Source organism: Mytilus trossulus, chromosome 5 (genome assembly GCF_036588685.1).
Source record: "Mytilus trossulus isolate FHL-02 chromosome 5, PNRI_Mtr1.1.1.hap1, whole genome shotgun sequence".
NCBI classification, from domain to species: Eukaryota; Metazoa; Mollusca; class Bivalvia; order Mytilida; family Mytilidae; genus Mytilus; species Mytilus trossulus.
The window spans coordinates 1,223,486-1,367,664 of NC_086377.1; the positions used below are offsets into that span (position 1 = coordinate 1,223,486).

At 34.6% G+C, this 144,179-nt stretch overlaps 2 protein-coding genes across 2 annotated transcripts; one reads left to right on the forward strand and one right to left on the reverse strand.

Annotated features, from left to right (window-relative positions):
- The first annotated feature begins 5,200 nt into the window (after nt 1-5,200).
- On the forward strand, nt 5,201-66,805 carry LOC134718446 (multiple epidermal growth factor-like domains protein 10). The gene is made up of 23 exons (XM_063580964.1): nt 5,201-5,306; nt 16,909-17,010; nt 17,726-17,826; nt 18,537-18,629; nt 19,426-19,672; nt 20,019-20,136; nt 25,630-25,766; nt 35,069-35,211; nt 36,322-36,391; nt 36,948-37,133; nt 38,272-38,384; nt 40,741-40,904; nt 41,718-41,826; nt 42,790-42,936; nt 44,146-44,286; nt 50,788-50,919; nt 52,658-52,786; nt 54,253-54,342; nt 55,810-56,013; nt 61,568-61,741; nt 62,170-62,316; nt 63,940-63,997; nt 66,605-66,805. The coding sequence occupies exons 1-22, from the start codon at nt 5,203-5,205 to the stop codon at nt 63,987-63,989; spliced, it is 2,901 nt and encodes a 966-aa protein (XP_063437034.1). The 5' UTR covers nt 5,201-5,202; the 3' UTR covers nt 63,990-63,997; nt 66,605-66,805.
- Nucleotides 66,806-106,803: 39,998 nt separating this feature from the next.
- On the reverse strand, nt 106,804-109,855 carry LOC134719353 (uncharacterized). The gene is made up of 3 exons (XM_063582361.1): nt 109,571-109,855; nt 108,874-109,219; nt 106,804-107,294 (listed from the first exon to the last, which is right to left on the reverse strand). The coding sequence occupies exons 1-2, from the start codon at nt 109,812-109,814 to the stop codon at nt 108,885-108,887; spliced, it is 579 nt and encodes a 192-aa protein (XP_063438431.1). The 5' UTR covers nt 109,815-109,855; the 3' UTR covers nt 106,804-107,294; nt 108,874-108,884.
- Between the last annotated feature and the right edge of the window lie 34,324 nt (nt 109,856-144,179).

Sequence of the window (144,179 nt, forward strand, 5' to 3'; positions counted from 1 at the left end):
TTTAAGCAAAAATAAAATAGACACATTGGATACAACTAATGCACACTTTTATTATAAACATAATATCGTAACTGTATATATCTTATTTTTCACTGAAACGAATTTAGTTACGAAATTTTAACAAGTAATAAAAGATATATAAATAGTTTTGTATCAGGAAAAAGAAATATGTATATAAATTAAAACCTTATATCTTGGTCAAATATTCATTAAATGACATCGTCTCATTTATGTTATGAATTTTGATATAATTGGGACATATTTTAAATTTCCAGAGCTGAAGAATTTGGAATTTGATATTTTTTTTGTATTACAAAATGCATTTCTTTTCATGTATGTGTAGAATCAAAAACCTATATATAGATATATACAAATCATGCATCAATGAGCAAAAAGAACATATACTTCAAATAGGACAAGGTATCTTACCATAAGCCATAAAAGAAAGAAATGATTTTATTATAAGAAAAATAGGTACGGATTATATATATCCAAAATTGTATGTCAAAGCTTAATATTCCATTAGACCATCACCCATGGCCATTTACGTTACGAATTAAGATTCAGCTGAGTTCTTGAGGTGAAGAATTTTTAACTGATTTTTTTCTTTATTATTAAAAATTATTAAAATACACGAATATTCTTATACGCAGAACAAAGTACACAAATCAATGAAATTAAAGGAAGAGACCATACCAGGACGTACTATTTAGTCACATGACACCAGGACGTAGAATCTAGTCACATGACGATAGCACATCCATCCATCAATATATTAACCCCTCCGGGCCAAATACACATGTTGTGGTGTTAGTGTAATGATATTTATGTAATATTAACATCTCTTCTTAATGTTGAAAAAAAGTGTGTTTTATTATTTTGTGATTTCCGTTAATTATTAGACTAAAATAGAATGTGATTACATTGGAGAACATTGTGAATTATTGTAATTGTTTGTGTACATTATTGAGAACTGACATTAATTTAATCATAATTCGTATTACAACTATAAGTAAGTATATATAGATAGATATAAGTGACACGGTGACCCGCTAAAAAATTTTTTTTCAACTTTCATAATTTTGTTTATCTTGCATTTATATTATAATGTAATGTTGGTTAATGTTCGTGCATTATATATAGTTTTCGCAATGACAGTCGTTCGGAATTAATTTAAGGTTACAAACAAGTAGCCATATACAGAATATATAGGAAGTGAGAAACAAATATAGGGAAAGACCCATGTTTTTTTTTAAAACAGGACGAAAAAAAAAAGAACCTGAATAAACACTGATTTGTTTTACCAATCGGTATAGGGATTTAACTATGTGTACTAAGTCAAATACTGATTTAACTCAATAATTTCATTTTAATTTTGGACATTTATTTAAACATTCTTCGGATGCTAGAACGCAGTTTAAAATGTTAAAATGCTCTCATAGGTAAAGCATCAGTCCGTCGTCACTTCTTTTTAGTTCTCGCCCATGATATTCGTCAGTTTAGAAGATAAATCAGTTTGAACATAAAATGTACAAAAGCCATAAAAGTGTTACGAAACCAGACAACATTAATGTTTTTAGAACTATGGTGAAACCTGCATACTGACATAAGATAATTTAATTAACCAATGAAGGTGCCCAACATTCGAGCTAGACAATCAAATGAATTACAAAATTAAATACAGTAATGATAAGAACAAATAAGGTACAAAAAACATGAATACACAGTATGCGAAAAAGAGCATGAAATACAAATACATTTAATATATGCCTCGAATATAACATCTTTTAAGGATAACTAGCTCAGCCTTAAAATAATTTAATGGGTGCAACCTTTCAACATGATTAACACATGCAGTGGACGTTTAAATATTTTATGAGGAGTAGATTTTATTATTTAATTCTAAGGTTCAGCTTTAGCGTGGATGGCGAATACCACTCTCTTTATGTTATATGAATTTGGCGTCTCCATTCTGACGGCGTTCCACCAAAGCTATTATATAATATTACTGATAGAAGAGGGACGAAAGATACCAAAGGGACAGTCAAACTCATTAATCGAAAATAAACTGACATTGCCATGGCTAAAAATGAAAAAGACAAACAGACACAATAGTACACATGACACAACATAGAAAACTAAAAAATAAACAACACGAACCCCATCATAAAATAGGGGTGATCTCAGGTGCTCCGGAAGGGTAAGCCGCGTGAGACACTGCTCCACATGGGGCGCGCGGTAAATAGTATTATTCGATAGTTCACATTCATAAAAGTGAGGGGATTGTAGTTACGACGTAAGGAACATATCCGACATCATTTGTGAAAATGCATATATAATGCCAGCAACTCGATCTTTTCCCAAAAACTTTAGAGTAATATTTATACACATTGCTATAGTAACTTACGGTCCGGAAATTTTAATCGTCTTTTTATGAAAAGATCCACTTTATTGTATTGCAATGTCAGAAACCGATTTATGTATAATTAATTTCCTTCTGTAATAACTTTCGTCAGGTGCACACATACCATACGTTTTTATACTTAATAATAATAAAACAATAAAAGTGGGCGTGATAACACTGAATTGTTTTATAGCAATACACATTGTAAACCAGGGGAAAAACTATAAATTTGCATAAATTGTAAAGGATACAGATTCAAAAGATAGAAAAGAGATAACACAACTCTGTATTGATTCGATCGGTTGTTGTTGTTGACGTCCAGTGGCTAATATTTCATGGATGATCACTGAACGATTAAACTCTGGAGGAAAAACCTTAAGGATGACTGTACTTGGGTGAAATTGACCAAATCTAGAATTTGAAATTGATACTATTAATAAGACGAGCATTGATTAAGGATAAAAATAAGCTAAACATATTCATAGGTCATGGAACTCCTTTTTGGGATATTTGATTTTTTTAAAAATGGCGGGAAAAGGCTGACTCGGACTTTTACCTTATAACTGCATTGTTATTATTTGGGTCTCAAATCAAAATAAAGAAAATCAAGAATCTGCTAAAATTTTGTTAAATGACCTTTCATGAGCTATTAAATGTTATGTGAAAAAAATAAATGTGTGTTATGGGGCAAACTAATTTACATTGTATCGTATGGAAAAACACCAAGGAATTCGAACATGTGACACAAATTCAAAAAATTAACCTTACTTGAGTACATCCTTAAATAAATGAAAACGATTCGGCATCGACACTAATTCAAGTTTTTTCAAGTTTTTATTAAATCAGGAAAATCAATACAAGTATAATGATGTCTTCCCCCACATTAACATGATATTACATCACATAAATAAATATATATTATGTATGACAAAATATCAAATCAAGGTTAAATGAATAAAATTACAAAGATTCAAAGCATAATTGTATGTAATGGCATATATTTTTTGTGTCATCAATATTTTGTGGGTTAAGTAAACCAGAGACATATATACAGTATATATGTCTCTGAGTAAACTAATAATGGTTTCCATAACTTTTTCAGGGCACAGATCTTGTGAATTTAAATTGAGTTTATAAAATAGTTGTTTTCTATAATTTTCAAATTTTTTGCAAAAAATAAGAAAATGTATTTCATCCTCTATTTGATTGCAGTTAGATTATATGATTTATTTTGATATATAAAGATAAGATATGAGTCCCAAATGAGACAACTCTCCATCCAAGCCACAGTTTAAATTGTAAAATTAAATCATTATAGGTCAAGGTATGGTCTTCAACACGGGCCGAAAAACAAGCTATAAAAGTCCCCAAAATGACTAGTGTAAAACATAATTTTCTAGACCTGCCAAATATCCTGATTTATTTAAAATATCCTCCCATGAGAGGTGTTGACCTGAATAGAGCACACCAAACAGCAAAAACTGTTGTCTGCCCTTCGGTCGGGTTGTTGTCTCTTTGACACATTCATCATTTCCATTCTTAATTTTAAAGACACAGATCACAACAACCAACACACAACAACCAAGCAACAAACAACAACCAACAAACAACAACACAATAACCGACAATACACAACAACAGCACACAACCAACACCACACAATAACCGACAACATTTAAGATAGACCTACATGGTTACAGACGCAGAAAGTGTCTCAGTTAAATAAGTTTTACGTGCGCATAACATGCACGAATTAGTATGAAACATAGTCCAATGTATGTGTATATCAGAAAATTTATATGAATATTCGTGAATAGTACTTGCAGAAATTTTCCTCCTTTATTTCATTTCAAATATTCATTATTTCAGTGGGAATTCGAGTTTATGAAATAAAGAGGGGCAATAAAGGAATGAGATGTAGATGTAAGGGCCCCTCTGAGGCAGAACAAATATACTGAGAATCGCTTAGACATGACTAGAGCGTCCGCCTCTTATGCCAGTCAGTGCCCCCTTTTCTTTGAAATTTTCTGGATCCGGCGCTCGGAGTCAAATATGAGTACTTTGAAAATAAGTATAAAACGACATATAATCATCGTCCTAGGTCAATATATCGGGAATGGCATTAAAAATTAAAATAAACATATTCCGCTTGAGGGCAACGGCAATATTTCGTAAGTCAAGTTATAAACTACTTTATTATTTTACAATGTTATCCCGACTTCTGAACGATAAAACACGAATCATTATGCTAAGAACACTATCACCAGGGGCGGATCCAGCCATTTTAAAAGGGGGTCCCTAACCCATGATAAAAAGTGGGGTCCAACTGTATGTCCCCATTCAAATGCATTTATCGTTCCAAAAAGGGGGGGTTCCAACCCCGGACCCCCCACCCACCCACCCTGGATCAACCACTGATTACCTGAATACAATAACAGTTACAGCAATCTTGGATTTTGCTCATCCATCAACTATTAACTGTGTAAATTTACCTATTATGTCTGTTTGTTTTATTCATACATTGTTGTCAATATAACTGGAACATGATATGACTGTCATACAAGTGAGAGGTTTAGAAAGCTTAAAAACCAGGTTTAATCCACCATTTTCTACATAAGAACATGCCAAACTGTAACGTGAAAAGTCAGGAATATGAAAGTTATTATCCAATCGTTTGATGTTTTTGAGCTTTTGATTTGGCCATTTGATCAAGGACTTTCCTTTTTGAATTTTCCTCGGAGCTCAGTATTTTTGTGCTTTTATCTTTTAAAATATTTGGTTTTTATCTCCAACATAGCATGACAATGTATCTGACAACCATTTTTGTGGGATCACTCTGCCTAGTATGCGGTGTACATGGATTAACTAAAGGAGGAGCCAACGTCTGTGAGAAAAATGTTGCGTAAGTACCACTTACAGTTTATGAAACAGCAAACTAACAATGCTAATAAGATACTTTCACATAAAGTACTTTTGACTCAAAAGTGTATAATTTTCGACAAGTAACCTTTGGTAGGATATTCGCAGGTGCCCGTTCAGGTTAGAGGAAGTAAAAGAAGTAAATTCAAGTTTATAATCGGTGGTATTCGTTTTTTTGTGGGGGAGGGAGGGGTCGATTATATTGTCAAACTGCACCGATGTTTATGAACTATATGGATAGAATTTGATTTCTTCTTTATCAAGAAATAGCGTCTGAATTAAGCAAGCACTTTTTCTTCATTTTCCGTGCGTTAACGATATACGGAGTACTTCAATGCAAAAATAAAATAAAATAAAATGTTATATGATAATGCTATTACACGAATGTAGGACAGAAAGTCAGAGGACAAAAAGTGACAGACATAAAGTCATGGACACAAAGTGACAGACAAAAAGTCACGGACACAAAGTGTCAGGACAAAGAGTCACAATTCATTTTTTCTGACTAATTTCTTGAATAAAAAATGCTTATTTCTTCAAAAATATTTCTCTTGAACTATTGTTAAAATGTTACTTTGGAAACAAAAGGAGTATGTCCGGTAAGGACCGATTTTGGCATTAAATTTCAGGTTCATCTGACGTAAGATTTTGACCACTTTTTAAACATTTAAGTGTCTATTTCATTTGAATCAATCAGTTTATGTGAAAGATTTTAACTTATTTAGTCATTAAAAAACAATCCAATTCAAGCTCATATATGAAAAATCTTTCAAATATGCTGAAAATAGTCACTTTTCTGGTGGTTTTTGTTAAAAATTAAAGTGGCCGCATCCGTGTTCATCCTCAACCTTTATATATGTCATGTATAATACTAAAATACAACTTTCATTTCAATATTAAGGATGAACACGAATGCAGCCACTTTCGTTTTATACCTAAAACCGTATAAAATTTAACTAAAATGCTAGAATTGTGAAGATTTCAGTAATTTAGAATGATTTTATGGTGCTACTATCCGATATAGGTGCATTGTATTGTTAAAAACAGCCTATATTTATGTAACAGAAGCATTCTACTGTCCAATAAATAACTAAAAGTTTACATTTTAACAATTTTGTAAAACTGCTATATTTTGGGGCCAAAAAGGGGTCTTACTGGACCTACTCCTTTATCAAAAAAGTATTAGAGTAAATCAAATAATTGTTAAAAAAACAAGATGTCAAAGTGGCTAGGCGCTTCATGGTGCCAAGCAACCTTTCTTTTGCATAACTAAAATTAAATAAATCTTCATTTTTCAAGTATAATGACACATTTCCTTAACTTTAATATGAATATATGTATTGAAAAGTAATATTTTAAGATATTTTTCTTATTATATTCAAACATTTGTTAACACATTCTTTGTGACTTTTTGTCCTACCAATTTTGTGACTTTTTGTCCTGTAACTTTCTGTCCGTTTACCTTTATTACACATGTTACAGATTGGATTTTGTTTCCAGAAATGATCAGCAGTTTTGAATGAAAATAGTCGGCACTCACACCACATCTTCCTATATCTATGGTCAATTGAAATCAAATACACTTTTACATTCAAAGTCTTATATTCCGTAACGATACGATACAGCAGAGACATATTATATAATACAAGTATATTAATTATTATATGTCTCTGGATACAGTTAAAACATAAGCTCTCGTGTTAAGGTCACTTTTTACATCTGGGCTATGTCAGTACTCACAGAATTTCCTTAAATTGGTCCATTGAACTGTATCGGAAAATCGAAAGACTAATTTGCCATTGATTTTTTTTTTCTGAAATAATATTGATATAAATCTTACAAAATAGGTGCTCATTTGCTTTTAGTGCTTCCTGTTTGTGCCTTGAAATTTATTGCATGTTTATTATGGGTTGTATTGTTAAAAATGTCTCATACGTCGGTTCAAAGCTTATGTTTGTCTATGTTTGTTTACCTCGCCGACTCTGAATAAAACTTATTTATTAATCATTTATTAAAGCACATAAAAGCGTCGACAAACATTCTCTCAATTTGTTTTTAAATCATTCATCAAACCAATGTTAAATTACCTCGTAGAATGAAATCAGTAATATTTTAGAAAATAAAAGAAAAACAGATATTATTCAATGAGCTCAAGTTATATGCAAAATTATACCAAAAACCTGTGACATATATCCTGAAAACTACAGAGGCATAACAGTGACTAATTGCTTTTCCACATTGATTGAAAGTATACTTAAGGACAGAATAGAACCCAAGCTTCTACCACAACAAAGTAAACTTCAACGTGGATTTACTGAAAAATCATCGTCACTCAATGCAGCCTTTATTGTTACCCAAAGTGCAGATTTCTACAAAGAAATACTTGCACAACTTGTCCTCCTGACATTAGATGCTCAGAAAGCATTTGACAAATTAGACCATGAGATTCTCTTCAATAAACTCTACCATGACGGCATAACTGGCAACATTTGGATTTTGCTTAGAAATATGTACAAAAACGTAGCAGTTAAAGTGAAATGGGATAATACTCTGTCAGATCAATTTATTCAGAGACAAGGGGTAAGACAAGGAGCCAAACTTTCCACGATACTCTACAAAAGATACAACAACAACATATTAGATGCTTTGGATCGGGCTGATATAGGAGCAAAAATAGGCAACATAAGCGTCGTAGCACCAACTTGCGCAGACGATATAGCGCTGTTAGCTAGTAATCAACATGAGATTCAAGCACTATTAGATATTGTACATGATAGCACAAAGAGAGATCTTGTGACAATAAATCCAAATAAGTCTGATTTAGTACCATTAACAACAAAATGTGAAAACTTCTCTGTTCAACTTGGAAATGACATTATAGATCAAAAGACAGAAACAAAACATCTAGGACTAGTCAGAGACTCCAAAAATAAGCTGAATATCGAGGATAGGTTGAAAACCGCAAGGAAAACTGTATATGCAATGTTAGGTCCAGGCCTTCACGCACGAAAAGGAATGTCACCTATAGTAGCACTGAAAGTATGGCAAACATATGCAATTCCAAGATGCTTGTATGGTATAGAGATCATGAATTATACAAAAACTGACATTTTAAAGCTTGAAAGACTCCAACAACAGGTCTGTAGACAAATTCAGGGATTGCCAAACAGAACAGCAAACGCCGCCACATATGTTATGCTTGGGGTGGAGCCAATACAGTCAACTATCGATCGTCTTGTCCTTACTTTTTTCGGAGGCATTATTCAGGATAGTGCTAGCATCGAATTTATGATCATAGAAAGGCAACTATGCATGTCACTACCAAACAGTAACAACTTTATAAATAGATTAAAAGAAATTTTGAATAAATATGGCCTACCAAAGGCACAAGAAATAATGAACAATAAACCAACAAAAGAGATTTGGAAAAGGACTGTAAAAAAGGCAATAAACATGCATTGGGAAAAACAGTGGTTAGTAGAGAAAGAAAATAAAACCACTATGCAATATCTTGAAATAAATCAACAGCCTATTGGAAAGCCTCATCAAATCTGGCAGCTAGTACCAAATACAACTATCGAAGTGAAAAAAGCCGAAATTAAAGCAAGGTTAATCACAAGAACTTACACATTACAATCAGACAGAGAAAAATTCACAAGAGGTCGAGAAAGTGACAAGTGCCTGCTATGTGAAACTAGCCGTGAAGATACCCACCACTTTCTGATAACATGTTCTGCATTAAAGATAGAGAGAGATAAACATTTGTCGGTTCTTAAATCCTACATGAAGAACAACACACCAGTTGGAACATTCAACAGAGTAGAGGAACAAGGATTGCTTGTACTATTTATTCTTAATCCATCAGCAACAAAGTTTAAAGAACTATTCAAACTGAAGAAATCAATCTGTAAAGATATTGAAGCTATTACAAGAACATTATGTTACAGTCTTCATATAAAACGAACTTTATTAAATCAGACCAAGGCTTGATTGGATTGCAAATTTATCAAATATACAAGAGCATTATGCTTAACATCAGAATGAACTTTGAAATTTAAAGTGAAAGACATTGTATATATTGAGAATGTGTCGTTAGTAATCAGGGCATAAAACTTGTGTATAGAGTGATGACTTTTATATATGGGTAATGGTGCTACTAACAGGTCCCTGTAAATATTCATATACATGTAAATATTCATATTCTTATCCTTCGGGAGTGCTCCTTAGATAGGAGGAACATACCAGTAACAGTAACAGTAACAGTAACATAGCCTTACTTTTCCTTTGTCTTACCAGAGACATATAATACAATATATGTCTCTGGTCTTACAGTGCAGATTTTCTTTCAATTTCACAAGTATAGAAATCAACGATTTTAATGTCAACTTTTTATATTTTTTATGAATTCTTCTGATTTGTTATTTGATATCTCTCTCTTTCTTATGGGGTGTCGGTTGTTGATCCATAAATCCCACTTCCATATAATTCCCCAACTATTTACCCGCAAGTCGAAAATTTCCGGAAAATAGTCCGAATCCGATTATGCTTTTACATTTTTGGCGGGAAATCTGACTTGTTTCCCCTTTATAGTCTATCTGTATCTGTATCTGTATGTATACGTTGAAGATACCAATTCTGGCTTTTACTCAACGGGAGAGAGAGACACCTATTGGCGGTGTTGGAGAGCAGCCTTGAAGCTCTCAACTGTATCTGCGCATACAATACGATCCTCTAGTTGGTTCCAATGTAGTACACTCTTGACGAAGAAAGAGTTCTTATATGGATCGGTGTTGCTTGGAATAGTATCTAGTGCCTTAGAATTGTTCTTCACTGAATTTGTCACTATATTGGCACATACAAAATTGTCAAATGTTTTAGGTTTGATTTTCCTCTTAGGTTTACTTTTAACAAGAAAATCGTCGGGATTAATAGCTGGGACCAACCCCTCAACCACTTTGTACAGAAATACTAGCCGTTGACTTGTTCTTCTTGTTTGTAGGTTGTCTAGTTCTAACTCGGCTAGCATTTTGGTGACCGACCCCTCTTCTCTAGACCTATAGTCGCCTGTGATGAATCTAGCTGCTCTGCGTTGTATTCTTTCCAATTGATTTATATCATGTTGTGTATATGGGTCCCATATTATGGCACCATATTCCATAGTTGATCGTACTAATGATATATATGCGGTCTTTTTGCAATCTTTTGGGCAGAAGCGTAGATTTCTTCTTAGAAAGCCGAGTGTCGAATTGGCTTTCTTGGCAACATTTGAGATGTGCGTGGTCCATTTTAGGTCTTCTGATATTTGTAAGCCTAGATATGGGTTGTGTTGGACTTGTTGTAGTACATGTCCGTCTAGGCTGTACATCTTCTGGCTTTTATTCTTAATGCTAAGTATATAGCACTTCTTTGCATTGAAGCGCATGCCCCAGTTTGTGGCCCATACTTCTAGGTTTTGGAGGTCTCGTTGTAGGAGTGTGTGGTCATGTTGACTATTTATGTTCCTGTACAGGAGGCAGTCATCTGCGAAAAGTCTGACAGATGATTGTACTGAATCTGGAAGGTCGTTAATGTGGCAGAGGAAGAGAAGAGGTCCTAGTACTGTACCTTGTGGTACACCGGAGTCAACTGAAGCTTCTTCTGATTCCTCCCCATCTACGACAGCTTTCATTTTCCTTTGGGTTAGGAACATCTCCAACCATTTGTTTAGTGGTCCTCTTATACCGTATTCGTTCATTTTGTGCAGTAGTTTGTTGTGCGGCACAGTGTCAAATGCTTTGGAGAAGTCCAGTATAGCTACATCAATTTGTTTTCCTGCGTCAAAGGCTTTCATGAAGTCGTGTAGTGTGACTAGCAGTTGGGTTTCACAGGAATAGCCTGACCTGAAGCCATGGTTTAGTGATGTAAGTACTCTGTGCTTCTCTAGATGTTTAAGTATATGCCTACAGATTATATGTTCCAGTAGCTTGCATGGTACAGATGTTAAGGATACTGGTCTGTAGTTTTCTGGTGCATGTTTGTCTCCCTTTTTGAAGACACTTGATATGTTTGCATTTAGCCAGTCTCTTGGTAATGTACCAGTGTTGATGGATTTTGGAATATCATTGTAAGTCCAGGTGCTAGTTGTTTTGAGCATTCTTTCAATATACGGTTTGGTATGCCGTCTGGTCCTGATGCCTTGGATGTATTCAGTTTTTTCAGCAGCTTTTCGACTCCATCTGTATTTATGTATAAAGGAGGTATTGTGCTTTTTATGTGCTTTGATGTTGTTGGCAGAGTTTTGTCTTTATTTCTTGTAAATACTGAGCTGAATTGTTTGATCAGTAATTCTGCTTTCCCTTTGCTGTCATTGATTAGGTGGCCGTTACTTTTAAGGGGTGCTATTCCTATGTTGTCCTGTTTCCTTGATTTTACATATTTCCAAAATGGTTTTGAGTTGTTGTTTTCTAGCCCTTCTAGGATTGTGGTATTAATGTAGTTATACTCAGCTTTCCTGATTTGCCGCTTACATTCTTTTTGGAAGTGCCTGTAGTTGGCCCAGTTGTTGGTTTTCTTTGCCTGTTGGTATAGCCTTGTTTTCTTTTTAAACATTTTCCTGATTTTATGATTGATCCAGGGTAGACTGGTTTTAGATCGGATGAGTTTTGATGGTATATGGTTGTCAAGGTTAGAATAAAGGTCTGTCTTGAACTTGTCCCATAATTCCTGTACTGTGGCACCTGAATGATACATTTCAATGATGTTGGTTGAAAGGATAGTCAGGTCTTTGTGTAGATCTTCCCATTTTGCTTTGGAGTATATGTAGCATTTGCGTGGCTTCTTACTCTGATAATGTGGTTTTGTGTCGCAGTCTGTTACAATCATATCGTGGTCAGATATTCCTGGAGCATTAGAGGATGTTTTGATGAGTGACGGGTTTGAAGTCAGCACTATGTCCAGTAAGTTATTGCCTCTTGTTGGTGTTTCATGTATCTGTGTTAGTGAGTGTGATATGATAACTTCCATTAGAGCTATTTGGATTTCCTTGTCTTGTGCATTTTGGTTTACTGACATGGTGTTCCAGTTTATGTCTGGGCAGTTGAAATCTCCAGTTAGCATGATGGTTTGATTTTTGTTTGAAATATGGTCTAATGATTTGTCTAATTCCTTTATGTGTTCCATGTTTCTGTGTGGCATATAGAATGAGCCTATTGTGAGATCTTTTTTGTCTTTCATTTGTATCTTTACCCATTCTATCTCACATTTTGTTACAAACTCTGGTTTTTCAATTGCAATAATGTCGTTTTGTACAAGGATGAAAACACCTCCTCCCAGTGTACCTCGATCATTTCTGTAGGCTGTGTAGTTTTCTGGAAAAACTTCGCTAGATTTAATTGCATCTTTAGTTGGATTTTTTCCAGGATGTTCACCTTTCAGCCAAGACTCTGTGCCGCAGATGATGTCAGGTTTGATGTAGTTGACTGCAGCTGAAAATTCAGATGTCTTGTCCTTGATGCTTCTACAGTTCAGTGTAAGGATTCTTAGGTTTTGTTTCTTTGGTATGTTGAATACGTTGCTGCTGTTTGTTCTGTTTTTGCTCTTATTTCTCTTTGATGTGTTGTTATTGATTGAATTATTTCCTTTTGGACTGCTGGTTTTAAGTGGACTGAATGCATTTGACGTAATTGATTCGAATGTGCTGTTGTGGGTTAAAGGATCATAATAGTTTGAAGTGTTCAATTCGTAACTGTGGAAAGTGAAAGTAGAAACGTTGATGCTTTCACATTTACAGCATAGCCATTGTACATTAGATCTTTGCAGTAGGTCGTAGTCTGCAGAACATAGTTCTATACATGTTTTGTGATGCCAGATGTTACAGTCATCACAGCATACTCCTTCGCAGTTCCATGTGACTGGGTGTTCACAAAGTCCACATGGGTAGATACTTTGTTGTTTTGTTCTTGGTCCCGGGTTTTGCTCTATGTCCCCTGCAAGGAGGAGAATTAGTATTGCCATTGAATAGTTCTTATTTGGCTTAACAGGTAATGTCATTGGTTTACGGCCTGCTGATGACCATTTGTTGTTTAATAGATTTGTAAGTAAGTGACGATGGTCCCATGATTTTTCATTGAAGATGGATTGGCCAATGTTATATATCAGGGTCACTGCTATTATCAAAGTAAATATTTTCATCTTGTAGATTTTTCTATGAGTATCAAGCTTTTGTAAATGTTGGGTTACTGTTGAGGTCTTCAGTTTAGCTCGGAAGAGCCCGTGCTGACTGAAACAACAACAGCAATTACCAACAGTTAATTTGTGCTTGCTCAGCGATCTTCTTTAACCAGGTTTTCGCTAAAAGGTTGTCTGGGTGGATTCCGTCAGCGTATAGGTTATAGTTGTATTGTGTCCTGGTTGTTGATGTTCTGTGGTCTCCTTTTTTAAATTTAGATTTTGTCTGTAAATCGTTTGAAAATTTTGGAGAGTGGCTATTTATGTTGGTATTTAGTTCTTTGATTTTGAAGTTTAATCTGATGACTTGATCTGTAAGTATATTGTCCTGTTCTTTAAATTCTTCAGGTGTTTTGTGTTTACGATGGCAGTTCCAGCGGTAGATTGAGTATACTGGTGTTTCAAGTATTGTTATTTTGCAGCTATCGTATTGTTGGACTAATTCAATAATTTTATTGTAGTGATCTATCAGATGATCTATAGTTTCATCAGTGTAGGTGTTGATTGAAATATATTTCTTGTTATAAGATGTTAGGTCGCAAGTGCCTAGCCAGACATATATCCATATAGCTCCTAATTCTCTAGTTTTAATATTTAGGGTTGTTTGTAGCCATTTATTAAAAAAGTTTTGACTATAAAGGTTTGTAGCAGAGAACTATACATAATTTCATGCTTGCATCACAGCTGGAGATTGACCAATCAGATACTTAGATTGTGTTTAATGACCTTTGTATTACTTCCCTTGGAGGACACAATTTAATAGCAACTCTCGAGAGTGAACTACTATGAAAATTTGTCCTGTGAGTGGACACTATTTCATATTGTTGGCAGTAAAAATCTGTCCTTTTAAGGGACACCATTCCATGACAATGGACATTGTTAAATACCAAATTTCAATGAAAAACTGTCCCCATTGACATTTTTTCACAGGACACTATTATCGTCGTGTCATATGTTTTCGTATGTTATATGTTTTCGTATCAACCACATTTTGTCGGTTTTTAACTGCATACGCGTATATTGTGGCGTGTTTTTCGGTTTCTATATTTAGAACAATAACACCACTACAGTTTGACAAATTTAAAACATACTCAACAGCGCTTTTTAAAGACGTTAGAACAAATTTAATAAAACTGACATATTTAGCCATTTTTATTTAATGTCAAAAATATGCATCACTAGAATAGTTGTGGAAAAAAATTCTGAAGGGTTAAAATAAAGTCCAGATATGTTTTTTGCCTGTCAGGCATCTGATCTTCAAGACATACGACTGTCATGTGTTTTTTTGGTCGTTTTAATTACAAACCAGCGATTTAAAATTAACAGGGTTCTTATATAAAATGGTTGTTCAAAATCTAATTATTCAATATTTTATTGACAATTCTTTTTATACATCCTTGACACATGAAGATGATTACAGTCTTAACTTTTTTATATTTAATCCTAAATTTTGAAAACTGCATTTTATTTTAGAAAAAATAATGTATTTTGTACAAACCAGGTGCCAATCTGAAACTAATCAAAATCTAACAAATTCAGCACATGAAACACCAACCTAAAACTATTTGCTAGTAATTTTTAGTACTGAAAAGTATTAATTAACTTTTTTTATGATTCACGCGATCACCAGAACCACGACTTTGGAAAATATTAATTTCCGGATTTTATAGTCAGTTTAATGGGGGTTGGACTTTACGGCGAAAATGGACTAGATCCACAAACTTCAATGTCAATAATGAATACTTATATTATACCGATAATGTTTTATGGATTGGAAATAGTAATCCCTAGAGGAAGATGTTTAGAAACTTTAAATATCCAATTTAAGAAGTTCTTGAAACAATTGTTATCTTTACCAAAAACAGTAGCAGATCCTGCTATATATATGATTTCTGGGATGTTACCTGTAGAAGCTCAAATAGATGTAAAAATTTTAACTTTTTATGGAAATATTACTAGACAAGGAAAAAATTCTATTGAATGGCAACTAGCGGAAAGGCAATTAAATGTTAAATCTATTAATAGTAATAGTTGGTTTAGTTTACTGAGGAAAATATTTTTGAAATATGAACTTAATGATCCTGCACAATACTTAGTTAATCCAATTAGTAAATACCAATGGAAAAGGGAAATAACTTCCAAAGTTCAAAAATTCTGGATTGAGAAGATACTGAATCAAGCAAAACTTTATACCAGTTTAAGATACTTATCGTTGATATATAAACCAGGACAATGTCATCCTATTGCAAATACAAATACTATGAATTCAAGGGAAATTATTAGAATTCCTACAAAATTGAAAATAGCTACTGGGAGTTACATTCTGCAAACAGTTAGAGCCAAGTTTAAAAGTAATACAGAACTGTCTATATGCAAACTGTGTAATGAAACAGAAGAAACTTTACCACATTTCTTATTAACGTGTAAAAGTTTAGAAGATATCAGAAAACCAATTTTGGAAGATTTAATTAATTCCTGTAGTGAAGAACTAGCTGCCTTTAATATGAAAGGTGAACATTTTGACATTTTACAACTGATCATAGATCCCTTTAATTACATGACAATGTTAAGAAATGAAAAAGTTTTTAAAGTGATACAGAACATTATAGATCCAAAATGTAGGCGATTATGTTACAATCTCCATTGTGAAAGATATAGACTGTTGCAATTAGATGATATAAAGAAAAAGAAAAGAAAGTAACATTTTATGAATCCTAAGTGTCAATTGGTTGTCTACTCTTAAACAGTGATATCTTTAGATAAATATTTTTAGATTTTAAAATATTTAATGATTTGATGATATTGACATTAAGTCCAATTTTATCGTCAAGAATATGATGAACAATGTAAATAGTGTATAGTGATATTGGTGGAAGATATTTTTATTCATGATGTGAAAAACCAATACTCGGAAGAGGTGTGCCTACATTGGCAGAATATATATTACAGATTACAGATTACAGATTTCCTGTCCGTGTACTGATCCAATTTTTAATTCATACGAAAACATATGACGCCGGTTTTTTTGACATACAAAAATCGCAAAGTAATCGGAAACGGTCAAAAATCGTAGTAAGCCTTGACAAAAAAACTAGATACCTGAAATCAATCTACAGGACATGCTTTTTAAATTTGAGTAAACACCTGAATAAAAACTCAACAGTGAAAACCGTAAGCAGTAAAAATTGTTATTAATACGAAAACACATTACACGATGATATGTCTTTAAATACACCTGTGCATGGCCCATGGGAAAGAAATATTATGATTTTTGTGTTTGGTCTGATACATTTTGTACTTTAATTTGGTTATAATTCTCATAATTTAGCCATTTATTAAAATTCTCCACAATAAAATATGTCAACCATTTTCTTTTACAGGACAATAAAAACTTCATTGAAGTATGTGGCCACACCATACGAGACATGTCAGAGAACGTGGTGTCTTAGTTTACTGGATTTATTTAGATGTGATAAATGCATGTAAGTATATAGCCACACCATATGTGACAAGTTAGACAGAATATGGAATGGGCTTTACTCATTGTTGAAGGCTGCAATTTCTGTGTCATTTGGTCACTTGTGAAGAGTTGACTCATTGGCAAATTCGCAATTAGACCACTATCTTCTTTTTTATTACCCAATTTTATGTACCTTTGTTTGTTTATTTTTATTCAACAACTCTACAGTATACTGTAGTATAAAGTTTAAAAAAGAAAAGAGCAATAGAGCAACATAGTTCTGTTTTCCAAAAGGTTTGTTTTTATGAAAATATTTTTTCATGCCATGGTCTACTCTATGCTTATATAGACGTATTTACACTTGTATGCAAATTTGTCCGCCATTACATAACATCACACAGGTTCACGGAAACTTTGACTTTAATTCAAAACATATGACGTCACAACTAAAAAGTGATTGTTGCTTGACGTCAAAAGGTTATTCAGAGGTGATGTAAGGTTATTCGTAGGCAAAATACAGCCAAATACCAAAAGTGTAAATACTTTTATTAAAATGGCACATGAGTTATAGGCAATATTATATCCAAAGCATATTAGAATTTAGATGTTTGAGCATGTGAAAAGGCTCAACAGGGAAACAGGAAATCTCCTTAGATAAGTATTGAGAATATTGTGTCAGGTTCCCAGACTACATTTATAACATGCTTTAAGTAATTTATATGTATTGTATATTTTAGAACACGGTATAAAGCTGAACAGAAAACTGAAGAATCTAAGATTTACACCACAGAATATGTTTGTTGTTCAGGGTACATACTCAAAAGAGACAAATGCCGGCGTAAGTTTTAAATCATAACCACTTTTAAAGATAGTTAATTAAAATAGAGTTATTCCCCTTTTTTGTGTGGGAACACGCTGAAAAGAGACAAATGGAGACTTATTTAAGTTCTAAATTATAACTACTAATAAAGATACATGTAGTTTACACAAGATGTAAATGAGATAAGAGTTATTTCCCTTTTTGTTTGTTGTTTTGAGTACATACTTATAAATACCTTAATATAAGGGGAAACAATTCTGATAGAGACAAGTGCCTGTGCATCATCCCTACCTTGTTTAGTTAGTGGTTAATAAAGTATGATGCTATGTTGTGTATTTATTCTGCAAATTGACAAAGATATAAAAAAGAAGATGTGGTATGATTGCCAATGAGGCAACTATCCACAAATGATTAAAATGACACAGACATTAACAACTATAGGTCAATGTATGGCCTTCAACAATGAGCAAAGCCCATACCCCATAATCAGCTATAAAAGGCCCCGATAAGACAATGTAAAACAATTCAAACGAGAAAACTAACGGTCTTATTTATGTAAAAAGATAAATATTCTTTATAAACTTTAAAGTAGAGGGATACAGTTCCACTCTTTTTGTAAAATGACCTCATAAAGGTGCTCATAATAGATGAAAATGTTTTCGTCGAAGGACATTACTCTAAACGGATTAATTTGCTACGAAACTATTTAATGTCTTCCTGTTTTTCAGCTGTTTGCAGTAGTGGTTGTGAACATGGCGAGTGCGTATCACCTAACGAGTGTAAATGTCACCCTGGCTGGAGGGGACATTCATGTTCTAGTAGTAAGTAGCCATAGTAACATTGATTTTAAACTTTAATTGTTACAGATGGGTAAACTTAATGTCTTGACAGGCAGTATAAACCACCTCTATTTTGTTTGATTGGGTAATATCAACTCAATGAGTCAATATACTAACATAATATATAACAATAGAAAGATGTTAACAGAATATATAGTGACATAAACAATGGATAAATGAAAACGGTGTTTAAAAGTATTACAAAACTTTCAATTTTTTGAAAAACTAAGGATTTTCTTATTACCTGGCATAGATTACATTAGCTGTATTTGGCACAACCTTTTGGAATTTTGGATCCTCAATGCTCTTCAACTTTTTACTTTGTTTGGCTTTATAAATATTTTGATATGAGTGTCACTGATGAGTCTTATGAAGAAAAAACGGCCGTCTTGCGTACTAAATTATAATCCTAGTACCTTTGATTACTATTTTAAGTTTGATGCGTTAGTTGAACTGCCTCTAAATTTCCAACATTAATAACATGTAGGCCATTCTTCTTGAGTTTTCAGTTTTGTTTGAAAAAAGAAGATGTGGTATGATTGCTAATGAGACGACTGTCCACAAGAGACCAAACTGACACAGACATTAACAACTTCAGGTCACTGTACGGCCTTCAACAATGAGCAAAGCCCATACCACATAGTCTGGTATAAAAGGCCCTGATATGACAATGTAAAACAATTCAAATGAGAAAACCAATGGCCTTATTTGTATAAAAAATTAATATGTTAACAATCTTCTTGATTTGTTTATATCGATGTTTACAATCTATTATTAGGTTGCAGTGATAGTGAATGGGGAGGTAACTGTAATTTGAGATGTAATTGTAACGGACACGGATCATGTGACCCACAGACTGGACATTGTATATGTGCCGCAGGATGGACAGGAGAGAGATGTCAGACCCCCTGCAGTGAAGGAACCTATGGACCAAACTGTCGTTTAATGTGTCATTGTCGTAATGGAGCTACCTGTGATAGGACAAATGGAGCGTGCTATTGTTCAACAGGGTTCAAAGGGTCATTGTAAGTATCATGTGACAAGACAAAAAAAAACAATACTATTAAACACAGATCAAGTTTAAATAATAATTGCATTCCTTTTACTGTTCAGATTAGGTCCCTTTACAAAAAGAAAAATTCCATAAATTTTTGTTTCTGTTCACTAACTTTAGTTTGCCTCAACCAAACATTATGAGACTTTTCCCTAATGCTAATTACCATAAAACATAGACTATAAGTTCAAAGTTTGATGACATCACTATTACAGTTTTTCTTGTAATGTCCCTTTATAACTTTATATCAATGTATGCAAGCAGGAGCCTAATCTGTCATATTGACACATTCTCCATTTATTATTATCTTATTTTAGTTGTGAAGTTAATTGTCCTGACGGTACTCATGGATCAAAGTGTCAGTCCAAATGTTTATGTCAGAATGGTGCTACATGTGATTCAGCTGGTCAATGTAAATGTCCAAGAGGCTGGACTGTAAGTATTTACTATTATCAATATTCATAGCATGCAAAATAAAATTCAGAATGTGTCAAAGAGACAACAACCCGACCATAGAACAGACAACAGCAGAAGGTCACTAATAAGTCTTCAATGCAGCTAGAAACTCCCGCACACCCAGAGGCGTCCTTCAGCTGACCCCTAAACAAATATCTATACTAGCCCTTACAGAAAAATAAGGCTTTTTGCAAATATTTGCGGCAATGTTGCTGCAAATAGTTGCGGCAATATTGCTGCAAATATTCATTTTTCGTATGCAAATTAGTTTTCTTGCAAACAATTGCTGCAACATTGCCGCAACAAATTGCGGCAATATTGCGGCAAATGTTTGCGGGAAAATCAGTAGCTGTGATTGTTGCAGCAATATTGCGGCAAGTTCATTAGCTGCAATGTTGCAGCAATATTGCAGGAAAATTTATTTCTTGCAATATTGCGGCCACATTGCAACAAATCTTTCAACAATTCAGGTGTAAAATTTGGAATTAAAAACTAAACATTTAATAATTTATGATTTAATAATAAAAAAAAAATGTCTCTGTCCTCTAAAGGTTGAAAATGGTCTCTGTCCTCTATAGGTTGTAGTGTTACATCTGTGTAGCTTTTAGTTCTGTTTCTCTGTAAGTCTCACTGTCCTTAAAGTTGAATTTTTTGATTTAAAAAATACTGCAAAATAAAAGAATTTTAATTAGTAGACATAAAAAAAATAACTAAAATTATAAAGATACACAGATATAAGTTACTACTATATAGTTTAATTTTGGATGTAACATGTCTTCTGATTGGCTGACGTTATTTTGTTATCAGCCCTTATACATAATTTAGTCTTGTGACCGTGATGTCATCAACGTTTTTTCATAGTTTTTTACAGTTTAAAATGGAATTTAGTATTAAATTATAAGAAATGACTGTAATATTTTTTCTGTCAATTCAAAATAACATAACAAATTTGGTGCTCACTGTTAAATGACTTGCTATATGCATGAATTTGTTTCACTTAAAGGGTCAATGTCTAAAAGTGATTAAGTCCTTCTAGAAATTGCATATAACTATAGAATACATTTAACCTCATGCCAGTACTAGGTTAATTGTTATTGTTTTTTTTGAATATTTGTTTTTCATTGAACTATAACATAATTGGTCTTGTCTATTCTTTATTTTAATGTTAATTTTTGTGATAAGTTGTGTATATATATATGAAAGCTATACATTGTTGCCATTTGTTGACAAACCTATTATTGGCAGCCAAATAACATCTCAGAATCTCTAATTTAATACCAAACTGCTTTTATTAGAAGATTTCTTGTTTCAATATAAGTAATGTTATTTCTAAAACATACAGTAATTAAAAAAATAAAAAAAATATCTCCTGTCTTACACAATTTTGATAATATTCATGTGCATAAATCTATTGTCTAATACTCTTGCCAACTCTATTATGGTGACTTGAAAAACACCGGTACCACTCAGATTACAATTCTACCTTGACAGGTAAGTTTGTATCTAGCCTATAAAATACTTATTTAGCCTTGAGAATTGAAAGGTCAGTTTATCCCATTCATACAAAAGAAGTTGGTAAAATTGGCTTCATGCCATTTACCTTGTCCAACATTAAGGTCACTTTATTGTTATTGTGATATTGTTAAAGTACAAAAGAACCCTATATTCTGCCCAATGCTTAAACTTTGTGCATCTTGATTCAATTGTTTAAAATATGTTAATGTTGAATTTGAGGGGTTACTTTCACCCTTTTTTTTACGTGTTAGTTTTCTTTTCAGATATAAAAAAACTATCGGCTTGACTTTATAGAAATAGACTATGCTTGCAGGTTCTCTTGTTTTTTGTTTACCATGTTTACACCAAATTCTAACAGATTATTAAATTTAGTTGCAAAATATTTTAAAAGAGAGCTGAAATTTTTTTTTATCTTTTAATGTGAATTGAAGGTTGAATAATTATATGTGAATTAGAATGAAGAAAACATCTTGGTCCCAAAAAAAATCATCAATCAGGATATAAAATTCCAAATATTAATTTATTATACTAAAATAAGTTCATATAGAATAAACTTTCTAAGATTTTATTGATTCCTTTTAAATTTAAATCTCAAGCCACTGTTTTGCATGTTTAGGTCATGTCCCAACAAAAAATCAATAAATATGACAGTACAATGTACTCTTAAGCACAAACACATAAGTTCACTGTGAAATAGACATCTAGGGCAGGAGCAAACTGTCAGTTATACCAAACCAGTTTGACTAGATCTTTAGTTAAAAAACAGTTTGACTAGATGTCTAGATTACTCTTGGAATAACAATGGTGTGGCCTATATTTTGACAATGTAAATAACATGAGGACCTGGATGGGTTTTTTTAATATCTGTATTCTTTCAAGTTTTAGGGCATTTTCTTTTAATAGCCTTGAAATAACCCATTCTGTAAAATTCTCATGAAAATGATTTTCCAATTTAGTCTTTCTGTTACAAGATTATTTATCAATTATGTACATTGATCATGATTATATTATCAGTATTGCATTACAGTTACCTAAGTAACCCTTTATTTTGCACAGTTATTCTTTATACTTTTGCAATGCAGTAAATTATTCTCTTTTCTTTATTTTGATATTCATTTTCTATATTGTCTATTATTTTTTGTTGCTATTACATGTATTCTCTATTCTATAAACCCCATTCTGAACCTCATAGGTAAACTTCTTTTGTATGAATGGGATAAACTGACCTTTCAATTCTCAAGGCTAAATAAGTATTTCATAGGCTAGATACAAACTTACCTGTCAAGGTAGAATCGTAATCTGAGTGGTACCGGTGTTTTTCAAGCCACCATAAATTAAGAAGACTCTTTATTTATCACTATTTGAACTGTTAAAGAGCATGCACTTATTCAAAATGGTGGACATTCAACTCCATTTTACTTACCAAAAGATGTTGTCCAAATTGTGTGTAAACACCAATCTTCCTGAATCCATGAGTCATGTCAACTGAAGGCTATCATCTGCATTACCCAGTGTCAATAGAATCAATTGGATCTTTTGGATCTAACATGTCTAAATCCATTGTAAAATTCATATTACTTTGTTCCTGATAGAAGACATCTTTGTTTGTTGTATGCATGTTCATGTCCAGTTCAAATTTTGAATATAAGTTGATCAAGGTTGCTTAGGGTATTGTTTCAATGTGATCCCTTTGAAATTTGCCCATAATTATAAATATCCATTGCCTAAATCTTGAATATTTGTTATTTATTATAATAAATAAATAATTATAAATACATTTTTTTTTATCTTTGGTGTTATAAATTATAATGGAAATATATACAAACAAGAAATGCTCTGCCCTTAATTTGGCCTCAAACTCTGTGTACATTAATTTATGGTACTTCCTGTCTTTACCACTCCACAGATAATGAAAACCAGATGGGCATGGCACATTACATTTCTATCACCAGCTCATATTACTAATTGAGATGAGAAAGATAATTTGTGTATAAATAATTTTAAAATAATGATACTAGAAATTAAACTGCAGGTGAGGCTAAATTCATTTGATGGAAAATATTAGAATTAAAAATATTGTTTATAGAAAAATGTCACAAAAAAGTGACAAAAAGGCATAATAATACACATAGAACAAAAAGTATTATGACTCAATTATTTAGATTAAATTTGTTGAAATGAATACCAAAGTATTCTTTCCTTACAAAATATCTAAAATTGTGATAAACGTGCAGTTTAGGAATTCTTTATAAGCATTAATTGTTATTTGAAGATTATTTCAAATAAATCATTCAAATATCCAGATTTATCTGAGTAAAATAAAGTATGACCATAACAAATTTAGATAATTTGAAGTAATTCCATAACCGAATGTTCAAAGAAACCATATGTTGTGTATTATTTGAACCTTAAATCTTTAAAAATGTAATATTTTAAAATGCTTGAAATATTGGTGCATTACTACATGTCTGACATTATTAAAGAAACTTTTCTTGCAAAGTTGTTGCAAATAGTCATTCCTTAAATAATAAAAGAAAAGGTTCCTGCAACTTTCTGGCAAACAAATTCTTTCTTGCAACATTGCAGCAAACTTGCTGCAATTTTCTTGCAAACAAATTTTGTTGCAGTAACATTGCGGGAATATTGCAGGTAGCTGCAACAACCTGCAACTTTCTTGCAAACACTTCTTGCAAACAAATTTGTTTGCCGCAATATTGCCGCTATATTGTTGCAATATTGCAGCAAACTTTTCATTTCTGTAAGGGAGTTCAGTGATAATGGATTATAAAACAATGAATTACGAATATACATATCCCTCTTGTACAAAATTATGAATATTCATGTCCTACCAACAATGAATGTTGAATTTCTATTTCCTACTGATAAAAAATTATGAAAATTCTAATGCATGACCCAAACAATGAATAATGACTATGCGCATCTTCATCATCCTACTTTGTATGAATTGTGAATATTCATATCCTACACACAAATGAATTGTGAATATTCATGTCCTACAAATTAATTGTGAATATTAATGTCCTACACACAAATGAATTGTGATTATTCATATCCTACACACAAATTAATTGTGAATATTCATATCCTACACACAAATAAATTACAATTATTCATGTCCTACACACACATGAATTACAATTATTCATGTCCTACACACACATGTATTATGAATATTCAAGTCCGACACACAAATGAATTGTTAATATTCATGTTCTACATACAAATGATTTATGAATATCCATGTCCTACACACAAATGATTTATTCATTGTTTATTTATTGAAAATTATGAATATAGTCATACCATTCAGACAATATTCATGTCAATACTTATACCAAAGATGAACTGTAAGTATTTATAAGCATGAATATTTATGTTTTTACCTACTATGAATAATGAATATGTATGTCTTTATGTGATAAGATATTGAAGGAGGATGGTAAGAATTCACCTCTCAGGACGTTTATGTCATTCTGTTTTTGAATAACAATAATTAATGAACACATTGAGAACTTCATCAAAATATTAAGTAGATGTGTTCTGATTGCCAATGAGACAACTATTCACCAAAATTCAAATAAAGTGGATGTAAGCAACTACAGGCATCTGCTCATAAAAAATATAAAACAATTGGATTGAGAATGCTAACGACCTATTTATAACAAAACAATTCATGAAAACCCAGTATGACAGACATGAACCAACAACAACCACTAATCAATCAACAGACTTCTCATTTGTAAAATGCTTAACTCACCAGATGGACACGAATAGAAATATATCTACCATGTCTACAGCACAGATTCGGATGAGTACTAATACATTCAAACATCAAAAGACGCTAAATACAGATCTAAGATGTTTACGAGTTACTTACAAAGTTTTTAAAGCACTTTTCTCATAAAAAAGTTAAAAAATACTTTTGAATATTTTTAGGGATCGATTTGTTCAGAGCCATGCCCAGGAGGAATGTGGGGTGGAAACTGTAAAGCTCAGTGTAGATGTTACAATGGAGCTACATGTGACAGGATCACAGGACAATGTACATGTGCTCCAGGATATAAAGGAGAAAGGTAAATACAACAGATAAAACTACTAGAAGTGTACATGTGCTCCCGGATATAAAGGAGAAAGGTAAATACAACAGATAAAACTACTAGAAGTGTACATGTGCTCCCAGATATAAAGGAGAAAGGTAAATACAACAGATAAAACTACTAGAAGTGTACATGTGCTCCTGCATATAAAGGAGAAAGGTAAATACAACAGATAAAACTACTAGAAGTGTACATGTGCTCCCAGATATAAAGGAGAAAGGTAAATACAACAGATAAAACTACTAGAAGTGTACATGTGCTCCCAGATATAAAGGAGAAAGGTAAATATAACAGATAGAACTACTAGAAGTGTACATGTGCTCCCGGATATAAAGGAGAAAGGTAAATACAACAGATAGAACTACTAGAAGTGTACATGTGCTCCTGGATATAAAGGAGAAAGGTAAATACAACAGATAGAACTACTAGAAGTGTACATGTGCTCCCGGATATAAAGGAGAAAGGTAAATACAACATAAAACTACTAGAAGTGTACATGTACTCCTGGATATAAAGGAGAAAGGTAAATACAACAGATAGAACTACTAGAAGTGTACATGTACTCCCGGATATAAAGGAGAAAGGTAAATACAACAGATAGAACTACTAGAAGTGTACATGTACTCCCGGATATAATGGAGAAAGGTAAATATAACAGATAGAACTACTAGAAGTGTACATGTGCTCCTGGATATAAAGGAGAAAGGTAAATACAACAGATAAAACTACTAGAAGTGTACATGTGCTCCTGGATATAAAGGAGAAAGGTAAATACAACAGATAAAACTACTAGAAGTGTACATGTACTCCTGGATATAAAGGAGAAAGGTAAATACAACAGATAGAACTACTAGAAGTGTACATGTGCACCTGGATATAAAGGAGAAAGGTAAATACAACAGATAGAACTACTAGAAGTGTACATGTGCTCCCGGATATAAAGGAGAAAGGTAAATACAACAGATAAAACTACTAGAAGTGTACATGTGCTCCCGGATATAAAGGAGAAAGGTAAATACAACAGATAAAACTACTAGAAGTGTACATGTACTCCCGGATATAAAGGAGAAAGGTAAATATAACAGATAAAACTACTAGAAGTGTACATGTGCTCCTGGATATAAAGGAGAAAGGTAAATACAACAGATAGAACTACTAGAAGTGTACATGTACTCCCGGATATAAAGGAGAAAGGTAAATACAACAGATAAAACTACTAGAAGTGTACATGTGCTCCCGGATATAAAGGAGAAAGGTAAATACAACAGATAAAACTACTAGAAGTGTACATGTACTCCCGGATATAAAGGAGAAAGGTAAATATAACAGATAAAACTACTAGAAGTGTACATGTGCTCCTGGATATAAAGGAGAAAGGTAAATACAACAGATAGAACTACTAGAAGTGTACATGTGCTCCCGGATATAAAGGAGAAAGGTAAATACAACAGATAGAACTACTAGAAGTGTACATGTACTCCCGGATATAAAGGAGAAAGGTAAATACAACAGATAAAACTACTAGAAGTGTACATGTGCTCCTGGATATAAAGGAGAAAGGTAAATACAACAGATAGAACTACTAGAAGTGTACATGTACTCCCGGATATAAAGGAGAAAGGTAAATACAACAGATAGAACTACTAGAAGTGTACATGTACTCCCGGATATAAAGGAGAAAGGTAAATACAACAGATAGAACTACTAGAAGTGTACATGTACTCCCGGATATAAAGGAGAAAGGTAAATACAACAGATAGAACTACTAGAAGTGTACATGTACTCCCGGATATAAAGGAGAAAGGTAAATACAACAGATAGAACTACTAGAAGTGTAAATGTACTCCCGGATATAAAGGAGAAAGGTAAATACAACAGATAGAACTACTAGAAGTGTACATGTGCTCCCGGATATAAAGGAGAAAGGTAAATACAACAGATAAAACTACTAGAAGTGTACATGTGCTCACGGATATAAAGGAGAAAGGTAAATACAACAGATAAAACTACTAGAAGTGTACATGTGCTCCTGGATGTAAAGGAGAAAGGTAAATACAACAGATAAAACTACTAGAAGTGTACATGTACTCCCGGATATAAAGGAGAAAGGTAAATACAACAGATAGAACTACTAGAAGTGTACATGTGCTCCCGGATATAAAGGAGAAAGGTAAATACAACAGATAGAACTACTAGAAGTGTACATGTGCTCCCGGATATAAAGGAGAAAGGTAAATACAACAGATAAAACTACTAGAAGTGTACATGTGCTCCTGGATATAAAGGAGAAAGGTAAATACAACAGATAAAACTACTAGAAGTGTACATGTGCTCCTGGATATAAAGGAGAAAGGTAAATACAACAGATAAAACTACTAGAAGTGTACATGTGCTCCTGGATATAAAGGAGAAAGGTAAATACAACAGATAGAACTACTAGAAGTGTACATGTGCTCCTGGATATAAAGGAGAAAGGTAAATACAACAGATAAAACTACTAGAAGTGTACATGTACTCCCGGATATAAAGGAGAAAGGTAAATACAACAGATAGAACTACTAGAAGTGTACATGTACTCCCGGATATAAAGGAGAAAGGTAAATACAACAGATAAAACTACTAGAAGTGTACATGTACTCCCGGATATAAAGGAGAAAGGTAAATACAACAGATAGAACTACTAGAAGTGTACATGTACTCCCGGATATAAAGGAGAAAGGTAAATACAACAGATAGAACTACTAGAAGTGTACATGTACTCCCGGATATAAAGGAGAAAGGTAAATATAACAGATAGAACTACTAGAAGTGTAAATGTACTCCCGGATATAAAGGAGAAAGGTAAATACAACAGATAGAACTACTAGAAGTGTACATGTACTCCCGGATATAAAGGAGAAAGGTAAATACAACAGATAAAACTACTAGAAGTGTACATGTGCTCACGGATATAAAGGAGAAAGGTAAATACAACAGATAAAACTACTAGAAGTGTACATGTGCTCCTGGATATAAAGGAGAAAGGTAAATACAACAGATAAAACTACTAGAAGTGTACATGTACTCCCGGATATAAAGGAGAAAGGTAAATACAACAGATAGAACTACTAGAAGTGTACATGTGCTCCTGGATATAAAGGAGAAAGGTAAATACAACAGATAAAACTACTAGAAGTGTACATGTGCTCCTGGATATAAAGGAGAAAGGTAAATACAACAGATAAAACTACTAGAAGTGTACATGTGCTCCTGGATATAAAGGAGAAAGGTAAATACAACAGATAGAACTACTAGAAGTGTACATGTACTCCCGGATATAAAGGAGAAAGGTAAATACAACAGATAGAACTACTAGAAGTGTACATGTACTCCCGGATATAAAGGAGAAAGGTAAATACAACAGATAAAACTACTAGAAGTGTACATGTGCTCCTGGATATAAAGGAGAAAGGTAAATACAACAGATAGAACTACTAGAAGTGTACATGTACTCCCGGATATAAAGGAGAAAGGTAAGTATAACAGATAAAACTACTAGAAGTGTACATGTACTCCCGGATATAAAGGAGAAAGGTAAATACAACAGATAGAACTACTAGAAGTGTACATGTGCTCCTGGATATAAAGGAGAAAGGTAAATATAACAGATAGAACTACTAGAAGTGTACATGTACTCCCGGATATAAAGGAGAAAGGTAAATACAACAGATAGAACTACTAGAAGTGTACATGTGCTCCTGGATATAAAGGAGAAAGGTAAATACAACAGATAGAACTACTAGAAGTGTACATGTGCTCCTGGATATAAAGGAGAAAGGTAAATACAACAGATAGAACTACTAGAAGTGTACATGTGCTCCTGGATATAAAGGAGAAAGGTAAATACAACAGATAAAACTACTAGAAGTGTACATGTACTCCCGGATATAAAGGAGAAAGGTAAATACAACAGATAGAACTACTAGAAGTGTACATGTGCTCCTGGATATAAAGGAGAAAGGTAAATACAACAGATAAAACTACTAGAAGTGTACATGTGCTCCTGGATATAAAGGAGAAAGGTAAATACAACAGATAAAACTACTAGAAGTGTACATGTGCTCCTGGATATAAAGGAGAAAGGTAAATACAACAGATAGAACTACTAGAAGTGTACATGTGCTCCGGATATAAAGGAGAAAGGTAAATACAACAGATAGAACTACTAAAAGTGTACATGTGCTCCTGGATATAAAGGAGAAAGGTAAATACAACAGATAGAACTACTAGAAGTGTACATGTGCTCCGGATATAAAGGAGAAAGGTAAATACAACAGATAGAACTACTAGAAGTGTACATGTGCTCCTGGATATAAAGGAGAAAGGTAAATACAACAGATAAAACTACTAGAAGTGTACATGTGCTCCTGGATATAAAGGAGAAAGGTAAATACAACAGATAGAACTACTAGAAGTGTACATGTGCTCCGGATATAAAGGAGAAAGGTAAATACAACAGATAGAACTACTAGAAGTGTACATGTACTCCCGGATATAAAGGAGAAAGGTAAATACAACAGATAGAACTACTAGAAGTGTACATGTACTCCCGGATATAAAGGAGAAAGGTAAATACAACAGATAAAACTACTAGAAGTGTACATGTGCTCCTGGATATAAAGGAGAAAGGTAAATACAACAGATAGAACTACTAGAAGTGTACATGTACTCCCGGATATAAGGAAGAAAGGTAAGTATAACAGATAAAACTACTAGAAGTGTACATGTGCTCCGGATATAAAGGAGAAAGGTAAATATAACAGATAGAACTACTAGAAGTGTACATGTACTCCCGGATATAAAGGAGAAAGGTAAATACAACAGATAGAACTACTAGAAGTGTACATGTACTCCTGGATATAAAGGAGAAAGGTAAATATAACAGATAGAACTACTAGAAGTGTACATGTACTCCTGGATATAAAGGAGAAAGGTAAATATAACAGATAGAACTACTAGAAGTGTACATGTACTCCCGGATATAAAGGAGAAAGGTAAATACAACAGATAGAACTACTAGAAGTGTACATGTGCTCCTGGATATAAAGGAGAAAGGTAAATACAACAGATAGAACTACTAGAAGTGTACATGTGCTCCCGGATATAAAGGAGAAAGGTAAATATAACAGATAGAACTACTAGAAGTATACATGTGCTCCAGGATATAAAGGAGAAAGGTAAATACAACAGATAGAACTACTAGAAGTGTACATGTACTCCCGGATATAAAGGAGAAAGGTAAATATAACAGATAGAACTACTAGAAGTGTACATGTACTCCCGGATATAAAGGAGAAAGGTAAATATAACAGATAGAACTACTAGAAGTGTACATGTACTCCCGGATATAAAGAAGAAAGGTAAGTATAACAGATAGAACTACTAGAAGTGTACATGTACTCCCGGATATAAAGGAAGGAGGTAAATACAACAGATAAAACTACTAGAAGTGTACATGTACTCCCGGATATAAAGGAGAAAGGTAAATACAACAGATAGAACTACTAGAAGTGTACATGTGCTCCCGGATATAAAGGAGAAAGGTAAATATAACAGATAGAACTACTAGAAGTATACATGTGCTCCAGGATATAAAGGAGAAAGGTAAATACAACAGATAGAACTACTAGAAGTGTACATGTACTCCCGGATATAAAGGAGAAAGGTAAATATAACAGATAGAACTACTAGAAGTGTACATGTACTCCCGGATATAAAGGAGAAAGGTAAATATAACAGATAGAACTACTAGAAGTGTACATGTACTCCCGGATATAAAGAAGAAAGGTAAGTATAACAGATAGAACTACTAGAAGTGTACATGTACTCCCGGATATAAAGGAGAAAGGTAAATATAACAGATAGAACTACTAGAAGTGTACATGTGCTCCAGGATATAAAGGAGAAAGGTAAATATAACAGATAGAACTACTAGAAGTGTACATGTGCTCCAGGATATAAAGGAGAAAGGTAAGTATAACAGATAGAACTACTAGAAGTGTACATGTGCTCCCGGATATAAAGGAAGGAGGTAAATACAACATATAAAACTACTAGAAGTGTACATGTACTCCCGGATATAAAGGAGAAAGGTAAATATAACAGATAGAACTACTAGAAGTGTACATGTGCTCCCGGATATAAAGGAGAAAGGTAAATACAACAGATAAAACTACTAGAAGTGTACATGTACTCCCGGATATAAAGGAGAAAGGTAAATATAACAGATAGAACTACTAGAAGTGTACATGTACTCCCAGATATAAAGGAGAAAGGTAAATACAACAGATAGAACTACTAGAAGTGTACATGTGCTCCCGGATATAAAGGAGAAAGGTAAATATAACAGATAGAACTACTAGAAGTGTACATGTACTCCCGGATATAAAGGAGAAAGGTAAATACAACAGATAGAACTACTAGAAGTGTACATGTGCTCCCGGATATAAAGGAGAAAGGTAAATATAACAGATAGAACTACTAGAAGTATACATGTGCTCCAGGATATAAAGGAGAAAGGTAAATACAACAGATAGAACTACTAGAAGTGTACATGTGCTCCTGGATATAAAGGAGAAAGGTAAATACAACAGATAGAACTACTAGAAGTGTACATGTGCTCCTGGATATAAAGGAGAAAGGTAAATACAACAGATAGAACTACTAGAAGTGTACATGTGCTCCTGGATATAAAGGAGAAAGGTAAATACAACAGATAGAACTACTAGAAGTGTACATGTGCTCCTGGATATAAAGGAGAAAGGTAAATACAACAGATAGAACTACTAGAAGTGTACATGTACTCCCGGATATAAAGGAGAAAGGTAAATACAACAGATAGAACTACTAGAAGTGTACATGTACTCCCGGATATAAAGGAGAAAGGTAAATACAACAGATAAAACTACTAGAAGTGTACATGTGCTCCCGGATATAAAGGAGAAAGGTAAATACAACAGATAGAACTACTAGAAGTGTACATGTACTCCCGGATATAAGGAAGAAAGGTAAGTATAACAGATAAAACTACTAGAAGTGTACATGTGCTCCGGATATAAAGGAGAAAGGTAAATATAACAGATAGAACTACTAGAAGTGTACATGTACTCCCGGATATAAAGGAGAAAGGTAAATACAACAGATAGAACTACTAGAAGTGTACATGTGCTCCTGGATATAAAGGAGAAAGGTAAATATAACAGATAGAACTACTAGAAGTGTACATGTACTCCTGGATATAAAGGAGAAAGGTAAATACAACAGATAGAACTACTAGAAGTGTACATGTACTCCCGGATATAAAGGAGAAAGGTAAATACAACAGATAGAACTACTAGAAGTGTACATGTGCTCCTGGATATAAAGGAGAAAGGTAAATACAACAGATAGAACTACTAGAAGTGTACATGTGCTCCCGGATATAAAGGAGAAAGGTAAATATAACAGATAGAACTACTAGAAGTATACATGTGCTCCCGGATATAAAGGAGAAAGGTAAATACAACAGATAGAACTACTAGAAGTGTACATGTACTCCTGGATATAAAGGAGAAAGGTAAATATAACAGATAGAACTACTAGAAGTGTACATGTACTCCCGGATATAAAGGAGAAAGGTAAATATAACAGATAGAACTACTAGAAGTGTACATGTACTCCCGGATATAAAGAAGAAAGGTAAGTATAACAGATAGAACTACTAGAAGTGTACATGTACTCCCGGATATAAAGGAAGGAGGTAAATACAACAGATAAAACTACTAGAAGTGTACATGTACTCCCGGATATAAAGGAGAAAGGTAAATATAACAGATAGAACTACTAGAAGTGTACATGTGCTCCAGGATATAAAGGAGAAAGGTAAATATAACAGATAGAACTACTAGAAGTGTACATGTGCTCCCGGATATAAAGGAAGGAGGTAAATACAACAGATAAAACTACTAGAAGTGTACATGTACTCCCGGATATAAAGGAGAAAGGTAAATATAACAGATAGAACTACTAGAAGTGTACATGTGCTCCCGGATATAAAGGAGAAAGGTAAATACAACAGATAAAACTACTAGAAGTGTACATGTACTCCCGGATATAAAGGAGAAAGGTAAATATAACAGATAGAACTACTAGAAGTGTACATGTACTCCCGGATATAAAGGAGAAAGGTAAATACAACAGATAGAACTACTAGAAGTGTACATGTACTCCCGGATATAAAGGAGAAAGGTAAATATAACAGATAGAACTACTAGAAGTGTACATGTACTCCCGGATATAAAGGAGAAAGGTAAATACAACAGATAGAACTACTAGAAGTGTACATGTGCTCCCAGATATAAAGGAGAAAGGTAAGTATAACAGATAGAACTACTAGAAGTGTACATGTGCTCCTGGATATAAAGGAGAAAGGTAAATACAACAGATAGAACTACTAGAAGTGTACATGTGCTCCTGGATATAAAGGAGAAAGGTAAATACAACAGATAAAACTACTAGAAGTGTACATGTACTCCCGGATATAAAGGAGAAAGGTAAATACAACAGATAGAACTACTAGAAGTGTACATGTGCTCCCGGATATAAAGGAGAAAGGTAAATATAACAGATAGAACTACTAGAAGTGTACATGTGCTCCCGGATATAAAGGAGAAAGGTAAATACAACAGATAAAACTACTAGAAGTGTACATGTGCTCCCGGATATAAAGGAGAAAGGTAAATACAACAGATAGAACTACTAGAAGTGTACATGTGCACCCGGATATAATGGAGAAAGGTAAATACAACAGATAGAACTACTAGAAGTGTACATGTGCTCCCGGATATAAAGGAGAAAGGTAAATACAACAGATAAAACTACTAGAAGTGTACATGTGCTCCCCGATATAAAGGAGAAAGGTAAATATATGACAGAGAAGTAGAACAGGCTTTATTCCTGATTTTGACTTAAAATATTCCAATTTCTTGGTGAAGTTTAAAAACAAATTAAATTGAAGAACTCTTAAAAAATGGTTTCTCCCTGAACCACACAAGTTGATTCCAAATGATTGAAAATAAATGAATTATAACTATAATTACTTTTATTCTAAATCAAATGTTGCCTGTTAGTTTCTAGACAAGAGGAAAATTCATTTAGTCGGTGTTATTAAAACAGGATTTTTCCTCTCACAAATATATGACACCATCTAATTAGATCATTGTTACAAAACATATTTCAATTTCTGTTTATATTTTTTTCAGTTGTACTATTCAGTGCCCTGAAGGAACATTTGGACCATACTGTTCTCAGACGTGTTCCTGTAAAAATGGAGGAACATGTGAAGCAGTAAAAGGAACATGTATCTGTCCTGTGGGTTATACTGGGATAGACTGTACTGAAAGTAGTAAGTATCATGTGACTGTCCTGTGGGTTATACTGGGACAGACTGTACTGAAAGTAGTAAGTATCATGTGACTGTCCTGTGGGTTATACTGGGACAAAACTGTACTGAAAGTAGTAAGTATCATGTGACTGTCCTGTGATGGTCATGTGGGGTATACTGGGACAGACTGTACTGAAAGTAGTAAGTATCATGTGACTGTCATGTGGGTTATACTGGGACAGACTGTACTGAAAGTAGTAAGTATCATGTGACTGTCCTGTGATGGTCATGTGGGGTATACTGGGACAGACTGTACTGAAAGTAGTAAGTATCATGTGACTGTCATGTGGGTTATACTGGGACAGACTGTACTGTAAGTAGTAAGTATCATGTGACTGTCCTGTGGGGTATACTGGGACAGACTGTACTGAAAGTAGTAAGTATCATGTGACTGTCCTGTGGGTTATACTGGGACAGACTATACTGAAAGTAGTAAGTATCATGTGACTGTTCTGTGGGTTATACTGGGACAGACTGTACTGAAAGTAGTAAGTATCATGTGACTGTCATGTGGGTTATACTGGGACAGACTGTACTGAAAGTAGTAAGTATCATGTGACTGTCCTGTGGGTTATACTGGGACAGACTGTACTGAAAGTAGTAAGTATCATGTGACTGTTCTGTGGGTTATACTGGGACAGACTGTACTGAAAGTAGTAAGTATCATGTGACTGTCATGTGGGTTATACTGGGACAGACTGTACTGAAAGTAGTAAGTATCATGTGACTGTTCTGTGGGGTATACTGGGACAGACTGTACTGAAAGTAGTAAGTATCATGTGACTGTCATGTGACTGTCCTGTGGGTTATACTGGGACAGACTGTACTGAAAGTAGTAAGTATCATGTGACTGTGCTGTGGGGTATACTTGGACAGACTGTACTGAAAGTAGTAAGTATCATGTGACTGTCATGTGACTGTTATTGGCAGATATATATACCCTCACTCTAAGATAGGGACTAATTGATATCACATCTGTTTGTATTTAAGGCTTCTTCATATATCAATTCTATCAACTATTATTTTGTCACACTATACAGAAATGTTATCATACTATTGTTCTGTTTTCAGATTGTCCATCTTTTAAGTACGGAGAGAAGTGTCAAAAGGATTGTAAATGTAACAGAAAAACTACAGATCAGTAAGTAGTCTCCCTTTGTTATACACCTGTTTACAGGATGTGTTATGGTATCCTGCTGTCTGTCTGTCCGTCTATTTTCCACATGTCAGACAATAACTTAAAAATTATTCAAGCGTGATTGATGAGTCTTTTGTTGTCACTACCCGTGTCTGTTGTAAATATAAAATTTCAATCCTGGTGTCTATGATGAGTTATTTACCTGTTCTTTTATCAGTTGTTCGACCAAATCGTTGGATCTCTTCAAGTTTCTGTTTTCACGTATATCACAATCGACCTACAAATAGAAATAAGCTTGAAAATATTTATAGAACAAAGATTTTACTCCATTTTCACGGTCCACTGAACATATAAAATGATAGTGAGGATAGGCCATCTGTATACTAGGGACACATTATTGTTACATCTACTATACCTAAATTTATTTTCTACATTTGAAAAACTTGGTGACGTAGTTGTGATGTCATCTAGTCTGCTGACAGAGGTTAATTGATTTATAGAGTTATCTGATTGGTCAGGTAGTTGTGATGTCATCAAGATATTATTTTTTGTTTTATAGGTGTGACCCAGGGAATGGGAAGTGTAGTAAATGTTCCAGTGGATGGACTGGTCCCCTGTGTAATGAGACTTGCCCAGCTCCATACTATGGTGATGGATGTCAGAAGATCTGTTATTGTAAGAATGGTGGACTTTGTAATCATAAAACTGGAGTTTGTCAATGTCAAGCTGGTTACACAGGACAATAGTATGTTTAATAGACTTTCAGATAGTATAAGCCAATCATATAGTATGTATCATAGACTTTGAGATAGTATTAGCCAATCATATAGTATGTATCATACACTTTGAGATAGTATTAGCCAATCATATAGTATGTATCATACACTTTGAGATAGTATTAGCCAATCATATAGTATGTATCATACACTTTGAGATAGTATTAGCCAATCATATAGTATGTATCATACACTTTGAGATAGTATTAGCCAATCATATAGTATGTATCATACACTTTGAGATAGTATTAGCCAATCGTATGTATCATACACTTTGAGATAGTTTTAGCCAATCATATAGTATGTATCATACAATTTGAGATAGTATTAGCCAATCTTATAGTATGTATCATACACTTTGAGATAGTTTTAGCCAATCATATACTATGTATCTTACACTTTGAGATAGTTTTAGCCAATCATATTGTACTGTGAAAGTACTTTAATTTGGGGTATAAAAAACCATGAAAATCAGTACACCACAAATAAAAAATACTTTCACAGAATGTATCACAGACTTTCAGATAGTTTTAGCCTATTGTATGTATTATATACTGTGGAATAATTTATTTTCATTGGTATCAATTTTTCATATGGCCTCCAACAGTGAGAAAACCCCATACCAGCTAGACGGCTTTAAAAGGCCCCATTGTGACTAGGATTTTAAGCTCTGACAGCATGAATTGGGGATTTGATGGTCGCAAATTTTTTTTTTGGCGACGCGTTAGCGGAGACAGTAAACGGGTATTTGCCACCATCAAATCCCAAATTGATGCCATCAGAGCTTAAAATACAATATTGTTATCTCCATTCTAATGAAACTGACAGAAAACAATGTTAAAACATGTATTTAAAATTTGTCATATGCCGTCTTGGGCTTGGGCGTACGTTTCATAACATCAATTGTCAATTGATGCCATGTAAGAAGTTATCCAATCAAAATGAACGTTACAAACGTTGTTGCATTAGAATGTTTATTTTACAGTTGTGAAACTAAATGTACGAAGGGAAAGTTTGGTTTAGAACGTTTATTGTTTATTTGACAGTTGTGGAACTAAATGTACAAAGGGAAAGTTTGGTTTAGAACGTTTATTGTTTATTTTACAGTTGTGGAACTAAATGTACCAAGGGAAAGTTTGGTTTAGGATGTCAACAGACTTGTCTTTGTCAGAACAATGCTGAGTGTGTACCTGAGAATGGATTCTGTATTTGTTCACCAGGTGAGAGACTGATAGTTTAACCAATCATGTAGTATGTTTCATAGAGAGTGATAGTTTAACCAATCATGTAGTATGTATCATACAGTTTGTGATAGTTTAACCAATCATGTAGTATGTATCATACAGTTTGTGATAGTTTAACCAATCATGTAATATGTTTCATACAGTTTGTGATAGTTTAACCAATCATGTAGTATGTTTCATAGAGAGTGATAGTTTAACCAATCATGTAGTATGTATCATACAGTTTGTGATAGTTTAACCAATCATGTAGTATGTATCATACAGTTTGTGATAGTTTAACCAATCATGTAATATGTTTCATACAGTTTGTGATAGTTTAACCAATCATGTAGTATGTATCATACAGTTTGTGATAGTTTAACCAATCATGTAGTATGTATCATAGAGTTTGTGATAGCTTAACCAATCATGTAGTATGTATCATACAGTTTGTGATAGTTTAACCAATCATGTAGTATGTATCATACAGTTTGTGATAGCTTAACCAATCATGTAGTATGTATCATAGAGTTTGTGATAGTTTAACCAATCATGTTTGTGATAGCTTAACCAATCATGTAGTATGTATCATAGAGTTTGTGATAGTTTAACCAATCATGTAGTATGTATCATAGAGTTTGTGATAGCTTAACCAATCATGTAGTATGTATCATAGAGTTTGTGATAGTTTAACCAATCATGTAGTATGTATCATACAGTGTGTGATAGTTTAACCAATCATGTAGTATGTATCATAGAGTTTGTGATAGCTTAACCAATCATGTAGTATGTATCATAGAGTTTGTGATAGTTTAACCAATCATGTAGTATGTATCATACAGTTTGTGATAGTTTAACCAATCATGTAGTATGTATCATACAGTTTGTGATAGTTTAACCAATCATGTAGTATGTATCATACAGTTTGTGATAGTTTAACCAATCATGTAGTATGTATCATACAGTGTGTGATAGTTTAACCAATCATGTAGTATGTATCATAGAGTTTGTGATAGCTTAACCAATCATGTAGTATGTATCATAGAGTTTGTGATAGTTTAACCAATCATGTAGTATGTATCATACAGTTTGTGATAGTTTAACCAATCATGTAGTATGTATCATACAGTTTGTGATAGTTTAACCAATCATGTAGTATGTATCATACAGTTTGTGATAGTTTAACCAATCATGTAGTATGTTTCATAGAGTTTGTGATAGCTTAACCAATCATGTAGTATGTATCATACAGTTTGTGATAGTTTAACCAATCATGTAGTATGTTTCATAGAGTTTGTGATAGTTTTAGCTAATCATAAAGTTTGTATTATCAGTTTATGATGCACTTGCATGGATGATACAGAGAGGAGCCAGTAAAATTAATATTTGTGATGGCCAAAACCTAATTTGACAGTGGCAACTCATAAAATACAATATGATTCCTTTTATTATGCAATACTCTTACCAAGATCAAAATTAGATATTTTTAATTTGCCAACAATGTTACCAATGACTTAGACCTTTAACCAAGAAATCTTGGCAATCATCTAAATGAAATTGGTTCTACATGACTTAAAGCATTTGTACTTAACTAATTTATTACATTTATTACCAAAATATTTTTTCTGATATTTGTTTGTTGCGCTTTTCCATTTAAGAACATAAAAATATTCAAGCATATCATTTCTCCAGCTTTTGTCTCTGCGAATACAAGGCATTATACTACCTGTGATTCGAATGTGAAGTTGAAGTTATAAAAGTTTGACCAGTGAATAATACTGACCACTTGAATGTAAAAATTAAATTATATTTATAGGTTGGAATGGATTGACCAATGAATAATACTGACCACTCATAATTTAAAAATTTTTTTTTTTTATAGGTTGGAAAGGTTTGACCAGTGAATAATACTGACCACTCATAATGTAAAAAATAAATTTATTTTTAGGTTGGAAAGGTTTAACCAGTGAATAATACTGACCACTTGTAATGTAAAAATGAAATTTATACTTTTAGGTTGGAAAGGTTTGACCAGTGAATAATACTGACCACTTGTAATGTAAAAATGAAATTTATAATTTTAGGTTGGAAAGGTTTGACCAGTGAATAATACTGACCACTTGTAATGTAAAAATGAAATTTATTTTTTTTAGGTTGGAAAGGTTTGACCAGTGAATAATACTGACCACTTGTAATGTAAAAATGAAATTTATATTTTTAGGTTGGAAAGGTTTGACCAGTGAATAGTACTGACCACTCGAATGTAAAAATGAAATTTATATTTTTAGGTTGGAAAGGTTTGACTAGTGAATAGTACTGACCCCTTATAATGTAATGAAATTTATATTTTTAGGTTGGAAAGGATTGACCTGTGAATCCCAATGTCCAAAGGGTTTATATGGTAAAGATTGTCAATCTAAATGTAAATGTCAAAATGGTGGATATTGTTACCCAGCAACAGGTCACTGCACATGTCCTCCTGGTTTCTATGGTGATTCCTGTGAAAAAAACTGCCCTGTAAGTATTTCTTTGACCGTGCTAGACCCTCGTGGTTAGTCAAGGTCGTTAAACATTCCCTAGGAGTACTTTAACTATGTTTTCTTGAAAAAAAAGTAAGGAAGATAGATGTTAAGCACATGTCAAGGTCAAAGGAAAAGTTGCTGGGTTTTTATATTAAAGAAAAGAACAGTTTAATGAAGAAATAATAGATAACATAACAACCTTCAAGTTTTTACCTTCAAAAATAAAAAAAAATAAAAATGATAAGATCTGGTTTTAAAAATGTACAAAAGGAGAGAAGTTTCATGGGGTAGGGGGGATACAAAAACCTTGAAGAAAAACATGCAAAATTGAGGCAAAAAAAAACTTTTTAAAGACGGACAACAGTCTACAGGTCTATACAAATTAAAGTAATAGAGGCCCCAACAACAAATGGAGGGGTGATTCAGGTGCTCATGAAGGTGAACAGTAAGAAGTGGAGTTAGTAGGGTGATTTGGCCAACTAGAAGGTGAACAGTAAGAGGTGGAGTTAGTAGGGGGGATTTGGGGCTCTGGAGGGTTTTACATTTAGCATTTGTAGTAACTCCTGTTCAAAATTAATGAAAAATAACAACAAGTGTTCTCATTTTATGTAATTGTAATTATTGTATTTAACTTTTGTAGCAATGGATGTTTGGTTATAATTATTGTATTTAACTTTTTTAGCAATGGATGTTTGGTTATAATTATTGTATTTAACCTTTTTAGCAATGGATGTTTGGTTATAATTATTGTATTTAACTTTTGTAGCAATGGATGTTTGGTTATAATTATTGTATTTAACCTTTTTAGCAATGGATGTTTGGTTATGTTTGTGGACAGAAATGTTCCTGTGAGAAACAGAACTCTTTGTCATGTGAAGCAGGAACTGGACGATGTGTTTGTAAATCAGGGTGGCACGGTAGGTTGTAATGATAAACAAACTAGATTATTGTCATGTGAAGCAGGAACTGGACGATGTGTTTGTAAATCAGGGTGGCACGGTAGGTGGTAATGATAGAATGATTAGAGGTCATGGGGACGAAACGACCTCAACCTATTCTCAAACTTTAAATGTGTAAGAACCAAACCAAGCAGACTGACAATTAAAAATTGCGCTATAAAAAGTTTAAATACATCTGGTAAAAGGTAGACAATTCCTTGTCCAATCTGGTAAAGGGGAAATAACTTCTTGTCCAATCTGGTGAAGGGGAAACAACTCCTTGTCCAATCTGGTAAAGGTGAGATAACTCCTTGTCCAATCTGGTAAAGGGGAAACAACTCCTTGTCCAATCTGGTAAAGGGGAAACAACTCCTTGTCCAATTTGGTAAAGGGGAAATAACTTCTTGTCCAATCTGGTGAAGGGGAAACAACTCCTTGTCCAATCTGGTAAAGGTGAGATAACTCCTTGTCCAATCTGGTAAAGGGGAAACAACTCCTTGTCCAATCTGGTAAGGGGGAAGCAACTCCTTGTCCAATCTGGTAAAGGAAAACAACTGCTTGTCCAATCTGGTAAAGGGGAGACAACTTCTTATCCAATCTGGTGACCTTTTGTTTTTTTTAAACCATATTGATACAATTTAAAAAAAACCTATTATATAATTTTCAGGCGTATAACATTGGTTCGTGGAAAATCCTTCATCTGGTAAGCTTAAGTGTTGGGTACCACCTTAAGACCAAAAGTTTGGAAACACAAAACATGTACAGGGGGTATAAGAACTAAAACAGCCTAAAAATAAAAATATTAATATAAACATAACTGGTGGGATTTTAAACTTTTCTTTATTGTAATGTTAAGCAATCAACAATCACTTAATCTTAACTACAAGTAAATGATTTTATGCAAATATTGATTTATTAATTGTAAGTTTTCTTATGTTGTAGGCGTCCATTGTGACAGTAAATGTCCACAGAGCAGATGGGGTGAAAGTTGTCAGAAGTTTTGTGATTGTGGAATAGATGGGTCATGTGACCCAGTGACTGGAAAATGTCATTGTCAACCTGGCTATACAGGATCTCATTGTTCTAAAGGTACATTGATTTTTAGCTCACCTGGACCAAAGGGCCAAATGACCTTTTCTCATCACTTGGCGTCCATTGTCTGTCATCGTCGTTAACTTTTACAAAAATCTTCTTCTCTGAAACTACTGGGTCAAATTCAACCAAAGTTGGCCAAAATCATCATTGGGGTATCTCATTTAAAAAAATGTGTCCGGTGACCCAGCCAACCAACCAAGATGGCTGACAGGGCTGAATATAGAACATAGGGGTAAAAATCTAGATTTTGGCTTATATCTCTAAAACCAAAGCATTAAGAGCAAATCTGCCTGGGATAAATTTTTCTCATTTCAGATTTCAGAAATTAAAAAGTATTTTTCTTTAAATATTTTTTTTTGGAGTGGATAAACATTTAACAGCATATATTATTGCTCAAAAGCAAAAACAAATTTTAAATACATTCATTCTGTGTCAACCTTTGCTGTGTCAACTATTTAATCAGAATCCAAATTCAGAGCTGTATCAAGCTTGAATGTTGTTTCAATACTTGCCCTAACAGTTCAGGGTTTAACCTCTGCTGTCGTATAAAGCTGCGCTCTGCGTAGCATGTGATTTTTGATAATGATTGCAGGATAAAGCTGATAAAGAGAATACAGAAGTCCACCATTTAATGTAGTAATTAAAAATCACTGTTTATCCTTTTGGATGAAACATGTCTTCTAATTGGCTGACGGTATTTTGTTATCAGCCCATAGACATAATTAAGTCATGTGACCATGACGTCATCAATGATTTTTCATGGTTGACTATGGTTTGAAATGGAATTTAGAATTAAATTATAAGAAATGTCTTATATTTTTTCTGTCTATTCGAAATAACATAAAAAATGAGATGCACACTGTTAAATAACCCACTACGCTCGTTATTCAGTGTGCACCACATTTTTTATGTTATTTCGAATAGACAGAAAAAAATATTAGTCATTTCTTAAATAAAAAATCCCATTTTTATTGAATAATATGGTTAATGTTTTAATAGAAAAAAAAAGATGCGGTATGAATGCCAATGAGAAAACTCTCCACAAGAGACCAAAATGACACAGAAACTAACAACTATATTGCCTTCAACAATGAGCAAAGCCCATACCACATAGTCAGTTATAAAAAGCCCAGAAATGACAAATGTAAGTAAAACAATTTACACGAGAAAACTAATGGCCTTATAAATGTTATTTTATTTTAGTCTGTCCGGCTGGAACCTTTGGTAACTTATGTGAACAAAAATGTACATGGTGTGATGAAGGACAATTCTGTGACCATATCACTGGTCAGTGTCTGGCCATTACCTGTCCACCTGGTTATACTGGACATACCTGTCAGAAGGGTAAGTGGTCACTTGTAAAATAACATTAAAACAATATAAATAAAAGGTGACTTCAATAAGACAGTAACCCAATGACACACAAAAACTTTGGGTATTATACTATCCTGGTCACATATAAAATAACATTAAAAACATGGGGTGAATAAAAGGTGACTTCAATAAGACAGTAACCCAGTGACACACTGCAATTCGTATATGTTTCCTTTAATCTTACTGCCTAATATTTTCGAGTATCAATGTACCGGCTGTATCACTGAAAACATTAGGTAATACATTGCGTGACGTCATAACATTGTGTGACGTCATAATTACCAATAAATGGAATAATAGGTAGTTTCGTTTTTGATATTGACCATATCATATGGAATATCTTAACTCGCCCTAACAGGCTGGTCTAGATACTGTAAATTCAGAAATTATTGCGTGCATTTATTATTGCGATTTTGTCATTTTAGACTTAAATGCGATTTTTATTTATACGATTTTGAGAAAAATCCTGTTAAATTCATATAAAATATTTCAAAATGCGAGTTTAACTTATTGCGTTTACAACTCAGTCACATTTTTCGCAATAATAAAAACCTCGCATTAATTTCTGAATTTACAGTATTCCACATGATATAGACAGTATTAAAAAGGAAACTACCTATTATTCTATATATCATGGTCACATATAAAATAACATTAAAAACATGGGGTGAATAAAAGGTGACTTCAATAAGACATCAACCCAGTGACACACAAAAACTTTGGGTAATATACTTTCCTGAAAACTTTAGATTCATTCTTTGGGAAATGCATATTTCAACCTCTCAATATATTCTGGAAACGGGATTTATCGTTTCTAGGTGTCAATCTTACTAAATACAGGTTGAAATATTTTTTTCATTAAAGTTATATCATATTATGGAGATTTATCCTACACTAAAATTGAGAATGGAAATAGGGAATGTGTCAAAGAGACAACAACCTGTCCAAATAAAAAAAACAACAGCAGACGGTCACCAACAGGTCTTCAATGTAGCAAGAAATTCCCGCAACCGGAGGCGTCCTTCAGCTGGCCCCTAAACAAATATATACTAGTTCAGTGATAATGAACGCCATACTAATTTCCAAATTGTACACAAGAAACTAAAATTAAAATAACACAAGACTAACAAAGGCCAGAGGCTCCTGACTTGGGACAGACGCAAAAATGCAGCGGGGTTAAACATGTTTGGGAGATCTCAACCCTCCCCTATACCTCTAGCCAATGTAGAAAAGTAAACGCATAACAATACTGTTTATTTGTAAAGAAAACAATTACTTCGTCTTTCACTCATGAAATAGAAAAATGAATGAAATCCAAATATAAAAATGCATTGTTCAACCTAATTATATTCTGGAGAAGAGATTAATCTTTTCTAGGTGTCAATCTAAATAAATCCAGCTTGAAATATTATTTGCAGAAAAGTTATATCTAGTGATTATTGAGATATGCTCTTAATTTTCTCGTTTGAATTGTTTTGCATTGTCTTATCGAGGCCTTTTATAGCTGACTTTGCGGTATGGGCTTTGCTCATTGTTGAAGGCTGTATGATGACCTATAGTTGTTTATGTCTGTGTCATTTTGGTCTTTTGTGGATAGTTGTCTCATTGGCAATCATACCACATCTTCTTTTTTATATCTAATATCAATGCATGGTTTTAGAATCTAATGCATTCTGGGTAATAAATGCATAAGCGTACACCAAAATGTTTTGATTGGTTAAAAACATTTTAAACGATTGAAATTCAACCGATGATGTAAGGTTATTTTAAGTTTGGTGTACGAACAATGAGATTATTACCCATAGTTCAATAGTTGCTTCTTTTGTTTTGTACCCTAATTATTTTGTCATAAGAGTACAATAGAAAGTCCTAACTACTATCATTTTCAACTTTCAGTTTGACCTTAATGTAAGGGCTATTCCATAAAATTATATGTGGGAGGGTAGGAATGGGCTTAAAATAGCCATGAACCATTTTTTTTTTTAGATAATTTTGCGTACTGAAAAAGTCCCATTCAATTATCAAAACTTCCCTTTCTACCCTCCTACATACATTTAATTGGAATAGCTCTGATAGACTATACAAATGTCCTAACTACTTTCAGTTTGTCCCAAAGGAACATCAAGAGTAGACTGTTTAGACAAATCTAACTACTTTCATTTTCTACTTTCAGTTTGTCCTAAAGGAACATCTAGAGTAGACTGTTTAGACAAATGTCCTAACTACTTTCATTTTCTACTTTCAGTTTGTCCTAAAGGAACATCAGGAGTAGACTGTTGAGACAAATGTCCTAACTACTTTCATTTTCTACTTTCAGTTTGTCCTAAAGGAACATCAGGAGTAGTCTGTTTAGACAAATGTCCTAACTACTTTCATTTTCTACTTTCAGTTTGTCCTAAAGGAACATCTGGAGTAGACTGTTTAGACAAATCTAACTACTTTCATTTTCTACTTTCAGTTTGTCCTAAAGGAACATCAGGAGTAGACTGTTTAGACAAATGTCCTAACTACTTTCATTTTCTACTTTCAGTTTGTCCTAAAGGAACATCAGGAGTAGACTGTTTAGACAAATGTCCTAACTACTTTCATTTTCTACTTTCAGTTTGTCCTAAAGGAACATCAGGAGTAGACTGTTAAGACAAATGTCCAAACTACTATCATTTTCTACTTTCAGTTTGTCCTAAAGGAACATCAGGAGTAGACTGTTTAGACAAATGTCCTAACTACTTTCATTTTCTACTTTCAGTTTGTCCTAAAGGAACATCAGGAGTAGACTGTTTAGACAAATGTCCTAACTACTTTCATTTTCTACTTTCAGTTTGTCCTAAAGGAACATCAGGAGTAGACTGTTAAGACAAATGTCCTAACTACTTTCATTTTCTACTTTCAGTTTGTCCTAAAGGAACATCAGGAGTAGACTGTTTAGACAAATGTCCTAACTACTTTCATTTTCTACTTTCAGTTTTGTCCTAAAGGAACATCAGGAGTAGACTGTTAAGACAAATCTAACTACTTTCATTTTCTACTTTCAGTTTGTCCTAAAGGAACATCAGGAGTAGACTGTTTAGACAAATCTAACTACTTTCATTTTCTACTTTCAGTTTGTCCTAAAGGAACATCAGGAGTAGACTGTTTAGACAAATCTAACTACTTTCATTTTCTACTTTCAGTTTGTCCTAAAGGAACATCAGGAGTAGACTGTTTAGACAAATCTAACTACTTTCATTTTCTACTTTCAGTTTGTTCTAAAGGAACATCAGGAGTAGACTGTTTAGAAAAATGTCCTAACTACTTTCATTTTCTACTTTCAGTTTGTTCTAAAGGAACATCAGGAGTAGACTGTTTAGACAAATGTCCTAACTACTTTCATTTTCTACTTTCAGTTTGTTCTAAAGGAACATCTGGAGTAGACTGTTTAGACAAATGTCCTAACTACTTTCATTTTCTACTTTCAGTTTGTCCTAAAGGAACATCAGGAGTAGACTGTTTAGACAAATCTAACTACTTTCATTTTCTACTTTCAGTTTGTCCTAAAGGATCATCAGAGGTAGACTGTTAAGACAAATCTAACTACTTTTATTTTCTACTTTCAGTTTGTCCTAAAGGAACATCAGGAGTAGACTGTTTAGACAAATGTCCTAACTACTTTCATTTTCTACTTTCAGTTTGTCCTAAAGGAACATCAGGAGTAGACTGTTAAGACAAATCTAACTACTTTCATTTTCTACTTTCAGTTTGTCCTAAAGGAACATCAGGAGTAGACTGTTAAGACAAATCTAACTACTTTCATTTTCTACTTTCAGTTTGTCCTAAAGGAACATCAGGAGTAGACTGTTTAGACAAATGTCCTAACTACTTTCATTTTCTACTTTCAGTTTGTCCTAAAGGAACATCAGGAGTAGACTGTTAAGACAAATCTAACTACTTTTATTTTCTACTTTCAGTTTGTCCTAAAGGAACATCAGGAGTAGACTGTTAAGACAAATCTAACTACTTTCATTTTCTACTTTCAGTTTGTCCTAAAGGAACATCAGGAGTAGACTGTTAAGACAAATCTAACTACTTTCATTTTCTACTTTCAGTTTGTCCTAAAGGAACATCAGGAGTAGACTGTTTAGACAAATGTCCTAACTACTTTCATTTTCTACTTTCAGTTTGTCCTAAAGGAACATCAGGAGTAGACTGTTTAGACAAATGTCCTAACTACTTTCATTTTCTACTTTCAGTTTGTCCTAAAGGAACATCAGGAGTAGACTGTTAAGACAAATCTAACTACTTTTATTTTCTACTTTCAGTTTGTCCTAAAGGAACATCAGGAGTAGACTGTTAAGACAAATCTAACTACTTTCATTTTCTACTTTCAGTTTGTCCTAAAGGAACATCAGGAGTAGACTGTTTAGACAAATCTAACTACTTTCATTTTCTACTTTCAGTTTGTCCTAAAGGAACATCAGGAGTAGACTATTTAGAAAAATGTCCTAACTACTTTCAGTTTGTCCTAAAGGAACATCTGGAGTAGACTGTTTAGACAAATGTCCTAACTTCTTTCAATTTCTACTTTCAGTTTGTCCTAAAGGAACATCAGGAGTAGACTATTTAGAAAAATGTCCTAACTACTTTCATTTTCTACTTTCAGTTTGTCCTAAAGGAACATCAGGAGTAGACTGTTTAGACAAATGTCCTAACTACTTTCATTTTCTACTTTCATTTTGTCCTAAAGGAACATCAGGAGTAGACTATTTAGAAAAATGTCCTAACTACTTTCATTTTCTACTAAAGGAACATCAGGAGTAGACTATTTAGAAAAATGTCCTAACTACTTTCATTTTCTACTTTCAGTTTGTCCTAAAGGAACATCAGGAGTAGACTGTTTAGACAAATGTCCTAACTACTTTCAATTTCTACTTTCAGTTTGTCCTAAAGGAACATCAGGAGTAGACTGTTTAGACAAATCTAACTACTTTCATTTTCTACTTTCAGTTTGTCCTAAAGGAACATCAGGAGTAGACTGTTTAGACAAATGTCCTAACTACTTTCATTTTCTACTTTCAGTTTGTCCTAAAGGAACATCAGGAGTAGACTGTTAAGACAAATCTAACTACTTTCATTTTCTACTTTCAGTTTGTCCTAAAGGAACATCAGGAGTAGACTGTTTAGACAAATGTCCTAACTACTTTCATTTTCTACTTTCAGTTTGTCCTAAAGGAACATCAGGAGTAGACTGTTAAGACAAATCTAACTACTTTCATTTTCTACTTTCAGTTTGTCCTAAAGGAACATCAGGAGTAGACTGTTTAGACAAATCTAACTACTTTCATTTTCTACTTTCAGTTTGTCCTAAAGGAACATCAGGAGTAGACTGTTTAGACAAATCTAACTACTTTCATTTTCTACTTTCAGTTTGTTCCAAAGGAACATCAGGAGTAGACTGTTTAGACAAATCTAACTACTTTCATTTTCTACTTTCAGTTTGTCCTAAAGGAACATCAGGAGTAGACTGTTTAGACAAATCTAACTACTTTCATTTTCTACTTTCAGTTTGTTCCAAAGGAACATCAGGAGTAGACTGTTTAGACAAATCTAACTACTTTCATTTTCTACTTTCAGTTTGTCCTAAAGGAACATCAGGAGTAGACTGTTTAGACAAATGTCCTAACTACTTTCATTTTCTACTTTCAGTTTGTCCCAAAGGAACATCAGGAGTAGACTGTTTAGACAAATGTCCTAACTACTTTCATTTTCTACTTTCAGTTTGTCCCAAAGGAACATCAGGAGTAGACTGTTGAGACAAATGTCCTTACTACTTTCATTTTCTACTTTCAGTTTGTCCTAAAGGAACATCAGGAGTAGACTGTTTAGACAAATGTCCTAACTACTTTCATTTTCTACTTTCAGTTTGTCCCAAAGGAACATCTGGAGTAGACTGTTGAGACAAATGTCCTAACTACTTTCATTTTCTACTTTCAGTTTGTCCTAAAGGAACATCAGGAGTAGACTGTTTAGACAAATGTCCTAACTACTTTCATTTTCTACTTTCAGTTTGTCCTAAAGGAACATCTGGAGTAGACTGTTTAGACAAATGTCCTAACTACTTTCATTTTCTACTTTCAGTTTGTCCTAAAGGAACATCAGGAGTAGACTGTTTAGACAAATGTCCTTACTACTTTCATTTTCTACTTTCAGTTTGTCCCAAAGGAACATCTGGAGTAGACTGTTGAGACAAATGTCCTAACTACTTTCATTTTCTACTTTCAGTTTGTCCTAAAGGAACATCAGGAGTAGACTGTTTAGACAAATGTCCTAACTACTTTCATTTTCTACTTTCAGTTTGTCCTAAAGGAACATCTGGAGTAGACTGTTTAGACAAATGTCCTAACTACTTTCATTTTCTACTTTCAGTTTGTCCTAAAGGAACATCTGGAGTAGACTGTTTAGACAAATGTCCTTACTACTTTCATTTTCTACTTTCAGTTTGTCCCAAAGGAACATCTGGAGTAGACTGTTTAGACAAATGTCCTACGTGTGACAATGGAGGGTTATGTGATTATAAATCAGGGAAGTGTATCTGTTTACCTGGCTTTAGAGGAGATTTCTGTCAAGCTGGTAATTAATTATGCAGTTTCTATTTTATTTTTGAAATTGACAGGTTGATATTTAAACAATGTTAACTGTTTTATTTTCAGTATATAATGTTGATTTAGAAAACATGTTTAATACAAAATTTCATTTATAAAGATACTTCAATATTATATGTTAACTTGTAAGCCGTACCTTGACCTATATGTTTACTTTATAAATTGTAATTTGGATGGAGAGTAATGTCTCATTGGCACTCATACCACATCTTCCTATATCCATATAGACAGACTGGATGAATATTATCCATTACTTGACATAAAATTGGCAAAAATCTAACAGTCACATGACATTAAATTGACAACAAAGTCACATGACATAAAAGTGACAACAATCTGTCAGTCACATGACATAAAAATGACAACAATCTACCAGTAACATTACATAAAAGTGACAACAATCTACCAGTCACATTACATGAAAGTGACAACAATATAACAGTCACATGACATAAAATTGACAACAATCTACCAGTCACATGACATAAAAGTGACAACACTCTACCAGTCACATGACATAAAAGTGACAACATTCTTCCAGTCACATGACATAAAAGTGACAACAATCTACCAGTCACATGACATAAAAGTGACAACAATCTACCAGTTACATGACATAAAAGTGACAACAATCTACCAGTCAGATGACATAAAAGTGACAACAATCTACCAGTCACATGACATAAAAGTGACAACAATCTACCAGTCAGATGACATAAAAGTGACAACAATCTACCAGTCACATGACATAAAAGTGACAACAATCTACCAGTCATATGACATAAACATGACAACAATCTACCAGTCACATGACATAAAAGTGACAACAATCTACCAGTCACATGACATTAAAGTGACATCAATCTACCAATCACATGACATAAAAGTGACAACAATCTGTCAGTAATATGACATAAAAGTGACAACAATCTACCAGTCACATGACATAAAAGTGACAACAATCTGTCAGTCACATGATATAAAAGTGACAACAATCTACCAGTCACATCACATAAAAGTGACAACAATCTGGCAGTCACATCACATAAAAGTGACAACCATATGGCAGTCACATCACATAAAAGTGACAACAATCTACCAGTCACATGACATAAAAGTGACAACAATCTGTCAGTCACATGACATAAAAGTGACAACAATCTACCAGTCACATCACATAAAAGTGACAACCATATGGCAGTCACATCACATAAAAGTGACAACAATCTACCAGTCACATCACATAAAAGTGACAATCATGTGGCAGACACATGACATAAAAGTGACAACCATATGGCAGTCAAATGACATAAAAGAGAAAACTATATGGCAGTCACATGACATAAAAGTGACAACCATATCGAAGTCACATGACATAAAAGTGACAACCATTTGCCAGTCACATGACATTAAAGTGACAGCCATATGGCAGTCACATGACATAAAAGTGACAGCCATATGGAAGTCACATGACATAAAAGTTACAATCATATGCCAGTCACATGACATAAAAATGACAATAATCCATTCATATGACATAAAAGTCAATAACTTATCATTGATTGGGAAAGAATGCTTAAATATTTTGTGAACTCAGGATGACATTTCCTCCCCCTTCAATAATCAGCTGAGTAGATAATAAACATTGTTACAAAACTAAACAAAAACACTGCTTATTAATTTTCAATTTTTATTTGATCAAACAGAGTGTCCAAAGTCCAAATATGGTATAGGATGTAAAACCACATGTAACTGTGAGAACCAAGCATACTGTCGACCAAGTGATGGCTTCTGTAAATGTTTACCTGGCTACATGGGAGTCACATGTTCTCAAAGTAAGTCACATGATCTCATAGCTAGTCACATGATCTCAAAATTTAAGTCACATGGTCTTAAGAGTAAGTCAAATGATCTTAGAGTAAGTCAAATGATCTCAGAGTAAATCACATGGTCTCAGAGTAAGTCAAATGGTCTTAGAGTAAGACAAATGATCTCAGAGTAAATCACATGGTCTCAGAGTAAGTCAATGGTCTAAGAGTGAACCAATAGTCTCAGAGTAAGTCACATGGTCTTAGAGTAAGTCACATGGTCTTAGAGTAAGTCACATGACTTCAGAGTAAGTTATATGGTCTTATAGTAAACCAAATGATCTCAGAGTAAGTCACTTGGTCTCAGAGTGAACCAATAGTCTCAGAGTAAGTCACATGGTCTTAGAGTAAGTCACATGGTCTTAGAGTAAGTCACATGATTTCAGAGTAAGTTATATGGTCTTATAGTAAACCAAATGATCTCAGAGTAAGTCACATGGTCTTAGAGTAAGTCACATGTTCTCAAAGTAAGTCACATGGTCTAAGAGTAAGTCATATGATCTCAGAGTAAGTCACATGGTCTCAGAGTAAGTCACATGGTCTTAGAGTAAGTCAAATGATCTCAGAGGAAGTCACATGTTGTCAGTGTAAGTCACATAATCTCAAAAGTAAGTCACATGGTCTCAGAGTAAGTCACATGATATCAGATGAAATATATTTGTATGTTCCTTGCCTTTTTTACCCTCGTCTTTCTGTATGTTTGTCCGTAGGTACATCTCAAAATGGTTTCCATTCTCTAAATTAAGTTTTCTTCATCCAAATATCAAGAAACTTATGCAAAACCTTTTTATTTTAAAACTCAGATTAAATTTGGAATTTTGATGGCATCACTTTTATTGTTCTAGAGTTATGTCCCTTTATTATGGTATATGTTCTTGAGTTATGTCCCTTTATTATGGTATATATGTTCTTGAGCTATGTCCCTTTATTATGGTATATGTTCTCGAGTTATGTCCCTTTAATATGGTATATATGTTCTAGAGTTATTTCCCTTTATTATTGTATATGTTCTTGAGTTATGTCCCTTTATTATGGTATATGTTCTTGAGTTATGTCCCTTTATTATGGTATATGTTCTTGAGTTATGTCCCTTTATTATGGTATATGTTCTTGAGTTATGTCCCTTTATTATGGTATATATGTTCTTGAGTTTATGAGATTGTGTGCATCATCGGTATCCCTGCTCTATTAAAAGTGTCATTCACTTTCATAATCACCGTTATGTAGGGTAGTATAGAAATAATTGATGGAAGTCACATGACATATTCAACTAAAAACCACATCCCTGAACTGACATTTAGAAAGTTGTCTGTACAATTTGAAAAAAAATATTTTGGTTTCTTGTGAAATTTAATTCATATTATAACTTTTGGTTTCTATTGAAATAGTTCAAATTATAAAATATAATTAATTGTTTTTTATTGTGTTTTCAGCCTGCACTACTGGGTATTATGGAGAAAACTGCGCAAAGCAATGTCAATGTACTGACAAACAGGAATGTAACCCGGTGTATGGGTGTATAGGTATGTGTAAACAGCAGATAAGTAACCTGTTCTACAATGCTATATAAAAAAGAGGATGTGGTATGACTGCCAATGAGACTTATCCTCACAATGCTATGTTGATAAAGTGTATACAGTAGAAATATCATCTGAAGTTAACTGACATTTTAAGAAAAGTATTTTATCCTTGCCCTTTAAAGGAGTACAGTGTAACCTGTGTTATCAGAGACGCTGGGGGACAAGAAAAAAATGTCGGATTAAGTAGGGTGTTGGAATACTCAGGGTTTTTCTGCAAGGATAGACATATTTTGGGACCATGAAAATAAGATTAAAGCAGGTTGTTGGAATCTCAGGTGATGCATTAGGCAGGTTACACTGTATAAATGAAAAAGATAAAATCTTATCATACTTTGCTTACAGTAATATGTATGGAGTATGTTCAAAAGTATAATAAAACAGATAAATTACCGAGCTTTTTTTCAAGCTACAGGTTGTGAAAAACTTATGGAAAGCATTAATAGGTGAATAGAAGGTAATCTAAATGTTTGATATCTGAAATAATATATGAGAAGATAGTTCTTTTGAAATACTGTCAGAATATTAAAATGAAAAATTAAGGTTATAGGTGTAATACCACCATTGATTTTCCCCTATTAGTCTTTGTTAAATTTGCACTTTTCAAAAAATTGTGCAGAATTTATCTTTGTTTCAAATAAAGATATACTTGGCATGAGTAAAGTTTTATCCTGTCCAGTTCTATAGAAAAAGTTTCACATCACATTTCATTGCATATAAGAATATAACCATCATTGGAAGTTAACTAATCAAATTTCTCCCCTTATTCTATCTGTGTACAAGGTTTAGTCACCATGTAACCTCAAGATTACAAAATTTTCTATAGAAATCACATATAAAAAATAATGGTGTTTTGAAATACCAAAGACATATGTTTATGACACAGAAATAGTTTTACTGCAATAAAATGTAGGATTAATTACCTACAATGGTCAAATTCAAGGGAATATTTTTTTAGACCTACTTTCGTATGCAACCGGATGTGACTAACCATGATTTGGTGGTATTACACCTAAAACATAGTTAAATATTCCTGTAGATTCCTCTATGAATTATACAATGTCAGAGTTACTTCCCCTTAGTACCCCCGAGTTGAACAATTGAAATACAGTAAAGATATTATTTATTATAAGATATCGATATACACCATAAATTGTTCATTTCAACAACAACAATTATTTATATAAGTAAATAACATTCCTGCTTTTAAATTTGTTGACTTGATTGAAAATCTAATAGTATTGAGTTCTATCCTATTTAACAATTCAAGATGGCCGAAGACCAACCTTAATACTGGGTAAAACAGTCTGATTTTTCAGGGTAGTACAACTGATATGTATAAAAAAGATGTAAAAAATTATGTCAACTTGACAGCAACCAAACTTCATTTAATTTACCTTTTTTTTCTTTCAGGAAGAGATGCAGTAGGACATATCATTTCACCTTCTGAGACGGCCCCTCAAGAATCAGATCCAGCTGTTGCCATAGTGACAGTAATGATTGTGTTGTTTCTATTGGTCGTATTGTTTGTAGGAGTTTACATGTACAGGAGAATGAGCAGATTGAAAAAAGAGAATGAAATCCTGAACTCTGTTCACTTCTCTAGTTCACAATCCGGTGAGTACCTCAACTCTGTTAACTTCTTTAGTTCACAATCCGGTGAGTACCTCAACTCTGCTCACTTCTCTAGTACACAATCAGGTGAGTACCTCAACACTGTTCACTTCTCTAGTTCACAATCAGGTGAGTACCTCAACTCTGCTCACTTCTCTAGTACACAATCAGGTGAGTACCTCAACTCTGTTCACTTCTCTAGTTCACAATCTGGTGAGTACCTCAACTCTGTTCACTTCTCTAGTTCACAATCAGGTGAGTACCTCAACTCTGTTCACTTCTCTAGTTCACAATCTGGTGAGTACCTCAACTCTGTTCACTTCTCTAGTTCACAATCAGGTGAGTACCTCAACTCTGTTCACTTCTTTAGTTCACAATCTGATGAGTACCTCAACTATGTTCACCTCTCTAGTTCACAATCTGGTGAGTACCTCAACTCTGTTCACTTTTCTAGTTCACAATCCAGTGAGTACCTCAACTCTGTTCACTTCTCTAGTTCACAATCTGGTGAGTACCTCAACTCTGTTCACTTATCTAGTTCACAATCAGGTGAGTACCTCAACTCTGTTCACTTCTCTAGTTCACAATCAGGTGAGTACCTCAACTCTGTTTACTTCTCTAGTTCACAATCCAGTGAGAACAACAACTCTGTTCACTTCTCTAGTTCACAATCAGGTGAGTACCTCAACTCTGTTCACTTCTTTAGTTCACAATCAGGTGAGAACCTCAACTTTGTTCACTTCTCTAGTTCACAATCAGGTGAGTACCTCAACTCTGTTCAAATCTCTAGTTCACAATCTGGTGAGTACTTTAACTCTGTTCACTTTTCTAGTTCACAATCAGGTGAGTACCTCAACTCTGTTCACTTCTCTAGTTCCCAATCAGGTGAGTATCTCAACTCTGTTCACTTCTCTAGTTCCCAATCAGGTGAGTACCTCAACTCTGTTCAAATCTCTAGTTCACAATCTGGTGAGTACCTCAACTCTGTTCACTTATCTAGTTCACAATCAGGTGAGTACCTAAACTCTGTTCACTTCTCTAGTTCACAATCTGGTGAGTACCTCAACTCTGTTTACTTCTCTAGTTCACAATATGGTGAGTACCTCAACTCTGTTCACTTCTCTAGTTCGCAATCAGGTGAGTACCTCAACTCTGTTCACCTCTCTAGTTCACAATCTGGTGAGTACCTCAATTCTGTTCACTTCTCTAGTTCACAATCTGGTGACTACATCAACTCTGTTCACTTCTCTAGTTCACATTCAGGTGAGTAATTTGGTGAGTACCTCAATTCTGTTCACTTCTCTAGTTCACAATCTGGAGAGTACCTCAACTCTGTTCACTTCTCTAGTTCACAATCAGGTGAGTACCTAAACTCTGTTCACTTCTCTAGTTCACAATATGGTGAATACCTGAACTCTGTTCACTTCTCTAGTTCACAATCTGGTGAGTACCTAAACTCTGTTCACTTCTCTAGTTCACAATATGGTGAATACCTCAACTCTGTTCGCTTCTCTAGTTCACAATCAGGTGAGTACCTCAACTCTGTTCTCTTCTCTAGTTCACAATTTGGGGAATACCTCAACTCTGTTCACTTCTCTAGTTCACAATCTGGTGAGTACCTCAACTCTGTTCACTTCTCTAGTTTACAATCAGTTGAGTACCTTAACTCTGTTCACTTCTCTAGTTCACAATCAGGTGAGTACCTCAACTCTGTTCACTTCTCTAGTTCACAATCTGGTGAGTACCTCAACTCTGTTCACTTCTCTAGTTCACAATCTGGTGAGTACCTCAACTCTGTTCACTTCTCTAGTTCACAATCTGGTGAGTACCTCAACTCTGTTCACTTCTCTAGTTCACAATCAGGTGAGTACCTTAACTCTGTTCACTTCTCTAGTTCACAATCTGGTGAGTACCTCAACTCTGTTCACTTCTCTAGTTCACAATCAGGTGAGTACCTCAACTCTGTTCACAATCAGGTGAGTAATTTACTGGACATTTAAAGATACTGTGGATTCATTTTATTTTCGTAGGCACCAATTTTTGTGAATCAAGTAAAACTTACATGTTTGTGGATATTCAATTTCATGGTTTTGCCATAGTGTGTATACACGCCTAGAGGAAAATATGTAATTTGTTGAATATTAATTTTGTGGTTAATCACCGACGAAATGTACGAAAATTGGTATCCAAGGAATAATAATGAATCCACAGTAATCGGTTATACAGTGTCTAGTAAGTAATACTTTAGGTCAGAAATTGTCAGTTTTACCGTGTCTAGTAAGTAATACTTTAGGTCAGAAATTGTCAGTTTATACCGTGTCTAGTAAGTAATACTTTAGGTCAGAAATTGTCAGTTTTACCGTGTCTAGTAAGTAATACTTTAGGTCAGAAATTGTCAGTTTATACCGTGTCTAGTAAGTAATACTTTAGGTCAGAAATTGTCAGTTTATACCGTGTCTAGTAAGTAATACTTTAGGTCAGACATTGTCAGTTTTACCGATCTAGTAAGTAATACTTTAGGTCAGAAATTGTCAGTTTTACCGATCTAGTAAGTAATACTTTAGGTCAGAAATTGTCAGTTTTACCGTGTCTAGTAAGTAATACTTTAGGTCAGAAATTGTCAGTTTATACCGTGTCTAGTAAGTAATACTTTAGGTCAGAAATTGTCAGTTTATACCGTGTCTAGTAAGTAATACTTTAGGTCAGAAATTGTCAGTTTATACCGTGTCTAGTAAGTAATACTTTAGGTCAGAAATTGTCAGTTTATACCGTGTCTAGTAAGTAATACTTTAGGTCAGAAATTGTCAGTTTTACCGTGTCTAGTAAGTAATACTTTAGGTCAGAAATTGTCAGTTTATACCGTGTCTAGTAAGTAATACTTTAGGTCAGAAATTGTCAGTTTTACCGATCTAGTAAGTAATACTTTAGGTCAGAAATTGTCAGTTTATACCGTGTCTAGTAAGTAATACTTTAGGTCAGAAATTGTCAGTTTTACCGATCTAGTAAGTAATACTTTAGGTCAGAAATTGTCAGTTTATACCGTGTCTAGTAAGTAATACTTTAGGTCAGAAATTGTCAGTTTTACCGATCTAGTAAGTAATACTTTAGGTCAGAAATTGTCAGTTTATACCGTGTCTAGTAAGTTATACTTTAGGTCAGAAATTGTCAGTTTATACCGTGTCTAGTAAGTAATACTTTAGGTCAGAAATTGTCAGTTTTACCGATCTAGTAAGTAATACTTTAGGTCAGAAATTGTCAGTTTATACCGTGTCTAGTAAGTAATACTTTAGGTCAGAAATTGTCAGTTTTACCGTGTCTAGTAAGTAATACTTTAGGTCAGAAATTGTCAGTTTATACCGTGTCTAGTAAGTAATACTTTAGGTCAGAAATTGTCAGTTTTACCGTGTCTAGTAAGTAATACTTTAGGTCAGAAATTGTCAGTTTATACCGTGTCTAGTAAGTAATACTTTAGGTCAGAAATTGTCAGTTTATACCGTGTCTAGTAAGTAATACTTTAGGTCAGACATTGTCAGTTTTACCGATCTAGTAAGTAATACTTTAGGTCAGAAATTGTCAGTTTTACCGATCTAGTAAGTAATACTTTAGGTCAGAAATTGTCAGTTTTACCGTGTCTAGTAAGTAATACTTTAGGTCAGAAATTGTCAGTTTATACCGTGTCTAGTAAGTAATACTTTAGGTCAGAAATTGTCAGTTTATACCGTGTCTAGTAAGTAATACTTTAGGTCAGAAATTGTCAGTTTATACCGTGTCTAGTAAGTAATACTTTAGGTCAGAAATTGTCAGTTTATACCGTGTCTAGTAAGTAATACTTTAGGTCAGAAATTGTCAGTTTTACCGTGTCTAGTAAGTAATACTTTAGGTCAGAAATTGTCAGTTTATACCGTGTCTAGTAAGTAATACTTTAGGTCAGAAATTGTCAGTTTTACCGATCTAGTAAGTAATACTTTAGGTCAGAAATTGTCAGTTTATACCGTGTCTAGTAAGTAATACTTTAGGTCAGAAATTGTCAGTTTTACCGATCTAGTAAGTAATACTTTAGGTCAGAAATTGTCAGTTTATACCGTGTCTAGTAAGTAATACTTTAGGTCAGAAATTGTCAGTTTTACCGATCTAGTAAGTAATACTTTAGGTCAGAAATTGTCAGTTTATACCGTGTCTAGTAAGTTATACTTTAGGTCAGAAATTGTCAGTTTATACCGTGTCTAGTAAGTAATACTTTAGGTCAGAAATTGTCAGTTTTACCGATCTAGTAAGTAATACTTTAGGTCAGAAATTGTCAGTTTATACCGTGTCTAGTAAGTAATACTTTAGGTCAGAAATTGTCAGTTTTACCGTGTCTAGTAAGTAATACTTTAGGTCAGAAATTGTCAGTTTTACAGTGTCTAGTAAGTAATACTTTAGGTCAGAAATTGTCAGTTTTACCGTGTCTAGTAAGTAATACTTTAGGTCAGAAATTGTCAGTTTTACAGTGTCTAGTAAGTAATACTTTAGGTCAGAAATTGTCAGTTTTACCGTGTCTAGTAAGTAATACTTTAGGTCAGACATTGTCAGTTTTACCGATCTAGTAAGTAATACTTTAGGTCAGAAATTGTCAGTTTTACCGATCTAGTAAGTAATACTTTAGGTCAGAAATTGTCAGTTTTACAGTGTCTAGTAAGTAATACTTTAGGTCAGACATTGTCAGTTTTATCGTGTCTAGTAAGTAATGTTTTAGGTCAGAAATTGTCAGTTTTACCGTGTCTAGTAAGTAATACTTTAGGTCAGAAATTGTCAGTTTTACAGTGTCCAACTTCATTTCATTGATTGATTGGTGTTTCAAGGCCACTTTTAAGGGCCACTTTTGGGCTTTTTTGTGGCGACAATTTTTTATTTGTGGAGGAAGCCGGAGAGTGTCCAGTGAAGGACACTGACCTTTTATAGGGAATCTGACAAACCTGGTCAATTGAGATTGGACTCCAGTGAACCTTGAACTCACAACCTCAGTGTTGACTGGCTAGTGATGACAGTAGTGACTACTTCGACAACTCAGCGTCTTATGCTTCTACTTCATTTGACACCCCCACATCACATGATCATTGAAAAAGAAGGATCAGGATTGCCTACAATTTACAAATCAATCGAGAAGCAAATTCAACCACTTTATCTGATGTGCTATAAAAGATCTCTACCCCAACAGTTAGATATTTAGAATTTGAATTACTCACCAAGTCTTTAAAAAAAATTTAGCTACTCTAAGCTCTTAGAAAAAAAAGTTTCTTTAACCAAACATGCTTTCATTAACATTATTAGTTATTTGTTGGATAGGTGTTTTATTGGCAACTGTCACCACATCTCATTGTGTTATTGTAATTTCATGGTTCACATGTATCTATGAAATACACAAAAATTGGTATCCAATGAATAATGAATCCACATGTTGAAAAGGAATATATAATCCTCAGTAGATGTATGACATACTTATAAATAAAATATATTAACCTCAGTTCTCAGCCTCAGTAGATATGACTTACTTATAAAATGTTATCTTCTTTTGCAGAGATATCAGGAATAAATAATCCAAACTTCACAACATCAGCATCAACAGACGGTTGCCATAACAACTGTACAGATAGACCCACTTCCTGTACGTCTGTAGCTGAAGGCGTTGACGATCGGTATACCACCATTAAAAATATAAATGCTGATTTTGGAAATCCAAACCTTTCTAATGGTAGGTTGAATAAATGTTAAAATGAGAATGGATGTATCATTATCATTTATCATTTTACCACTAATACTCAAAATTTCAATAACAATTACTGTTTGAAGATTTTCTTTTTATTTAGATTTTTAATAATACTTTTTAATATCATGCTACTTGCTTGAGATGGGAAAATGCTAGAAACGCAGTAGGCATGTGACGTTGCTAATAAAACTGATTTGAATTTTACACGTCGTCATAGGTAAAATAACAATAAACACATTATCATTGGTCATCTCAACTTGATTGCTTTTCTCCCTTTCGCCTTCCTGGCTCAAGCAAGAAAATCAATCTCGATGAGATGATCAACGATAATCTATAAATATTTGTTGATAGTCATTATATCCATATCTGCTTAAATAATAAATATATGTATGATCTTTGTTTATGATTAACAGTTGCCGTGGTTGCAGAAGACAATGGTTATGAAGAATTTGTTCCTAGTAAAAAAGATTTTCTGTTTAAAGAGAAGTTGAACGTAAACTTGAACAACTTGAGTCCCGATAAATCTGACACTGGACATGATTATGACAATGTCTCTGTTGGTATGTACTATGATAAATATTTTTATTATGCCCCATTTATGGGCATCATGTTTTCTGGTCTGTGCGTCCTTCCGTCCATTCTTCCGTCCGCCCGTTCTTCTGTCCATTCGTCCCACTTCAGGTTGAAGTTTTTGGTTGAGGTAGTTTTTGATAAAGTTGAAGTCCAATCAATTTGAAACTTAGTAAACATGTTCCCTATGCTATGATCTTTCTAATTTTAATGCCAAATTAGAGATTTTATCCCATTTTCATGGTCCACTGAACATAGAAAATGATAGTGCAGATGGGGCATCTGTGTATTTTGGACACATTCTTGTTAGTCAATAATTTCCTGATTTATAAATACCTAAATAGCCCAGGTCGCATACTTAGAAGCCCCTGTACTTAAACAGCATCACTTGACCATTTACCTTTATCAGGAACGCTCAAAGCAAAACATTCGAAATATGAGGATGTATAAGTACCGAAAATCATTAAAAATACCTTAAATGATAGCCAAATTCATCTTAAAAGTCAACTTTGCCTGAGGGAGTTGAAACCTTAGTTTCTAATAATTTCAAAATTTATAAAAGGAAAATTTTAGTAAAGTTTGTTAAATCATGTCAGTATCAAAGTACTGACTACTGATCTGATGATACCCTCAGGGACTGATAGTCTACCAGCAGAGATAACTGGGCCTCACTTGACCCGGGAAATAATCAAATGAGACTTTATTTGAAATAAACGCCTTCTCCTCGATACTGAATATTAATACATCTGACTACTGAGCTGATGATACCTTCAAGGACTGATAGTCCACCATCAGAGATAACTTGGCCTCACTTGACCAGGGAAATAATCAAATGAGACTTAATTTGAAATATACACCTTCTCCTCGGTACTGAAAATCAATACATCTATTGACCTGTTTCTGGTTTGAAAAAATATTAATGCAAATCTGTGATTGTTTGAAAATAAGGTTGATATAAAAACCCAAAATTGGTATTTTATTTCGTATTTAAAAGTTCCAAAACTATTCAAAGTCTTATGCATGTACATATTCAGTGTAACCTGCCTAATCCATTACCTCCGTATTCCATCATTCTGTCTTAACAGACACATTTTCATGGTTCCACATGTGTCTTTCCCTGCAGAAGTAACCTGACTATGTGGTACCTCAGTTGGATGAATTATATAAGTTATGGTTCGCTTCTGACCCCCAACGGATCCATAGACATGATAGAGGGTTAGTTAAATCCAAAGGGGTCGAGGTCGGAGGCCAAATCCCCTATGAGTTTGATTCACCCTTTATGGATCTGAAGGGGGTCAATAGTTAACCGTATAACAAATTTATAGCACGCTGGACTTTTTCTGCTGCGTTTTGTTGAAAAATAAACAATTAAACACAACAACATTATTAGATGACGTCACCATTAACGCGTCACGTACCCCCTGTGAAACTAACTAACCCCCTACTGTCTCATAATGGATCACCACGTAACGGCGTTTAACCAATCACAACGTGATAATTTATCTGTGGTCCGATAACACAGGTTACACTGTATACATGGTATATGTGCATTTTATTAAATTTCTGTGCGACCCAGCTTATATGTTTACAATGTATATTGTTTTTTTCACCAGATTCCATAGATTCCATAGAAGAAGAAAAGAAGAGAAACAATATGAAGTGATATGTCAGGTGTGTATACAATATGAAGTGATATGTCAGGTGTGTAAACAATATGAAATGATATGTCAGGTGTGTATACAATATGAAGTGATATGTCAGGTGTGTATCCAATAGGAAGTGATATGTCAGGTGTGTAAACAATATGAAGTGATATGTCAGGTGTGTATACAATATGAAGTGATATGTCAGGTGTGTAAACAATATGAAGTGATATGTCAGGTGTGTATACAATATGAAGTGATATGTCAGGTGTGTAAACAATATGAAGTGATATGTCAGGTGTGTATACAATATATAGTGATATGTCAGGTGTGTAAACAATATGAAGTGATATGTCAGGTGTGTAAACAATATGAAGTGATATGTCAGGTGTGTAAACAATATGAAGTGATATGTCAGGTGTGTATACAATATGAAGTGATATGTCAGGTGTGTATACAATATGAAGTGATATGTCAGGTGTGTATACAATATGAAGTGATATGTCAGGTGTGTAAACAATATGAAGTGATATGTCAGGTGTGTATACAATATGAAGTATGTCAGGTGTGTATACAATGTGCAGTGCTATGTGAGGTGTGTATACAATATGAAGTGATATGTCAGGTGTGTATACAATATGAAGTGATATGTCAGGTGTGTATACAATATAAAGTGATATGTCAGGTGTGTATACAATATGAAGTGATATGTCAGGTGTGTATACAATATGAAGTGATATGTCAGGTGTCAGGTGTGTATACAATATGAAGTGATATGTCAGGTGTGTAAACAATATGAAGTGATATATCAGGTGTGTATACAATATGAAGTGATATGTCAGGTGTGTATACAATATGAAGTGATATGTCAGGTGTGTATACAATATGAAGTGATATGTCAGGTGTGTATACAATATGAAGTGATATATCAGGTGTGTATACAATATGAAGTGATATATCAGGTGTGTAAACAATATGAAGTGATATATCAGGTGTGTATACAATATGAAGTGAAATGTCAGGTGTGTATACCAAAAACAGGATTTCATAGCTTTAAGTATTGTAACAGGTCATATATATTCAAAGAGCAGATTGCTCTGAGGGATACGATTGCCATTGTTTTCATTGATACATGAGGGGGGCAGGAGGGGTCCTGATCCCGAAATCCCGGGCTTGAAACATGGAATCTCAAAATCTCGACGTCCTGAAATTTGAATAAAGAAATTCCTGGATCCCAAAATGGTCAATCCCAAAATCCCGAGGTCCCGAAATCGAATAAAGAAATTCCCAGATCTCGAAATGGTCAATCCCAAAATCCCGAGCTTAAAAACACCCGATCCCAGAGTCCTGATAAAGGTCCTATTCCCCTCATACATGTTTTAGTATTATTTTCAAAAATTATTTAACTGCACGTGTAAAATGTAATTTTCGTAATCTGAATAGTTATTCAACTTTAGAAAGAGCCAATCCGCTATTCAAGTGTATGACTCCTTTCCATACACATTCCTCTGTTTAAATTGCGATTGGTTTGAATACAATATTATGTTCCTTGATGTTTACAGTAGATGTGAGGGCATTGGCCTGAGTCCATGGTATAAGTCTACAGATTGCTTAAAAGCAATCGTATCCAAAAAAAGCAGATGTGGTCATGATTGCCAATGAGACAACTCTCCACATGAGGCCTAATGACACAGAAATTAACAACTATATAGGTCAACAATATAAATTGACAAATGTAAAACAATTGGAACAAGAAAACTAAAGGCTTATTTATATACAAAAAAAATCAACAAAAAACAAATAATTATATAACACAAACAACAATCACTGAATTCCAGACTCCTGACTTGGGACAGGCATATATAGGTTATTTTCTATAATTTTGCAGTCAAAAACATATCCCCAATTGCCTGGTTTGTAGAAGTTATGATAATTGATGTGAAATGTAACCTAATATTGATAGGCACTATGACATTATATTCTAGCGCAACATACCTGCTAACTTTTCAAAGTGCCCATGGTGGTTTTGCGTGCAAGATGGCTCGCTTAGTCCTAAAAAAAACTTCAAGGGGTCCTGCAAATACATTTTAATGTTGTTTTTTTACTTCTTCATACTTTTATAAGCCTAAATTCATTGGAAATTTAATTCTTTTGTTTAAATTGTGGACAAAATTGCTCTTTCAAAATTTCAATTTGTGAGTCTCAATTGGGAAAATCCCCCGCAAATAGTGACAGTTGGCAGGTATGGCGGAGATAACTCTTCTTGGGGAATTTCTGAGATAGAAGCCATTTCAAAGTGATGGTTAAATTTTAAAAAGTACCAAGGGAATTTTGTCTAGACATAGTTTGAGTGACTTACATTTTTAAAAGCTTTTCGTATTCAAACTAAAAATTCATGTGTTTTGATAATATATAAAAGAATAAAAGTCTAAAAGATGACAAGTTGTCATTAATGAATTGGCTCAAATTTAGTTTTACTAGCGACTATAAAACACAAAATAAAAAAGCCATCACAGTCATGCCACCAACAGGATGACAACTAACTTGCATCACATAATTTAGTAGGCAAATTATTTTTAATTTACCATGTTTAATCAACATTATCATTTAGTAATTTATTGTATGTTATTTTTAGATTTGTTTGTTGATGGGTACCAGTATAAGTGCTATATAAACCAGTCTTCCACGTGGATGTTCTGTCTCAATGTTAATCATTGTATGCATTAACAATGACCTTTTTATTTTTCAACTTGTTAATTTGCTATTTTATGTATGATTATAATAGCTGACAGATATTGTTAACTGAAGAAGGCCAATGGCCGAAACGTCTTAAAAAATTGGTAAAATTAGGAATTACATGTAATTACTAAAATTTAGGAATTACAGGTAATTCCCGATGCACTTAGTTAATACAAGTAATTCCCGAAACGGCCCAGTTATTACCAGTAATTACTAACTTTAAATGAGTTTTTACACCTATTTACTGACTGCTAAAACAATGTTTTATTATGGTCAGATGATCAAAAGTTATGGTAATACTAACTAGAGGATCAGTAAGTACTCTTAGAATATTGAATGGTTGATTTGTATTCAAAATATCTTGAATAATTATGGACTTTCAAATATTTGGTTAAAACTGAGTAACTTTAGTTTTAATCCAAAATGGTTAAAGTTGAGCATTATACAGATAATTTTTGACCAATTTCAGCAGACATGGAAATCAGAAATGGAAAATTCTCCCAAAGCATTATGTTTTAACTTTTTTCAAAACAACTTTGAGTTTGAAGAATATTTATACTTATTACCTTATAATTTAATTTTAACGGGTCTTCTGATTGGCTGACGTTATTTTGTTATGAGCCCATAGACATAATTTAGTCATGTTACCGTGACGTCATCAACGTTTTTTCATGGTTTTCTACGGTTAAATATGGAATTTACAATTAAATTATAAGAAATGACTGTACTATTTTTTCTGTCTATTCGAAATAACATAAAAAAAAAATGTGGTGCACAATGTTGCGCTACGCTCGTTATTCAGTATGCACCAAATTTTTTATGTTATTTCTTCAAAGACAGAAAAAATATTACAGTCATTCCTTAAATAAAGATCAGATAACATTGTGAAGGTAAAGAAAAGGAATGAACTGTTATGTGCATTAGCTTCGAGATATAAAAAAAGTTATATATATATTTTTTTTGTGGTTAAATCATTAATAAAAATGATATAGTGAAATAATAATTCACTGTTAGTAGCCAATCCAGTTCTATAATTAGCTGAGAAACAAGGTTGATGAGTTGTGCACTTGCGAGTGAATATTTGGACCTCATTGAATACGTATTCATGTGACCTTCAATTCAACCCCTAGCTGAAGATGGGTTATCGATGTATTAAGCTATTACAATTGTAAGGGTTTTGCAGAACAAACAGTCTCGACTACTTTTGATATTAATCGCAGGCTCAACAAAAATGAGGAAAAAATATTAAAATTTTCCTCTAGATACTATCTTTAACTAGTACTATAAGAAACTTCTGTCAAAATTGGGTAAAAATCCAGGATGGTTTATAAAATATAATGTTTTAAAAACTTAAACTTCAGAGTGTATGCAATGTTAACTGGGAAAAAACTAGTCCATTTATCCTGATTATAAGTGATATAGGAAAAAAAAGGATTTTTTTTACAAGCTTTACTTTCGGATATTATCTTATGATCATAAACATTTAGCTTCTGTCCAAGTTTGATAGAAATCCAAGATATTTGGAGAAAGTTATTTTAAAGTTTTAAACCACAGTACATGATTGAGATTTTAGTTTAACAAAATTATGAAAATCAATTTTGGATTGATATCATTGTCTTGCATGCATACATTTACAGAATTTCAAGACATAAAACAACCATTTTCCAGTTTCAATTCACAAACAGTAAAGAGTATGCACTTTTGATGTGCCTTATATTCCTACATCCTCAAGTAAGCTCCCTTAAAATCCCTACCCCTTTACTTTCTTATTTTGAATCTTGAGTTATGTTTTTAATTTTAAAACAAAAAATCAAGTTAGTAAATAGCTGTAAAAATGACAAAAAAAACCAGTAATTACCAGTAATCACTAAAACAACTAGTAAATACAGGTAATTACTAAATTGTCAAGTAATTACAGGTATTAACTGAAATGTTTAGTAATTACGTGTAATTCCTAATTTCACCTATTTACTGTAACATATACAATTAGATATTGTTAAGATTTGTTATGAAGTTTTGTTTGTTTGTTTTTAATGTTTTATAGATCTTCATGACATATGTGCAAATGCTTATCAATTTGAAAAAGGTTTAATGAAAGCCTACTGGTAATTTTAACCAGACAGAAAGATTACTGTAAATTCAGAAAATATTGTGTGTGCATTTATTATTGCAATTTTGTAATTTTTGAGCAAAATGCTATTTGAATTTTTAAATATTGAGAAAATCCTGTTTAATTCATTTAAAAGAATTTCAGAATGCAAGTTTAAATTATTGCGGTAATAACCTTGTTGCATTTTTTGCAATAATAAAAGCATCCCAAAAATTTTTGAATTTACAGTATGTCTTTTTCATGTAATCACTTTAAGGGCATACGATACATTTAAAGGGGAGGTAATGATGTTGCTAATGTAAAATGTAATTTTGCGACATCAAACTGTGACATATCGGTAAACTGATTTTGATCATTCAAACTGATTTAATTTGAAAACGAGTGCATTGACCCCTATTTTTAAAACGACATTTTGTTTCATTTTGCAGGGAGATAATATGGACCAAATGTTATTAAACTGTTAATAGTGCAATTTTATTAATTTTGATAAATAGACAGCAAAAAATGGTGTTTTTTTCTCAATTCATGACCATTTGACAAATATGAGTTATTTTTGAATAAAAAATGCATTCATTTTTAAGATATTTATAAAATTACAAATTATTCAACAAAAAACAATTTCAGTTTATCTTTTAACAAAAAAAGCTTTGATTTTCTTTCGAAAGGAAAAATTCGGCCACAAATCCAAATTTTGAGCAAATATACCAAATTTCGACCTCATTTAATTCAAAGAGTAGCACATGAAGGTATATTTTTCATTACATATTTGATTTAATCAGGCAAAAACTAGTCCATAAGGAAAATTTCATCGAACAAAATACAGGATCAAAACTGTATCGTATGCCCTTAAATACCACTGAAGTGAAATTTCAATACACTGAAAACCTTTCGTATTTGATTTTTTCAGTGTAAATATATAACTTTGCAATTTATTTTTTGAGTCATTGTTAAGAAACGTGATATTCTAGAAAATGACAATTTATAATTTACAATGATTTTATTGTTTGCTACCTTCAGTATTATTTAGATAAATTTACCCTCATTTGAAAGTTTATAATTTCAAGTCCCAACATTTTGTCTTGGTTAGTAAAGCAATAATTTTCATAGTCCATTTTACTATTTCATCATAGATTTAATTTAAAAGTTGATATTTTGAAGTCCCATGCAGCATGTTGTCTCACTTATATTATATTCAATAAGTAAATCAAAATTTATCAGAGACTGATTTACTATTTTATCTTTAATAGACTCTTTCTAGACTACAAAACAGCACGCGCAAAATAGTCGTTGCAAAGAATTTTAAACTTTGAAATTGTTGTCGCGCGCTAAAACCCCCATGGGCATTTTCAAAAGTTGGCAGGTATGAGACTTCATTAAAAAGTTTATATTTTACAGTCCCATACAACATTCTGTCTGGCTTAATAAATCAAGAATTAAGAATCAAGAATCATGAATTATCATCATAAGCCATTTTACTATTTATCTTAGACTATAAGAATTATCATAGGCCATTTTACTTTTTTATCTTAGACTATACGAATTATCATAGGCCATTTTACTTTTTTATCTTAGACTATAAGAATTATCATAGGCCATTTTACTTTTTTATCTTAGACTATAAGAATTATCATAGGCCGTTTTACAATTTTAACCTAGACTTAATTAAAAAAAAAAATATTTTGCAGTCCCCTGCAACCTTTCGTCTCACTAAATAAATCAAAAATTATCATTGGCCATTTTACTATTACATATTTGACCATCTTATTTTGCTGAGATTTTGTTTATGTTTAATCTTTACAGAGATTTATAACTTTTTATATCTCTTCTATTGCATGTGTACAATCATTATTGCTTATTTTGGATTGTACCAAAAAAAAAAGTATCAGCTCATAGTTTTTTTGGTTACTGTCTGATCGTGTGTTGAGTATTATTGAGGGCATTTATGGTGTTTACAAAATAAAGAATATATAAATAAAAAATAATGCTTGGGGGGAAGGCAAAAGTAAAGAACTTGAAAATAAAGGGTAAAAATAAAATACTGACCCAAGAAATAAAATATGCTCAGTAAAAAAGGTATAAAGAAATAACATACAAATATAAAAGTACCGTTCGACTAATTTTCACCATATATTTTTCTAACAGAATAAGCATTATTTTTAAATTGAAAAAATGCCTTAAAATCTTTATAAAGAAATTAAGGACCCCTCTGGTATTACATAACAAATAGTTATATATTATCGTTAGTCATCTCTACGAGATTGATTTTCTTGCTTGAGTCAGATTTTGATCCTTTAAGATAAGGATCATCAGTATATATTCATTCAAATACAAAAAATATTTTACTTTGCCAAAAAAGTAGATTTTACCGTCCTTTTTTCAAGAAAAATACAGCATGGGTCAACATGATATTTTTTAAGTCACAAGTCGTGCAAGAGTGATTATATTCTGCATATACCATGTATAAAAAAAAATTGTTTTGTGAATAAAAAAAGTCTATGAGATAGAAACTTGAAATAAAATACATATTTGACTATAAGGGTTAACTCCCCTTAAATGGCTAGGTTAAACAATTGATTTTTTACAGAAAACAATAATTTATATTTGTAAAAATAAAATACTGACACAAGAAATAAAATATGCTCAGTATACATGGTATAAAGAAATAACATAAAAATATAAAAGTAGAATAATTTTCACCATATATTTTTCTAACAGATAAGCATTATTTTAAATTGAAAAAATGCCTTAAAAATTTATAAAGAAATTAAGGACCCCTCTGGTATTACATAACAAATAGTTATACATTATTGTAAGTCATCTCAACTAGATTGATTTTCTTGCTTGAGTCAGGTTTTGATCCTTTAAGATAAGGATCATCAGTATATATTCATTCAGATACAAAAATTCTTTTACTTTGCCAAAAATGTAGATTTTACTGTCCTTTTTTCAAGAAAAATACAGCATGGGTCAACATGCTATTTTTTAAGTCACAAGTCGTGCAAGAGTGATTATATTCTGCATATACCATGTATGAAGAAAAATTTGTTTAGTGAATAAAAAAAAATCTATGAGATAGAAACTTGAAATAAAATACAATTTTGACTATAAGGGTTAACTCCTCTTAAATGGCTAGGTTAAACAATTGATTTTTTACAGAAAAAAAATATTTTATATTTGTTAAAACAGTTGAAATACTGCAATTAATTAATTATTTTTCCTTATTTGAATTATCAATCTTTCACATGGATTTCTGATCTGTCTCAAAATTTGCAATGTTTGGCAAGGAAGTAGACAGATTGTGTACAACTAGTTGGAGGTTGGCATTTAATCTACCTTAAATAATAGATGATTTCTATATATGTTCACAGTGTGGGGTAGATGTAACTGTATGGAAGGAAATGTAATGGAACTGCATAAAATAATTCTGTCAGTTTTATTTATGTGTAGGTATTCAGTACTATGTGATATTTCTGTTTTAAAAACATATTGATATGCAATATTTATTTAAAAATAAAGTTTAGTAATACATTCATGTTATTCTTATTGTTATCGTATATTTTTAGAAGATGTGCATTTAGAATGGATGAAAGGCTTTACATGACATTATTTTAACAATCAGTTGTATACAGTTCACAAATGTTATCAGATATGTTCCTTACGTCGTAACCACAATCCCCTTTCCTTTCATGCATATACATACTGAGTTAGACCATTTATTTTGAATGAAAGTACTGTAAATTCAGAAATTCTAATGCAATTTGGATGTAACAATTTCTTTCATTGGCTAAAAGTTGCCGTCAAATCCACAGTTGACCAGGCGTAACTAAGGAGAGACCTGCCATTTTGAATTGTTGAATCAAAAAATGTTCGATTACTACTATATAATCAAAAATAGAACAACACCTACCTCGAATTCGCTGTTTGAATGTAATTTTATCCAAATTTGAAGCGCACAGGTAACGTAATAACCTCCAGTTTGTAAGCTTTCATTTTTGTGACGTCACGTTTAGACATGAAGTCTTTGTGCCAAAAGCATTCATAAAATTTTGCGTTTTTTTTTTTATTTGACAAATTTAGACATTTTTTCAAGTTTTATAGGATTTTTTCTTTTTGTAATGCATTAGAATCGGAATAACATTACTGTAGTTGAAGAGTTGCCACCGTCAATTTTGATTTGACGGTCGCAAATCTCCGTTTTACTGTCTCCGCTACGCGTCGCCAGTAAAACTGCATTTGCGACCGTCAAATCTACAATTGACGGTGGCAACTCTTCAACTACAGTACTGTTATTCCCTAATTATTGCAATGTTTTTATTCTTTTGAAAAAATGCCACAGGGTTATTATAGCAACATTTTAAACTCACATTTTGTGATTTTTTTTTAAATGAAGTAAATAGGATGGTTGTGGATAAGTCCTCATAATCAAGACTTATAGGTGGACTTTGGCTGGTTGTGGATAAGTCGTAATGATCAAGACTTATATGTGGACTAAGACTGGTTGTGAAAAAGTCCTAATGATCAAGACCCAAAGGTGGATTTTGGCTGGTTGTGGATAAGTCGTAAAGATCAGGACCCATAGGTGGACTTTGGCTGGTTGTGGATAAGTTGTAATGATCAAGACCTATAGGTGGACTTTGGCTTGTTGTGGATAAGTCGTAATGATCAAGACTCATAGGTGGATTTGACTGGTTGTGGATAAGTTGTAATGATCAAGACCCATAGGTGGACTTTGGCTGGTTGTAGATAAGTTGTAATGATCAAGACCTATAGGTGGACTTTGGCTGGTTGTGGATAAGTTGTAATGATCAAGACCCATAGGTGGATTTTGGCTGGTTGTGGATAAGTTGTAATGATCAAGACCCATAGGTGGATTTTGGCTGGTTGGGGATAAGTCGTAATGATCAAGACCCATAGGTGGACTTTGGCTGGTTGTAGATAAGTTGTAATGATCAAGACCTATAGGTGGACTTTGGCTGGTTGTGGATAAGTTGTAATGATCAAGACCCATAGGTGGATTTTGGCTGGTTGTGGATAAGTTGTAATGATCAAGACCCATAGGTGGATTTTGGCTGGTTGGGGATAAGTTGTAATGATCAAGACCTATAGGTGGACTTTGGCTGGTTGTGGATAATTCTTAATGATCAAGACCAATAGGTTGACTTTGGCTTGTAGGGGATAAGTCTTAATGATCAAGACTTATATGTGGACTTTGACTGGTTGTGAAAAAGTCCTAATGATCAAGAACCAAAGGTGGATTTTGGCTGGTTGTGGATAAGTCGTAAAGATCAAGACACATAGGTGGACTTTGGCTGGTTATGGATAAGTTGTTATGATCAAGACCTATAGGTGGACTTTCGCTGGTTGTGGATAAGTCGTAATGACCAAGACTCATAGGTGGATTTTGGCTGGTTGTGGATAAGTTGTAATGATCAAGACCTATAGGTGGACTTTGGCTGGTTGGGGATAAGTCGTAATGATCAAGACTTATATGTGGACTTTGACTGGTTGTGAAAAAGTCCTAATGATCAATACCCAAAGGTGGATTTTGGCTGGTTGGGGATAAGTTGTTATGATCAAGACCTATAGGTGGATTTTGGCTGGTTGTGGATAAGTCGTAACGATCAAGACTCATAGGTGGATTTGGCTGGTTGTTGATAATTCTTAATGATCAAGACCCATAGGTGGACTTTGGCTGGTGGTGGATAAGTTGTAATGATCAAGACCTATAGGTGGACTTTGGCTGGTTGTGGATAAGTCGTAATGATCTAGACTCATAGGTGGACTTTGGCTGGTTGTAGATAAGTCGTAATGATCAAGACTTATATGTGGACTTTGACTGGTTGTGAAAAAGTCCTAATGATCAAGACCCATAGGTGGATTTTGGCTGGTTGTTGATAATTCTTAATGATCAAGACCCATAGGTGGACTTTGGCTGGTTGTTGATAATTCTTAATGATCAAGACCCATAGGTGGACTTTGGCTGGTTGGGGATAAGTTGTAATGATCAAGACCCATAGGTGGACTTTGGCTGGTTGTGGATAATTCTTAATGATCAAGACCCATAGGTGGACTTTGGCTGGTTGTTGACAATTCTTAATGATCAAGACCCATAGGTGGACTTTGGCTGGTTGTAGATAAGTCGTAATGATCAAGACTTATATGTGGACTTTGACTGGTTGTGAAAAAGTCTTAATGATCAAGACCCATAGGTGGACTTTGGCTGGTTTGGATAAGTTGTAATGATCAAGACCCATAGGTGGATTTTGGCTGGTTGTGGATAAGTCGTAATGATTAAGACTCATAGGTGGATTTGGCTGGTTGGAGATAAGTTGTAATGATCAAGACCTATAGGTGGACTGGGGCTGGTTGTAAATAAGTCGTAATGATCAAGACCCCTAGGTGGACTGGGGCTGGTTGTAGATAAGTCGTAATGATCAAGACCTATAGGTGGACTTTGACTGGTTGGGGATAAGTCGTTATGATCAAGACCTATAGGTGGACTTTGGCTGGTTGTGGATAAGTCGTAATGATCAAGACCTATAGGTGGACTTTGGCTGGTTGTGGATAAGTCGTAATGATCAAGACCTATAGGTGGACTTTGGCTGGTTGGGTATAAGTCGTAATGATCAAGACTCATAGGTGGACTTTGGCTGGTTGTGGATAAGTCGTAATGATCAAGACTCATAGGTGGACTTTGGCTGGTTGTGGATAAGATGTAATGATCAAGACCTATAGGTGGACTTTGGCTGGTTGTGGATAAGTCGTAATGATCAAGACCCATAGGTGGACTTTGGCTGGTTGTGGATAAGATGTAATGATCAAGATCTATAGGTGGACTTTGGCTGGTTGTGGATAAGATGTAATGATCAAGACCCATAGGTGGACTTTGGCTGGTTGTAGATAAGTTGTAATGATCAAGACCTATAGGTGGACTTTGGCTGGTTGTGGATAAGTTGTAATGATCAAGACCTATAGGTGGACTTTGGCTGGTTGTAGATAAGTTGTAATGATCAAGACCTATAGGTGGACTTTGGCTGGTTGTGGATAAGTTGTAATGATCAAGACCCATAGGTGGACTTTGGCTGGTTGTGGATAAGATGTAATGATCAAGATCTATAGGTGGACTTTGGCTGGTTGTGGATAAGATGTAATGATCAAGACCCATAGGTGGACTTTGGCTGGTTGTAGATAAGTTGTAATGATCAAGACCTATAGGTGGACTTTGGCTGGTTGTGGATAAGATGTAATGATCAAGACCTATAGGTGGACTTTGGCTGGTTGTGGATAAGTTGTAATGATCAAGACTCATAGGTGGACTTTGGCTTGTTGTAGATAAGTCGTAATGATCAAGACTCATAGGTGGACTTTGGCTTGTTGTGGATAAGTCGTAATGATCAAGACCCATAGGTGGACTTTGGCTGGTTGTAGATAAGTCGTAATGATCAAGACCCATAGGTGGACTTTGGCTAGTTGTAGATATGTTGTAATGATCAAGACTCATAGGTGGACTTTGGCTAGTTGTAGATAAGTCGTAATGATCAAGACCTATAGGTGGACTTTGGCTGGTTGTGGATAAGATGTAATGATCAAGACCCATAGGTGGACTTTGGCTAGTTGTAGATAAGTCGTAATGATTAAGACCTATAGGTGGACTTTGGCTGGTTGTGGATAAGATGTAATGATCAAGACCTATAGGTGGACTTTGGCTAGTTGTAGATAAGATGTAATGATCAAGACCTATATGTGGACTTTGGCTAGTTGTAGATAAGTCGTAATGATCAAGACCCATAGGTGGACTTTGGCTGGTTGTGGATAAGATGTAATGATCAAGACCCATAGGTGGACTTTGGTTGGTTGTGGATAAGTTGTAATGATCAAGACTCATAGGTGGACTTTGGCTAGTTGTAGATAAGTTGTAATGATCAAGACTCATAGGTGGACTTTGGCTAGTTGTAGATAAGTTGTAATGATCAAGACTCATAGGTGGACTTTGGCTTGTTGTAGATAAGTTGTAATTATCAAGACTCATAGGTGGACTTTGGCTAGTTGTAGATAAGTTGTAATGATCAAGACTCATAGGTAGACTTTGACTGGTTGTGGATAATTCTTAATGATCAAGACCCATAGGTGGACTTTGGCTGGTTGTAGATAAGTTGTAATGATTAAGACTCATAGGTGGACTTTGGCTAGTTGTAGATAAGTCGTAATGATCAAGACCTATATGTGGACTTTGGCTGGTTGTAGATAAGTCGTAATGATCAAGACCCATAGGTGGACTTTGGCTGGTTGTGGATAAGTCTTAATGATCAAGACCCATAGGTAGACTTTGGCTAGTTGTAGATAAGTCGTAATGATCAAGACCCATAGGTGGACTTTGGCTAGATGTAGATTAGTCGTAATGATCAAGACCCATAGGTGGACGTTGGCTGGTTGTAGATAAGTCATAATGATCAAGACCCATCGGTATACTTTGGCTAGATGTAGATTAGTCGTAATGATCAAGACCTATAGGTAGACTTTGGCTGGTTGTAGAAAAGTCGTAATGATCAAGACCCATCGGTATACTTTGGCTAGTTGTAGATTAGTCGTAATGATCAAGACCTATAGGTAGACTTTGGCTGGTTGTGGATAAGTCATAATGATCAAGACCCATCGGTATACGTTGGCTAGTTGTAGATTAGTCGTAATGATCAAGACTTATAGGTGGACTTTGGCTGGTTGTGGATAAGTTGTAATGATCAAGACCCATCGGTATACTTTGGCTAGATGTAGATTAGTCGTAATGATCAAGACCTATAGGTGGACTTTGGCTGGTTGTGGATAAGTCATAATGATCAAGACCCATCGGTATACTTTGGCTAGATGTAGATTAGTCGTATTGATCAAGACCTATAGGTAGACTTTGGCTGGTTGTGGATAAGTCTTAATGATCAAGACCCATAGGTGGACTTTGGCTGGTTGTAGATAAGTCGTAATGATCAAGACCCATAGGTGGACTTTGGCTGGTTGTAGATAAGTCGTAATGATCAAGACCCATCGGTATACTTTGGCTGGTTGTAGATAAGTCGTAATGATCAAGACCTATAGGTAGACTTTGGCTTGTTGTAGATAAGTTTTAATGATCAAGACCCATAGGTGGACTTTGGCTGGTTGTGGATAAGTCGTAATGATCAAGACCCATAGGTGGACTTTGGCTGGTTGTAGATAAGTCGTAATGATCAAGACCTATAGGTGGACTTTGGCTGGTTGGGGATAAGTTGTAATGATCAAGACCTATATGTGGACTTTGGCTGGTTGTAGATAAGTCGTAATGATCAAGACCTATAGGTGGACTTTGGCTGGTTGTGGATAAGATGTAATGATCAAGACCCATAGGTGGACTTTGGCTAGTTGTAGATAAGTCGTAATGATCAAGACCTATAGGTGGACTTTGGCTGGTTGTGGATAAGATGTAATGATCAAGACCTATAGGTGGACTTTGGCTAGTTGTAGATAAGATGTAATGATCAAGACCTATAGGTGGACTTTGGCTGGTTGTGGATAAGATGTAATGATCAAGACCCATAGGTGGACTTTGGCTTGTTGTAGATAAGTTGTAATGATCAAGACTCATAGGTGGACTTTGGCTAGTTGTAGATAAGTTGTAATGATCAAGACTCATAGGTGGACTTTGGCTAGTTGTAGATAAGTTGTAATGATCAAGACTCATAGGTGGACTTTGGCTTGTTGTAGATAAGTTGTAATGATCAAGACTCATAGGTGGACTTTGGCTAGTTGTAGATAAGTTGTAATGATCAAGACTCATAGGTAGACTTTGACTGGTTGTGGATAATTCTTAATGATCAAGACCCATAGGTGGACTTTGGCTGGTTGTAGATAAGTTGTAATGATTAAGACTCATAGGTGGACTTTGGCTAGTTGTAGATAAGTCGTAATGATCAAGACCTATATGTGGACTTTGGCTGGTTGTAGATAAGTCGTAATGATCAAGACCCATAGGTGGACTTTGGCTGGTTGTGGATAAGTCTTAATGATCAAGACCCATAGGTAGACTTTGGCTAGTTGTAGATAAGTCGTAATGATCAAGACCCATAGGTGGACTTTGGCTAGATGTAGATTAGTCGTAATGATCAAGACCCATAGGTGGACGTTGGCTGGTTGTAGATAAGTCATAATGATCAAGACCCATCGGTATACTTTGGCTAGATGTAGATTAGTCGTAATGATCAAGACCTATAGGTAGACTTTGGCTGGTTGTAGAAAAGTCGTAATGATCAAGACCCATCGGTATACTTTGGCTAGTTGTAGATTAGTCGTAATGATCAAGACCTATAGGTAGACTTTGGCTGGTTGTGGATAAGTCATAATGATCAAGACCCATCGGTATACGTTGGCTAGTTGTAGATTAGTCGTAATGATCAAGACTTATAGGTGGACTTTGGCTGGTTGTGGATAAGTTGTAATGATCAAGACCCATCGGTATACTTTGGCTAGATGTAGATTAGTCGTAATGATCAAGACCTATAGGTGGACTTTGGCTGGTTGTGGATAAGTCATAATGATCAAGACCCATCGGTATACTTTAGCTAGATGTAGATTAGTCGTATTGATCAAGACCTATAGGTAGACTTTGGCTGGTTGTGGATAAGTCTTAATGATCAAGACCCATAGGTGGACTTTGGCTGGTTGTAGATAAGTCGTAATGATCAAGACCCATAGGTGGACTTTGGCTGGTTGTAGATAAGTCGTAATGATCAAGACCCATCGGTATACTTTGGCTGGTTGTAGATAAGTCGTAATGATCAAGACCTATAGGTAGACTTTGGCTTGTTGTAGATAAGTTTTAATGATCAAGACCCATAGGTGGACTTTGGCTGGTTGTGGATAAGTCGTAATGATCAAGACCCATAGGTGGACTTTGGCTGGTTGTAGATAAGTCGTAATGATCAAGACCTATAGGTGGACTTTGGCTGGTTGGGGATAAGTTGTAATGATCAAGACCTATATGTGGACTTTGGCTGGTTGTAGATAAGTCGTAATGATCAAGACCCATAGGTGGACTTTGGCTGGTTGTAGATAAGTCGTAATGATCAAGACCTATAGGTGGACTTTGGCTGGTTGTAGATAAGTCGTAATGATCAAGACCCAAAGATGGACTTTGGCTAGTTGTGGATAAGTCGTAATGATCAAGACCCATAGGTGGACTTTGGCTGGTTGTGGATAAGTCGTAATGATCAAGACTCATAGGTGGACTTTGGATGGTTGTGGATAAGTCGTAATGATCAAGACCTATAGGTGGACTTTGGCTGGTTGTGGATAAGTCGTAATGATCAAGACTCATAGGTGGACTTTGGCTAGTTGTGGATAAGTCGTAATGATCAAGACTCATAGGTTGACTTTGACTGGTTGTGGATAAGTCGTAATGATCATGACCTATAGGTGGACTTTGGCTGGTTGTGGATAAGTCGTAATGATCAAGACCTATAGGTGGACTTTGGCTTGTTGTAGATAAGTCGTAATGATCAACACCTATAGGTGGACTTTGGCTGGTTGTGGATAACTCGTAATGATCAAGACCCATAGGTGGACTTTGGCTGGTTGTAGATAAGTTGTAATGATCAAGACTCATAGGTGGACTTTGGCTAGTTGTGGATAAGTCGTAATGATCAGGACCCATAGGTGGACTTTGGCTGGTTGTAGATAAGTTGTAATGATCAAGACTCATAGGTGGACTTTGACTGGTTGTGGATAAGTCGTAATGATCAAGACCTATAGGTGGACTTTGGCTGGTTGTGGATAAGTCGTAATGATCAAGACCCATAGGTGGACTTTGGCTGGTTGTAGATAAGTTGTAATGATCAAGACTCATAGGTGGACTTTGGCTAGTTGTGGATAAGTCGTAATGATCAGGACCCATAGGTGGACTTTGGCTGGTTGTAGATAAGTTGTAATGATCAAGACTCATAGGTGGACTTTGGCTAGTTGTGGATAAGTCGAAAAATGATCAAGACCTATAGGTGGACTTTGGCTTGTTGTGGATAAGTCGTAATGATCAAGACCCATAGGTATACTTTGGCTGGTTGTGGATAAGATGTAATGATCAAGACCTATAGGTGGACTTTGGCTGGTTGTAGATAAGTCGTAATGATCAAGACCTATAGGTGGACTTTGGCTGGTTGTAGATAAGTCGTAATGATCAAGACCCAAAGGTGGACTTTGGCTAGTTGTGGATAAGTCGTAATGATCAAGACCCATAGGTGGACTTTGGCTGGTTGTGGATAAGTCGTAATGATCAAGACTCATAGGTGGACTTTGGATGGTTGTGGATAAGTCGTAATGATCAAGACCTATAGGTGGACTTTGGCTGGTTGTGGATAAGTCGTAATGATCAAGACTCATAGGTGGACTTTGGCTAGTTGTGGATAAGTCGTAATGATCAAGACCCATAGGTGGACTTTGGCTGGTTGTGGATAAGTCGTAATGATCAAGACTCATAGGTGGACTTTGGCTAGTTGTAGATAAGTTGTAATGATCAAGACCTATAGGTGGACTTTGGCTGGTTGTGGATAAGTCGTAATGATCAAGACCTATAGGTGGACTTTGGCTGGTTGTGGATAATTCTTAATGATCAAGACTCATAGGTGGACTTTGGCTGGTTGTGGATAAGATGTAATGATCAAGACTCATAGGTGGACTTTGACTGGTTGTGGATAAGATGTAATGATCAAGACTCATAGGTGGACTTTGGCTGGTTGTGGATAAGATGTAATGATCAAGACTCATAGGTGGACTTTGACTGGTTGTGGATAAGTCGTAATGATCAAGACCTATAGGTGGACTTTGGCTGGTTGTGGATAAGTCGTAATGATCAAGACCCATAGGTGGACTTTGGCTGGTTGTAGATAAGTTGTAATGATCAAGACTCATAGGTGGACTTTGGCTAGTTGTGGATAAGTCGTAATGATCAGGACCCATAGGTGGACTTTGGCTGGTTGTAGATAAGTTGTAATGATCAAGACTCATAGGTGGACTTTGGCTAGTTGTGGATAAGTCGAAAAATGATCAAGACCTATAGGTGGACTTTGGCTTGTTGTGGATAAGTCGTAATGATCAAGACCCATAGGTATACTTTGGCTGGTTGTGGATAAGATGTAATGATCAAGACCTATAGGTGGACTTTGGCTGGTTGTAGATAAGTCGTAATGATCAAGACCTATAGGTGGACTTTGGCTGGTTGTAGATAAGTCGTAATGATCAAGACCCAAAGGTGGACTTTGGCTAGTTGTGGATAAGTCGTAATGATCAAGACCCATAGGTGGACTTTGGCTGGTTGTGGATAAGTCGTAATGATCAAGACTCATAGGTGGACTTTGGATGGTTGTGGATAAGTCGTAATGATCAAGACCTATAGGTGGACTTTGGCTGGTTGTGGATAAGTCGTAATGATCAAGACTCATAGGTGGACTTTGGCTAGTTGTGGATAAGTCGTAATGATCAAGACCCATAGGTGGACTTTGGCTGGTTGTGGATAAGTCGTAATGATCAAGACTCATAGGTGGACTTTGGCTAGTTGTAGATAAGTTGTAATGATCAAGACCTATAGGTGGACTTTGGCTGGTTGTGGATAAGTCGTAATGATCAAGACCTATAGGTGGACTTTGGCTGGTTGTGGATAATTCTTAATGATCAAGACTCATAGGTGGACTTTGGCTGGTTGTGGATAAGATGTAATGATCAAGACTCATAGGTGGACTTTGACTGGTTGTGGATAAGATGTAATGATCAAGACTCATAGGTGGACTTTGGCTGGTTGTGGATAAGATGTAATGATCAAGACTCATAGGTGGACTTTGGCTGGTTAAGGATAAGTCGTAATGATCAAGACCTATAGGTGGACTTTGGCTGGTTGGGGATAAGTTGTAATGATCAAGACCTATATGTGGACTTTGGCTGGTTGTGGATAAGTTTTAATGATCAAGACCCATAGGTGGACTTTGGCTGGTTGTGGATAAGTCTTAATGATCAAGACCCATAGGTAGACTTTGGCTAGTTGTAGATAAGTCGTAATGATCAAGACCCATAGGTGGACTTTGGCTAGATGTAGATTAGTCGTAATGATCAAGACCCATAGGTGGACGTTGGCTGGTTGTAGATAAGTCATAATGATCAAGACCCATCGGTATACTTTGGCTAGATGTAGATTAGTCGTAATGATCAAGACCTATAGGTAGACTTTGGCTGGTTGTAGAAAAGTCGTAATGATCAAGACCCATCGGTATACTTTGGCTAGTTGTAGTTTAGTCGTAATGATCAAGACCTATAGGTAGACTTTGGCTGGTTGTGGATAAGTCATAATGATCAAGACCCATCGGTATACGTTGGCTAGTTGTAGATTAGTCGTAATGATCAAGACTTATAGGTGGACTTTGGCTGGTTGTGGATAAGTTGTAATGATCAAGACCCATCGGTATACTTTGGCTAGATGTAGATTAGTCGTAATGATCAAGACCTATAGGTGGACTTTGGCTGGTTGTGGATAAGTCATAATGATCAAGACCCATCGGTATACTTTGGCTAGATGTAGATTAGTCGTATTGATCAAGACCTATAGGTAGACTTTGGCTGGTTGTGGATAAGTCTTAATGATCAAGACCCATAGGTGGACTTTGGCTGGTTGTAGATAAGTCGTAATGATCAAGACCCATAGGTGGACTTTGGCTGGTTGTAGATAAGTCGTAATGATCAAGACCCATCGGTATACTTTAGCTGGTTGTAGATAAGTCGTAATGATCAAGACCTATAGGTAGACTTTGGCTTGTTGTAGATAAGTTTTAATGATCAAGACCCATAGGTGGACTTTGGCTGGTTGTGGATAAGTCGTAATGATCAAGACCCATAGGTGGACTTTGGCTGGTTGTAGATAAGTCGTAATGATCAAGACCTATAGGTGGACTTTGGCTGGTTGGGGATAAGTTGTAATGATCAAGACCTATATGTGGACTTTGGCTGGTTGTAGATAAGTCGTAATGATCAAGACCCATAGGTGGACTTTGGCTGGTTGTAGATAAGTCGTAATGATCAAGACCTATAGGTGGACTTTGGCTGGTTGGGGATAAGTTGTAATGATCAAGACCTATATGTGGACTTTGGCTGGTTGTAGATAAGTCGTAATGATCAAGACCCATAGGTGGACTTTGGCTGGTTGTAGATAAGTTGTAATGATCAAGACCCATAGGTGGACTTTGGCTGGTTGTAGATAAGTCGTAATGATCAAGACCTATAGGTAGACTTTGGCTGGTTGTGGATAAGTTTTAATGATCAAGACCCATAGGTGGACTTTGGCTGGTTGTGGATAAGTCGTAATGATCAAGACCCATAGGTGGACTTTGGCTGGTTGTAGATAAGTCGTAATGATCAAGACCTATAGGTGGACTTTAGCTGGTTGGAGATAAGTTGTAATGATCAAGACCTATATGTGGACTTTGGCTGGTTGTAGATAAGTCGTAATGATCAAGACCCATAGGTGGACTTTGGCTGGTTGTAGATAAGTTGTAATGATCAAGACCCATAGGTGGACTTTGGCTGGTTGTAGATAAGTCGTAATGATCAAGACCTATAGGTGGACTTTGGCTTGTTGGGGATAAGTTGTAATGATCAAGACCTATATGTGGACTTTGGCTGGTTGTAGATAAGTCGTAATGATCAAGACCCATAGGTGGACTTTGGCTGGTTGTAGATAAGTTGTAATGATCAAGACCCATAGGCGGACTTTGGCTGGTTGTAGATAAGTCGTAATGATCAAGACCCATCGGTATACTTTGGCTGGTTGTAGATAAGTCGTAATGATCAAGACCTATAGGTAGACTTTGGCTGGTTGTGGATAAGTTTTAATGATCAAGACCCATAGGTGGACTTTGGCTGGTTGTGGATAAGTCGTAATGATCAAGACCCATAGGTGGACTTTGGCTGGTTGTAGATAAGTCGTAATGATCAAGACACATAGGTGGACTTTGGCTGGTTGTAGATAAGTTTTAATGATCAAGACCCATAGGTGGACTTTGGCTGGTTGTAGATAAGTCGTAATGATTAAGACTCATAGGTGGACTTTGGCTTGTTGTAGATAAGTTGTAATGATTAAGACTCATAGGTGGACTTTGGCTGGTTTTAGATAAGTCGTAATGATCAAGACCCATAGGTGGACTTTGGCTGGTTGTAGATAAGTCGTAATGATCAAGACCCATAGGTGGACTTTGGCTGGTTGTGGATAAGTCGTAATGATCAAGACCCATAGGTGGACTTTGGCTGGTTGTAGATAAGTCGTAATGATCAAGACCTATAGGTGGACTTTGGCTGGTTGGGGATAAGTTGTAATGATCAAGACCTATATGTGGACTTTGGCTGGTTGTAGATAAGTCGTAATGATCAAGACCCATAGGTGGACTTTGGCTGGTTGTAGATAAGTTGTAATGATCAAGACCTATAGGTGGACTTTGGCTGGTTGTAGATAAGTTGTAATGATCAAGACCCATAGGTAGACTTTGGCTAGTTGTAGATAAGTCGTAATGATCAAGACCCATAGGTGGACTTTGGCTAGATGTAGATTAGTCGTAATGATCAAGACCCATAGGTGGACGTTGGCTGGTTGTAGATAAGTCATAATGATCAAGACCCATCGGTATACTTTGGCTAGATGTAGATTAGTCGTAATGATCAAGACCTATAGGTAGACTTTGGCTGGTTGTAGAAAAGTCGTAATGATCAAGACCCATCGGTATACTTTGGCTAGTTGTAGATTAGTCGTAATGATCAAGACCTATAGGTAGACTTTGGCTGGTTGTGGATAAGTCATAATGATCAAGACCCATCGGTATACGTTGGCTAGTTGTAGATTAGTCGTAATGATCAAGACTTATAGGTGGACTTTGGCTGGTTGTGGATAAGTTGTAATGATCAAGACCCATCGGTATACTTTGGCTAGATGTAGATTAGTCGTAATGATCAAGACCTATAGGTGGACTTTGGCTGGTTGTGGATAAGTCATAATGATCAAGACCCATCGGTATACTTTAGCTAGATGTAGATTAGTCGTATTGATCAAGACCTATAGGTAGACTTTGGCTGGTTGTGGATAAGTCTTAATGATCAAGACCCATAGGTGGACTTTGGCTGGTTGTAGATAAGTCGTAATGATCAAGACCCATAGGTGGACTTTGGCTGGTTGTAGATAAGTCGTAATGATCAAGACCCATCGGTATACTTTGGCTGGTTGTAGATAAGTCGTAATGATCAAGACCTATAGGTAGACTTTGGCTTGTTGTAGATAAGTTTTAATGATCAAGACCCATAGGTGGACTTTGGCTGGTTGTGGATAAGTCGTAATGATCAAGACCCATAGGTGGACTTTGGCTGGTTGTAGATAAGTCGTAATGATCAAGACCTATAGGTGGACTTTGGCTGGTTGGGGATAAGTTGTAATGATCAAGACCTATATGTGGACTTTGGCTGGTTGTAGATAAGTCGTAATGATCAAGACCCATAGGTGGACTTTGGCTGGTTGTAGATAAGTCGTAATGATCAAGACCTATAGGTGGACTTTGGCTGGTTGTAGATAAGTCGTAATGATCAAGACCCAAAGATGGACTTTGGCTAGTTGTGGATAAGTCGTAATGATCAAGACCCATAGGTGGACTTTGGCTGGTTGTGGATAAGTCGTAATGATCAAGACTCATAGGTGGACTTTGGATGGTTGTGGATAAGTCGTAATGATCAAGACCTATAGGTGGACTTTGGCTGGTTGTGGATAAGTCGTAATGATCAAGACTCATAGGTGGACTTTGGCTAGTTGTGGATAAGTCGTAATGATCAAGACTCATAGGTTGACTTTGACTGGTTGTGGATAAGTCGTAATGATCATGACCTATAGGTGGACTTTGGCTGGTTGTGGATAAGTCGTAATGATCAAGACCTATAGGTGGACTTTGGCTTGTTGTAGATAAGTCGTAATGATCAACACCTATAGGTGGACTTTGGCTGGTTGTGGATAACTCGTAATGATCAAGACCCATAGGTGGACTTTGGCTGGTTGTAGATAAGTTGTAATGATCAAGACTCATAGGTGGACTTTGGCTAGTTGTGGATAAGTCGTAATGATCAGGACCCATAGGTGGACTTTGGCTGGTTGTAGATAAGTTGTAATGATCAAGACTCATAGGTGGACTTTGACTGGTTGTGGATAAGTCGTAATGATCAAGACCTATAGGTGGACTTTGGCTGGTTGTGGATAAGTCGTAATGATCAAGACCCATAGGTGGACTTTGGCTGGTTGTAGATAAGTTGTAATGATCAAGACTCATAGGTGGACTTTGGCTAGTTGTGGATAAGTCGTAATGATCAGGACCCATAGGTGGACTTTGGCTGGTTGTAGATAAGTTGTAATGATCAAGACTCATAGGTGGACTTTGGCTAGTTGTGGATAAGTCGAAAAATGATCAAGACCTATAGGTGGACTTTGGCTTGTTGTGGATAAGTCGTAATGATCAAGACCCATAGGTATACTTTGGCTGGTTGTGGATAAGATGTAATGATCAAGACCTATAGGTGGACTTTGGCTGGTTGTAGATAAGTCGTAATGATCAAGACCTATAGGTGGACTTTGGCTGGTTGTAGATAAGTCGTAATGATCAAGACCCAAAGGTGGACTTTGGCTAGTTGTGGATAAGTCGTAATGATCAAGACCCATAGGTGGACTTTGGCTGGTTGTGGATAAGTCGTAATGATCAAGACTCATAGGTGGACTTTGGATGGTTGTGGATAAGTCGTAATGATCAAGACCTATAGGTGGACTTTGGCTGGTTGTGGATAAGTCGTAATGATCAAGACTCATAGGTGGACTTTGGCTAGTTGTGGATAAGTCGTAATGATCAAGACCCATAGGTGGACTTTGGCTGGTTGTGGATAAGTCGTAATGATCAAGACTCATAGGTGGACTTTGGCTAGTTGTAGATAAGTTGTAATGATCAAGACCTATAGGTGGACTTTGGCTGGTTGTGGATAAGTCGTAATGATCAAGACCTATAGGTGGACTTTGGCTGGTTGTGGATAATTCTTAATGATCAAGACTCATAGGTGGACTTTGGCTGGTTGTGGATAAGATGTAATGATCAAGACTCATAGGTGGACTTTGACTGGTTGTGGATAAGATGTAATGATCAAGACTCATAGGTGGACTTTGGCTGGTTGTGGATAAGATGTAATGATCAAGACTCATAGGTGGACTTTGACTGGTTGTGGATAAGTCGTAATGATCAAGACCTATAGGTGGACTTTGGCTGGTTGTGGATAAGTCGTAATGATCAAGACCCATAGGTGGACTTTGGCTGGTTGTAGATAAGTTGTAATGATCAAGACTCATAGGTGGACTTTGGCTAGTTGTGGATAAGTCGTAATGATCAGGACCCATAGGTGGACTTTGGCTGGTTGTAGATAAGTTGTAATGATCAAGACTCATAGGTGGACTTTGGCTAGTTGTGGATAAGTCGAAAAATGATCAAGACCTATAGGTGGACTTTGGCTTGTTGTGGATAAGTCGTAATGATCAAGACCCATAGGTATACTTTGGCTGGTTGTGGATAAGATGTAATGATCAAGACCTATAGGTGGACTTTGGCTGGTTGTAGATAAGTCGTAATGATCAAGACCTATAGGTGGACTTTGGCTGGTTGTAGATAAGTCGTAATGATCAAGACCCAAAGGTGGACTTTGGCTAGTTGTGGATAAGTCGTAATGATCAAGACCCATAGGTGGACTTTGGCTGGTTGTGGATAAGTCGTAATGATCAAGACTCATAGGTGGACTTTGGATGGTTGTGGATAAGTCGTAATGATCAAGACCTATAGGTGGACTTTGGCTGGTTGTGGATAAGTCGTAATGATCAAGACTCATAGGTGGACTTTGGCTAGTTGTGGATAAGTCGTAATGATCAAGACCCATAGGTGGACTTTGGCTGGTTGTGGATAAGTCGTAATGATCAAGACTCATAGGTGGACTTTGGCTAGTTGTAGATAAGTTGTAATGATCAAGACCTATAGGTGGACTTTGGCTGGTTGTGGATAAGTCGTAATGATCAAGACCTATAGGTGGACTTTGGCTGGTTGTGGATAATTCTTAATGATCAAGACTCATAGGTGGACTTTGGCTGGTTGTGGATAAGATGTAATGATCAAGACTCATAGGTGGACTTTGACTGGTTGTGGATAAGATGTAATGATCAAGACTCATAGGTGGACTTTGGCTGGTTGTGGATAAGATGTAATGATCAAGACTCATAGGTGGACTTTGGCTGGTTAAGGATAAGTCGTAATGATCAAGACCTATAGGTGGACTTTGGCTGGTTGGGGATAAGTTGTAATGATCAAGACCTATATGTGGACTTTGGCTGGTTGTGGATAAGTTTTAATGATCAAGACCCATAGGTGGACTTTGGCTGGTTGTGGATAAGTCTTAATGATCAAGACCCATAGGTAGACTTTGGCTAGTTGTAGATAAGTCGTAATGATCAAGACCCATAGGTGGACTTTGGCTAGATGTAGATTAGTCGTAATGATCAAGACCCATAGGTGGACGTTGGCTGGTTGTAGATAAGTCATAATGATCAAGACCCATCGGTATACTTTGGCTAGATGTAGATTAGTCGTAATGATCAAGACCTATAGGTAGACTTTGGCTGGTTGTAGAAAAGTCGTAATGATCAAGACCCATCGGTATACTTTGGCTAGTTGTAGTTTAGTCGTAATGATCAAGACCTATAGGTAGACTTTGGCTGGTTGTGGATAAGTCATAATGATCAAGACCCATCGGTATACGTTGGCTAGTTGTAGATTAGTCGTAATGATCAAGACTTATAGGTGGACTTTGGCTGGTTGTGGATAAGTTGTAATGATCAAGACCCATCGGTATACTTTGGCTAGATGTAGATTAGTCGTAATGATCAAGACCTATAGGTGGACTTTGGCTGGTTGTGGATAAGTCATAATGATCAAGACCCATCGGTATACTTTGGCTAGATGTAGATTAGTCGTATTGATCAAGACCTATAGGTAGACTTTGGCTGGTTGTGGATAAGTCTTAATGATCAAGACCCATAGGTGGACTTTGGCTGGTTGTAGATAAGTCGTAATGATCAAGACCCATAGGTGGACTTTGGCTGGTTGTAGATAAGTCGTAATGATCAAGACCCATCGGTATACTTTAGCTGGTTGTAGATAAGTCGTAATGATCAAGACCTATAGGTAGACTTTGGCTTGTTGTAGATAAGTTTTAATGATCAAGACCCATAGGTGGACTTTGGCTGGTTGTGGATAAGTCGTAATGATCAAGACCCATAGGTGGACTTTGGCTGGTTGTAGATAAGTCGTAATGATCAAGACCTATAGGTGGACTTTGGCTGGTTGGGGATAAGTTGTAATGATCAAGACCTATATGTGGACTTTGGCTGGTTGTAGATAAGTCGTAATGATCAAGACCCATAGGTGGACTTTGGCTGGTTGTAGATAAGTCGTAATGATCAAGACCTATAGGTGGACTTTGGCTGGTTGGGGATAAGTTGTAATGATCAAGACCTATATGTGGACTTTGGCTGGTTGTAGATAAGTCGTAATGATCAAGACCCATAGGTGGACTTTGGCTGGTTGTAGATAAGTTGTAATGATCAAGACCCATAGGTGGAATTTGGCTGGTTGTAGATAAGTCGTAATGATCAAGACCTATAGGTAGACTTTGGCTGGTTGTGGATAAGTTTTAATGATCAAGACCCATAGGTGGACTTTGGCTGGTTGTGGATAAGTCGTAATGATCAAGACCCATAGGTGGACTTTGGCTGGTTGTAGATAAGTCGTAATGATCAAGACCTATAGGTGGACTTTAGCTGGTTGGAGATAAGTTGTAATGATCAAGACCTATATGTGGACTTTGGCTGGTTGTAGATAAGTCGTAATGATCAAGACCCATAGGTGGACTTTGGCTGGTTGTAGATAAGTTGTAATGATCAAGACCCATAGGTGGACTTTGGCTGGTTGTAGATAAGTCGTAATGATCAAGACCTATAGGTGGACTTTGGCTTGTTGGGGATAAGTTGTAATGATCAAGACCTATATGTGGACTTTGGCTGGTTGTAGATAAGTCGTAATGATCAAGACCCATAGGTGGACTTTGGCTGGTTGTAGATAAGTTGTAATGATCAAGACCCATAGGCGGACTTTGGCTGGTTGTAGATAAGTCGTAATGATCAAGACCCATCGGTATACTTTGGCTGGTTGTAGATAAGTCGTAATGATCAAGACCTATAGGTAGACTTTGGCTGGTTGTGGATAAGTTTTAATGATCAAGACCCATAGGTGGACTTTGGCTGGTTGTGGATAAGTCGTAATGATCAAGACCCATAGGTGGACTTTGGCTGGTTGTAGATAAGTCGTAATGATCAAGACACATAGGTGGACTTTGGCTGGTTGTAGATAAGTTTTAATGATCAAGACCCATAGGTGGACTTTGGCTGGTTGTAGATAAGTCGTAATGATTAAGACTCATAGGTGGACTTTGGCTTGTTGTAGATAAGTTGTAATGATTAAGACTCATAGGTGGACTTTGGCTGGTTTTAGATAAGTCGTAATGATCAAGACCCATAGGTGGACTTTGGCTGGTTGTAGATAAGTCGTAATGATCAAGACCCATAGGTGGACTTTGGCTGGTTGTGGATAAGTCGTAATGATCAAGACCCATAGGTGGACTTTGGCTGGTTGTAGATAAGTCGTAATGATCAAGACCTATAGGTGGACTTTGGCTGGTTGGGGATAAGTTGTAATGATCAAGACCTATATGTGGACTTTGGCTGGTTGTAGATAAGTCGTAATGATCAAGACCCATAGGTGGACTTTGGCTGGTTGTAGATAAGTTGTAATGATCAAGACCTATAGGTGGACTTTGGCTGGTTGTAGATAAGTTGTAATGATCAAGACCCATAGGTAGACTTTGGCTGGTTGTAGATAAGTCGTAATGATCAAGACCCATAGGTGGACTTTGGCTGGTTGTAGATAAGTTGTAATGATCAAGACCCATAGGTGGACTTTGGCTGGGTGTAAATAAGTTGTAATGATCAAGACCCATCGGTGGACTTTGGCTAGATGTAGATTAGTCGTAATGATCAAGACCTATAGGTGGACTTTGGCTGGTTGTGGATAATTCTTAATGATCAAGACCCATATGTGGACTTTGGCTGGTTGTGGATAAGTCGTAATGATCAGGACCCATAGGTGGACTTTGGCTGGTTGGGGATAAGTTGTAATGATCAAGACCTATAGGTGGACTTTGGCTGGTTGGGGATAAGTCGTAATGATCAAGACTTATATGTGGACTTTGACTGGTTGTGAAAAAGTCCTAATGATCAAGACCCATAGGTGGACTTTGGCTGGTTGGGGATAAGTTGTAATGATCAAGACCTATAGGTGGACTTTGGCTGGTTGTGGATAAGTCGTAATGATCAAGACCCATATGTGGACTTTGGCTGGTTGTGGATAAGTCGTAATGATCAGGACCCATAGGTGGACTTTGGCTGGTTGGGGATAAGTTGTAATGATCAAGACCTATAGGTTGATTTTGGCTGGTTGTGGATAAGTCGTAAAGATCAAGACCCATAGGTGGACTTTAGCTGGTTGTGGATAAGTCGTAATGATCAAGACCCATATGTGGACTGTGGCTGGTTGGGGATAGGTTGTAATGATCAAGACCTATAGGTGGACTTTGGCTGGTTGTGGATAATTCTTAATGATCAAGACCCATAGGTGGACTTTGGCTGGTTGGGGATAAGTTGTAATGATCAAGACTCATAGGTGGACTTTGGCTGGTTGTGGATAAGTCGTAATGATCAAGACCCATAGGTGGACTTTGGCTGGTTGTAGATAAGTCGTAATGATCAAGACCTATAGGTGGACTTTGGCTGGTTGGGGATAAGTTGTAATGATCAAGACCTATATGTGGACTTTGGCTGGTTGTAGATTAGTCGTAATGATCAAGACCCATAGGTGGACTTTGGCTGGTTGTAGATAAGTTGTAATGATCAAGACCCATAGGTAGACTTTGGCTGGTTGTAGATAAGTCGTAATGATCAAGACCCATCGGTATACTTTGGCTGGTTGCAGATAAGTCGTAATGATCAAGACCTATAGGTGGACTTTGACTGGTTGTAGATAAGTCGTAATGATCAAGACTCATAGGTGGACTTTGGCTGGTTGTGGATAAGTCGTAATGATCAAGACTCATAGGTGGACTTTGGCTGGTTGTAGATAAGTCGTAATGATCAAGACCTATAGGTGGACTTTGGCTGGTTGTGGATAATTCTTAATGATCAAGACTCATAGGTGGACTTTGGCTGGTTGTGGATAAGATGTAATGATCAAGACTCATAGGAGGACTTTGACTGGTTGTGGATAAGTTGTAATGATCAAGACCTATAGGTGGACTTTGGCTTGTTGTGGATAAGTCGTAATGATCAAGACCCATAGGTAGACTTTGGCTGGTTGTGGATAAGTCGTAATGATCAAGACTCATAGGTGGACTTTGGCTGGTTGTGGATAAGTCGTAATGATCAAGACCCATAGGTGGACTTTGGCTAGTTGGGGATAATTCTTAATGATCAAGACTCATAGGTGGACTTTGGCTGGTTGTGGATAAGATGTAATGATCAAGACTCATAGGTGGACTTTGACTGGTTGTGGATAAGTTGTAATGATCAAGACCTATAGGTGGACTTTGGCTTGTTGTGGATAAGTCGTAATGATCAAGACCCATAGGTAGACTTTGGCTGGTTGTGGATAAGTCGTAATGATCAAGACTCATAGGTGGACTTTGGCTGGTTGTGGATAAGTCGTAATGATCAAGACCCATAGGTGGACTTTGGCTAGTTGGGGATAATTCTTAATGATCAAGACTCATAGGTGGACTTTGGCTGGTTGTGGATAAGTCGTAATGATCAAGACCTATAGGTGGACTTTGGCTGGTTGTGGATAATTCTTAATGATCAAGACCCATAGGTGGACTTTGGCTGGTTGTGGATAAGTCGTAATGATCAAGACCTATAGGTGGACTTTGGCTGGTTGTAGATAAGTTGTAATGATCAAGACCCATAGGTGGACTTTGGCTAGTTGTAGATAAGTCGTAAGGATCAAGACTCATAGGTGGACTTTGGCTAGTTGTAGATTAGTCGTAATGATCAAGACCTATAGGTGGACTTTGGCTGGTTGTGGATAAGTCGTAATGATCAAGACCCATAGGTGGACTTTGACTGGTTGTGGATAAGTCGTAATGATCAAGACTCATAGGTGGACTTTGGCTGGTTGTGGATAAGATGTAATGATCAAGACCTATAGGTGGACTTTGACTGGTTGTGGATAAGTCGTAATGATCAAGACCTATAGGTGGACTTTGGCTGGTTGTGGATAAGTCGTAATGATCAAGACTCATAGGTGGACTGTGGCTGGTTGGGGATAAGTTGTAATGATCAAGACCTATAGGTGGACTTTGGCTGGTTGGGGATAAGTCGTTATGATCAAGACCTATAGGTGGACTTTGGCTGGTTGGGTATAAGTCGTAATGATCAAGACCTATAGGTGGACTTTGGCTGGTTGTGGATAAGATGTAATGATCAAGACCTATAGGTGGACTTTGGCTGGTTGTGGATAAGATGTAATGATCAAGACCTATAAGTGGACTTTGGCTGGTTGTGGATAAGATGTAATGATCAAGACCTATAGGTGGACTTTAGCTGGTTGGGGATAAGTCGTAATGATCAAGACCTATAGGTGGACTTTGGCTGGTTGTGGATAAGATGTAATGATCAAGACCTATAGGTGGACTTTGGCTTGTTGGGGATAAGTCGTAATGATCAAGACCTATATGTGGACTTTGGCTGGTTGTGGATAAGTTGTAATGATCAAGACCCATAGGTGGACTTTGGCTGGTTGTGGATAAGATGTAATGATCAAGACCCATAGGTGGACTTTGGCTGGTTGTGGATAAGTTGTAATGATCAAGACCCATAGGTGGACTTTGGCTGGTTGTGGATAAGATGTAATGATCAAGACCCATAGGTGGACTTTGGCTGGTTGTGGATAAGTTGTAATGATCAAGACCCATAGGTGGACTTTGGCTGGTTGTAGATAAGTTGTAATGATCAAGACCCATAGGTGGACTTTGGCTGGTTGTAGATAAGTCGTAATGATCAAGACCCATAGGTGGACTTTGGCTGGTTGTAGATAAGTCGTAATGATCAAGACCCATAGGTGGACTTTGGCAGGTTGTAGATAAGTCGTAATGATCAAGACTCATAGGTGGACTTTGGCTGGTTGTAGATAAGTCGTTATGATCAAGACCTATAGGTGGACTTTGGCTGGTTGTGGATAAGTCGTAATGATCAAGACTCATAGGTGGACTTTGGCTGGTTGTAGATAAGTCGTTATGATCAAGACCTATAGGTGGACTTTGGCTGGTTGTGGATGAGTCGTAATGATCAAGACCCATCGGTATACTTTGGCTAGATGTAGATTAGTCGTTATGATCAAGACCTATAGGTAGACTTTGGCTGGTTGTGGATAATTCTTAATGATCAAGACTCATAGGTGGACTTTGGCTGGTTGGGGATAAGTTGTAATGATCATGACCTATAGGTAGACTTTGGCTGGTTGTGGATAAGTCTTAATGATCAAGACCCATAGGTAGACTTTGGCTAGTTGTAGATAAGTCGTAATGATCAAGACCCATAGGTGGATTTTGGCTAGATGTAGATTAGTCGTAATGATCAAGACCCATAGGTGGACGTTGGCTGGTTGTAGATAAGTCATAATGATCAAGACCCATCGGTATACTTTGGCTAAATGTAGATTAGTCGTAATGATCAAGACCTATAGGTAGACTTTGGCTGGTTGTAGAAAAGTCGTAATGATCAAGACCCATCGGTATACTTTGGCTAGTTGTAGATTAGTCGTAATGATCAAGACATATAGGTAGACTTTGGCTGGTTGTGGATAAGTCATAATGATCAAGACCCATCGGTATACTTTGGCTAGTTGTAGATTAGTCGTAATGATCAAGACCTATAGGTGGACTTTGGCTGGTTGTGGATAAGTTGTAATGATCAAGACCCATCGGTATACTTTGGCTAGTTGTAGATTAGTCGTAATGATCAAGACCCATCGGTATACTTTGGCTGGTTGTAGATAAGTCGTAATGATCAAGACCTATAGGTAGACTTTGGCTTGTTGTAGATAAGTCGTAATGATCAAGACCCATAGGTGGACTTTGGCTGGTTGTGGATAAGTCGTAATGATCAAGACCCATAGGTGGACTTTGGCTGGTTGTAGATAAGTCGTAATGATCAAGACCCATCGGTATACTTTGGCTGGTTGTAGATAAGTCGTAATGATCAAGACCTATAGGTAGACTTTGGCTTGTTGTAGATAAGTCGTAATGATCAAGACCCATAGGTGGACTTTGGCTGGTTGTGGATAAGTCGTAATGATCAAGACCCATAGGTGGACTTTGGCTGGTTGTAGATAAGTCGTAATGATCAAGACCCATCGGTATACTTTGGCTGGTTGTAGACAAGTCGTAATGATCAAGACCCATAGGTGGACTTTGGCTGGTTGTAGATAAGTTGTAATGATCAAGACCCATAGGTGGACTTTGGCTGGTTGTAGATAAGTCATAATGATCAAGACCCATAGGTGGACTTTGGCTGGTTGTAGATAAGTTGTAATGATCAAGACCCATAGGTGGACTTTGGCTGGTTGTAGATAAGTCGTAATGATCAAGACCCATAGGTGGACTTTGGCTGGTTGTGGATAAGATGTAATGATCAAGACCTATAGGTGGACTTTGGCTGGTTGTGGATAAGATGTAATGATCAAGATCTATAGGTGGACTTTGGCTGGTTGTGGATAAGTTGTAATGATCAAGACCCATAGGTGGACTTTGGCTGGTTGTGGATAAGTTGTAATGATCAAGACCTATAGGTGGACTTTGGCTGGTTGTGGATAATTCTTAATGATCAAGACTCATAGGTGGACTTTGGCTGGTTGTACATAAGTCGTAATGATCAAGACCCATAGGTGGACTTTGGCTGGTTGGGGATAAGTTGTAATGATCAAGACCCATAGGTGGACTTTGGCTAGATGTAGATTAGTCGTAATGATCAAGATCCATAGGTGGACTTTGGCTGGTTGTAGATAAGTCGTAATGATCAAGACCCATAGGTGGACTTTGGCTGGTTGTAGATAAGTCGTAATGATCAAGACCTATAGGTGGACTTTGGCTGGTTGGGGATAAGTTGTAATGATCAAGACCTATATGTGGACTTTGGCTGGTTGTAGATAAGTCGTAATGATCAAGACCCATAGGTGGACTTTGGCTGGTTGTAGATAAGTCGTAATGATCAAGACCCATCGGTATACTTTGGCTGGTTGTAGATAAGTCGTAATGATCAAGACCCATAGGTGGACTTTGGCTGGTTGTAGATAAGTTGTAATGATCAAGACCCATAGGTGGACTTTGGCTGGTTGTAGATAAGTCGTAATGATCAAGACCCATAGGTGGACTTTGGCTGGTTGTAGATAAGTTGTAATGATCAAGACCCATAGGTGGACTTTGGCTGGTTGTGGATAAGATGTAATGATCAAGATCTATAGGTGGACTTTGGCTGGTTGTGGATAAGTTGTAATGATCAAGACCCATAGGTGGACTTTGGCTGGTTGTGGATAAGTTGTAATGATCAAGACCTATAGGTGGACTTTGGCTGGTTGTGGATAATTCTTAATGATCAAGACTCATAGGTGGACTTTGGCTGGTTGTACATAAGTCGTAATGATCAAGACCCATAGGTGGACTTTGGCTGGTTGGGGATAAGTTGTAATGATCAAGACCCATAGGTGGACTTTGGCTAGATGTAGATTAGTCGTAATGATCAAGATCCATAGGTGGACTTTGGCTGGTTGTAGATAAGTCGTAATGATCAAGACCCATAGGTGGACTTTGGCTGGTTGTAGATAAGTCGTAATGATCAAGACCTATAGGTGGACTTTGGCTGGTTGGGGATAAGTTGTAATGATCAAGACCTATATGTGGACTTTGGCTGGTTGTAGATAAGTCGTAATGATCAAGACCCATAGGTGGACTTTGGCTGGTTGTAGATAAGTTGTAATGATCAAGACCCATAGGTGGACTTTGGCTGGTTGTAGATAAGTCGTAATGATCAAGACCCATAGGTGGACTTTGGCTGGTTGTAGATAAGTTGTAATGATCAAGACCCATAGGTGGACTTTAGCTGGTTGTAGATAAGTTGTAATGATCAAGACCCGTAGGTGGACTTTGGCTGGTTGTGGATAAGATGTAATGATCAAGACCTATAGGTGGACTTTGGCTGGTTGTAGATAAGTCGTAATGATCAAGACCCATAGGTGGACTTTGGCTGGTTGTAGATAAGTTGTAATGATCAAGACCCATAGGTGGACTTTGGCTGGTTGTAGATAAGTTGTAATGATCAAGACCTATAGGTGGACTTTGGCTGGTTGTAGATAAGTCGTAATGATCAAGACCCATAGGTGGACTTTGGCTGGTTGTAGATAAGTTTTAATGATCAAGACCCATCGGTATACTTTGGCTGGTTGTAGATTAGTCGTAATGATCAAGACCTATAGGTGGACTTTGGCTGGTTGTGGATAATTCTTAATGATCAAGACTCATAGGTGGACTTTGGCTGGTTGTAGATAAGTTGTAATGATCAAGACCTATAGGTGGACTTTGGCTGGTTGTGGATAAGTCGTAATGATCAAGACCCATAGGTGGACTTTGGCTGGTTGTAGATAAGTTGTAATGATCAAGACCCATAGGTGGACTTTGGCTGGTGGTAGATAAGTCGTAATGATCAAGACCCATAGGTGGACTTTGGCTGGTTGTAGATAAGTTGTAATGATCAAGACCTATAGGTGGACTTTGGCTTGTTGTGGATAAGTCGTAATGATCAAGACCCATAGGTGGACTTTGACTGGTTGTGGATAAGATGTAATGATCAAGACCTATAGGTGGACTTTGGCTGGTTGGGGATAAGTCGTAATGATCAAGACCCATAGGTGGACTTTGGCTTGTTGGGGATAAGTTGTAATGATCAAGACCCATAGGTGGACTTTGGCTTGTTGGGGATAAGTCGTAATGATCAAGACCCATAGGTGGACTTTGGCTGGTTGTAGATAAGTTGTAATGATCAAGACCCATAGGTGGACTTTGGCTGGTTGTAGATAAGTCGTAATGATCAAGACCTATAGGTAGACTTTGGCTGGTTGTGGATAAGTTTTAATGATCAAGACCCATAGGTGGACTTTGGCTGGTTGTAGATAAGTCGTAATGATCAAGACCCATAGGTGGACTTTGGCTGGTTGTAGATAAGTCGTAATGATCAAGACCTATAGGTGGACTTTGGCTGGTTGGGTATAAGTCGTAATGATCAAGACCCATAGGTGGACTTTGGCTTGTTGGGGATAAGTTGTAATGATCAAGACCCATAGGTGGACTTTGGCTTGTTGGGGATAAGTTGTAATGATCAAGACCCGTATGTGGACTTTGGCTGGTTGTGGATAAGTCGTAATGATCAGGACCCATAGGTGGACTTTGGCTGGTTGGGGATAAGTTGTAATGATCAAGACCTATAGGTGGACTTTGGCTGGTTGGGGATAAGTCGTAATGATCAAGACTTATATGTGGACTTTGACTGGTTGTGAAAAAGTCCTCATGATCAAGACCCATAGGTGGACTTTGGCTGGTTGGGGATAAGTTGTAATGATCAAGACCTATAGGTGGACTTTGGCTGGTTGTGGATAAGTCGTAATGATCAAGACTCAGGTGGATTTTGGTTGGTTGTGGATAAGTCGTAATGATCAAGACCCATATGTGGACTTTGGTTGGTTGTGGATAAGTCGTAATGATCAGGACCCATAGGTGGACTTTGGCTGGTTGGGGATAAGTTGTAATGATCAAGACCTATAGGTGGATTTTGGCTGGTTGTGGATAAGTCGTAAAGATCAAGACCCATAGGTGGACTTTGGCTGGTTGCGGATAAGTCGTAATGATCAAGACCCATATGTGGACTGTGGCTGGTTGGGGATAAGTTGTAATGATCAAGACCTATAGGTGGACTTTGGCTGGTTGTGGATAATTCTTGATGATCAAGACCCATAGGTGGACTTTGGCTGGTTGGGGATAAGTTGTAATGATCAAGACCTATAGGTGGACTTTGGCTTGTTGTGGATAAGTTGTAATGATCAAGACCTATAGGTGGACTTTGGCTGGTTGTGGATAAGTCGTAATGATCAGGACCCATAGGTGGACTTTGGCTGGTTAGGGATAAGTTGTAATGATCAAGACCTATAGGTGGACTTTGACTGGTTGTGGATAATTCTTAATGATCAAGACCCATAGGTGGACTTTGGCTGGTTGGGGATAAGTTGGAATGATCAAGACCCATAGGTGGACTTTGGCTGGTTGGGGATAAGTTGTAATGATCAAGACCTATAGGTGGACTTTGGCTTGTTGTGGATAAGTCGTAATGATCAAGACTCAGGTGGATTTTGGCTGGTTGTGGATAAGTCGTAATGATCAAGACCTATAGGTGGACTTTGGCTGGTTAGGGATAAGTCGTAATGATCAAGACCTATAGGTGGATTTTGGCTGGTTGTGGATAAGTCGTAATGATCAAGACCTATAGGTGGACTTTGGCTGGTTGTGGATAAGTCGTAATGATCAAGACCCATAGGTAGACTTTGGCTGGTTGTGGATAAGTCGTAATGATCAAGACCCATAGGTGGACTTTGGCTGGTTGGGGATAAGTTGTAATGATCAAGACCTGTAGGTGGACTTTGGCTGGTTGTAGATAAGATGTAATGATCAAGACCCATAGGTGGACTTTGGCTGGTTGGGGATAAGTTGTAATGATCAAGACCTATAGGTGGACTTTGGCTGGTTGTGGATAAGTCGTAATGATCAAGACCTATAGGTGGACTTTGGCTGGTTGTGGATAAGTCGTAATGATCAAGACCCATAGGTGGACTTTGGCTGGTTGGGGATAAGTTGTAATGATCAAGACCTGTAGGTGGACTTTGGCTGGTTGTGGATAAGTCGTAATGATCTAGAACCATAGGTGGACTTTGGCTGGTTGTGGATAAGTTGTTATGATCAAGACCTATAGGTGGACTTTGGCTGGTTGTGGATAAGTCGTAATGATCAAGACTCATAGGTGGACTTACCCTGGTTGTGGATAATTCTTAATGATCAAGACCCATAGGTGGACTTTGGCTGGTTGGGGATAAGTTGTAATGATCAAGACTTATAGGTGGACTTTGGCTGGTTGTGTAGTTATCTCTTTGATTAATTCCCCATTTTCATTCTAAATTAAGCAAATACCAATTTTAAATTCTTTAGTTTGATGCTGCTAGGCCCTCAAACCCGAACATAAAGAATCCAAACCAATATAAATAAGATGTGGTATGAGACAACTCTCAATCCAAGTTACGAGGTACAAATAGTTATACATTATTAATAAAAGCGTGGCCTTCAACATGGTTCCTTGGTTCACACAAAACAGAATGCTATACAGAGCTAAAGAAGAATGTGTCCAAAGTACACGGATGCCCCACGCCTATCATTTTCCATGTTCAATGGACCATGAAATTGGATAAAAAATATAATTAGGCATTACAATTAGAAAGATAATATCATAGGGAACATGTATACTAAGTTTCAAGTTGATTTGAATTCAACTTCATCAAAAACTACCTTGACCAAAAACTTTAACCTGAAGCGGGACAGACAGACGAACGAACAGACGGACGGACGAACGAACGGACAGACAGACGGACGAACGGACGCACAAACCAGAAAACATAATGCCCCTCTACTATCGTAGGAGGGGCATAAAAATGACTAGTGTAAACCATTCTAACCAGTAAACCAATCACTAATTTTGTGATGTTTTGTGTTGTTTTGTTACTGTCCCATTCCTTACAATATATTGAATACAACGCTGTAATTTTCTGGATAATAAAAACTGATAAAATAAATCATAACTTCAACATTTTTAATAAGGACTATGTATATAACAATCAATGGAACAATTAATTTGAAAGAAATAAATACAATATACAATTAGCAGGTAACTATAATATACAATTTATTAACAGGTAACAATATTATACAATATACATTTTATTAACAGGTAACAATGCAATGTAGTTATTTATCACCGTAGTTACAGTATGGACAGATCAGCCATTTTCTTTTCTTTCAAAATATAGGAAACCTAATATTTTTACTTCTAACTAAACGAACTGAAAATATCAGCTACTTCAGGTAACCACTAACTTAACTTTCTTAAATACAATTATCAAATAATTAAAATAAACCCTCTAAAAAAAGGTTACTGGTACAAACAAATAAATGTTCTTGTGTACGTCTCATCTTTTTCTGTTAAATAAATGTAACTTTCAAATCTGAGTTTTTTTTTCATTCAAGGGGACACAATTTTAAGAAAAAACATAATTAAAAGATTGATCTCCCCCTAAATTATCTCGCCTTACCCAAGTTTATTCTCCTTCATTAAAAGATTATCCCCCCTTACCAAAGTCTGTCCTCCTTCATTAATAAAACTATCTCCCCTTAGGCTCTTACTAAAGTCTATCCCCGTCATTTATGATTTGAAAAATCATCTCCCCCTACCAAAGTTTATCAAACTTCATTAACAAAAAAGTATCTCCCCTTACCAAAGTTTATCAACCTTCATTAACAAAAATATCTCCCCTTAGGCTCTTACTGAAGTCCCTGTCATTTATAATTTGAAAAATCATCATCCCTTACCAAAGTATATCAACCCAAATTAACAAAATATTATCTCCCCTTGCAAAGGTATATTAGCTTCAACATGTGCCTTAAGTATAAATAATATATTTAAAATGGAATGTGAAGTCATTATCACCAGATATATCTAAGCTCAGCCAATTATAACATATATGAGGGAGGGTAAAAGGGTCCTGTTCCCGAAATCTCGAGCTTTAAAACACGAAATCCCGAAATCCTTGGCTAAAACACCACGAATTCCCAACGTCCCAAAATTAGAAAATGAATTTCCGGATCACCAAAGGGTCAATCCCGAAATCCCGAGCTCAAAAACACCCGTTCCCTGAGTCCCGATAAAAGTCCTATCCCCGCTCATATATACATTTTTACAATAAATTATAGTATCATTCACTTAAGAATACAATTCAAGTACATTGTATATGTGATAGTCAATTAAGTTAGTCATTGTTTGTGACTATCAAATTACAGATTGATGGCAGGAAATATAAATGTGCAATATTGTCATGAATAGGATATCAAATTTATGAAATTCTTACAGAAAAAAAATCATGAAATACATTGTAAATATTAAAAAAATATATACAAAATTTGTTAAACTATAAAACATGTTTGATTCAAAAGAAAGTTAAAAAAATAAATAAATATATATATATAACAGTCACACATATCATTCTGAGAGGCTTCAAAGGGGCACTAGCTACCAGATATGTAAAACCTCTAAAGCTGACTATGCGATATGGGCTTTGCTCATTGTTAAAGGCCAAACAGTGACCAATAATTGTTTATTACATTCATAGTAGCGTGTTCAATCCCCACACTAACAGACTTCACATCAAACATAAGCTCGCTTTATATTGGCTTCTGTTTAATATGCACAGTAGCCTGTTCAATCGCCACATTAACATACTTCACAGCAAACCTTAACATGCTTTATATTGGCTTCTGTTTAATATTCCCAGTAGCGTGTTTAATCTCAACATTAACAGACTTCACATCAAACCTAAGCATGCTTTATATTGGATTCTGTTTAATATTCACAGTAGAGTGTTCAATCTCCACATTAACAGACTTCAAACCAACCTTAACATGCTTTATATTGGCTTCTGTTTAATATTCATAGTAGCGTGTTCAATCCCCACATTAACAGACTTCACATCAAACCTTAACATGCTTTATATTGGCCTCTTGTTAAATATTCAAAGTAGCGTGTTCAATCTCCACATTTACAGACTTCACATCAAACCTAAGCATGCTATATATTGGCTTCTGTTTAATATTTACAGTAGCGTGTTCAATCTCCACATTAACAGACTTCAAACCAAACCTAAACATGCTTTATATTGGCTTCTGTTTAATATTCATAGTAGCGTGTTCAATCCCCACATTAACAGACCTCACATCAAACATAAGCATGCTCTTCATTAGCTTTTGTTTAATATTCCCAGTAGCGTGTTGAGTTTCCACATTTACAGACTTCATTATTATAAATTTTCTGTTTACAAAACTTTGAATTTTTCGAAAAAATAAGGATTTTCTTACCCCAGGAGTAGATTGATTACCTTAGCCGTATTTTGCACAACTTTTTGTAGTTTTGGATCCTCACTGCTCTTCAACTTTATATTTATTTATTTGTTTTTTTAACTATTTTGATCTGAGCGTCACTAGTGAGTATTCTGTAGACGAAACTATTTACACCACTGGGTCGATGCCACTGCTGGTGGACGTTTTGTCCCCGAGGGTGTTGACATGAATATCAATTATATGGTTATTTTTATAAATTTTCTGTTTACAAAACTTTGAATTTTTCCGAAAAACTAAGGATTTTCTTACCCCAGGAGTAGATTACCTTAGCCGTATTTGGCACAACTTTTGGGAATTTTGAATCCTCAATGCTCTTCAACTTTGTATTTATTTGGCCTTTTAACTATTTTGATCTGAGCGTCACTGATGAGTCTTATGTAGACGAAACGCGCGTCTGGCGTATACAATTATAATCCAGGTCCTTTTGATTACTAATATGGTCATTTTATAAATTTTTCGTTTACAAAATTTGTTTTTTTTCGAAAAACTAAGGAGTTTCTTACCCCTGGAGTAGATTGATTACCTGAGCCGTATTTGGCACAACTTTTGGGAATTTTTGATCCTCAATGCTTTTCAACTTTGTATTTGTTTGTTTTTTTTTAATTATTTTGATCTGAGCGTCTCTGATGAGTCTGCTGTCAGTCAGGGGCATTACTTTAACAAGTAACAATTAAAATTACCTATACCAGTTATGTTGAAAACGAAGCTTATTTAAATATAACTTATATAAGTTATTTTTCTGAATTTTTTTTTATAGGTGTCCAAGAATACCGATTTTACAAGCTTTAAATAATTTTCACAGTTATCTTGTTATTTTTCCCTTGATATATAAAAACTAATTCTTCAGAAACACTAATTAACTTTCCGACGCACTTATCGTTCATACCGACGCTTCTGGGTCAAAGATTGGTCTCTTGGGATTATCATTTTCCTCTAAAATCTTGAAGGTAGACTGATATAAATAGATAGATACTTGTGAATTAATTAAGACCTGAAGTTATTTATAATTTGTAACCTAAATCAATTACATAATTATGTGCCTTAGATAAGTGTAATTGCTATTTTTTCACAAATGTTTAAAATAACTTATTCAAGTAATATTTTTTGTCATTATTTTCAAAGTAACCCGTTATCTCTATACTCCTCTCAAATCTGAAAAATTCTTTATTTTATGATATAAAATGTTGTTTAAAAACATGAAAACTACATTTAGTCTATGTTTCTATTGAAAATTAAAATAACTATAAAAAATTACTTATATAAGTAATTAAAAAAAACAGCTTGTTAAAGTAACGCCCGCCCCTGACTGTCTGTAGACGAAAGGCGTATACAATTATAATCCTGGTACTTTTGATAACTATTCACATTAATCCCTAGCATGCTTTATATTGGCTTCTGTTTAATATTCCCAGTAGCGTGTTCAATCGCCACATTAACAGACTTGACATCAAACATAAGCATGCCTTAAATTGACCTCTGTTTAATATTTACAGTAGCGTGTTCAATCGCCACATTAACAGACTTGACATCAAACATAAGCATGCCTTAAATTGACCTCTGTTTAATATTTACAGTAGCGTGTTCCATTGCCACATAAACAGACGTCAGTAGCTTGTTCAATCTCAACATTACCAGACTTCACATCAAACCTTAACATGCTTTATATAAATTATATTGGCTTCTGTTTAATATTCACAGTAGCGTGTTCAGTTTCCACATTAACAGGCTTCATTATTATAAATTTTTGGTTTACAAAACTTTGATTTTTCTTACCCCAGGAGTAGATTGATTGCATTAGCCGTATGTGGCACAACTTTTTGTAATTTTGGATCCTCACTGCTCTTCAACTTTGTATTTATTGTTTTTTTTTGACTATTTTGATCTGAGCGTCACTAGTGAGTCTTCTGTAGACGAAACTCGCGTCTGGCGTATACAATTATAAACCTGATACTTTTGATAACTATTTACACCACTGGGTCGATGCCACTGCTAGTGGACGTTTTGTCCCCGAGGGTATCACCACCAAGTTGTCAGCACTTCGGTGCTGACATGAATATCAATTATATGGTCATTTTATAAATTTTCTGTTTACAAAATTTGAATTTTTCGAAAAACTAAGGATTTTCTTACCCCAGCAGTAGATTGATTACCTAAGCCGTATTTGACACAACTTTTTGTTATTTTGGATCCTCAATGCTCTTCATCTTTGTATTTATTTGGTTCACTTAATTATTTTGATCTGAGTGTCACTGATGATTCTTCTGTAGACGAAAGACGCGTCTGGCGTATACAATTACAATCCTGGTACTTTTGACATTTTGACTGTTCACATTAGTCCCTAGCATGGTTTATATTGGCTTCTGTTTAATATTCCCAGTAGCTTGTTCAATCGCCCCATTAACAGACTTGACATCAAACATAAGCATGGTTTATATTGGCCCCTGTTTAATATTCACAGTAGCGTGTTCAAAATCATTTAAAATATAACTATGATGACAATATTCAGATAATGAAAATATACAGATAATAATAATATACAGATAATGCAAATATACAGATGATGCAAATATACAGATTATGAAAATATACAGATTATGAATATGTACAGATTATGAAAATCTAAATATATACAAAATATACAAGAAAAACCCTATTATTCAAATCCTGACAAAAACTTCATAGTAATTATGGCACCTTTATAATACAGCTATTATGCCTAAATATTTTGAATCATATCTTTGTCAATTTTAAACTAAAACTACAAGTTTTGATGTTGTGGTCACATGAAATAAAAAGTTGGTAGAACATGTATAGATCCTCATCAAATCAGTTAAGATTGATTTGATTAGTTTATGTTGATTGTCTAACAATTACTGTCTCCTGTTAGTTGGAATCTTACAATCGAATCGACTGTTTGTATTGGAAACAAGTTTGATAATTATCTGAGGAATTATATCTAAAATAAAAATAAAAGAATAATCAGTTATTATTTCATATTTGACTTTTTGAAATTATCAATTCCTTTGAAAATAAGTTTTTTTAATAATGAATGGATAATATAATTTCATCAATGAACCTTTTGAACACCTTAGTACAATTTTATCAATGATGACCCTTTCGGAACACTAAATTACACCTTTGGATAATAAATCGCACCATATAATGTTATGACACCTAGGTTTCTTTAACACATGCGTTCCACATCGAGTTCTTGTTAAAAGATATGTGGTGAATCTTACTTTTGTTTGGTGTAGAGATATAAAGACTTGTGTGCTTTTATTTGTCGTTTAGAATTTGACTGTCATTAATTCAAACCCAAGAAAGTGTGGCATAATTGCCATCGATACAATTATCAAAAGAAAGTGCAATTAAAGTAGATGTACGTATTTATTTGAATATCATAAGGCATTCAACTATAAGACAACTAAAGGCAACAGTACTATACCGCTGTTCAAAACTCATAAATCCAGGGACAAAAAACAAAATCGGGGTAACAAACTAAAACCGAGGGAAATGCATTAAATATAAGAGGAGAACAACAACACAACACCGAAACGCAACACACACAGAAACGGACCAAGCAACAGACAAAACACCACGAGAATAACAAATATAACATCAAAATCAAAAACATGAATTACCCATATCGTATTGCCGGATTGAGACAACGAGTTAAAAATACGAAACCGTTCATCTTATGTTTGTTTCTTGTATTCCGAAGCACATAAATCAGTCGATTGAAAACAAAACTTTACGACAAAAGAGATTATTTCAGCTTTCTAATTGTGAACTTTCCATTTCTAAGTAGCAACATTCCAGCAGCACCTGCATACGGGGTATATATCTCCCAATTGATACGATAGTCCCGTGCTTGCATTTCCTATCATGATTTTCTTGATAGAGTGTTGCTGCTCACAAGGAATCTATTAAACCAAGAGTTCCAAAATGGTGAAGTTTAAATCATCCCTTCGTAAATTTTACGGACTCCATCACGAGTTGTTTGACCGTTATGGAATAACCATTTCAACAATGATATCGGATATGTTCCTTACGTAGTAACTTCTATCCCCTTCTCTTTCATGAATGTGACCAACCGTGGTGTTCGTGTTGTTTATCTTTTAGTTTTCTATATTGTGTCATTTGTGATATTGTTTGTCTTTTTCATTTTTAGCCATGGCGTTGTCAGTTTGTTTTAGATTTATGAGTTTGACTCTCCCTTTGGTAGCTTTAGTCCCACTTTTGTTGTTTGTCATTCAGACTACGGTGAAGCACTATCTCATTGGCAATCAAACCACATCTTCTTAGATTCAACTCTAACAAACAGATTTTTTTTTTGGTGAAACTGACGAATAGCATAATCTTTACTTAAACCAATATTGCGAAAGTTATATGTAATGCACGTATTCATTTAATATTACAAATCATTTTAAACTTCAGATATTCGTTTCATCAGTTCAAGTCATTTAGTAAAAAAAAAAAAAAAAAAAAGTTATGTTTATTTTTTTAAAGAAAATATTCATGACCTTTTGACCTACTCTCTTCCTGTTCATTTAAAGCAGCTTTGCATTGTTGATATATCTCTGCTTGAAACTGTTGTGTTTTCTATTTCATCTGCCAGTTCTGTATACTCAGAGTCTTCTCGAAGAGCGTTAAGGAATTCAATAAATCCATTTTCACTTCCATGCAAAAGTATGTCCATTAATTTCCTGATCTTTTCTATTTTGGCTGGACAAGCATCTATCCTTTCACTATCAGCTGTGGAAAGCACATCACGTGATATCAGATGATCGACTATTTTCCCATGCAGTATGCTGTTAATTATATTTGAGTAGTTCTTTTGTAGACGAATTTTAAACACCGGAATAGTCCAATTTGACAACCCTACAAAAATTAAACGACTTTCATTATTGCATCATGTACATGTATTCAATGAATTAATAAACAAGTGTATCGTAAGTCAGCGTTTTACTACATTTGATACACGAGTGGGTCATTAACTGCATGCATCGTTCGAGCAATTAAGCAATGAATGTTTTTGATTTGATACATGCTTTTGTGATTTTTGTAAAATTGTTTGTTTTAAGATTGTAACACATTGATGACTGCTGAACCCATTATTTGACTATTTTATTCATTATGTTTGTTTTGTTCACTCATCGTTGTAAACATAATGGAATTTGATGAGATTGTCGTAAAAGTGAGAGGCTTAGCGTTTTAAAACCAGGTTCATACCTTTAGTGTCCTTGTCTCCAGTATATACTAGTGCTGAACTTGAGCTTTCTTCCTGTGAATCACATTCCAACTCAGTCGCTAGATCTGTGTATCCATTTGTTCGGAGTGCATCAACAAACACACTGTACGTAGGTTCTCCCCTTTTATTCACTACTCCAAGTAATGCTTTATTCTGATCATCTAGTCCAGCATGCTGCTCAATGCGACGTCTGTCATCAGATGATATCACCAAATGTGACATCATATAATCTAAAACCTGACTGATTTGAATTTCTTGTATGATTCTCTCTGAAATTTGAAATAGACATAAGACATTTACAAAAGAAAATGCTAAGCATCACGTGTATATATATAAAGCAAATTTACAGATCTAACATTGTTGGGTTGATGTTTAGACGAGTTGTATATATATATATAATCATAGGTTTGAACGTAGTTTTCAATTTAAACTCGTTTATTTATATATATATATATATATATATATAAAGAGGGAAGAACACAAAATTTGCAAAAGCGACGTTCTTTCACTAAACAATTCAAAATTTGGTGACTTTGTGGAACGCATCTATCCCATCGAATTGGATATAAAGGATACTACATATACAGTTAAGTCGGCTTCATATCTTAACTTACATCTAAAAATTGACAATGAGGGTCGGTTGAAAACAAAACTTTACGACAAAAGAGATGATTTCAGCTTTCCAACTGTGATCTTTCCATTTCTAAGTAGCAACATTCTAGCAGCACCTGCATACGGGTATATATCTCCCAATTGATACGATATTCCCGTGCTTGCATTTCCTATCATAATATTCTTGATAGAGAGTAACTGCTCACAAGGAAGCTGTTAAACCAAGAGTTCCAAATTGTGAAGTTGAAATCATTCCTTCGTAAATTTTACGGACGCCATCACGAGTTGGTTGACCGTTATGGAATAACCGTTTCACAAATGATATCCGATATGTTGCTTATGTCGTAAATACAATCCCCTTCCCTTTCAGGAATGTGACCTACCGAATAAGACTGTTTACCGGATTTGAAATAACATAAGCATCACGACGAGTGCCACATGTGGAGCAGGATCTGCTTACCCTACCGGAACTCCTGAGATCACCCCTAGTTTTTGGTGAGGTTCGTGTTGTTTATTCGTTAGTTTTCTATGTTGTGTCCTGTGTGCTATTGTTTTTCTGTTTGTTTTTTTTATTTTTAGCCATGGGATTGTCAGGTTGTTTTGGATTTATGAGTTTGACTGTCCCTTTCGTGTCTTTCGTCCCTCTTAAATATATATATATAAACGAGTCTTAATTGAAAACATCGTTCAAACCTATGATTGCGTTGGATAAAAACCGCCATTTTTATACGTGTGCATTTAAAACAAATTTCGTTGTAGAAGGGTCTAAATACAGCACAAACAACATTTTCCAAAAGACAAAAAAAGTGAAAAAGTATATTTACACAAAACGCATTTGACTAACAGGTCGGACAGCTGATGTTCTTAAACCCTGCTGACTGCCATTGGCGATTGCCAAATAAAAAATATATATTTTTTTGCCTTTTAGTCTCACTTCGTTAAAAATGAAAGGCGTTTTTATTTTGGTAATTGTTTATGTGTTTATGTAACTATCTACATGACTTAGTGTTCATTAGTATGACTTAAACCTTTCCGATCGCTTAATATACGAGTTTACTTGTTCTGTATAAATAATAATGATCTTTGAATGAATGTAAACCACGAACAAGGAATCCTGTGCCCATTTACAGACTTAATATACGAGTTTACTGTATAAATTATTATGATCATTGAATGTAAACCACGAACAAGGAATCCAGTGCCCATTTACAGACTTAATATACGAGTTTACTGTATAAATTATAATGATCATTGAATGTAAACCACGAACAAGGAATCCAGTGCCCATTTACAGACTTAATATACGAGTTTACTGTATAAATTATAATGGTCATTGAATGTAAACCACGAACAAGGAATCCAGTGCCCATTTACAGACTTAATATACGAGTTTACTGTATAAATTATAATGGTCATTGAATGTAAACCACGAACAAGGAATCCAGTGCCCATTAACAGACTTAATATACGAGTTTACTGTATACATTATAATGATCATTGAATGTAAACCACGAACAAGGAATCCAGTGCCCATTTACAGACTTAATATACGAGTTTACTGTATAAATTATAATGATCATTGAATGTAAACCACGAACAAGGAATCCAGTTCCCATTTACAGACTTAATATACGAGTGTACTGTATACATTATAATGATCATTGAATGTTAACCACGAACAAGGAATCCAGTGCCCATTTACAGACTTAATATACGAGTTTACTGTATAAATTATAATGGTCATTGAATGTAAACCACGAACAAGGAATCCAGTGCCCATTTACAGACTTAATATACGAGTTTACTGTATACATTATAATGGTCATTGAATGTAAAAAACGAACAAGGAATCCAGTGCCCATTAACAGACTTAATATACGAGTTTACTGTATACATTATAATGGTCATTGAATGTAAACCACGAACAAGGAATCCAGTTCCCATTAACAGACTTAATATACGTGTTTACTGTATAAATTATAATGGTCATTGAATGTAAACCACGAACAAGGAATCCAGTGCCCATTAACAGACTTAATATACGAGTTTACTGTATAAATTATAATGGTCATTGAATGTAAACCACGAACAAGGAATCCAGTGCCCATTTACAGACTTAATATACGAGTTTACTGTATACATTATAATGATCATTGAATGTAAACCACGAACAAGGAATCCAATGCCCATTTACAGACTTAATATACGAGTTTACTGTATAAATTATAATGATCATTGAATGTAAACCACGAACAAGGAATCCAGTGCCCATTTACAGACTTAATATACGAGTTTACTGTATAAATTATAATGATCATTGAATGTAAACCACGACAAAGGAATCCAGTGCCCATTTACAGACTTAATATACGAGTTTACTGTATAAATTATAATGGTCATTGAATGTAAACCACGACAAAGGAATCCAGTGCCCATTTACAGACTTAATATACGAGTTTACTGTATAAATTATAATGATCATTGAATGTAAACCACGAACAAGGAATCCAGTGCCCATTTACAGACTTAATATACGAGTTTACTGTATAAATTATAATGGTCATTGAATGTAAACCACGAACAAGGAATCCAGTGCCCATTTACAGACTTAATATACGAGTTAACTGTATACATTATAATGGTCATTGAATGTAAACCACGAACAAGGAATCCAGTTCCCATTTACAGACTTAATATACGAGTTTACTGTATAAATTATAATGGTCATTGAATGTAAACCACGAACAAGGAATCCAGTTCCCATTTACAGACTTAATATACGAGTTTACTGTATAAATTATAATGGTCATTGAATGTAAACCACGAACAAGGAATCCAGTTCCCATTTACAGACTTAATATACGAGTTTACTGTATAAATTATAATGGTCATTGAATGTAAACCACGAACAAGGAATCCAGTGCCCATTAACAGACTTAATATACGAGTTTACTGTATAAATTATAATTGTCATTGAATGTGAACCACGAACAAGGAATCCAGTGCCCATTAACAGACTTAATATACGAGTTTACTGTATAAATTATAATGATCATTGAATGTAAACCACGAACAAGGAATCCAGTGCCCATTAACAGACTTAATATACGAGTTTACTGTATACATTATAATGATCATTGAATGTAAACCACGAACAAGGAATCCAGTGCCCATTAACAGACTTAATATACTAGTTTACTGTATAAATTATAATGATCATTGAATGTAAACCACGAACAAGGAATCCAGTGCCCATTAACAGACTTAATATACGAGTTTACTGTATACATTATTATGATCATTGAATGTAAACCACGAACAAGGAATCCAGTTCCCATTAACAGACTTAATATACGAGTTTACTGTATAAATTATAATGATCATTGAATGTAAACCACGAACAAGGAATCCAGTGCCCATTAACAGACTTAATATACGAGTTTACTGTATAAATTATAATGGTCATTGAATGTAAACCACGATCAAGGAATCCAATGCCCATTTACAGACTTAATATACGAGTTAACTGTATAAATTATAATGGTCATTGAATGTAAACCACGAACAAGGGATCCAGTTCCCATTTACAGACTTAATATACGAGTTAACTGTATAAATTATAATGGTCATTGAATGTAAACCACGACAAAGGAATCCAGTGCCCATTTACAGACTTAATATACGAGTTTACTGTATACATTATAATGGTCATTGAATGTAAACCACGAACAAGGAATCCAGTGCCCATTAACAGACTTAATATACGAGTTTACTGTATACATTATAATGGTCATTGAATGTAAACCACGAACAAGGAATCCAGTTCCCATTAACAGACTTAATTTACGAGTTTACTGTATAAATTATAATGGTCATTGAATGTAAACCACGAACAAGGAATCCAGTGCCCATTAACAGACTTAATATACGAGTTTACTGTATAAATTATAATGGTCATTGAATGTAAACCACGAACAAGGAATCCAGTGCCCATTTACAGACTTAATATACGAGTTTACTGTATACATTATAATGATCATTGAATGTAAACCACGAACAAGGAATCCAATGCCCATTTACAGACTTAATATTCGAGTTTACTGTATAAATTATAATGATCATTGAATGTAAACCACGAACAAGGAATCCAGTGCCCATTTACAGACTTAATATACGAGTTTACTGTATAAATTATAATGATCATTGAATGTAAACCACGACAAAGGAATCCAGTGCCCATTTACAGACTTAATATACGAGTTTACTGTATAAATTATAATGGTCATTGAATGTAAACCACGACAAAGGAATCCAGTGCCCATTTACAGACTTAATATACGAGTTTACTGTATAAATTATAATGATCATTGAATGTAAACCACGAACAAGGAATCCAGTGCCCATTTACAGACTTAATATACGAGTTTACTGTATAAATTATAATGGTCATTGAATGTAAACCACGAACAAGGAATCAAGTGCCCATTTACAGACTTAATATACGAGTTAACTGTATACATTATAATGGTCATTGAATGTAAACCACGAACAAGGAATCCAGTTCCCATTTACAGACTTAATATACGAGTTTACTGTATAAATTATAATGGTCATTGAATGTAAACCACGAACAAGGAATCCAGTTCCCATTTACAGACTTAATATACGAGTTTACTGTATAAATTATAATGGTCATTGAATGTAAACCACGAACAAGGAATCCAGTTCCCATTTACAGACTTAATATACGAGTTTACTGTATAAATTATAATGGTCATTGAATGTAAACCACGAACAAGGAATCCAGTGCCCATTAACAGACTTAATATACGAGTTTACTGTATAAATTATAATTGTCATTGAATGTAAACCACGAACAAGGAATCCAGTGCCCATTAACAGACTTAATATACGAGTTTACTGTATAAATTATAATGATCATTGAATGTAAACCACGAACAAGGAATCCAGTGCCCATTAACAGACTTAATATACGAGTTTACTGTATACATTATAATGATCATTGAATGTAAACCACGAACAAGGAATCCAGTGCCCATTAACAGACTTAATATACTAGTTTACTGTATAAATTATAATGATCATTGAATGTAAACCACGAACAAGGAATCCAGTGCCCATTAACAGACTTAATATACGAGTTTACTGTATACATTATTATGATCATTGAATGTAAACCACGAACAAGGAATCCAGTTCCCATTAACAGACTTAATATACGAGTTTACTGTATAAATTATAATGATCATTGAATGTAAACCACGAACAAGGAATCCAGTGCCCATTAACAGACTTAATATACGAGTTTACTGTATAAATTATAATGGTCATTGAATGTAAACCACGATCAAGGAATCCAATGCCCATTTACAGACTTAATATACGAGTTAACTGTATAAATTATAATGGTCATTGAATGTAAACCACGAACAAGGGATCCAGTTCCCATTTACAGACTTAATATACGAGTTAACTGTATAAATTATAATGGTCATTGAATGTAAACCACGACAAAGGAATCCAGTGCCCATTTACAGACTTAATATACGAGTTTACTGTATAAATTATAATGGTCATTGAATGTAAACCACGAACAAGGAATCCAGTTCCCATTTATAGACTTAATATACGAGTTTACTGTATAAATTATAATGGTCATTGAATGTAAACCACGAACAAGGAATCCAGTGCCCATTAACAGACTTAATATACGAGTTTACTGTATAAATTATAATAATCATTGAATGTAAACCACGAACAAGGAATCCAGTGCCCATTTACAGACTTAATATACAAGTTTACTGTATACATTATAATGGTCATTGAATGTAAACCACGAACAAGGAATCCAGTGCCCATTTACAGACTTAATATACGAGTTTACTGTATACATTATAATGATCATTGAATGTAAACCACGAACAAGGAATCCAGTGCCCATTTACAGACTTAATATACAAGTTTAATGTATAAATTATAATGATCATTGAATGTAAACCACGAACAAGGAATCCAGTGCCCATTAACAGACTTAATATACGAGTTTACTGTATTAATTATAATGGTCATTGAATGTAAACCACGAACAAGGAATCCAGTTCCCATTTACAGACTTAATATACAAGTTTACTGTATAAATTATAATGATCATTGAATGTAAACCACGAACAAGGAATCCAGTTCCCATTAACAGACTTAATATACGAGTTTACTGTATAAATTATAATGATCATTGAATGTAAACCACGAACAAGGAATCCAGTGCCCATTTACAGACTTAATATACAAGTTTACTGTATACATTATAATGGTCATTGAATGTAAACCACGAACAAGGAATCCAGTGCCCATTTACAGACTTAATATACGAGTTTACTGTATAAATTATAATGATCATTGAATGTAAACCACGAACAAGGAATCCAGTGCCCATTTACAGACTTAATATACGAGTTTACTGTATACATTATAATGATCATTGAATGTAAACCACGAACAAGGAATCCAGTGCCCATTTACAGACTTAATATACAAGTTTACTGTATAAATTATAATGATCATTGAATGTAAACCACGAACAAGGAATCCAGTGCCCATTAACAGACTTAATATACGAGTTTACTGTATTAATTATAATGGTCATTGAATGTAAACCACGAACAAGGAATCCAGTTCCCATTTACAGACTTAATATACAAGTTTACTGTATAAATTATAATGATCATTGAATGTAAACCACGAACAAGGAATCCAGTTCCCATTAACAGACTTAATATACGAGTTTACTGTATAAATTATAATGATCATTGAATGTAAACCACGAACAAGGAATCCAGTGCCCATTTACAGACTTAATATACGAGTTTACTGTATACATTATAATGGTCATTGAATGTAAACCACGAACAAGGAATCCAGTGCCCATTTACAGACTTAATATACGAGTTTACTGTATACATTATAATGGTCATTGAATGTAAACCACGAACAAGGAATCCAGTGCCCATTTACAGACTTAATATACGAGTTTACTGTATAAATTATAATGATCATTGAATGTAAACCACGAACAAGGAATCCAGTGCCCATTTACAGACTTAATATACGAGTTTACTGTATACATTATAATGGTCATTGAATGTAAACCACGAACAAGGAATCCAGTGCCCATTAACAGACTTAATATAAAAGTTTACTGTATAAATTATAATGATCATTGAATGTAAACCACGAACAAGGAATCCAGTGCCCATTTACAGACTTAATATACGAGTTTACTGTATACATTATAATGGTCATTGAATGTAAACCACGAACAAGGAATCCAGTGCCCATTAACAGACTTAATACACAAGTTTACTGTATAAATTATAATGATCATTGAATGTAAACCACGAAAAAGGAATCCAGTGTCCATTAACAGACTTAATATACGAGTTTACTGTATAAATTATAATGATCATTGAATGTAAACCACGAACAAGGAATCCAGTGCCCATTTACAGACTTAATATACGAGTTTACTGTATACATTATAATGATCATTGAATGTAAACCACGAACAAGGAATCCAATGCCCATTTACAGACTTAATATACGAGTTTACTGTATAAATTATAATGATCATTGAATGTAAACCACGAACAAGGAATCCAGTGCCCATTTACAGACTTAATATACGAGTTTACTGTATTAATTATAATGGTCATTGAATGTAAACCACGAACAAGGAATCCAGTTCCCATTTACAGACTTAATATACAAGTTTACTGTATAAATTATAATGATCATTGAATGTAAACCACGAACAAGGAATCCAGTTCCCATTAACAGACTTAATATACGAGTTTACTGTATAAATTATAATGATCATTGAATGTAAACCACGAACAAGGAATCCTGTGCCCATTTACAGACTTAATATACGAGTTTACTGTATAAATTATAATGATCATTGAATGTAAACCACGAACAAGGAATCCAGTGCCCATTTACAGACTTAATATAGGAGTTTACTGTATAAATTATAATGATCATTGAATGTAAACCACGAACAAGGAATCCAGTGCCCATTTACAGACTTAATATACGAGTTTACTGTATAAATTATAATGGTCATTGAATGTAAACCACGAACAAGGAATCCAGTGCCCATTTACAGACTTAATATACGAGTTTACTGTATAAATTATAATGGTCATTGAATGTAAACCACGAACAAGGAATCCAGTGCCCATTAACAGACTTAATATACGAGTTTACTGTATACATTATAATGATCATTGAATGTAAACCACGAACAAGGAATCCAGTGCCCATTTACAGACTTAATATACGAGTTTACTGTATAAATTATAATGATCATTGAATGTAAACCACGAACAAGGAATCAAGTTCCCATTTACAGACTTAATATACGAGTGTACTGTATACATTATAATGATCATTGAATGTTAACCACGAACAAGGAATCCAGTGCCCATTTACAGACTTAATATACGAGTTTACTGTATAAATTATAATGATCATTGAATATAAACCACGAACAAGGAATCCAGTGCCCATTTACAGACTTAATATACGAGTTTACTGTATAAATTATAATGATCATTGAATGTAAACCACGAACAAGGAATCCAGTGCCCATTTACAGACTTAATATACGTGTTTACTGTATAAATTATAATGGTCATTGAATGTAAACCACGAACAAGGAATCCAGTGCCCATTTACAGACTTAATATACGAGTTTACTGTATAAATTATAATGGTCATTGAATGTAAACCACGAACAAGGAATCCAGTGCCCATTAACAGACTTAATATACGAGTTTACTGTATACATTATAATGATCATTGAATGTAAACCACGAACAAGGAATCCAGTGCCCATTTACAGACTTAATATACGAGTTTACTGTATAAATTATAATGATCATTGAATGTAAACCACGAACAAGGAATCCAGTTCCCATTTACAGACTTAATATACGAGTGTACTGTATACATTATAATGATCATTGAATGTTAACCACGAACAAGGAATCCAGTGCCCATTTACAGACTTAATATACGAGTTTACTGTATAAATTATAATGGTCATTGAATGTAAACCACGAACAAGGAATCCAGTGCCCATTTACAGACTTAATATACGAGTTTACTGTATACATTATAATGGTCATTGAATGTAAACCACGAACAAGGAATCCAGTGCCCATTAACAGACTTAATATACGAGTTTACTGTATACATTATAATGGTCATTGAATGTAAACCACGAACAAGGAATCCAGTTCCCATTAACAGACTTAATTTACGAGTTTACTGTATAAATTATAATGGTCATTGAATGTAAACCACGAACAAGGAATCCAGTGCCCATTAACAGACTTAATATACGAGTTTACTGTATAAATTATAATGGTCATTGAATGTAAACCACGAACAAGGAATCCAGTGCCCATTTACAGACTTAATATACGAGTTTACTGTATACATTATAATGATCATTGAATGTAAACCACGAACAAGGAATCCAATGCCCATTTACAGACTTAATATACGAGTTTACTGTATAAATTATAATGATCATTGAATGTAAACCACGAACAAGGAATCCAGTGCCCATTTACAGACTTAATATACGAGTTTACTGTATAAATTATAATGATCATTGAATGTAAACCACGACAAAGGAATCCAGTGCCCATTTACAGACTTAATATACGAGTTTACTGTATAAATTATAATGGTCATTGAATGTAAACCACGACAAAGGAATCCAGTGCCCATTTACAGACTTAATATACGAGTTTACTGTATAAATTATAATGATCATTGAATGTAAACCACGAACAAGGAATCCAGTGCCCATTTACAGACTTAATATACGAGTTTACTGTATAAATTATAATGGTCATTGAATGTAAACCACGAACAAGGAATCAAGTGCCCATTTACAGACTTAATATACGAGTTAACTGTATACATTATAATGGTCATTGAATGTAAACCACGAACAAGGAATCCAGTTCCCATTTACAGACTTAATATACGAGTTTACTGTATAAATTATAATGGTCATTGAATGTAAACCACGAACAAGGAATCCAGTTCCCATTTACAGACTTAATATACGAGTTTACTGTATAAATTATAATGGTCATTGAATGTAAACCACGAACAAGGAATCCAGTTCCCATTTACAGACTTAATATACGAGTTTACTGTATAAATTATAATGGTCATTGAATGTAAACCACGAACAAGGAATCCAGTGCCCATTAACAGACTTAATATACGAGTTTACTGTATAAATTATAATTGTCATTGAATGTAAACCACGAACAAGGAATCCAGTGCCCATTAACAGACTTAATATACGAGTTTACTGTATAAATTATAATGATCATTGAATGTAAACCACGAACAAGGAATCCAGTGCCCATTAACAGACTTAATATACGAGTTTACTGTATACATTATAATGATCATTGAATGTAAACCACGAACAAGGAATCCAGTGCCCATTAACAGACTTAATATACTAGTTTACTGTATAAATTATAATGATCATTGAATGTAAACCACGAACAAGGAATCCAGTGCCCATTAACAGACTTAATATACGAGTTTACTGTATACATTATTATGATCATTGAATGTAAACCACGAACAAGGAATCCAGTTCCCATTAACAGACTTAATATACGAGTTTACTGTATAAATTATAATGATCATTGAATGTAAACCACGAACAAGGAATCCAGTGCCCATTAACAGACTTAATATACGAGTTTACTGTATAAATTATAATGGTCATTGAATGTAAACCACGATCAAGGAATCCAATGCCCATTTACAGACTTAATATACGAGTTAACTGTATAAATTATAATGGTCATTGAATGTAAACCACGAACAAGGGATCCAGTTCCCATTTACAGACTTAATATACGAGTTAACTGTATAAATTATAATGGTCATTGAATGTAAACCACGACAAAGGAATCCAGTGCCCATTTACAGACTTAATATACGAGTTTACTGTATAAATTATAATGGTCATTGAATGTAAACCACGAACAAGGAATCCAGTTCCCATTTATAGACTTAATATACGAGTTTACTGTATAAATTATAATGGTCATTGAATGTAAACCACGAACAAGGAATCCAGTGCCCATTAACAGACTTAATATACGAGTTTACTGTATAAATTATAATAATCATTGAATGTAAACCACGAACAAGGAATCCAGTGCCCATTTACAGACTTAATATACAAGTTTACTGTATACATTATAATGGTCATTGAATGTAAACCACGAACAAGGAATCCAGTGCCCATTTACAGACTTAATATACGAGTTTACTGTATACATTATAATGATCATTGAATGTAAACCACGAACAAGGAATCCAGTGCCCATTTACAGACTTAATATACAAGTTTAATGTATAAATTATAATGATCATTGAATGTAAACCACGAACAAGGAATCCAGTGCCCATTAACAGACTTAATATACGAGTTTACTGTATTAATTATAATGGTCATTGAATGTAAACCACGAACAAGGAATCCAGTTCCCATTTACAGACTTAATATACAAGTTTACTGTATAAATTATAATGATCATTGAATGTAAACCACGAACAAGGAATCCAGTTCCCATTAACAGACTTAATATACGAGTTTACTGTATAAATTATAATGATCATTGAATGTAAACCACGAACAAGGAATCCAGTGCCCATTTACAGACTTAATATACAAGTTTACTGTATACATTATAATGGTCATTGAATGTAAACCACGAACAAGGAATCCAGTGCCCATTTACAGACTTAATATACGAGTTTACTGTATAAATTATAATGATCATTGAATGTAAACCACGAACAAGGAATCCAGTGCCCATTTACAGACTTAATATACGAGTTTACTGTATACATTATAATGATCATTGAATGTAAACCACGAACAAGGAATCCAGTGCCCATTTACAGACTTAATATACAAGTTTACTGTATAAATTATAATGATCATTGAATGTAAACCACGAACAAGGAATCCAGTGCCCATTAACAGACTTAATATACGAGTTTACTGTATTAATTATAATGGTCATTGAATGTAAACCACGAACAAGGAATCCAGTTCCCATTTACAGACTTAATATACAAGTTTACTGTATAAATTATAATGATCATTGAATGTAAACCACGAACAAGGAATCCAGTTCCCATTAACAGACTTAATATACGAGTTTACTGTATAAATTATAATGATCATTGAATGTAAACCACGAACAAGGAATCCAGTGCCCATTTACAGACTTAATATACGAGTTTACTGTATACATTATAATGGTCATTGAATGTAAACCACGAACAAGGAATCCAGTGCCCATTTACAGACTTAATATACGAGTTTACTGTATACATTATAATGGTCATTGAATGTAAACCACGAACAAGGAATCCAGTGCCCATTTACAGACTTAATATACGAGTTTACTGTATAAATTATAATGATCATTGAATGTAAACCACGAACAAGGAATCCAGTGCCCATTTACAGACTTAATATACGAGTTTACTGTATACATTATAATGATCATTGAATGTAAACCACGAACAAGGAATCCAGTGCCCATTAACAGACTTAATATAAAAGTTTACTGTATAAATTATAATGATCATTGAATGTAAACCACGAACAAGGAATCCAGTGCCCATTTACAGACTTAATATACGAGTTTACTGTATACATTATAATGGTCATTGAATGTAAACCACGAACAAGGAATCCAGTGCCCATTAACAGACTTAATACACAAGTTTACTGTATAAATTATAATGATCATTGAATGTAAACCACGAAAAAGGAATCCAGTGTCCATTAACAGACTTAATATACGAGTTTACTGTATAAATTATAATGATCATTGAATGTAAACCACGAACAAGGAATCCAGTGCCCATTTACAGACTTAATATACGAGTTTACTGTATACATTATAATGATCATTGAATGTAAACCACGAACAAGGAATCCAATGCCCATTTACAGACTTAATATACGAGTTTACTGTATAAATTATAATGATCATTGAATGTAAACCACGAACAAGGAATCCAGTGCCCATTTACAGACTTAATATACGAGTTTACTGTATTAATTATAATGGTCATTGAATGTAAACCACGAACAAGGAATCCAGTTCCCATTTACAGACTTAATATACAAGTTTACTGTATAAATTATAATGATCATTGAATGTAAACCACGAACAAGGAATCCAGTTCCCATTAACAGACTTAATATACGAGTTTACTGTATAAATTATAATGATCATTGAATGTAAACCACGAACAAGGAATCCTGTGCCCATTTACAGACTTAATATACGAGTTTACTGTATAAATTATAATGATCATTGAATGTAAACCACGAACAAGGAATCCAGTGCCCATTTACAGACTTAATATAGGAGTTTACTGTATAAATTATAATGATCATTGAATGTAAACCACGAACAAGGAATCCAGTGCCCATTTACAGACTTAATATACGAGTTTACTGTATAAATTATAATGGTCATTGAATGTAAACCACGAACAAGGAATCCAGTGCCCATTTACAGACTTAATATACGAGTTTACTGTATAAATTATAATGGTCATTGAATGTAAACCACGAACAAGGAATCCAGTGCCCATTAACAGACTTAATATACGAGTTTACTGTATACATTATAATGATCATTGAATGTAAACCACGAACAAGGAATCCAGTGCCCATTTACAGACTTAATATACGAGTTTACTGTATAAATTATAATGATCATTGAATGTAAACCACGAACAAGGAATCAAGTTCCCATTTACAGACTTAATATACGAGTGTACTGTATACATTATAATGATCATTGAATGTTAACCACGAACAAGGAATCCAGTGCCCATTTACAGACTTAATATACGAGTTTACTGTATAAATTATAATGGTCATTGAATGTAAACCACGAACAAGGAATCCAGTGCCCATTTACAGACTTAATATACGAGTTTACTGTATACATTATAATGGTCATTGAATGTAAACCACGAACAAGGAATCCAGTGCCCATTAACAGACTTAATATACGAGTTTACTGTATACATTATAATGGTCATTGAATGTAAACCACGAACAAGGAATCCAGTTCCCATTAACAGACTTAATATACGAGTTTACTGTATAAATTATAATGGTCATTGAATGTAAACCACGAACAAGGAATCCAGTGCCCATTAACAGACTTAATATACGAGTTTACTGTATAAATTATAATGGTCATTGAATGTAAACCACGACAAAGGAATCCAGTGCCCATTTACAGACTTAATATACGAGTTTACTGTATAAATTATAATGATCATTGAATGTAAACCACGAACAAGGAATCCAGTGCCCATTTACAGACTTAATATACGAGTTTACTGTATAAATTATAATGGTCATTGAATGTAAACCACGAACAAGGAATCAAGTGCCCATTTACAGACTTAATATACGAGTTAACTGTATACATTATAATGGTCATTGAATGTAAACCACGAACAAGGAATCCAGTTCCCATTTACAGACTTAATATACGAGTTTACTGTATAAATTATAATGGTCATTGAATGTAAACCACGAACAAGGAATCCAGTTCCCATTTACAGACTTAATATACGAGTTTACTGTATAAATTATAATGGTCATTGAATGTAAACCACGAACAAGGAATCCAGTTCCCATTTACAGACTTAATATACGAGTTTACTGTATAAATTATAATGGTCATTGAATGTAAACCACGAACAAGGAATCCAGTGCCCATTAACAGACTTAATATACGAGTTTACTGTATAAATTATAATTGTCATTGAATGTAAACCACGAACAAGGAATCCAGTGCCCATTAACAGACTTAATATACGAGTTTACTGTATAAATTATAATGATCATTGAATGTAAACCACGAACAAGGAATCCAGTGCCCATTAACAGACTTAATATACGAGTTTACTGTATACATTATAATGATCATTGAATGTAAACCACGAACAAGGAATCCAGTGCCCATTAACAGACTTAATATACTAGTTTACTGTATAAATTATAATGATCATTGAATGTAAACCACGAACAAGGAATCCAGTGCCCATTAACAGACTTAATATACGAGTTTACTGTATACATTATTATGATCATTGAATGTAAACCACGAACAAGGAATCCAGTTCCCATTAACAGACTTAATATACGAGTTTACTGTATAAATTATAATGATCATTGAATGTAAACCACGAACAAGGAATCCAGTGCCCATTAACAGACTTAATATACGAGTTTACTGTATAAATTATAATGGTCATTGAATGTAAACCACGATCAAGGAATCCAATGCCCATTTACAGACTTAATATACGAGTTAACTGTATAAATTATAATGGTCATTGAATGTAAACCACGAACAAGGGATCCAGTTCCCATTTACAGACTTAATATACGAGTTAACTGTATAAATTATAATGGTCATTGAATGTAAACCACGACAAAGGAATCCAGTGCCCATTTACAGACTTAATATACGAGTTTACTGTATAAATTATAATGGTCATTGAATGTAAACCACGAACAAGGAATCCAGTTCCCATTTATAGACTTAATATACGAGTTTACTGTATAAATTATAATGGTCATTGAATGTAAACCACGAACAAGGAATCCAGTGCCCATTAACAGACTTAATATACGAGTTTACTGTATAAATTATAATAATCATTGAATGTAAACCACGAACAAGGAATCCAGTGCCCATTTACAGACTTAATATACAAGTTTACTGTATACATTATAATGGTCATTGAATGTAAACCACGAACAAGGAATCCAGTGCCCATTTACAGACTTAATATACGAGTTTACTGTATACATTATAATGATCATTGAATGTAAACCACGAACAAGGAATCCAGTGCCCATTTACAGACTTAATATACAAGTTTAATGTATAAATTATAATGATCATTGAATGTAAACCACGAACAAGGAATCCAGTGCCCATTAACAGACTTAATATACGAGTTTACTGTATTAATTATAATGGTCATTGAATGTAAACCACGAACAAGGAATCCAGTTCCCATTTACAGACTTAATATACAAGTTTACTGTATAAATTATAATGATCATTGAATGTAAACCACGAACAAGGAATCCAGTTCCCATTAACAGACTTAATATACGAGTTTACTGTATAAATTATAATGATCATTGAATGTAAACCACGAACAAGGAATCCAGTGCCCATTTACAGACTTAATATACAAGTTTACTGTATACATTATAATGGTCATTGAATGTAAACCACGAACAAGGAATCCAGTGCCCATTTACAGACTTAATATACGAGTTTACTGTATACATTATAATGGTCATTGAATGTAAACCACGAACAAGGAATCCAGTGCCCATTTACAGACTTAATATACGAGTTTACTGTATAAATTATAATGATCATTGAATGTAAACCACGAACAAGGAATCCAGTGCCCATTTACAGACTTAATATACGAGTTTACTGTATACATTATAATGGTCATTGAATGTAAACCACGAACAAGGAATCCAGTGCCCATTAACAGACTTAATATACAAGTTTACTGTATAAATTATAATGATCATTGAATGTAAACCACGAACAAGGAATCCAGTGCCCATTTACAGACTTAATATACGAGTTTACTGTATACATTATAATGGTCATTGAATGTAAACCACGAACAAGGAATCCAGTGCCCATTAACAGACTTAATACACAAGTTTACTGTATAAATTATAATGATCATTGAATGTAAACCACGAAAAAGGAATCCAGTGTCCATTAACAGACTTAATATACGAGTTTACTGTATAAATTATAATGATCATTGAATGTAAACCACGAACAAGGAATCCAGTGCCCATTTACAGACTTAATATACGAGTTTACTGTATACATTATAATGATCATTGAATGTAAACCACGAACAAGGAATCCAGTGCCCATTAACAGACTTAATATACGAGTTTACTGTATACATTATAATGATCATTGAATGTAAACCACGAACAAGGAATCCAGTGCCCATTTACAGACTTAATATACGAGTTTACTGTATTAATTATAATGGTCATTGAATGTAAACCACGAACAAGGAATCCAGTTCCCATTTACAGACTTAATATACAAGTTTACTGTATAAATTATAATGATCATTGAATGTAAACCACGAACAAGGAATCCAGTTCCCATTAACAGACTTAATATACGAGTTTACTGTATAAATTATAATGATCATTGAATGTAAACCACGAACAAGGAATCCTGTGCCCATTTACAGACTTAATATACAAGTTTACTGTATAAATTATAATGATCATTGAATGTAAACCACGAACAAGGAATCCAGTGCCCATTTACAGACTTAATATACGAGTTTACTGTATTAATTATAATGGTCATTGAATGTAAACCACGAACAAGGAATCCAGTTCCCATTTACAGACTTAATATACAAGTTTACTGTATAAATTATAATGATCATTGAATGTAAACCACGAACAAGGAATCCAGTTCCCATTAACAGACTTAATATACGAGTTTACTGTATAAATTATAATGATCATTGAATGTAAACCACGAACAAGGAATCCTGTGCCCATTTACAGACTTAATATACGAGTTTACTGTATAAATTATAATGATCATTGAATGTAAACCACGAACAAGGAATCCAGTGCCCATTTACAGACTTAATATACGAGTTTACTGTATAAATTATAATGATCATTGAATGTAAACCACGAACAAGGAATCCAGTGCCCATTTACAGACTTAATATACGAGTTTACTGTATAAATTATAATGGTCATTGAATGTAAACCACGAACAAGGAATCCAGTGCCCATTTACAGACTTAATATACGAGTTTACTGTATAAATTATAATGGTCATTGAATGTAAACCACGAACAAGGAATCCAGTGCCCATTAACAGACTTAATATACGAGTTTACTGTATAAATTATAATGATCATTGAATGTAAACCACGAACAAGGAATCCAGTGCCCATTTACAGACTTAATATACGAGTTTACTGTATAAATTATAATGATCATTGAATGTAAACCACGAACAAGGAATCAAGTTCCCATTTACAGACTTAATATACGAGTGTACTGTATACATTATAATGATCATTGAATGTTAACCACGAACAAGGAATCCAGTGCCCATTTACAGACTTAATATACGAGTTTACTGTATAAATTATAATGGTCATTGAATGTAAACCACGAACAAGGAATCCAGTGCCCATTTACAGACTTAATATACGAGTTTACTGTATACATTATAATGGTCATTGAATGTAAACCACGAACAAGGAATCCAGTGCCCATTAACAGACTTAATATACGAGTTTACTGTATACATTATAATGGTCATTGAATGTAAACCACGAACAAGGAATCCAGTTCCCATTAACAGACTTAGTATACGAGTTTACTGTATAAATTATAATGGTCATTGAATGTAAACCACGAACAAGGAATCCAGTGCCCATTAACAGACTTAATATACGAGTTTACTGTATAAATTATAATGGTCATTGAATGTAAACCACGAACAAGGAATCCAGTGCCCATTTACAGACTTAATATACGAGTTTACTGTATACATTATAATGATCATTGAATGTAAACCACGAACAAGGAATCCAATGCCCATTTACAGACTTAATATACGAGTTTACTGTATAAATTATAATGATCATTGAATGTAAACCACGAACAAGGAATCCAGTGCCCATTTACAGACTTAATATACGAGTTTACTGTATAAATTATAATGATCATTGAATGTAAACCACGAACAAGGAATCCAGTGCCCATTAACAGACTTAATATACGAGTTTACTGTATAAATTATAATGGTCATTGAATGTAAACCACGATCAAGGAATCCAATGCCCATTTACAGACTTAATATACGAGTTAACTGTATAAATTATAATGGTCATTGAATGTAAACCACGAACAAGGGATCCAGTTCCCATTTACAGACTTAATATACGAGTTAACTGTATAAATTATAATGGTCATTGAATGTAAACCACGACAAAGGAATCCAGTGCCCATTTACAGACTTAATATACGAGTTTACTGTATAAATTATAATGGTCATTGAATGTAAACCACGAACAAGGAATCCAGTTCCCATTTACAGACTTAATATACGAGTTTACTGTATAAATTATAATGGTCATTGAATGTAAACCACGAACAAGGAATCCAGTGCCCATTAACAGACTTAATATACGAGTTTACTGTATAAATTATAATAATCATTGAATGTAAACCACGAACAAGGAATCCAGTGCCCATTTACAGACTTAATATACAAGTTTACTGTATACATTATAATGGTCATTGAATGTAAACCACGAACAAGGAATCCAGTGCCCATTTACAGACTTAATATACGAGTTTACTGTATACATTATAATGATCATTGAATGTAAACCACGAACAAGGAATCCAGTGCCCATTTACAGACTTAATATACAAGTTTAATGTATAAATTATAATGATCATTGAATGTAAACCACGAACAAGGAATCCAGTGCCCATTAACAGACTTAATATACGAGTTTACTGTATTAATTATAATGGTCATTGAATGTAAACCACGAACAAGGAATCCAGTTCCCATTTACAGACTTAATATACAAGTTTACTGTATAAATTATAATGATCATTGAATGTAAACCACGAACAAGGAATCCAGTTCCCATTAACAGACTTAATATACGAGTTTACTGTATAAATTATAATGATCATTGAATGTAAACCACGAACAAGGAATCCAGTGCCCATTTACAGACTTAATATACAAGTTTACTGTATACATTATAATGGTCATTGAATGTAAACCACGAACAAGGAATCCAGTGCCCATTTACAGACTTAATATACGAGTTTACTGTATAAATTATAATGATCATTGAATGTAAACCACGAACAAGGAATCCAGTGCCCATTTACAGACTTAATATACGAGTTTACTGTATACATTATAATGATCATTGAATGTAAACCACGAACAAGGAATCCAGTGCCCATTTACAGACTTAATATACAAGTTTACTGTATAAATTATAATGATCATTGAATGTAAACCACGAACAAGGAATCCAGTGCCCATTAACAGACTTAATATACGAGTTTACTGTATTAATTATAATGGTCATTGAATGTAAACCACGAACAAGGAATCCAGTTCCCATTTACAGACTTAATATACAAGTTTACTGTATAAATTATAATGATCATTGAATGTAAACCACGAACAAGGAATCCAGTTCCCATTAACAGACTTAATATACGAGTTTACTGTATAAATTATAATGATCATTGAATGTAAACCACGAACAAGGAATCCAGTGCCCATTTACAGACTTAATATACGAGTTTACTGTATACATTATAATGGTCATTGAATGTAAACCACGAACAAGGAATCCAGTGCCCATTTACAGACTTAATATACGAGTTTACTGTATACATTATAATGGTCATTGAATGTAAACCACGAACAAGGAATCCAGTGCCCATTTACAGACTTAATATACGAGTTTACTGTATAAATTATAATGATCATTGAATGTAAACCACGAACAAGGAATCCAGTGCCCATTTACAGACTTAATATACGAGTTTACTGTATACATTATAATGGTCATTGAATGTAAACCACGAACAAGGAATCCAGTGCCCATTAACAGACTTAATATACAAGTTTACTGTATAAATTATAATGATCATTGAATGTAAACCACGAACAAGGAATCCAGTGCCCATTTACAGACTTAATATACGAGTTTACTGTATACATTATAATGGTCATTGAATGTAAACCACGAACAAGGAATCCAGTGCCCATTAACAGACTTAATACACAAGTTTACTGTATAAATTATAATGATCATTGAATGTAAACCACGAAAAAGGAATCCAGTGTCCATTAACAGACTTAATATACGAGTTTACTGTATAAATTATAATGATCATTGAATGTAAACCACGAACAAGGAATCCAGTGCCCATTTACAGACTTAATATACGAGTTTACTGTATACATTATAATGATCATTGAATGTAAACCACGAACAAGGAATCCAATGCCCATTTACAGACTTAATATACGAGTTTACTGTATAAATTATAATGATCATTGAATGTAAACCACGAACAAGGAATCCAGTGCCCATTTACAGACTTAATATACGAGTTTACTGTATTAATTATAATGGTCATTGAATGTAAACCACGAACAAGGAATCCAGTTCCCATTTACAGACTTAATATACAAGTTTACTGTATAAATTATAATGATCATTGAATGTAAACCACGAACAAGGAATCCAGTTCCCATTAACAGACTTAATATACGAGTTTACTGTATAAATTATAATGATCATTGAATGTAAACCACGAACAAGGAATCCTGTGCCCATTTACAGACTTAATATACGAGTTTACTGTATAAATTATAATGATCATTGAATGTAAACCACGAACAAGGAATCCAGTGCTCATTTACAGACTTAATATACGAGTTTACTGTATAAATTATAATGATCATTGAATGTAAACCACGAACAAGGAATCCAGTGCCCATTTACAGACTTAATATACGAGTTTACTGTATAAATTATAATGGTCATTGAATGTAAACCACGAACAAGGAATCCAGTGCCCATTTACAGACTTAATATACGAGTTTACTGTATAAATTATAATGGTCATTGAATGTAAACCACGAACAAGGAATCCAGTGCCCATTAACAGACTTAATATACGAGTTTACTGTATACATTATAATGATCATTGAATGTAAACCACGAACAAGGAATCCAGTGCCTATTTACAGACTTAATATACGAGTTTACTGTATAAATTATAATGATCATTGAATGTAAACCACGAACAAGGAATCCAGTTCCCATTTACAGACTTAATATACGAGTGTACTGTATACATTATAATGATCATTGAATGTTAACCACGAACAAGGAATCCAGTGCCCATTTACAGACTTAATATACGAGTTTACTGTATAAATTATAATGGTCATTGAATGTAAACCACGAACAAGGAATCCAGTGCCCATTTACAGACTTAATATACGAGTTTACTGTATACATTATAATGGTCATTGAATGTAAACCACGAACAAGGAATCCAGTGCCCATTAACAGACTTAATATACGAGTTTACTGTATACATTATAATGGTCATTGAATGTAAACCACGAACAAGGAATCCAGTTCCCATTAATAGACTTAATATACGAGTTTACTGTATAAATTATAATGGTCATTGAATGTAAACCACGAACAAGGAATCCAGTGCCCATTAACAGACTTAATATACGAGTTTACTGTATAAATTATAATGGTCATTGAATGTAAACCACGAACAAGGAATCCAGTGCCCATTTACAGACTTAATATACGAGTTTACTGTATACATTATAATGATCATTGAATGTAAACCACGAACAAGGAATCCAATGCCCATTTACAGACTTAATATACGAGTTTACTGTATAAATTATAATGATCATTGAATGTAAACCACGAACAAGGAATCCAGTGCCCATTTACAGACTTAATATACGAGTTTACTGTATAAATTATAATGATCATTGAATGTAAACCACGACAAAGGAATCCAGTGCCCATTTACAGACTTAATATACGAGTTTACTGTATAAATTATAATGGTCATTGAATGTAAACCACGACAAAGGAATCCAGTGCCCATTTACAGACTTAATATACGAGTTTACTGTATAAATTATAATGATCATTGAATGTAAACCACGAACAAGGAATCCAGTGCCCATTTACAGACTTAATATACGAGTTTACTGTATAAATTATAATGGTCATTGAATGTAAACCACGAACAAGGAATCCAGTGCCCATTTACAGACTTAATATACGAGTTAACTGTATACATTATAATGGTCATTGAATGTAAACCACGAACAAGGAATCCAGTTCCCATTTACAGACTTAATATACGAGTTTACTGTATAAATTATAATGGTCATTGAATGTAAACCACGAACAAGGAATCCAGTTCCCATTTACAGACTTAATATACGAGTTTACTGTATAAATTATAATGGTCATTGAATGTAAACCACGAACAAGGAATCCAGTTCCCATTTACAGACTTAATATACGAGTTTACTGTATAAATTATAATGGTCATTGAATGTAAACCACGAACAAGGAATCCAGTGCCCATTAACAGACTTAATATACGAGTTTACTGTATAAATTATAATTGTCATTGACTGCAAACCACGAACAAGGAATCCAGTGCCCATTAACAGACTTAATATACGAGTTTACTGTATAAATTATAATGATCATTGAATGTAAACCACGAACAAGGAATCCAGTGCCCATTAACAGACTTAATATACGAGTTTACTGTATACATTATAATGATCATTGAATGTAAACCACGAACAAGGAATCCAGTGCCCATTAACAGACTTAATATACTAGTTTACTGTATAAAGTATAATGATCATTGACGGTAAACCACGAACAAGGAATCCAGTGCCCATTAACAGACTTAATATACGAGTTTACTGTATACATTATTATGATCATTGAATGTAAACCACGAACAAGGAATCCAGTTCCCATTAACAGACTTAATATACGAGTTTACTGTATAAATTATAATGATCATTGAATGTAAACCACGAACAAGGAATCCAGTGCCCATTAACAGACTTAATATACGAGTTTACTGTATAAATTATAATGGTCATTGAATGTAAACCACGATCTAGGAATCCAATGCCCATTTACAGACTTAATATACGAGTTAACTGTATAAATTATAATGGTCATTGAATGTAAACCACGAACAAGGAATCCAGTTCCCATTTACAGACTTAATATACGAGTTAACTGTATAAATTATAATGGTCATTGAATGTAAACCACGGCAAAGGAATCCAGTGCCCATTTACAGACTTAATATACGAGTTTACTGTATAAATTATAATGGTCATTGAATGTAAACCACGAACAAGGAATCCAGTTCCCATTTACAGACTTAATATACGAGTTTACTGTATAAATTATAATGGTCATTGAATGTAAACCACGAACAAGGAATCCAGTGCCCATTAACAGACTTAATATACGAGTTTACTGTATAAATTATAATGATCATTGAATGTAAACCACGAACAAGGAATCTAGTGCCCATTTACAGACTTAATATACAAGTTTACTGTATACATTATAATGGTCATTGAATGTAAACCACGAACAAGGAATCCAGTGCCCATTTACAGACTTAATATACGAGTTTACTGTATACATTATAATGATCATTGAATGTAAACCACGAACAAGGAATCCAGTGCCCATTTACAGACTTAATATACAAGTTTAATGTATAAATTATAATGATCATTGAATGTAAACCACGAACAAGGAATCCAGTGCCCATTAACAGACCTAATATACGAGTTTACTGTATTAATTATAATGGTCATTGAATGTAAACCACGAACAAGGAATCCAGTTCCCATTTACAGACTTAATATACAAGTTTACTGTATAAATTATAATGATCATTGAATGTAAACCACGAACAAGGAATCCAGTTCCCATCAACAGACTTAATATACGAGTTTACTGTATAAATTATAATGATCATTGAATGTAAACCACGAACAAGGAATCCAGTGCCCATTTACAGACTTAATATACGAGTTTACTGTATAAATTATAATGATCATTGAATGTAAACCACGAACAAGGAATCCAGTGCCCATTTACAGACTTAATATACGAGTTTACTGTATACATTATAATGATCATTGAATGTAAACCACGAACAAGGAATCCAGTGCCCATTTACAGACTTAATATACAAGTTTACTGTATAAATTATAATGATCATTGAATGTAAACCACGAACAAGGAATCCAGTGCCCATTTACAGACTTAATATACGAGTTTACTGTATAAATTATAATGATCATTGAATGTAAACCACGACAAAGGAATCCAGTGCCCATTTACAGACTTAATATACGAGTTTACTGTATAAATTATAATGGTCATTGAATGTAAACCACGAACAAGGAATCCAGTGCCCATTTACAGACTTAATATACAAGTTTACTGTATAAATTATAATGATCATTGAATGTAAACCACGAACAAGGAATCCAGTGCCCATTAACAGACTTAATATACGAGTTTACTGTATAAATTATAATGGTCATTGAATGTAAACCACGATCAAGGAATCCAATGCCCATTTACAGACTTAATATACGAGTTAACTGTATAAATTATAATGGTCATTGAATGTAAACCACGAACAAGGAATCCAGTTCCCATTTACAGACTTAATATACGAGTTTACTGTATAAATTATAATGGTCATTGAATGTAAACCACGACAAAGGAATCCAGTGCCCATTTACAGACTTAATATACGAGTTTACTGTATAAATTATAATGGTCATTGAATGTAAACCACGAACAAGGAATCCAGTTCCCATTTACAGACTTAATATACGAGTTTACTGTATAAATTATAATGGTCATTGAATGTAAACCACGAACAAGGAATCCAGTGTCCATTAACAGACTTAATATACGAGTTTACTGTATACATTATAATGGTCATTGAATGTAAACCACGAACAAGGAATTCAGTGCCCATTAACAGACTTAATATACGAGTTTACTGTATAAATTATAATGGTCATTGAATGTAAACCACGAACAAGAAATCCAGTGCCCATTAACAGACTTAATATACGAGTTTACTGTATAAATTATAATGGTCATTGAATGTAAACCACGAACAAGGAATCCAGTGCCCATTTACAGACTTAATATACGAGTTTACTGTATAAATTATAATGATCATTGAATGTAAACCACGAACAAGGAATCCAGTGCCCATTAACAGACTTAATATACGAGTTTACTGTATTAATTATAATGGTCATTGAATGTAAACCACGAACAAGGAATCCAGTTCCCATTTACAGACTTAATATACGAGTTTACTGTATAAATTATAATGATCATTGAATGTAAACCACGAACAAGGAATCCAGTGCCCATTTACAGACTTAATATACGAGTTAACTGTATAAATTATAATGGTCATTGAATGTAAACCACGAACAAGGAATCCAGTGTCCATTTACAGACTTAATATACAAGTTTACTGTATACATTATAATGGTCATTGAATGTAAACCACGAACAAGGAATCCAGTGCCCATTTACAGACTTAATATACGAGTTTACTGTATAAATTATAATGATCATTGAATGTAAACCACGAACAAGGAATCCAGTGCCCATTTACAGACTTAATATACGAGTTTACTGTATACATTATAATGGTCATTAAATGTAAACCACGAACAAGGAATCCAGTGCCCATTAACAGACTTAATATACAAGTTTACTGTATAAATGATAATGATCATTGAATGTAAACCACGAACAAGGAATCCAGTGCCCATTTACAGACTTAATATACAAGTTTACTGTATACATTATAATGGTCATTGAATGTAAACCACGAAAAAGGAATCCAGTGCCCATTTACAGACTTTATATACAAGTTTACTGTATAGATTATAATGGTCATTGAATGTAAACCACGAACAAGGAATCCAGTGCCCATTAACAGACTTAATATACGAGTTTACTGTATAAATTATAATGGTCATTGAATGTAAACCACGAACAAGGAATCCAGTGCCCATTAACAGACTTAATACACGAGTTTACTGTATACATTATAATGATCATTGAATGTAAACCACGACAAAGGAATCCAGTGCCCATTTACAGACTTAATATACAAGTTTACTGTATAAATTATAATGATCATTGAATGTAAACCACGAACAAGGAATCCAGTGCCCATTTACAGACTTAATATACGAGTTTACTGTATAAATTATAATGGTCATTGAATGTAAACCACGAACAAGGAATCCAGTGCCCATTTACAGACTTAATATACGAGTTTACTGTATAAATTATAATGATCATTGAATGTAAACAACGAACAAGGAATCCAGTTCCCATTTACAGACTTAATATACGAGTTTACTGTATAAATTATAATGGTCATTGAATGTAAACCACGAACAAGGAATCCAGTGCCCATTAACAGACTTAATATACGAGTTTACTGTATAAATTATAATGATCATTGAATGTAAACAACGAACAAGGAATCCAGTTCCCATTTACAGACTTAATATACGAGTTTACTGTATACATTATAATGGTCATTGAATGTAAACCACGAACAAGGAATCCAGTGCCCATTTACAGACTTAATATACGAGTTTACTGTATAAACTATAATGATCATTGAATGTAAACCACGAACAAGGAATCCAGTGCCCATTAACAGACTTAATATACGAGTTTACTGTATAAATTATAATGGTCATTGAATGTAAACCACGAACAAGGAATCCAGTGCCCATTTACAGACTTAATATACGAGTTTACTGTATAAACTATAATGATCATTGAATGTAAACCACGAACAAGGAATCCAGTGCCCATTTACAGACTTAATATACGAGTTTACTGTATACATTATAATTGTCATTGAATGTAAACCACGAACAAGGAATCCAGTGCCCATTAACAGACTTAATATACGAGTTTACTGTATACATTATAATTGTCATTGAATGTAAACCACGAACAAGGAATCCAGTGCCCATTAACAGACTTAATATACGAGTTTACTGTATAAATTATAATGATCATTGAATGTAAACCACGAACAAGGAATCCAGTGCCCATTTACAGACTTAATATACGAGTTTACTGTATACATTATAATGATCATTGAATGTAAACCACGAACAAGGAATCCAGTGCCCATTTACAGACTTAATATACGAGTTTACTGTATATATTATAATGGTCATTGAATGTAAACCACGAACAAGGAATCCAGTGCCCATTTACAGACTTAATATACGAGTTTACTGTATACATTATAATGGTCATTGAATGTAAACCACGAACAAGGAATCCAGTGCCCATTTACAGACTTAATATACAAGTTTACTGTATAAATTATAATGATCATTGAATGTAAACCACGACAAAGGAATCCAGTGCCCATTTACAGACTTAATATACAAGTTTACTGTATAAATTATAATGATCATTGAATGTAAACCACGAACAAGGAATCCAGTGCCCATTTACAGACTTAATATACGAGTTTACTGTATACATTATAATGGTCATTGAATGTAAACCACGAACAAGGAATCCAGTGCCCATTTACAGACTTAATATACGAGTTTACTGTATACATTATAATGATCATTGAATGTAAACCACGAACAAGGAATCCAGTGCCCATTTACAGACTTAATATACAAGTTTACTGTATAAATTATAATGATCATTGAATGTAAACCACGAACAAGGAATCCAGTGCCCATTAACAGACTTAATATACGAGTTTACTGTATACATTATAATTGTCATTGAATGTAAACCACGAACAAGGAATCCGGTGCCCATTAACAGACTTAATATACGAGTTTACTGTATACATTATAATTGTCATTGAATGTAAACCACGAACAAGGAATCCAGTTCCCATTTACAGACTTAATATACAAGTTTACTGTATAAATTATAATGATCATTAAATGTAAACCACGAACAAGGAATCCAGTTCCCATTAACAGACTTAATATACGAGTTTACTGTATAAATTAAAATGATCATTGAATGTAAACCACGAACAAGGAATCCAGTGCCCATTTACAGACTTAATATACGAGTTTACTGTATACATTATAATGGTCATTGAATGTAATCCACGAACAAGGAATCCAGTGCCCATTTACAGACTTAATATACGAGTTTACTGTATAAATTATAATGGTCATTGAATGTAAACCACGAACAAGGAATCCAGTGCCCATTTACAGACTTAATATACGAGTTTACTGTATAAATTATAATGATCATTGAATGTAAACCACGAACAAGGAATCCAGTGCCCATTTACAGACTTAATATACGAGTTTATTGTATACATTATAATGGTCATTGAATGTAAACCACGAACAAGGAATCCAGTGCCCATTTACAGACTTAATATACAAGTTTACTGTATACATTATAATTGTCATTGAATGTAAACCACGAACAAGGAATACAGTGCCAATTTACAGACTTAATATACGAGTTTACTGTATACATTATAATGGTCATTGAATGTAAACCACGAACAAGGAATCCAGTGCCCATTAACAGACTTAATATACAAGTTTACTGTATAAATTATAATGATCATTGAATGTAAACCACGAACAAGGAATCCAGTGCCCATTTACAGACTTAATATACGAGTTTACTGTATACATTATAATGGTCATTGAATGTAAACCACGAACAAGGAATCCAGTGCCCATTAACAGACTTAATATACAAGTTTACTGTATAAATTATAATGATCATTGAAGGTAAACCACGAACAAGGAATCCAGTGCCCATTTACAGACTTAATATACGAGTTTACTGTATAAATTATAATGGTCATTGAATGTAAACCACGAAAAAGGAATCCAGTGTCCATTAACAGACTTAATATACGAGTTTACTGTATAAATTATAATGATCATTGAATGTAAACCACGAACAAGGAATCCAGTGCCCATTTACAGACTTAATATACGAGTTTACTGTATACATTATAATGATCATTGAATGTAAACCACGAACAAGGAATCCAATGCCCATTTACAGACTTAATATACGAGTTTACTGTATAAATTATAATGATCATTGAATGTAAACCACGAACAAGGAATCCAGTGCCCATTTACAGACTTAATATACGAGTTTACTGTATAAATTATAATGATCATTGAATGTAAACCACGACAAAGGAATCCAGTGCCCATTAACAGACTTAATATACAAGTTTACTGTATAAATTATAATGATCATTGAAGGTAAACCACGAACAAGGAATCCAGTGCCCATTTACAGACTTAATATACGAGTTTACTGTATAAATTATAATGGTCATTGAATGTAAACCACGAAAAAGGAATCCAGTGTCCATTAACAGACTTAATATACGAGTTTACTGTATAAATTATAATGATCATTGAATGTAAACCACGAACAAGGAATCCAGTGCCCATTTACAGACTTAATATACAAGTTTACTGTATACATTATAATGATCATTGAATGTAAACCACGAACAAGGAATCCAGTGCCCATTTACAGACTTAATATACGAGTTTACTGTATACATTATAATGATCATTGAATGTAAACCACGAACAAGGAATCCAATGCCCATTTACAGACTTAATATACGAGTTTACTGTATAAATTATAATGATCATTGAATGTAAACCACGAACAAGGAATCCAGTGCCCATTTACAGACTTAATATACGAGTTTACTGTATAAATTATAATGATCATTGAATGTAAACCACGACAAAGGAATCCAGTGCCCATTTACAGACTTAATATACGAGTTTACTGTATAAATTATAATGGTCATTGAATGTAAACCACGAACAAGGAATCCAGTGCCCATTTACAGACTTAATATACAAGTTTACTGTATAAATTATAATGATCATTGAATGTAAACCACGAACAAGGAATCCAGTTCCCATTTACAGACTTAATATACGAGTTAACTGTATACATTATAATGATCATTGAATGTAAACCACGACAAAGGAATCCAGTGCCCATTTACAGACTTAATATACGAGTTTACTGTATAAATTATAATGATCATTGAATGTAAACCACGAACAAGGAATCCAGTGCCCATTTACAGACTTAATATACGAGTTTACTGTATAAATTATAATGATCATTGAATGTAAACCACGACAAAGGAATCCAGTGCCCATTTACAGACTTAATATACGAGTTTACTGTATAAATTATAATGGTCATTGAATGTAAACCACGAACAAGGAATCCAGTGCCCATTTACAGACTTAATATACAAGTTTACTGTATAAATTATAATGGTCATTGAATGTAAACCACGAACAAGGAATCCAGTGCCCATTTACAGACTTAATATACGAGTTAACTGTATACATTATAATGGTTATTGAATGTAAACCACGAACAAGGAATCCAGTTCCCATTTACAGACTTAATATACGAGTTTACTGTATAAATTATAATGGTCATTGAATGTAAACCACGAACAAGGAATCCAGTTCCCATTTACAGACTTAATATACGAGTTTACTGTATAAATTATAATGGTCATTGAATGTAAACCACGAACAAGGAATCCAGTTCCCATTTACAGACTTAATATACAAGTTTACTGTATAAATTATAATGATCATTGAATGTAAACCACGAACAAGGAATCCAGTTCCCATTTACAGACTTAATATACGAGTTAACTGTATACATTATAATGATCATTGAATGTAAACCACGACAAAGGAATCCAGTGCCCATTTACAGACTTAATATACGAGTTTACTGTATAAATTATAATGATCATTGAATGTAAACCACGAACAAGGAATCCAGTGCCCATTTACAGACTTAATATACGAGTTTACTGTATAAATTATAATGATCATTGAATGTAAACCACGACAAAGGAATCCAGTGCCCATTTACAGACTTAATATACGAGTTTACTGTATAAATTATAATGGTCATTGAATGTAAACCACGAACAAGGAATCCAGTGCCCATTTACAGACTTAATATACAAGTTTACTGTATAAATTATAATGGTCATTGAATGTAAACCACGAACAAGGAATCCAGTGCCCATTTACAGACTTAATATACGAGTTAACTGTATACATTATAATGGTTATTGAATGTAAACCACGAACAAGGAATCCAGTTCCCATTAACAGACTTAATATACGAGTTTACTGTATAAATTATAATGATCATTGAATGTAAACCACGAACAAGGAATCCAGTTCCCATTTACAGACTTAATATACGAGTTTACTGTATAAATTATAATGGTCATTGAATGTAAACCACGAACAAGGAATCCAGTTCCCATTTACAGACTTAATATACGAGTTTACTGTATAAATTATAATGGTCATTGAATGTAAACCACGAACAAGGAATCCAGTTCCCATTTACAGACTTAACATACGAGTTTACTGTATAAATTATAATGGTCATTGAATGTAAACCACGAACAAGGAATCCAGTTCCCATTAACAGACTTAATATACGAGTTTACTGTATAAATTATAATGATCATTGAATGTAAACCACGAACAAGGAATCCAGTGCCCATTAACAGACTTAATATACGAGTTTACTGTATAAATTATAATGGTCATTGAATGTAAACCACGATCAAGGAATCCAATGCCCATTTACAGACTTAATATACGAGTTAACTGTATAAATTATAATGGTCATTGAATGTAAACCACGAACAAGGAATCCAGTTCCCATTTACACACTTAATATACGAGTTTACTGTATAAATTATAATGGTCATTGAATGTAAACCACGACAAAGGAATCCAGTGCCCATTTACAGACTTAATATACGAGTTTACTGTATAAATTATAATGGTCATTGAATGTAAACCACGAACAAGGAATCCAGTTCCCATTTACAGACTTAATATACGAGTTTACTGTATAAATTATAATGGTCATTGAATGTAAACCACGAACAAGGAATCCAGTGCCCATTTACAGACTTAATATACGAGTTTACTGTATAAATTATAATGGTCATTGAATGTAAACCACGAACAAGGAATCCAGTTCCCATTTACAGACTTAATATACGAGTTTACTGTATTAATTATAATGGTCATTGAATGTAAACCACGAACAAGGAATCCAGTTCCCATTTACAGACTTAATATACGAGTTTACTGTATAAATTATAATGGTCATTGAATGTAAACCACGAACAAGGAATCCAGTTCCCATTAACAGACTTAATATACGAGTTTACTGTATAAATTATAATGATCATTGAATGTAAACCACGAACAAGGAATCCAGTGCCCATTTACAGACTTAATATACGAGTTTACTGTATACATTATAATGATCATTGAATGTAAACCACGAACAAGGAATCCAGTTCCCATTTACAGACTTAATATACGAGTTTACTGTATAAATTATAATGATCATTGAATGTAAACCACGAACAAGGAATCCAGTGCCCATTAACAGACTTAATATACGAGTTTACTGTATTAATTATAATGGTCATTGAATGTAAACCACGAACAAGGAATCCAGTTCCCATTTACAGACTTAATATACGAGTTTACTGTATACATTATAATGGTCATTGAATGTAAACCACGAACAAGGAATCCAGTGCCCATTTACAGACTTGATATACGAGTTTACTGTATTAATTATAATGGTCATTGAATGTAAACCACGAACAAGGAATCCAGTTCCCATTTACAGACTTAATATACGAGTTTACTGTATACATTATAATGGTCATTGAATGTAAACCACGATCAAGGAATCCAATGCCCATTTACAGACTTAATATACGAGTTAACTGTATAAATTATAATGGTCATTGAATGTAAACCACGAACAAGGAATCCAGTTCCCATTTACACACTTAATATACGAGTTTACTGTATAAATTATAATGGTCATTGAATGTAAACCACGACAAAGGAATCCAGTGCCCATTTACAGACTTAATATACGAGTTTACTGTATAAATTATAATGGTCATTGAATGTA

What these genes read in the sequence shown, in the direction of transcription:
- LOC134718446 (XM_063580964.1), top strand. Translation starts at nt 5,203, where the DNA reads ATGACAATGTATCTGACAACCATTTTTGTGGGATCACTCTGCCTAGTA. An exon ending in AATGTCCAAGAGGCTGGACT is followed by an intron (nt 20,137 to 25,629) that starts GTAAGTATTTAC and finishes GAATATTTTTAG; the next exon opens with GGATCGATTTGTTCAGAGCC. An exon ending in TTGTAAATCAGGGTGGCACG is followed by an intron (nt 41,827 to 42,789) that starts GTAGGTTGTAAT and finishes CTTATGTTGTAG; the next exon opens with GCGTCCATTGTGACAGTAAA.
- LOC134719353 (XM_063582361.1), bottom strand. Translation starts at nt 109,814, where the DNA reads ATGATGTCACATTTGGTGATATCATCTGATGACAGACGTCGCATTGAG. An exon ending in TGGAGACAAGGACACTAAAG is followed by an intron (nt 109,220 to 109,570) that starts GTATGAACCTGG and finishes TAATTTTTGTAG; the next exon opens with GGTTGTCAAATTGGACTATT.